The 108,403-nt window shown below is 49.3% G+C and overlaps 1 protein-coding gene and 1 long non-coding RNA gene across 2 annotated transcripts in view; both read left to right on the top strand.

Moving 5' to 3' along the window:
• The window catches only part of LOC142818344 (uncharacterized), a 13,974-nt gene extending 860 nt beyond the window's left edge, over window positions 1–13,114 (top strand). The window contains exons 1-3 of the long non-coding RNA XR_012895810.1: window positions 1–987; window positions 6,161–6,943; window positions 8,590–13,114. The exon at window positions 1–987 is cut by the window's left edge and continues 860 nt beyond it. This is a non-coding gene — a long non-coding RNA (uncharacterized LOC142818344). The remainder of the gene's footprint in view (window positions 988–6,160; window positions 6,944–8,589) is intronic.
• Window positions 13,115–61,595: 48,481 nt separating this feature from the next.
• Window positions 61,596–103,666, top strand: SORD (sorbitol dehydrogenase). Its single transcript, XM_075897471.1, has 9 exons — window positions 61,596–61,738; window positions 68,838–68,871; window positions 74,116–74,280; window positions 77,500–77,659; window positions 80,811–80,929; window positions 81,368–81,433; window positions 90,740–90,915; window positions 100,518–100,639; window positions 102,781–103,666. Exons 1-9 carry the CDS (start codon window positions 61,676–61,678, stop codon window positions 102,944–102,946), a joined length of 1,071 nt encoding a protein of 356 aa, XP_075753586.1. The 5' UTR covers window positions 61,596–61,675; the 3' UTR covers window positions 102,947–103,666.
• The last annotated feature ends 4,737 nt before the right edge of the window (window positions 103,667–108,403 follow it).

Raw genomic sequence — 108,403 nt, 5'->3', positions numbered from 1 at the left:
AGCCATGCCGGCCCGGCCCCTCACTCACATAGCCAGTGGTTGGCAGGGAGCATCGTTAGCCCCCAAAGTAGGAGAGGTGTCACCTCTGCCCCATCCCTGAGACCCACCGAGGGGGTGCAGGCTGCTGCCAGGCTGCACCCAATATGGAGTGTGTGTCTGAGGAGGGTGGGATCCTCCATCAAGGAGGGGGAGGGAAACAGTGCAGCAAAGGAGCCCTCAGCCCTGCGGTTGGGACCTCACGTAGGATACTGGCACCTGAGCTGCTTGTCCCTGTTCTTGACTGGGCAGAGCCATGACTGGAACGTGCCCCCCCCCCAAGTCCCGCTGGGTGCCCGGCTGCTGTGTGTGACTCTGCTTTTCACACAAAGCCTTGACCATCTCCCTTTTGTCTGGACGGGGAGCAGGCGAATCCAAACTCTCAGCGGGCGTGTTGACTGGTGTGCCAGGCCGACGGAACCGCCCAGAGGAATGCCCCCCACGCCCGTTTCTAGCACCGGGGTTCGGCTCAGCCCCTCAGGAGAAAGGAAACCCACTGGAATGTGGCTGCAGACAAGCAGGGTGTTTATTCGACAGTTCCACACAAGGAGAGAAGAGTGAGGGGGGATTCGAGAGCAGCCTGCAACTTCCCGAAGGGAGGTTCCAGAGAGGCTGGAGAGAGGCTGTTCTCAGTGGTGACAGGTGCAGAACGAAGAGCAATGGGCTCAAGTTACAGTGGGGGAGGTCTAGGTTGGATATTAAGAAAAACTCTTTCCCTAGGAGGGTGGGGAAGCCCTGGGATGGGTTCCCTAGGGAGGGGGTGGAATCTCCATCCCTGGAGGTGTTTCAGTCTCAGCTTGACAAAGCCCTGGCTGGGTTGATTGAGTTGGGATTCTATGATTCTAGGGCGGACGAAAGGCAACCCAACGGGTCAGGGACCTCGTGATAACAGGGACCCCCGCAGCTGGAGGGCAGTCCCGGAAGTGGTGTGATAGGCTGACTGTGACCCAGGTAAGGGAATGGAGGGTTAGGGAATTGCTAGCGTGTCCTGCAGCTCTTGGTCCCTCTTGGCGGCGAGACAGCTCCGGATCCCTCTCCGGGTGCGGTCGCAGGTAAGGGGTGATCAGGTGATGTTAGCTGTGCCCCGGCGACGATGGGCCCCCTCCCCCTCCCTGCGCCGTTGTGGTGTGTGTGCCCTCAGTGGGGGGGGGGGCGGGTGACACACCCCTCGTGTGCAAGGGAACTCTCCCTCCTGCCCCTTTGCGCAGCTCCAAACTGCCTCTCAGGAGGGCAGCCCCATGGACCTGGCGAGGCAGCCCCTTATGTTACCTGTTGTTGCCGGGCAGAGCCTAGGTCACCTGCCTGCCTAGTTTCCCGCCAAAGGTCAAAAGAGCGGGAAAGCGCCCTCAGGGGAGGAAGGAGAAGGGCAGCCAAGATGGAGGCCAGGTTGCTGTTTGGACACTCCACAATGGCGTACCCATGTTGTCGAGCACCAGAATTCCCTGCCCCCCACAGGCGAGGGAAGCGGTTTGCCACCCAATGTGTCCTCCAGAACGGCAGCCTTCCCCGCCTCTGACTGACCCCACGCCAGGGTGTGCCTCTGGGACAGCCCTCCTGGTAGACGTGCAAATGGCCAGTCCCAGCAAAGGGGCAGTCGGGTGTTGTGTGGCGGAACTGGGACCCAGCACCCTGCGGGTTCTCGCCGGATATTGTGTCCCGGGCAAACACAGTTCATTGGATGAGACTGGGTCTGTGGGCTCCTACAGATTATTGTGGTGCCCACAGCAAGCCACCCCAGAAGGCTGCTCCCCTACCCCACCCCAGCCAGGGAAGTCTCAGATGGCCACGTACACCTGGAATCTGGCTCCCTGCGGCCAGGTGAGCAGTGCAAAGGAGACAGATCTGTCCCGGTCCCGCCACGCTGCTGAAGCTAATGCATTCCCAAGGGGTGGCCCCATCGAATATAGCTCCTGGGACCATCAAGCTCCAGATGCCCCGCTAACAGAGGGGTGTCAGCACACAGCTCCTTCGCTGGGGAGCCAGAGACCTTTCCCCACATCCGTGTGCTTAGTCGGCAAGGCCTCCCTGCTCCAGCGCTCGGTGGGCGAGGGTATCCCAGAAGGCAATGCTCCATGTGCTGCTGCTACCGCCTGTGGGGTGGCTTGCTAGGACGCGAACCCTTGCTGAGGCAATAAGGCGTAGGCCTGAGCGCCTGATCCGGGGCCTGCTGAAGTCTCTGAGCTCATGCCTGACTCCCACTGATGTCAGTGGGAGTGCGGTGCCGAAATGCCTCTGAGGTGCTAGTCATTCCTTCCGCGGGCCCTCAGAGAAGCAAACTGAGCCTCAGATAGGACCCAGCCAGGGAGGAAGGACCATGACTCGCACTATCTGAAACACTTGTTCCAAAAGCAGCAGCGACAGGGCGTTCCACCCCCAAAACCAGAAACAAAAATGGCCGACTGAGGCTTGGTTTACATCTACAGTGTAGGCTGGCCTCGCCGCGTTACTTGGGGTGTGAAGCATTCACACCCCGGAGAGACTTAGTTATGCTGATGGAATCCCTGGAGGAGGAATGGACAATTCTTCTGTCGGGGGTGGATTAATTACATCAACAGAAAAACGCCTTCCCACCTACACTACAGCACCACGCAAGCTGTTGGTGTATTGTTAATCGCCTAGGACAGAATCTCACATAATGGGCATAAGGTGCATAAGGATAAAAGCTCTTTCTCCCTCCCAGGTAGCTAAAAAGAACTCAGCAAAGTTAGCAGGCGTGGTAACCCCCTGCTTTCCTGCATGCTGGGAACAGCCCCGGAGAATCTGTGCGATAAACCAATGAGAAATAACTTGTGAGCCAGGTGGGCAAACAGGGCAAACAGCCTGTCACCCTCCCGAAACCGTGTGTTCCCCCCACAAGTGATGAACGCTGCCTTGGTTTGCCTCATGGGTCAGATCTCCATCTCACAGCGTGTGGAGAGAGGCCCTTGTTCTGTTGCAAGCCCTAAGCATGGTCAGTTCCTAGGCACGATCAGAAATGCACGCGGCAGATTCCATTCGAGGGGGAAAATTCAGGGGTTGCGTCAGTCTCCCCTGCAACTTACTGCCATGCTCCAGAAGCCACAGGGATTGTCTGGCACAAGGAAGGAGGAGCGCCGACAGGCGCACACCAGGGGAAACTTTACGTTGCGAAAAGCGATTGCGTTGTGGGAGGGAAATTCCAGTTCACAGTGCGGGCTACTGTTGAACTGGAAAGGAAGCACAGAAAAACCCTCCCATAAGCACGGGCGGGAAGATATTTGTGATACGCTGGTCCCATCTACTGGATACTGACAGCAGCAACAGCAGACAAATGGACAGCAGGCACGCCCCTCTGGCAAATGGGCAGTAGAAATCAGAGGGTACCCTCCCTCCCCAAAGCCCAGGAAGCAGGGTGTATACAATTAAGGTCACCATGTAGGACACTAGAGCTCATTAAACTGCCATGTGAACAAGACACCCTGGGCCCAGCCTCACAGGACCTGGCACTGACGGAAGCTATGAAGAAAGTGCAGAATCCAGAATTGCCCAGACCAGCTGTGTGGACGGAACTTGCCCCCATCCCAGGGCTAGAAAAAGTTGAGGGGAGGGGCGGGGACTGGATTTCCCCTTCTGATCTTTAACACAGTAACTAGTGATTATCTTGCTGCACCTACACTTTCTAGGGAGGCCTCAAGTCACTGTGTTTTAGACTCCAGCTAAAGCTAGAGGCCTGCCCCCCATCAAAAGCCCAAGCACACTGAGGGGGCGTCTACACTGCACCCTTAGCTTGAAATAAGCGGTGCAATTTGAGCGACGTAGAGGGTGTCGCTTATTTCGAGTGTATTTCGCAATAAACTGCTATTCCGTCATGTCCCTTAACCCTCGTGGAATGAGGTTTTCAGGGACGTGGGAATAGCGCGCCCGTTAATTCGGAAGAGCGGGCGCGCTGTTGAGAAGCGGAATAGCTATTTCGGCATACCGGACGTATCCCGAAATAGCGCTGCAGCCTAGACTTGCCCCGCGAGATTTGAACCACAGCTGTTCATTTGAACTGCTTTCGACATGCTGAACGTGTCCCTGTGTGGCTTGGCAGGGACTCTGCTTGTAAGCGGGCCCTACAGACAAGCAAATCCTCCCTCCTTGGAGAGGTACCCATTGGCAGCCCAGGCCCGGAGTTTGCTTTTTCCCCAGGTGTGCTCCATCCTGGCTCTGTCCCAAGGCCTCGCTCTTGCTCTGCTGCTTCCCATCCTGCTCCAAGCCCTCCCTTGAGGCCCCCCAGCTCTCCAGTCTGCTGGTCACTGTCCTCCCCCCTGCATGCCTCCCCTAGCTGCCACATGGCTGATGGGATGCTGAACACCTACACTTTTTTCCCATGGGCAGACCCACTGACACGGAATTGGGAGGAGGGGAATGCACAGGGACCTGGGGTTTCATTGCTTGATACCCCCCTCCCCCCGCGGGAGGTGAGCCCATCTGAACTCACCTCTGAATGCTGAGTCTTGGCTGACCGAGGGCCAGGGAGTGGAGCGCAGCGGAGGGAGGCTGGGGTGTGAGTTGGAGGGGTGTTTGCTGTCAGACTGTCTCACCGCAGGGCGGCAGGGTGAGGCGCAGGACGCTGCCCAGAGTGCTCTGGGGTGGTGCTTTCTCACAGGCTGTGGTGTGTTCCCAGGTGAATGCTGGCTTCCCTTCCCCTCTCACTAGGAGTTCTCCTTTGTTACACCCAGACTCAGTGCTTGCAAGAGGAGCGATTGAGAGGTGCTGGGGCGGTGCTGCATTCTTCCTGGTCACTAGCTGAGGGATCACAGTGGATCTGTGGCATGTTGTTAAGTGGGACTCCTAGATAGCGGATCTGGCCCCTGTGGTGGCCAGCTCCCCTGGGCAGACAGGTTGTGCTGCATGTCAGCCAGAATGGCAAAGTGCTCCCCTGCTAATCATAGACCATAGAGCTGGAAGAGACCTCAGAAGGTCATCAAGTCCAGACCCCTGCTCTAGGCAGGACCAATCCCAACTAAATCAACCCTATTTTGTCTACATGGATTCAGACCCCAGTACTGGTGATACTTAACCTCTGGAGCAAGGAAGCACGGATGGAGAAGACCATAGGTACGGACTCCATGGGGGCCCCAAAATAGCAGGTGCTCAGCACTCCCTGCCACATCTGTTCTGCCGCCAATCAGCTGTTTGGGGGCATAGGAAGGAGTTGGGGGGAGGGTGAAGAGCGGCAGGTGGGAAGGGGTGGATCTGGGGTGGGAAGATGTGTGGTGAGAGTAGGATCTGGGGGGAAGGGGCTAAGTGGAGTAGGGTCTTGGGGTGCACCTCTGGGGTAACCTACCGTTCTGAGCGTATGGAGATTCCTGAACAGTCTGACTCCAAATCCCTGCCCTGCTGATGAGGGTTCAGTCTCCTGACACTTGGGATGTCTGCTGCTCTCCGGTCTTCCATAGAGACCTCCAGCAAGAGCAGGGTCGATTCAGTTCATGGTAGTTCTTATGTAAATACAGGCAACGACAAACAGCCCTTAGCAACCCTGGGAACTAGCCTGGGCTTTGTTCCAGCCCATGGAGCGGTAGAAGTTCCTTTTTCCATGGAGTTGGGGCTGCAATGGGGGGAGGCGGGGAGCAGGGGGCTCTGGGGCTTGCAGTGCATGAGCCAGTGGGAGTGGGTGGTGGATGCTGTTCTCCCAAGGGATCAGCAGGTGGCACTCGTGGACTAGCTGAGGGCCAAGGAGCAGCGCAATGCCCAGGCGGCCGGAAAGGCAGGGCCTTTGGCAAGTCCTGAGGGCAGAGCTGCAGGCAGGGGAGAAAGGCCAGGCCATGGCTGGTGTGCTGGAAATACCAGCTCTCCGCTTGAGCGGAACGGGCTGACTGGAACCAGGGGATGCGGCCAATGGCTGAAAGATGAGCGCGCGGGAAGGGCCCGATCCTGGCTGCCAAACCCACCATATCCTGAGCCCCGGACCTGCCTCATCCCAAACCTGGGAGATTTCGTGACCAGACTGAGCCAAAGGGAAAACCCAAGATGAGATCAGCGCCCTCAGCGGGTGCTCCAGCTACATCCCAAAGACCATCAGTGATCTGAGACTTGTCACCCCCTCCCCCCTTCCTTCTTCTGTCCCCACTTCATTTCTTTTATTGCCTGTCTCACTCCTTTTTTCCTTCTGTCCCAGTCAGGTGCCGTCGGCCAAGGCCATGTATTCTGCAGTATTGCCCCGTGTGCACATGCCGGAAGAGGCAGCTGGAAGAGGCCCCCAACAGCCCAACGCTGAGACGAGTTTGCCTGGTCTTGGCATGGCTGATCAGCCCGTGGGCTAGCCCGGGGGTTCTCCAGCAGCCCTGCTGCAAGTGAAAGTCCCCAGCCAAGGCAAGCTTTCATTTTCTGCCTTTGCTGCTCCTTCCTCTCCTCCTCCAACTGGATTGTCTTCTGCCTCCCTAGGAGATGGGATTGGACTTTACCAGTAACAGCAACAATAGCGCCAGCTGGTCAACTAACTGCTTTTCTTCTCCCAACCTGGGACGGATGTTGCTCTTTTTGATCCCGTGTCAAATGGGACGCTTCTGCCAACTCTCTCCAGCTCAAGGAAAGAGGAACAAGGGGCATTGTTCAAGTGAAAGCCTCATTTACACTTTCCAGTTCAAATACTTTCACTTTTCCCCTCTCTTTGCTGTCGCTTCAATACAAGGTTAAGGGGTTTTTTAATGGTGTGTTTGCCAGGGCTTAAAAGAAAATACAAGTTGAACCGGCTGTGGCCCTCACCCTGTTTAACTTTGTTTCATGTTCCGCAGTGCCCGAGACATACAGAATCCTTTCGGTTCTTTGGGCGGCCTTATCCGTGTAACGTAACGCCACAACCCCCTGCCCTCAACACTGAGGCAGGAGAGGGGGGAGACGAGGCGGGGACTCGACCCATGTTGAGGGCTAGGACTGCTTGAAACGTGGCCGGCAAGCACAGGTGAGCGTGGCGATGAAGGGGATGGGAGCGTGTGCATGCATTTCTCCTTACAATGTTTGATCTGTTTTTTATTTACCCTCCCCCCCATTCCCTCGGCACCCAGCCCATTCCCAAGCTCATGAGGAAGAGGTAGTAACTTTTTTATTGCTTTACGGGTGTACACAGAGAGAACAAAAAGTTAGGAATCAATTCAAAACAAACTCTTGTGAGGCGGGAAGATCTGAGAGCCCAAGGTGAAGGCCAAACTCTGGAACCCGGTGAGATGGGGAGGGTCCAGAGCCTGGGCGTCACTCCAAGCCCACACGTCGGCATTTCAATTACAGTCCTGCAGCCTGAGTTAGCTGACACGGCTCAGTCACGGGCATTGAGTGGCCGTGGACACGTTCACGACATGACCCTCTGGAGTGAGCTAACAGCCAAAGTCACCCCTGTGTGTGAAAAACCTGTGCCAAAGTCCACAGCCGTTTCCCTATGTTCCTACCCGTGGCATTGGTGGCCAGACCACATCGCTTTATGCCACAGAACGCCCTGCCCCTTGTCCCTCGTAGGCCACACTCACCATTTGTGAGGAGAGCGGCACGGCACCGCGGTGCTCCAAAGCAGAAGTGTCAATAGACCATTCCCAGTGTCGTGAAAGCACAGAGCCATCGCTATAAATGCGGAACAGGCACCGCACAAGTCACACAGCTGGCAATGCCCAAGATCCGACACAGGCTGCCAACAGGCCAACGCCAAGCAAAACATCGTATTAATCGCACAAGACCGCAAGACCGAGCGCTACCTCGCCTGCATACAGTTCAAAGGAGCTTTGAAAGCTGCCCTCCAACTCGCGGCTCCATTTTGGCCTCTGGGATCTGGGTGTCCAAACACTGCAGACAGCGGCACCCCTTCACCCCTCCCTGTTGGCAGCTGTTCACCTGTTGCCTCACACATATTGTGCAGTACACAACAGGCGGCTCTTGGGCTCCTTCTGTTGCTGAGATCCTCTGTCGTGAGCAAACAATGCCAGTGACCCTTCAGTCTACTGAAAGCACATTCCAGGCATTCTGCACTGCTGAAGTAGTCATTTCATCTCCCCTGGCTGCCATCCAGATGGTCACACTACGACTTCCCATGCAGGGGAGCGGCCGAGTCCCCCAGAATTACTGCTGGCGTTTCCACATTGCCAGCGGTAGCCTGCCACCTGGGAAAGAAAGTCCCTGCTTGCAGCTTTCTGTCTAGTCCTGTATTGTTAAAGAGCCGAGTCTCATGCCTCTTCCTGGACCAAGCCAGGCTGATGTCAGTGAAGCATTCCAGGGCAGCGGTTCTCAAACTTTTTGGGCTCCGGAGCCCTTTACATGTGGCACCCCAGCGGTCCACTGATTGTATGTGTTGTACCTATCGATGTTTCCAGTTTGTCAGCCTTACAGAGCCCCTGGAGATGTCTCATGGAGCCGTGGGGCTCCGCGGAGCACAGTTTGAGAAACACTGTTCTAGGGGATCTGCTAACTGGTGCATAACCAGAGAAACGGGCCCTTTCCGTTGATGTGCTGGCAGCAAGGCAGGCTGGGGTCAAGCCAGGGTGATGCTTTCTGTCTATTGCTCCACTGCAGTTGGGAAACTTTATTGCTTCAGACTCACCCAGGATGTCTTGCTCTTTGCTGCAGGTCTCAGCGCTGCACAGCAGGGGACGCCTGAAGTCTTCCAACATGACAACAGCCGCCGCTGTGAAATGTCCAACTCCTGACAGGTTCCCGGCTGACTGAGACCAATGCGGCGCTGAAGACTTTCAGAGAGTGATTGCCACTTGCTTCCCCATCCTCGCTGCGAGTCTTGCTGTGGGGTCCCTCGACTGAGGGCTGGGGTGAGCACCGAGGCCCAGATGGGCGGCCTTTTGCATCTGACGCATCCCCCCCTCCAGTGCTTGTTGCTCAGCCCCAGAAGCCGCACTCCACTAGCTGCTGCGGCTGGAATTCTTTACACTGCGCCCATCAGCTCTGCTAAGACATACCCTCATCCACAGCATCTCGGTGCTGGTGATTGCTGCACTTCCGGAAGGCCTGCAGGTGCGGGAGAAAGGCTTTGTTCTGCGACTAGTGTTGTGGTCTCCACGGGCCGGTCAGAGGCGGAAGAGACTGCATGTTTGAGGGACTTTTAAAAAGTGGTGTCCCAGTTATGGGATGTGGAATGTTTTACAGGATGGAGACTGTTGCCGGCTGCGGATGTGGCGCCTAACCCTCCGAAATCTCTGGATGAATCACTGCCATCCTGCAAAACCCTGCAAAAACATGCCCGAAGCCATGGGGCAGGGCAGCAGTGTGTGGCAGCTGGGGGCAGCTGGGGGGACCGACCCATCCGGAACTGTAATTGACCCTGATGCAAGCTCTTGTGAGCATGCGTGGCACTGGCGCCAGCTGACAAGTGTGATATGCACATAATCATGCTGGCCAGCCCCGTGTCACAGCTACCTGGACTCCCCCCAGGGTTCTACCCACCTGCCGTCTCTCGCCATGTCCCTGGACTGCAAAGCCACCAGGGCTATCTGGGGCCTGTATGCAGATCACCAACCACAGTGGGGTCCGTGCTGGAGCTCGTGGGGCTGCTGTGGCACAGGTGATAAGCACTGACCGGTTGCTGGTGTTCCGTGCTGCCTCATCCCCTCTTCGCTCCTGGCAGAGCAGGGGGAAGGAAGATTGGAGTCTGTAATTTGGGTCCGAACATTGGTCTGCCTCTGACACGCTGGGCTGGACTTTGAGCCTGGATTCCATTGGCTTCTAGCAGGGGAACCCAGGTTATGGTCTTCCAGAAGGCTTGAATTCTCACCTGGTATCTCCCAGAGCCCTAGGGAGATGCCAGGTTTGAAAAGACACATGGGAGCGCTGCTCCGGATGGGTCTGGCTGCATCGTAGCCCCGGGCTTTGCCGCTGGACTAGCCTAGCCATAGGCAGGGCTGGCCAGCAAAGTCTTAAGGCTGGGCCCTTACGGAGACTGGCTGCAGTTTAAAGGGGCGCTGCCCTGGGGGATGGGAGATATCTAGTGCTGCTTTCTCTCCTCCTGGGACTGCAGCTTGTCCTGTGGGCTCTGCCATCCTCAAGTCCCCCCCTGCCCATACCCAGGAATGCTTCATGCCCCGTGCTTCAGATTTCCTTGTCTGAAGTGCAATCGGAGCCATTCGGAGTCGCTCGCCAGCCAAAGTCAATAGCAGGAGCAAGGCTCTAGCACTCTCCGGAGCCGTGGTGGGTTTCATTTCACCACAGGCAAACATGCCTGTGGGCTGGAGAGACGCTTGGCTCTCAGACACCGTGCCAAGGCATTGCTGGGCTCGGCTGGGAAGGGCGGCAGGCCAGGCTGCCCTGTCGGAATGGCAGGGCTGACTTGGCAGTTCTGCCAACCTCCGGGGGCAAAAGCGGTGAGTCACACACCCGGAAGCAGGGGTTTGGGAATGCCTCAAACTGTGTGCTGGAGTCGGTCTACGGCGGGGGAGCCGGCAGCTTCTGTGGTCCCCTGGGCAAGACACAGCACCCGCCACGGGGGAGCCCAGCCCAGGGGTTCTCTCTGCAAATCAACCCCCGCCCCGTTTCACATTCCCACTGGGGTTGATCTACACCCAGTTGTGGGTGCCAGCTGAGCGTGGGAACGTCTTTTATTGGCCTCTGCCACAGACAGACGCTGGGCCAAGAAAAGATACAGCCTCACCCACCTTGGCTCTCCCACTGCGGCCCTGCGGGGCCAGGGGCCAAGCTGACCACAGGGCTGGAGCCCCTCCCCGGCAGCTCTTCCCACGGGGCTACACAGGCACAAGGCACCTAAATCCCTTTGGCCCCCTGCCCCTCCATGCTGCGTTCAAGCAGGCCCCCGAGGCAGGAGAACGGGCGGCATGTTAGGAGTGCGCTGCGGAGCCACAGGGCATCTGCCAGGAGGACACCCCCAGCCTGGATACCCGCAGGAAGGCTCCTGACTACCCGGGGGGTGCCGAAGGGGTTGGGATCCGGCAGGCGCTGCCGTGCCGCTGTCCCGACCTGGCGGGCCGGTCTCTTCCCACAGGAGGGGCGGAGTGAGGGACGCCGGGGGCTCTGCAGGAGCAGCGCTCACCCCGGCCCGCCCAGCAAGGGCTGCAGACATCGGGCAAGTGGGACCCGGAGAAGCGGGGCTCATAAGGCTCGCAATGCACAGTAGCGCTGGGCGCTGTTGGCGGGGGTGTCCGGTGGCCTAGGCGGGGCAAGGCTGAGCCTGCCCAAAGCGCCAGTCTGGCCCCCTCCCACACTCCGCCCCAGAGCGCCGCCCGCCAGCCCGTCCTCCCCTGGGAGGCTGGACCCATCTCCTCCCCTCCCCTCGTGCTCTGCTGTGCGCACGCTCCCCTCTTCTTCCCCGGGGCCCCAGGGAGGCGGGGTGTGCCCGGTGTGCTGCCCCGCCTACTCTCCTCCCCATGGGGGCGGGGCCTCAGCAGGGGGGGGGCTGAGGTCCTGCCTCCTCCAGCCCCAGTTGCTCCAACCAGGGGGTGCAGACCTGTGCTCAGATCAGGGGCTCAGATTGGGGCTCCAAGGATGCATGGCAGCCCCTGTCCCAGCTGAACGCGCCACCCCCGGAGCCCACAGCTTTCGGGGTAGGGCCACCGCTGTCCTTGTGTTTGGCAGACAGGCAGCAGGGCAGCCCTGAGGGAGGAGGGCCGGTAACCGAACCTCCCCCGGTGTCCAGGCAGCGGCGTTAGACACCCCACAAGGGGCTGATGGGGTTCTCCAGAGAGAGCAGCCGGGTCCATGGCCGGATCTCTGTTCCAGGATCCCAGGGCCCCCCGTGTAATGACAGAGCTGCTGTCACCACAGGGCACTGGGACAAGTGCCCCGCCCCACTCAGGTTCAGCCTGCGTCACATTGACGGGAGCCCAGTGAGGCCAGATGTGGGTGAGCAGCGCTGCCACCCCATGAGCCAGGTCGTGGCCCCACTCGCCCATATTTGGGCCAGTCCGGGCGGGTGGGGCCAAACCTGAGCCACGCTGCAACCCTGGAGCCAAAAGCCAAGCCCGGCCCACCCTACATCCCGGGGCTGCCACTGTGATGACAGAAGCCGCCCCAGGGCCTCCACAACCGGGCCATCCCTGTGCCCCCAGAAGCCATTAACATTTACAAATAGGCCCTGACCCCAAAAAGGTGGCTCTTAGACGATGTGCAGAGCCCTCCTCCGAAACCAGCTGGGGCAAGCCACACCTTGCTGTCCCCAAGGACGCTGGAAACGTTGGCAGTCGCTGAGGCTGCATACGGCCGTGATGGGCGGCAGGGCAGAGTGGATGGAAAGTGGGTTAGATTACCAGGGCTTGCCGAACAAAGCTCCTGGCATCTTGAAATGTTCTGCCCCGGGGGCACAAGGCAGATTACTAACAGCCTCCAGCTGGGTTAAATAATCCCAGCCTCTCTGGGCGCAGAGGAAGCACTGCGCTGGTGCCAAGAAACGAGAACCACAGGGCAACGCCTGCCCAAGGAGTTTGCTGAAAATGACATTGTGATATGAACAGGGAAGCTGGTGGAGAGTAAAACAGCCTCAGCACGCAGCTTTACGTAACACGGCCCGGGAGTGCGCGGGGGCACGGTTGGGCAGCATGGCAGATCAGGGCAGCACCATGGCGGGACATTGCTAACTAAATGCCAGCTGCTCTTCGGAGTTTGGGGAGGGTGTGACGTAGTGGGGGTACTTGCTGGGCTGTGGTGACCCCTGCTGTCTGGAGCAAGACCCAGCAGGGAAAACCTCACTATGCAAAGGTGATGCCAAACTTGTTGAACCAGACACTCCCCATGGAAAGGAACAAAGGAAGGTGGAATGCTGCCCTGGCTGGGGGGCAGGCCTGGAAGAGAGTTAGTTAGTTCCTGTCTGGAAAGCAGGGGAGAAGGAGCTGGGGAGGGGGGCTGGGACTCCCCTATCTCAAGAGGGGCACTGTGGCCTCTTAGCCCCAGTTCCTGTAACCAGATTACATCTGTGCTATGCTGTATCCTGGAGGAGCAATAAACCACCCTCAATTCCACTGGCTGGTGCGGTCTGTTTGTGCCATTTCGGGGTGCAGGAGACGGGGGACCCCCAACGCGCCGTCACAGAGGGGTCGCCAGCTGTGCCTCCCTGGACACAGGGCTGGTTCTGTGCTCCCCACTGGGAGGCAGGCCAGGCCTATTATCTCCATTGAGCAGAGGGGAAACTGAGGCACAAAGCCTTGCCCAAAGTCCTCCAAGAAGTCCATGGTGGAGCAGGGCTGAACTCACATCCTAGGACAGTGCTCTAACTACTGGACCACTGGACTGCTCCCCCACCCCCAGGCCAATCGAGACCTGGGGCGGGGGGAGTACGTGAAGTCATTCGCTGTTCAAAGCCGCACCATGTGACTGAGCAATCTGGGGGGCTGGGATGTGACCCCCACAGCCCGCCCCCCATTGGTGGGGAAGCATTTTGGGGCAGGATGGTCGTGCCTAGCCTCCTGGGGACTAACCGTTCCCAATACGTGCACGCAGCGATTAAACCAAACACGTCAATGGCTCCCTTGAAAACCTGAGTGTCTGACGGGAAGTCCTACTGGGCGGGCGGGGCTGGTCCGTGTGTGGCCTTGCTGGCTGTGGGTGCAGAACTACCTGGTGCAGTTCCCTTGGCTGAGAGAGGGCCCAGCCGGAGGGAGGCAGGGCGCTCAGCGTGCCAGGGAGGAGGTAGCTTAAGTAGGGGGGAGTGGAAAGGAAAAACCCTTCTCTGCTGGTGAAAAGGGGAAGAGAAAACCAAGACCAGGCGCCAGTGAACGCCCCAGTGGAGAGGAAAGTCCGTCCACAGACGTCCGGGGGGGCTCAACTCCGTGTCCTGCAGAACCTGCCAGTCCTGGGTCCTGAGGTTTTGGAGCAGTAAGGGCCATTGGGACCGTCTTGTCTGCCCGGCTCAGGCCCCAGAACCTCCCTCAGCGATTCTGGCCTGACTCCGGTGACTGCTGGCAGCACAAAGCTGTCAGGTGCGGCGTAGAGCGGGGAGGCGCGGGAGGCGCTAGGGCGTCCCTAGGTCCGTGTTCCCAGAACCATCTGGCCCTCATTGCTGGTCTGAATTTAATTTCCGATTCCGGCCGTGGGCTCTTGGTCGGTCCAGTCTGTCAGATGAAAGGGCCGTGGAGTCTCAGATGCCCCTTCCCGGTGTGGTACTCGCACCTGGCCAGAGGGATGGAGAGGAGATGGGGGGAGAAGTGGAGCTGCCCCTGGTCTACCCTGGTCTTGTGCTGCAGTTTTTTTGGGGGACAATACCCTGGTCCCCAACCCTGCCCATGGGCATAGGGTTTCTGCCTCACAGGGCTCCGGGACACAGCACCCTGCCTCTCGGCTTCCACTCAGCAGGGGTGCTGGGGCTCAGGCTGTGGTTTTCGGGGCTCCCTGGCTCGCTTGAAAGGGCTCTCGGTCCCCCAGGTGAGAACCGCTGGCACAGACCATCTCCCCGTCACTATTCCTTTGCTCACACATCCTAGACGTGTGTTCCCTCTCTGCTACAGCGTCGCGCTGGGAGCACGTGTCCCATTGATTATCTGCCAGGACCTCTGAACCTTTTCAGTGTCTCTGCTTTCCAGACCTCACTCCTGTAACTCGGAGGTGCAGCCTGTAGACTGCGTTCCTCAACCACCTCTGGTTGGGTCACACGTGTGTTCAAGGTACCCCACCTCTCAACATGATCCAAGTCACTCTGGGTAAGTCTACACTACAAAATTAATTCGAATTAACTTTAATAGCGGCTACACATGCAAACTGCTAGTTCGAATTTAAATCCAACTAGCGGAGCGCTTAATTCGAACTAGGTAAACCTCATTCTACGAGGACTAACGCCTAGTTCGAATGAAGTAGTTCGAATTAAGGGCCACTTAATTCAAACTAGTGGGAGGCTAGCCCTCCCCAGCTTGCCTTGGTGGCCACTCTGGGCCAAACCAGGTAAACTCTTCTTCCCTCCTCCCGGCCCTGGAGCTCTTAAAGGGGCACGGTCTGGCTACACTGCTTGTGCCAGTTGCAAGCCTGCCAGCACCCAGCCAGCAGACCCTGCACCTGGCACGGCATGAGCCAGCCACCTGCTGCTGCCCAGCCCTCTGCCTCTTCTCATGACCAGACTGGCGGCTCCCAGGAGCCTGCCCGGGGCCGCAAGAGGCGGGTGCCGCCTGGTCTACTGCGGAGATCGTGGACCTCATCGAGGTTTGGGGGGAGGCCTCCAACGTCCACGATCTCCGCACTAGGCACAGGAATGCGGCCATCTAGGGCAGGATAGCTGCCAGCCTGGCCACCAAAGGCCACATGCGAACCCAGGAGTTGGTCCAGTGAGACTGAGCCCTGAGCTTGGAACATAAGAACGGCCATACTGGGTCAGACCAAAGGTCCATCTAGCCCAGTAGCCTGTCTGCTGACAGCGGCCAACACCAGCTACCCTGGAGAGGTGGACTGAAGACAATGACCAAGCGATTTGTCTTGTGCCAGCCATCTCCAGCCTTCCACAGAGTCCAGGGACACCTTTCCTACTCCCTGGCTAATAGCACTCCATGGACCCAACCTCCATGAATGTATCTAACTTCTCTTTAAACTCTGTTCTAGTTCTAGCCTTCACAGCCTCCTGTGGCAAGGAGTTCCACAGGTTGACTATGTGCTGTGTGAAGAACTTTCGCTTTTAGTTTTAAACCTGCTGCCCATTAATTTCATTTGGTGTCCTCTAGTCCTTATATTATGGGAACTAATGAAGAGCTTTTCTTTATTCACCCTCTCCACACCACTCATGATTTTATAGACCTCTATCGGATCCCCCCTCAGTCTTCTCTTTTCTAAGCTGGAAAGTCCCAGTCTCTTTAGCCTCTCTTCATATGGGACCTGTTCCAAACCCCTAATCATTTTAGTTGCCCTTTTCTGAACCCTTTGCAAGGCCAAAATGTATTTTTGAGGTGAGGAGACCACATCTGTACACAGTACTGAAGATATGGCGTCCCATAGTTTTATACTTCCCCTCCTCCTTCTTCCCCTGGCTTCCCCCTTTCAGCTTCCTCCTCCCAGGTTTCCCCCTCCCCTCTCCCAACCTCTCTCTTTCTCTCTCCCACCTCCTTTTCCCAGTCTCCCCAGGGGTTAATCCCCCCCGCAGTTTTGTTAAATAAAGAGAGTTTCTATTTTTGAACACACGTGTCCTTTATTTTTTACATCAGGAAGGGGGGCTAGGGAGGGGTAAGTGGAAGGAGGTGAGGGAGGAATGGGGCACAAGTCCCTGATGGGGAGGACTGGGGTGGCTCTGCGAGCTCCTCGGGGTGGAAGCTCTCCTGCAGGGCCTCCTGGATCCTGACAGCCCCCCGATTGACCCCCCCAGATGGCAGCCTGCGCCAAGTGCAGCCGGGCTGATGGCCGAGTGCTGTGATGTGCCGAGTGTGGGCACTCAGGGCACTCCAAGATAGGACTGCTATGCTGTCCCTCATCGAGTTAGACAAGTGAGCGGGGAACCCCTGAGAACTGTCTGTCCAGGGTGGGGGTCGGGTCCCTTTAAGCACAGCCCTCAGCTAGCCCAAGACAGCAGCTCCGCACTCTAAGTCCTAACCTGATGCCCTGCCGGCACTGCTTCCGGCCAGCCTTAACTTCGGTTCAGGGTCCACTGAATGTGGACATGCTAGTTTGAATTAGCAAAACGCTAATTCGAATTAGTTTTTAGGTCTAGATGCACTAATTCGAATTAGCTTATTTCGAATTAACTAATTCGAATTAAGTTAGTTCGAATTAGTGCTGCCGTGTAGACATAGCCTCTGAGTAACTGAAAGAAAGAAAGAAGGATGGATGGATGGATGTGTTTTGATCGCTCAGACCCTGGGTCCCAGGGAATCTTAACAATAAGAATTAGCTTGAAACCAAAGTGCAATGACTTGAAAACTGGCCGGCGGGCTGTGCTACAGAAGGGCACTATGGCTCATAGCAGAGGCCACGGGGCTCAAGAGTATGAAGCTCCTGGATTTTGCAGAGCCAATAAAACTCCTGCCCTGCTTCCGAACAGCTCCTTGTGTCGGGCTCACAATTCTGTACCGGAAGGGGCAGAGTGTTCGCTGCCTTCTTCAGTGTGTGGCAGACCGAAGCAGCGGGCTGCAGGAGTTTGGTCCTATTTGGTGTCCGGGGCTTGCAGGAGTTTGGTGGACGGCAGGTATGTGGGTGGTCGGGTGATGGGTTCCTCTTCATAGGCTGCCAGAGGCTTCTGCCCAGCAACCAAGACAGGCAGGCACCTGGGACTCATCCAGAGCCTGGCTGAAGCAGCAGGCTCATGGGACACCTGCAGCCCGTTAGGGCCTGCTGGGCCACTATAAAAGGCTTCCCCTCAGGTAAGGTGGGGGAAGGAGAAGAGGGATGGACTGGAGAAGAGGAGAACTGGTGGCTACAACTGGGAAAAGTTCTCACCGAGATGCTGGGAGAAGGTACCGTGGGAGCGATGGGGGAGACGCTGCCTTTCTGCGGGGATAAGGGCAGGAGCCCCACTGGTGGCTGCTACCTGGGGCCCTGGGCTGGAACCTGGAGTAAATAGGCAGGACTGAGTTGTTCCCTGCACTTTGTGGGTTGCCATTGGGGAGGAAAGGGGACTTTTGGGCTATGGAGGTTCCCCCCAAGCTAGTGACTGGCCTATGAGAACAGCTTGTTAAGCGGGGACCCTTGCCTCGGAGAGAAGCAAGAGGCAGCTGGAGAGTCCCTGCCAGCCTCTGAGGGGCACCAAAAATCCACCAGGAAGTGCAGGGCCCTGGGGGTCTGACCCGAGCGCTGCCACAGCTGTTGTGGCTCCCCAGAGGCACTGGGTTTGCTCAGAAATGGCTGTGGACCATCCTACCTGGCCTGCTGGGAGGCAGATGCCCAGCCTGCCTCAGCGGTGCCTGGGCAAGCTCTGCAATGGTTAAGACTGGCCAAAAATGCTCGGAGAGGCACGCTGAGTGCAGCCAGGGCGCAGTGTAGATGGGGGTCACCGCATGGAATTAAGGGAAACATTGCAGAATGGCAGGAAACCCTTCCAGGGGCAGCCTGGACCGGCAGGAACCATCCCCCACGGGCGGGGGGAGAGCCCCTTTCTTCCGGCAGAAAGGAGAATAAATTGGGGCTGGCAGGGTTGGGCCAAGAGGGCTTGTCAGCCCGTGCACGGAGCCTGCGCTCTCCTCTTTATCTGGCCTCAGATACCGGGGGACACCAGGCCACCAGTGTGGAAGGGCTTGGAGACAGGGACGAGCCACAGAGTGGGGCACTGCGGCCATGCTGGTATAACCCCTGTGAAGACGCCCCCTCTGGCGGAAGCAGGGTTTTCTCTGCCGAGTCTGAACCCCGCCCTCGGTGACCTCCGCTAGCCCCTGGATGGACTCTCTGACCAGACCAGGTGTGGGCCAGACGGGTAGATCTACTAGCCAGGTGTAAATTCACAGCTCAGCTGATCCCAGTGTCACTGCCCTGAGCCCCAGGAAGGGGAACAGAGAAATCTCTGCGCCCTAAAGGTCTGATCAACACCCTTCAGCTGTGTCACAACCAGGGCAACACCTTGAGCAAAGAAACTTCTGTGGCCACAAAAGGGGAAATTTAACCAAGACTAGCGCCACCGAAGGCTCTGCCCTGCCCTGGATTGGCCCAGATATGTGCAGTGGAATGAGGAGCCTCAGCTTGGATTATGGGCGCAGCGGGGATTAGAAAGACAGTCATGCAGCCAGCAGGCCGGTGTCGGTACCTCCCTACCGGCATGACAAGATAGATTCATAACAGGCGGTCAGGGGGGTCCTGCCCCCTTTGGACGCAGCGGGAGGTTTGCTATGGGCTCCAAAGCCCAACCATCTCTGCTACCCCTAGCTACCCCCTAAAACACCACCCACACGTGTGTGCAAATTCGCACCTTCGTGAACAGGCATGCACACTCGGTCACACGTGCGTACACAGAGGCGCACACATGCGGGGCAAAAGTGCTGGTCAATGAGAAATGCACCCGTTTGCACCTTCTGGCGGCCAAAGGCTGAGGGCTGGCTCAGGGCCTACCCTCACTTGGAAAGGGAGGCACGGATGGGGGGCATGCTGGGGTGGTGAGGCATGGACAGAGGTAGGGCTGCCCTCAGCAGCGTGCCAGGCAGCGCTGTCCCACAACATTTTGGCACCTGAGGCGGGGAGCTCAAATGACGCCCCTTGCTTGGGCCTAAACTTTGCAAGCTCTCAATTCTGCCTCCTTCCTGTTGTACTTCTCTCATGCGACTGCTCTGCTCCCTACACCAGCAGCTGACACAATTTTCTACACTCTGCTGCGTCTAGACTGGCATGATTTTCCGCAAATGCTTTTAATGGAAAACTTTTCCATTAAAAGCATTTGCGGAAAAGAGCGTCTAGATTGGCACGGACGTTTTTCCGCAAAAGCACTTTTTTGTGGAAAAGCGTCCGTGCCGATCGAGACGCGCTTTTGCGCAGAAAAGCCCCGATCGCCATTTTCGCCATCGGGGCTTTTTTGCGCAAAACAAATCTCAGCTGTCTACACTGGCCCTTTTGCGCAAAAGCTTTTGCCCGAACGGGAGCAGCAAAGTATTTCCGCAAGAAGCACTGATTTCTTACATGAGTTCGTCAGTGTTCTTGCGGAAATTCAAGCGGCCAGTGTAGACAGCTGGCAAGTTTTTCCACAAAAGCAGCTGCTTTTGCAGAACAACTTGCCAGTCTAGACACAGCATCTGGGGCCTAGTGGCCCCCCTCCCCCAGTCTGGCACCTGAGGTGGCTCATAGTAAGGCCAGCCCTGGTGCCAGGGGCATATGCTGCTGTGTATGTCCACCTAGGGCAGGGGCCTTTTGCTCCACAGGTTGCCGGTTTGTGCCTGTCGGCAAGCTAGCGGGAGTTGGGTGAAGGTGAAGGCCCCTGTGTGAGCAGTGCCCTAAATCCCGGCCCAGGTGCTCCTGGGAGTGGGGGAAGGAAGACAGAGCTGGGGAAAGTCCCTACTATGCTTGTTTACCTTGCCTCCACCCAAGGTGCTAATGAGCTCAGAGTGGCATGCGGTCACATGGGGCAGATAACAGCCATGCACTTCTCTTATCTCCATGGGGCCTGAGCCGACTCAGTGCGCAGCAGACAGACAAACTCTGGCAGCTGCCCATGCGAAGTCATTGTTACACAAGCACAGCGGGGCGGAGGCTTATGTCTGCTACGGCCGAGAGCAAAGAGGCAAATGAATTGCTGCTCCTCACGCTTGCCCGAGGGGCTGAAACCTTGGTGGGGGTCTGGGTGAGAAATCGTTGTGGCTGACAGGGCTGCCCCCTCGCTGCCGGGCTGAGAGTGGTGTCAAGTCCCCGGCTGTGCAGCGGGCTGTCGGTATCGCCCTGGCAACCCCAACCCTGCGAAGAGCGAGTCCTAGGCCTTGTCGACACTGCACAGTGCTGTCTGCCTAAGGCAGCCTTCGCTGACACTGCATGCAATGCTACAGCCACAACCAGCCTCCCCCAGTATCCCACAATGCCCGCTGGGACCGCGCTGCTCACTGCTAGGAGTTGGCTGTCCTGCACTCCATAACTCCCAGGCCGTTTTGACATTCCTCTGCCTGGACAGCTCCCAGAGCTGCTCAGGATGCTCCTCCAGGTAGCTGAGGAGGCTGTGGGAGAATTTGGGAGGGCCGCAGGCAGGCAAGCGGAGCAGGCTGCTGCTGCAGAAGGGCTTGGGGAGAAACTGAGGCAGCGTAGGGGCTGGGATGGAGGGGTGTTCCCCACCTCCCCCCAGCAATGGCTGCTCAGGCTGTCGTCTGGGCTTCGGACACCAGGGCTGCGTCGAGACTGGCATGACTTTGCGGAAATACTTTTAATGGAAAAAATTTCCGCAAAAGCACGTCTAGATTGGCAAGTGCCTTGGTGCAAAAGATTTGCTTTTGTGCAAAAGCATCCGTGGCCAGTCTAGACGTGTTTTTGCACAAGAAAGCCCCGATTGCCATTTTAGCCATCGGGGCTTTTTTGCGCAAAACAGTTCTTCCCTGTCTACACTGGCCCTCTTGCACAAGAGGGCTTTTTCCCGAGCGGGAGCGTGAAAGTATTTGTGCAAGAAGCACTGATTTTGTACATTACAAAGTCAGTGCTCTTGTGCAAATTCAAGTGGCCAGTGTAGACAGCTGGCAAGTTTTTGCACAAAAGCGGCCACTTTTGGGCAAAATCTTGCCAGTCTAGACGCACCCCAGGAGCATAGTGCGGACATGCAACCACGGTTCGATTAAAGCAGCACCACTTTTGTGGACAAACCTCTGTAGTGTAGATGAGGTCTAAGGCAGTTCCCAAATGCCCCCTCTGGTGGCTGAGAGCCCGTGTGCCCAATGAGAAACCCCTCTGCAGCCAGAGAACTAGCGGGGCATTCGAAGCTCTACAGATGAGCAAACCGTTCCAGGCGTCCTCCTGGCATGAGCGCCAGGAGAGAGCAGTCTCTGGCTGGCTTTGGTGGAAAGAAGGAGCCTGCAGTGTGCTGGCCTCTTTGAGCCTATAAAAGGCTTCCCCTCAGGTAAGGCGGGGGCAAGGAGAAGAATGATGGACCAGGGAGGAGGAAGTACAAGGTGGAGGAGAACTGAAGGTGGCAAGCCTCTGAGAGAAACAAGAGGCAATAGGAGGGTCACCACAAGCCTCTGAGGTCACTAAAAATCCACCAGGTTGTACAGGACCCGGGGACACAACAGGAGCTCTGTCACAATGGACACAAATCAGACATCAGGAAGGGTAACACACAGAAACCTGCAGCGTAGGGGAACATTTTAACTTCCCTGGACATTCAACAATGGATTTAAAAGTATCCAGTCTTCTTCAAAGGAATCTTATCACCCAATTTCAGAGGGAGACTGCTGACCTGGAATGAATATACAAATTCAGTACCCTCAGCTTGGGTTTGAATAAAGATCTGAACTGGTTAATGCACTACAAAGACAATTTTCTCTGCCTTTGATATTTGCATGTACACATCAGAAGCTAGGAATGGGACATATCCAGCCTGACTCAATGAGCATCATAAACATTGGTCCTACAATTGACAGGTATCCGCTTTTGCTGTTATATGTACAGGCAGTACCCGAGTTACGCGGATCCGACTTATGTCAGATCCACAGTTACGAACGGGGTTTGCTGCCCGTCTCCCTGGTCTGCTGGAGACCAGCAGACCAGGGAGACGGGAAGCAAAGCCTCTGAGGACACCGGCAGCAGGACAGCCGCGGCGCGTCTGGGCTGTCCGCTGCCCGCGTGCTCCACGGCTTTGCTCCATGTCTCCCCAGACCAGGGAGACGGGGAGCAAAGCTGGGAAGCACGAGGGCAGCAGACAGCCCAGACACGCTGCGGCTGTCCCGCTGCCGGCATCCTCAGAGGCTTTGCTCCCTGTTTCCCTGGTCTGCTGGTCTCCAGCAGACCGGGGAGCAAAGCCGCGGAGCACACGGACAGCCCAGACCAGGGAGACGGGGAGCAAAGCTGGGAAGCACGAGGGCAGCGGACAGCCCAGACACGCTGCGGCTGTCCCGCTGCCGGCATCCTCAGAGGCTTTGCTCCCTGTCTCCCTGGTCTGCTGGTCTCCAGCAGACCGGGGAGCAAAGCCGCGGAGCACACGGACAGCCCAGACCTCTGAGGACGCCGGCAGTGGATAGCCCTGACGCGCTGCGGCTGTCCCGCTGCCAGTGTGCTCCGCTGCTTTGCTCCCCATCTCCCTGGTCTGCTGGTCTCCAGCAGACCAGGGTGACTCGGAGCAAAGCCGTGGAGGACCCGGGCGGCGGGACCACGGTGCGTCTCGGTCTCCCACCCGCGTCTCCCTGGTCTGCTGGGGAGGGGGGGGGGCGCAGCTAGTACGTGCCTCCCTCCAGCAGTCCAGGCTTTTCTCCAGACGCCTGTGGTAGAGCAGCTGGGGTGCTGCCGGTTGGTCCCGCAGCGCCGCTCTGGGCGCTACTGGACCAACCTGGCAGCACCCCAGCTGCTCTGTCCCAGGTGTCCCCAAGTCAGCCGCTGCTGAAACTGACCAGCACTGACTACAGGAAGCCCGAGGCAGAGTTGCTCTGCCCCGGGCTTCCTGGAATCAGCCGCTGATCAGTTTCAGCAGCAGCTGACTTGGGGACGCCTGGGGTTCTTAAGTTGAATCTGTATGTAAGTCGGAACTGGCATCCAGATTCAGCCTGTTGAAACTGATCAGAGGCTGATTCCAGGAAGCCCGGGACAGAGCAACTCTGCCTCAGACTTCCTGTAGTCAGCCGCTGGTCAGTTTCAGCAGCGTCTGAATCTGGACGCCAGTTCCGACTTACATACAGATTCAACTTAGGGACTGTAGGTTTGTTCTTATCTTGTACGTAACCCGGGGACTGCCTGTATACGCTGGATTCTGTAACTTCCACTCTAACTCCTCTGAAGTGGGCTTTACCCATGGAAAGCTCATGATATAATATTTTTGTTAGTCTCTATATTGCCACCGTAGTGCTTATTGTTACAGACTAACATGGCTACTCCTCCAAGACTTCTTTTATAAATGAGTATGCTCTTGAAATGATATTCTTTAGAGAGCAAATTTTCTTACCTTTAAAACTAGGGCTGTCAAACAATTAAAAAATAATCACAATCACACTGTTAAACAATCATAGAAAACATTTATTTAAATATTTTGGAATGTTTTTTACATCTTCAAACAGTGATTTAAATAACAGAGTCTGAAATGTACAATGCTCACTCTTTATTTTTGATTTGCAAATATTTGCTCTATTAAGTATTTTTCAATTCCCCCAATTACAGGTAAAATATAATCTCTTTATCATGAGGATTGGACTTCGGGATGTAGAATTATGTACAAAAAATAACTGCATTAAAAATAAAACAATATAAAACTTTAGAACCTACAAGCCCACTCAGTCCTACTTCTGGTTCAGCCAATTGCTCAGGCAAACAAGTTTGTTAGCTTTATCTCCTGCAAATGTCGCCCTCTTCTCATTCACAATGTCACTTGAAAGGGAGACCAGGCATGTATATGGCACTATTGTTCCTGCTGTTGCAAGATATTTACATGCCAGATGCACTAAGGATTCATGTGTCCCTTTACACTTCAACCACCATGTGTCTATGCTGCTGATGGGTTCTGTTCAATAATGATCCAAAGCAGAGAGTACTGATGCATGTTAATTTTTGTTATCTGAAGGTACTTCATATACTTAAACCTTGGGTTGAGTGCTGTAACTATCGTTCGTAAAACATGCTGGATCATCAGAGATTGCTCTAACATGAAATACATGGCAGAATGTGGGTAAAACGGAATAGGAGACATACAATTCTTCCCCGAAGGAGTTCAGTAATAAGTTTAATGCATTTTTTGACACATGTCCACTGGACTGGTGGTTAAAGCACAAAGGGGCATGTAAATGTTTAGCATATTTGGAACATAAATACCTTACAATGCTGGTTGCAAAAGGATTTTTTTTAAAAATCATGTTAGCTAGCTGTGATTGACAGCCCTATTTAAAACACATAATGTCATATTATATTTTTATTAAAGCATGGTTAAGAATCCTCTAGTTGGTTCACTGTAGCTACATAATCAGGACTTTTATACTAATTGAGCCATTTCCAGGGGTTAAAACAGGGTTTTAGCTTAGTCATTTGTAGTTGCAAGTTCAATTTTGAAATCAGTTTTGGTGCTTGGGTTTACACCTGGAGTATCTTGAAGTGGGGTGTGTTTTTCATTTGTGCTGGAGAAATATCAAATGCATAGTATAACTAGATTACAATGTTTAAGAGTTTGTTTTTAATTGCTGAGTAATTTAATAGGAAAAGAGAACACGTGACCATTAGAAAAAGGTCTACTGAAAATACACTGCAAATATTATCTACTGCAAATACACTTTTAGGTGCCTCATAGCTGATAGGAAACCCATATCGTCCAATCTATTGTATATTTTATTTCTATTAATCACTTTAAAAGCTCTTTGGCTTTTCTCTTTTTCAGCTAGTGTCACCGTGCCTCAGTGGGTCAGAACTGAAAATACCAAATTCAGGATAGTAATAGAATACCATACTCCAAGAGGCTCTGGGAGACAGACCCATAGTCTCCTATAGACAACCACCTAACCTCAAGATGATTCTTACCAACAACCACAGGACATACCACACTAATACCAACCCTGGTACCTTCCCTTGCAACAAACCCTGTTGCCAGCTTTGTCCACATATTCACTCTGCTGATACCATTATTGGACCTAACCAAGTGCGTTATAAGATCAAGAACACATATTCCTGCGCATCCAGAAATATAATTTATGCTATCATGTGCCGACAGTGTCCGTCTGCTATGTACATTGGACAAACGTCTCAGACACTTCGCCAAAGGATTAATGCCCACAAAACAGATATCAGACAGGATCACAAAGAAAAAAAAATTTCTTGCCATTTCAACCAGAAAGGACACTGTCTCAACAACTTAACTACCTGCATCCTGTTTCAAAGACCTTTTACATCTGCACTTGAAAGGGAATCCTCTGAACTGTCATTCATGCTAAAATTCGACACTCTCCGGGGGGGATTGAACAAAGACCCCAACTACCTTACCCATTACAAAGATAGCTTCCCCAATTATCACCTCTAATACCATTAGCTCACAGACACTTACCTTTCTTCGCCTCCCCCCCCCCCCGCATCCCCCTTCTGTTCTGAAATGTGATTTGTCCTTTTCATGTGTTCATTTTTTTTTTTTGTAATTGTATCCTTTGGTATATATGGTTGTGACTATTTTCTTCCACTATTTGATCTGAGGAAGTGGGTCTGGCCCACGAAAGCTCATCACCTAATAAACTATCTTGTTAGTCTTTAAAGTGCTGCATAGTCCTGTATTTAAATTCAGGACAAACTACTAAGAAATAGGGCAAACACACACCAAAACTTATGGTTATTCTCATAAGATGTACCGAACCAGTAACCAAAGTACACTTCTATCTTACCCCACTGGCTAACAAGAAGTCCTAAATGCATCCTTAGGTATTCCAATGCTGGATTCAATTCCCAGATGCTGGACTTAATGAGTGGTTATTTAAAATCAGTTTTGTCAACAAAAAGGACCAGCAACATACCCAGGTCAATATTTAACTCAGATCTTGCCCTATAATCACCCTGTTGCCAATCATAGAAGATTAAGGTTGGAAGAGACCTCAGGAGGTCATCTAGTCCAACCCCTGCCCAAACCAACTCCAACTAAATGATCCCAGCCAGGGCTTTGCCAATCTTCACCTTAAAAATCTCTAAGGATGGAGATTCCACCACCTACTTAGGCGACCCATTCCAGTGCTTCACCACTTTGCGAGAGAAATAGTTTTTCCTAATATCCAACCTAGACCTCTCCCACTGCAACTTGAGCCCATGTTCTTGTTCTGCCGTCCCTCACTGAGACCTGCCTCTCTCCATCCCCTTTGGAACCTCCCTTCAGGTAGTTGAAGGCTGCTAGTGAATTTCGCCTAATTCTTTTTTTCTGAAGTCTAAATAAGCGCAAATCCCTCAGCCTCTGCTCACTGGATGCTCTCCAATTTTCCCACCCCCTCTCTGTAGTGGGGATCCCCAAACCGGATGCAATATTGCAGAAGTGACCTCACCAGTGTCACAGTATCTAATATCTAAGGTCATGTCTCCACTACAGGGAAGATCAACACTGTTGCAGTTGATCTTCTGGGGTTCGATTTAATGAGTCTTATTAAAGACTCACTAATTGGAACTGAGGGCATCTCTGTTGGCCCCAGTAGTCCTGCTCTTCACGAGGAGTAAGGGAAGTTGAAGGGAGGATTTGCTCCCATCAAAGTCCTGCTGTGTGGATGGCACGAAAAGACGATTTAAGATCTGTTGACTCCAGCTACGTAATTAACATAGGTGGAGTTGCGTATCTTACATCGACTTTCTCCTCTAGTGTAGTAGATCTGGCCTCGAGGTTTATTTATAAAAAGAAAGAAAGAGGCGAGTTAAAAGCGGTTAAAGGAATCAAATACATACAATAATACCCATGTTCTCGGTTCAGGCTTGTAGCACTGCTGATGGAAACTGCTAGCTTGTTAAGTCTCTGGTGGTTCCAAATAATTGGAAGGACCTCGGTTGTTAAGTTTAGAATGGTCCCATTTGCATGAATCCAGAGATCAGAGCAGGAAAGAGGCAGCCTGAGATCCTTCTAGGCCTTTTCTAGCTTCTGCCACATGGAGGGAAACTCACTGTGGGGAAAAATACAGGTGCACAGGAAGGAGCCCAGTACCACATAATCTAGTCACATACCCTTGGCGTGCTTCAGTGAGGCATGGCAGGAGTCATTACCCATATTCCATCTAGAACATCCACATGAACGTCCATTAGGTGGGGACAGGTTTTTTTCCATGGCCCATTGAGTTTCTTCAGACGTCACTTGAATACTCCATTCATAATGCACTGGTTAGACTGGATTAAACAGCCATGTGGGTTGTACCACAGGAGCAAGCATGTATGACGTACAAGTACATTACTCCAGACACAAAAATGATGCATGCCTACAAATGGGAGAATCACATCCAGCAAATTATAACTTTTCCACGGACACCTTACATAACAAACTCTCTACAAGATCTGTTGCAATTATACAGCAACGATCTACATGGTCATATTTGAACGATGTAACATTATACCGAGTGCTAAAATGAATTTCTTCTCTAAGGCTCTGTCTACATTGCAGGCGTCTTGAGCAAGAATGGCCGTTCTTGCGCAAAAACGTGTGGCGCATCCACACTACAAGCTCATTCTTGTGCAAGAAAGTTTACAATAAATCATCAGAAGAGAGGGCTTTTTGCACAAGAGTTATTCCCCTCCCTATGAAGAATAAGCCTTTTTGCACAAGAACTCTTGCATAAAAAGGCTAGTGTGGATGGGAACAGGGGTTTCTTGTGCAAAAAACCCCTGTGGCTAAAATGGCCATCAGAGCTTTCTTGTGCAAGAGTGTCCACACTGCCATGGACACTCTTGCACAAAAGCACATGGCAGTGTGGACGTGCTCTTGCACAAGAAGTTTTGTGCAAGAAAACATAACCCAAGTTGTTCGTTAGTCCATGTTTTGGAAGAATATTTGATGAGGAAACTCATATACTTTAGACTTCATAACGTTTTAATGAGAAATGTGAGATAAAAATTAAGATTGCATATATTTGCTTGCTCATAATTTTGTAAAAGTTACTCACATTAAAAAGTATGTATGTCATTTGAGGGTGATTGGTGTGATGTTGTAAGGACAATGATATAGAGAAAATGCTCTGTGTGAATTTTATTTATTGGTTAAAATCATGAGTGCTTGTATTAAGGCTCCAAAACTGATTTAGGAAAGTAAATGTCAAATAATGCACATTGGAAAATATAATCCCAGCTAGGCATATAAAATGATGGGGTCTAATTTAGCTGAATGAGCTAAAAATCAAGAGTCCCACAAAAAGTAGAAAGTAGGTCAAATTACAAAGGATGAAGATAAACAAATAAAAAAAGTAAGTAGGGACAAAATTGAAAAGGTCAAAGCACAAAATGAGTTCAAACTAGTTAGAGACATTAGGGGTAACAAGAAAGCATTCTACAAATACATTAGAAGCAACAGGAAGATCAAGGACAGAGTGGGCCCACTATTCAACAAAGAGGGGAAAATAATAAAAGAAAATGTGGAAATGTCAGAGATGGTTAATGACTTCTTTATTTTAGTTTTCACCAAGAAGGCTGGTAGCGATTGCCAATGAAAATGGGGTAGGTTCAGAAGCTAAAATAGGAAAAGAACAAGTTTTGTAGACAAGTTAGATGTCTTCAAATCAGCAGGGCCTGATGAAATGCATCCTAGAATACTCAAGGAGCTGACTGAGGGGATTTCTGCCATTAGCTATCATTTCTGAAAAATCATGAAATATGAGAGAAAATGGAAAATCTAATGCCTATCTGTTTTAAAAAAAGGAGAAATAAAGACAATGCAGGAAGTTACAGACCAGGCATCTTAACTTCTGTGCTAGGAAAGATAATGGACCAAATAATTAAGGAATCAATTTGCAAACATGTAGCTGATAAGGTGATAATGTATCTACGCTGACAATTACTTAAGAACAAATTGTGTCAAACCTATCTGATAGCTTTCTTTGATTAGGATAACAAGCCTAGTCCATAAGGGAGGAGTGGTAGATGTGATATATAGACTTTAGTAAGGCATTTGACACAGTCTCTCATGACCTCATTAACAAACTAGGGGAATGCATCTTAGAGGGAGCTACTATAAGGTGGGTGCATAACTGGCTAGATAGCTACTCTGGAATTGGTTATCAACTGTTCACAGTCATGCTGGAAGGGCATAACAAGTGGAGTTCCAGATGGATCAGTTCTGGGTCCAGTTCTGTTCAATATCTTTATCAATTTACAAAATGGCATAGAGAGCATGCTTATAAAATTTGCAGGTGATACCTAGCTGGAAGGAGGTGCAAGTGCCCTGGAGGATAGAGTTATAATTCAGTATGATCTGAACAAACTGGAGACATGATCTGAGATAAAAGGGATGAAATTAAATAAGGACAAATGCAAAGTGCTCCACTTAGGAAGTTGCACACATACAAAATAGGAAGTGTTAGTCTAGGAAGGAGTACTGCAGAAAGGGTTTTAGGAGTCATAGTGGACCACAAATCAACAAAGCAAACATTATTATTGTGTCCTGTCCTGAAACGTGGTGCCCAGAGATCATGTGTAAAATTGGAAAAAGCCCAGTGAAGACCAACAAAAATTATTAAAGGCCCACAAAACATGAGCTATGAAGGAAGATTCAAAGAACTGGGTTTGTTTAGTCAGGAAAAGAGAAGACCAAATAGGGACATAACAGCTTTCGGGTACTGTGATAGGGTCAGGCTGGACAGCTACAGGAGAGTGACAGAAGGGAAACCTATTAGCCCTACATTAAATAGGCCCCTGTTCCCCAGGTAGACTAACAAGGGCTGATCCAGAACCAGCAGGAATCAATCAGAGCAATCAGGCCAATTAAAACACATGGAACCAATGAGGAGGCTCCCAGACCCAAGGGAGTCAAACTAATAAGAACACCTGGGAGCCAATTAAGAACCAGTTGACTGATTTTTTTAAAAGGCTTCCCTTGGGTTAGCTCAGTGAGAGGAAGAAGTTAGTGAGAGAGTGTTGTAGAGAGGAGAGGAATGAAACTTTTCTAAGATTAAGTTACAAGATGTCGTTTGCATAAGGCATCTTCTAGTGAGGCATAATCATAAGCCTATTTCCATCAAGAATCTGAAATACATTGGGCTAGTTTGGGGGCTTTATCCCACCAGAGAGGAGGTTCTCAGGCCTCATGGGACCAATTACTCTCAGTTTTAGGTGTAGAATTGCTATTTTAGATCACTTTAAAGGAGGAATTGTTTTTTTCCTCTTGGGGCAGTTGGACTCTTTAGCTGGGCACGTGGCTTCACAAGGAATTGTGCCACTCACATTTGTGAGACTTTTGCAGATGTGTCTTCAGTGGACATGTCCTCTTTGTATGAGGACAACGTTCCCCTGCTGCATTTATGGCTTTGCGTGTGATGGCTTTTGCCTCCCTGTGTTTCCTCTTGTGATAAGGGAACTTGGCTCTCTGACTGAGGCTTAATGGGTTGATTTGCCTTTTAGGGAATGTTTTTTCTGTTACCAGATGTCAGATCAAATGATGGAATGAAAATAAGCCCAACCAATCCTTCTAGCCTGGGGCTGTTAATATCAGACACAGCCCTTCTTCAGGAAGGGAAATTGGCAAAATGGTGTAGGAACCAGCAGATATGCCCCTGGGAAAGGCAGGTCCTTGAATCTTGCCCTGCCCTCTGGCTGCTAGAGTATCGTTTCCTGGTACAGAAGTGACTCCACTCGCCCATCTTCCTTGTTCACTGTAACAGCCCCAACCCTTACCACCTGCGGTGTCCCACCTGCTCTGTCTGAAATGTTGGTCTCAGTCACTCTTTGTCTGCTTTGCCCTTTCTTTCATCCTGCCCCCCCCCCAGGAAACGCCATCCCCTACACTGCTCTGCAAGACGCAGTCCACTTGTGCTCCCTGTACGCTGAGCACTTGGGTGGCCACCCAGGAGAAATTCAAATGCCACCCAGATGACTAGCAGAGCACCCACAGCTGGCAGCATGTGTTTCTATTGGTGGTGCACATCTGCACATGCCTTGGTGCACATCACAACATTTATTCCACACGTGGTGGTGGGGGGGAATTAGAGGGACCATTGGTCCTCTCCTCATTGAAATCCCTCCTTAAGACTCACAGCTGCCATAGTGCCAATGAGAAATTAATCTCAGGCAGTGGGAAATAGTCATGTATTTCATAAGGTGTTATGCCGGGAGTTAGCAGGGGATCTCCATGAGGCTTCACCAATTCAAGGGCGAGTGGGGACATTTGTGATCCCCCAGTCTGATTCCCTGAATCACTGAACAGAGTTGGTCCCCAGACTGATCCCTGCAAACCCCACTGGTTATGTCCTTCCAGCATGGCTGTGAACCATTGAGAACTACTCACTGCAAACTGTTTTCCAACCAGTTATGCACCCACCTTATAGAAGCTCCATCTAGGTTGTATTTTCCTGGTTTATCAGAAAGTTGTGCTAGACAGTATCAAAAGCCATACTAAAATCAGGATCTACCAGAGCTACTGCTTCCCGTATCTACAAGGCTTGTTACCTTGCCAAAGAAATCATTAGGTTAGTTTAACGCAATTTGTTCTTGATAAATCCATGCTGACTTGTTTATCACCATATTATCTTCATGGTGTTTGCAAATGCCTAATTATTTGCTCCATTATATTTGCATGCTCCACTAAATTTGCATGTACAGAATCTAAGCAAACAGTTCTTTGATTCCCCAGGTTGTCCTTCCCCTTTCTATAGCTGGGCACTATATTTGCCTTTTTCCAATCTTTTCGGGCTGCCTGGGGAGGGAGACCTGGTGTGGCACGCTCCAGGTGGCTCTGAGGACTCCGTCCCTCTCACCTGAGGCCCGCCCTTTCTGAGATCAGAGCCACCCCAATCACCTGTCAGCCCCCCTGTGTCTCAGAAAAGCTGCCTACTCTCCTAACTTAAATTACAGCCCAGAGGATCTTACCTGCCGACTCCTTGGGTTTGCTAAGTTGGCCTTCTTGAAATCCAGTATCTTTATTGCTCTGTGTTATCTCCAACCATTCCTTGGAATCATAAACTCTACCATTTTATGATCACTTCCCCCCGGCTGCCTTCCACTTTCAAAATGCCAACCTGTCCCTCCCTATTTACCAAAGTCAAATCTAGAACAGCCTGCCGTGACTAGCTTTCTCCACCTTCTGAAATAAATACCAAAAGTCTCCAATACATTCCAAGAGCTGGATGGATAATCTGTGCCATTGACTTTGTCAGCTGTTTATCAAAAAGCCTCCTCCATCTCTTCTTCCTGGTTAGATGGTCTGTAGTAGATGCCTACTATGACATCACTTTTCTTTTTTACCCCTTATATCCTGAGCCAGACACTTTCAACAAGTCTGTCTCCTATGTCTACCTCAACCTCAGTCCAAGAGTATCTATTTTTCATATATCAGAGGAGGAGCCGTGTTAGTCTGAATCTGCAAAAGCGGCGAGAAGTCCTGTAGCACCTTATAGACTAACCGAAGTGTTGGAGCATAAGCTTTCATGGGCAAAGACCCACTTCGTCAGATGCATGTAGTGGAAATTTCCAGAGGCAGGTATAAATATGCAGGGTAGAATCAGGCTAGAGATTATGCTCCAACACTTCGGTTAGTCTATAAGGTGCCACAGGACTCCTCGCCTATTTTTCATATGTAAGGCAACACCTCTTTCCCCCCTCTCCCCGCCCATCTTTCCTGAGCATCCTGTACCCTTCTATTAAAACTTTAAGTGCAATTTTGTGTCTTCAAAAAAAAAATCATGTTTGTGTTTACAATGAACAGCAGGTACAAATGTAAGAAGTTAGACTTTGAGCTACTTCTAGACATGCTCCTAATTTCTTGTGTAGAGAAATGCAGAAACAATTTTGGTCCACTCCCCATTCCAGAGATTTGACTGATGTAATTGCAGGCAGAATTTGGTTTCAGTTTCTGACATGCACTCAAACATGGGGAACGTGGTTTTGAGTCACAGTGACTGAAGGCAATCTGGCTGCTTCATCTTGTAAAGCAGAAAGTACATATTCAGAAATAAAATGAGTAAAATAGCACTTTAAACCAGCATTATTTGGGGCAGGCCAATTCCCCACCCTAACAGAAGGGTTGGCTGAATTCATTATTTTTTGAGTAACAACCATGGGTTTTTTAACAGCTTTTAAATTTTATTTTGATCAATCTAAATGGCCAGTCATGGACAATTATGGGAGATTAGACAATAATTTTGTTATGCCAGTAGACATCAAGACTGAAAGCTAAAGCTTTATAGCCAATAAAACATGCATTGCCAAATCACATGGTGAAATACACAAAGGAAATCTCAGTAAATCAAATAGAATGAGTTCTCCAGAGGCATTTTTGTTGTTTTACCTATGTGTACATCTCCATTTTTATTGCTGGAATTTTTTTTGTCAGTTTTTTGGTGTCTGAAATCAGTGTTTACTGACAATTATTAATAAGCATCCAATTCTTCCAAGATTGCTTAATAGGGATACTTGAAAGCCATGCCAAAGAGCTAGCAGAAGGATTGAGTGTTTTGGCTGGAACGTGTTGGCATGGTTTTCCCCTTGGAGTGCCAGCGGTAGGGAAGGAGCGCATCTTGTGACAAGGTCATTCCGTTCAGGAAGCAAGTGTACAAAGGGACTTTGATGGGTGGAGGAACAGTTTAGTGCCACTCTAAAGCTATGTCTACACTGGCGGGTTTTTGCCCAAGAAAGGCTGTTCTTGTGCAAGAACCTGCAGAGCGTCCACACTGCCCGCCTGCTCTTGCGCAAGAAGACTTAGAGTACGGCGTTGGAAGAGAGGACTTCTTGCGCAAGAGCTACGCTCTTTTCTGACAGGTGTAAGCCCTCTTGCACAGGAGCTCTTGTGCAAGAAAGCAACGTGGATGCACAGCAGGGGTTTCTTGCGCAAGAAAGCTCTATCGCTAAAATGGCCACCAGCACTTTCTTGCACAAGAGAGTGTCCACACTGCCATGGATGCTCTTGTGCAAAAGCACATGGCAGTGTGGACGTGTTCTTGTGTAAGAGCTCTTGCACAAGAACCCTTGCGCAAGAACCTGCCAGTGTAGACATAGCCAAAGGGTGGTGAATTCTCTTCTAGTAAACAAAATCTTGACTTTATTGCTGGAAGGCATCTATACTATTTACGCTGCTGACGGGGAGTAAATTCCATCTGCCCTGAGAGGTACTGTCCTCCTTCCATAGAGACCTTGCCGGGCCTGGAGATAGCTGGCTCCAGACCCCCAGGAAGGGGTGGGGCCTCAGGTGGAAGGGGCGGAGCTGGGGAGCTAGCCTCCCCCAGCCAGTTTAGTACTGCTGGAGATGCGGGCAGTGGAGCCAACTGCCTGTGTGGGCCCCGGGCAAAGTGATGGGTGGGCAATTCCATGCTCCCAGAAGGGGCTGGGCCTTGGAAGGAAGGGGGGCACATAGGGCAGTACAACACCCCTCCCCCCCAGCCCTGCATCCAGCGCACGGTGTAGTGCTCCAGCGGCCATTTAAAGGGGCCTAGACTCCAGTCACTGCCACAGTAGCGGCAGCTGGGAGCCCAGGCCCTTTTAAATCAACTGCCCCGCCCTGTCTGTAGGCCTGGCTGCAGGTGATTGAAAAGGCTCAGGGTGCAGGCAGAAGGTCCCTGGGGCGGTTGTCCTCTGTCCCCCAGCGGTGGCCCTGGACTAGAGACCATCCTCCTTTGAGGGGCTGATCCATTGCCCAGTGCATCGGATGGGGGGTCTCCTCCTCCTGGCAGTGGGTGCTGGGCCATGCCCAAGGAGGGGGGAGGCAGAGACCGAGTTTCACAAGCGCTCTGCCCAGGAGCTGCGGGCACCTCTCCGTAAAGCTCAGCATCCCCCTCCCCCGCCCCCGGAGGAGGACGAGCCCCTAACCGGGCAGTGGTGGGCGGATCACTGGGGCTTTGTAGGACGATTTCCAAAATTTCAGCCTTCAGGCCACTTGTCTGCCTGAGAAGCCGTGGTTGCCTGGGCTTCCCTTGCCAGGAAGAGCTGCCCAGCTCACGGAGCCGTGTCTGGTGCCAAGTGGCCATGGCTGCCCTCTAGTGGCGCTCAGGCCACCGGGCTCACAGACCAGGCTAGCGACAAGGGCTGCTCCGAGCACTCTTCCTTTCAGTGACAATTGGACATGGCGGAAGCCACCCCCATAGCGCGGGGCTGCAGGGCAGGGCCTGAGCGAGAACGAAGCCTGCGGAATAAGAGGGGTTTCCTGAGGACCGGCTGCAAACACGGGCTGAGCAATTGCAGCGCAAGCTGCGTGGGCGCGAGGGGAGAGAGCCAGCAAAACAGCGAGAGGCTGAGACCGGGGGCAAGGGAACTGTGGCTCCCTTGCGCCTCTGGTGTGCTAGGGAACAGGGCTTATTGCCGCTTGAAGACCCAAAACGTTACCCCACAGTTCTCCCCTCCTCATGGAAGCTACCCCACGAGGCCCTGAAGCCTGGCAAAATCTAAAGGGGAAAAGCCTAATCTACTGGTGCCGGGGTGAAAGTAAAGGCCAGGACCTACCAATCCCTGGAAGGTGGGGGGGCCGTTTTGGAAAAGAGGCGGGGCCTCACGTGAAAGGGGAGGGGCAGGGGTGACAGCCCCAGCCAGCCCTTCGTGGCCACCATTGCAGCGGCAGCCAAGAGCACCGGGGCTCCAGCAGTGGCATCCGGGAACCTTGGGCCCTTTTAAATTCCTGGGCCCCGGGGCAGCTGCCTCTTTTGTTCCCCCCTCATCCCTATTGATGGAGCTGATGGTCCCTGGGGTAGGGCTACTGATGGGGAGGGGAGCAAAAATAGGGTTGCCAGGTGTCCGGTTTTCAACCAGACCGTCCGGTGTTTGAGCTTTCCGTCCGGGAAACAAATTGAGAAAATACCAGACATAGAAATGTTGGGTATTTTCTAAGTACCAGTACGTGGTTGCGTACTGCCTGGCTGGTAGACACACTCACACGGCATGAAGAAAAGGAGGGGGGGCAGGGCCGGGGTGGGACAGAATCCCCAGGGCTAGACTCGCCCGTGCACCCCGCCGGGATCATGTGTGGGACGGGCAGCATCCTGGGATCTGCGAGTGTCCAGGCCAGCCCTGCTCCCTGCTGGCCAGTTCTCCCCGCTCCCCCCCGCTCTCCTCCTCTTCCTCCCCCCACTCCGGCCAGCCCCACTCCCCCCGGCCTCCTCCTGGCCAGCCCTGCTAGCTGGTTTTCCCCCCAGCCATCCCTGATTCCCCCTAACCCCCTCCCAGCCAGCCCTGCTTCCCACCGGCCAGTGTCCCCCCCCCCCCCCATCTGAGATCAAGTGTGTCCGGTATATTTTTGAAACCATCTGGTAACCCTAAACAAAAGAGGGGAACACTTTAACGCGGCTGTATGTGGGCCAGTACTGGCGACTGACTCTTACTGGTGTGAGACACCGGCCCTAAGCCCGTCAGGTTGGTGTCTAAGCAAAAAGTAATCATAGAATCATAGAACCATAGAACTGGAAGAGACCTCAAAAGGTCATCAAGTCCAGCCCCCTGCTCTAGGCAGGACCAATCCCACCTAAATCAACCCGGCCAGGGCTTTGTCAAGCCGAGACTTAAACACCTCTAGGGATGGAGACTCCATTACTTCCCTAGGTAACCCATTCCAGTGCTTCACCACCCTCCTAGGGAAATAGTTTTTCCTAATATCCAACCTGGACCTCTCCTACTGTAACTTGAGCCCATTGCTCCTTGTTCTGCCATCTGTCTCCACTGAGAACAGCCCCTCTCCATCCTCTTTGGAACCTCCCTTCAGGAAGTTGAAGGCTGCTATCAAATCTCCCCTCACTCTTCGCTTCTGCAGACCCAACTCCCTCAGCCTCTCCACATGTCATATGCTCCAGCCCCCTAATCATTTTGGTCGCCCTCCGCTGGACCCTCTCCAATGTGTCCACATCCTTTTTGTAGTGGGGGGCCCAGAACTGGACACAATACTCCAGATGTGGCCTCACCAGAGCCGAATAAAGGGGAATAATCACATCTCTGGATCTGCTGGCAATGCTCCTCCTAATGCACCCTAATATGCCATTAGCCTTCTTGGCTACAAGGGCACGCTATTGAATCATATCCAGCTTCTCATCCACTGTAACCCCCAGGTCCTTTTCTGCAGAACTACTACTTAGCTGGTTGGTCCCCAGCCTGTAACAATGCTTGGGATTCTTCCGTCCCAAGTGCAGGACTCTGCACTTGTCCTTGTTGAACCTCATCAGATTTCTTGTGGCCCAATCCTCCAATTTGTCTAATTCACTCTGGACCGTATCTCTGCCCTCAAGCGTATCTACCTCTCCCCTTAGCTTAGTGTCATCCGCAAACTTGCTGAGGGTGCAATCCATCCCCTCATCCAGATCATTAATAAAGATATTGAACAAAACCGGTCCTAGAACCGAACCTTGGGGCACTCCACTAGAAATCGACTGCCATCTGGACATCGAGCCATTGATCACTACCCGCTGGGCCCGGCCTTCTATCCCTCTTTCTATCCATCTTACCATTCATTTATCCAATCCACATTCCCTTAACTTGCTGGCAAGAATATTGTGGGAGATTGTATCAAAAGCCTTCCTAAGTCAAGGTATATCCCATCCACTGACTTTCCCACATTCACAGTGCCAGTTAACTCATCATAGAAGCTAATCACATTGGTCGAGCACGATTTGCCCTTTGTGAATCCATGCTGATTATTCCTAATCACTTTCCTCTCCTCCAAGTGCCTCATAATGGATTCCTTAAGGATCCCTTCCATGATTTTTCCAGGAACCGAGATAAAACTGACCGGCCTATAGATCCCTGGATTGTTCTACTTTCCTTTTTTGAAGATGGGCACTCCATTTGCCTTTTTCCAATCATCCGGGATTTCTCCCGATTTCCACGACTTTTCAAAGCTAATGGCCAAAGGCTCCGCAATGACATTTGCTAACTCCATCAGTACCCTCGAATGCATTAAGTCCGGACCCATGGATTTATGTATGTTTAGCTTTTCTAAATAGTTCCTAACCTGTTCTTTCCCCACCAAGGGCTGTCCATCTTCATCCCATCTTGCGTCACTTAGCGCATTAGTCCGGGAGCCCACCTTGTCCGTGAATACAGAGGCAAAGAAAGCATTGAGTGCTTCAGCTTTCCTCACATCATCTGTCACTAGATTACCTCCTGCATCCAGTAGGGGCAGCACACCCTCTCTGATCACCTTCTTGTTAACATGCCTGTAGAAACCTTTCTTGTTATCCTTCACATCCTTATCCAGTTGCAATTCCATTTGCGCTTTCGCCTTCCTGATAACCCTCCGGCATTCTCGAGCTTTACCTTTAAACTCCTCCCTGGTCATTTGTCCAAGTTTCCACTTTTTTTGTAAGCTTCCTTTTTGTGCTTAAGTTCACCAAGGATTTCCCCTGTAAGCCAATCCCATCACCTACTATGTTTGCCTCTCTTGCTATGCATCGGGATGGTTTCTTTCTGTGCTTTCAGGAAGGCTTCTTTAAAATACTGCCAGCTGTCCTGGACTCCTTCTTCTTCATGTTAGCATCCCAGGGGATTCTGCTCATCAGGTCTCTGAGGGAGTCAAAATCTGCTTTTCTGAAGTCCAAGGTGTGTATTTTACTACTCTCTTTTCTCCCTTTGGTCAGGATCCTGAAATCTACCATCTCATGATCACTGCTTCCGAGGTTGTCACCCACCTCCACTTCCCCTATTAGTTCCTCCCTGTTTGTGAGCAGAAGGTCAAGCTGTGCACTGCCCCTGGTCGGATCCTTCAGCACTTGTGCCAAGAAGTTATCCCCAACATTCTCCAAAAACTTCTTGGATTGCCTGTTGTGACGGCACGTTGGGGTTCCCCCGTCTCCTGCACCCCGAAATGGCACAAACAGACTCCACCAGCCAGTAGAATTGAGGGTGGTTTATTGCTCCCCCAGGATACAGCATAGCACAGATGTAATCTGGTTACAGGAACTGGGGCTAAGAGGCCTCAGTGCCCCCTTTGAGATGGGGGATCCCAGCCCCCTCCCCAGTTCCTTCTTCCCTGCTTTCCAGCCAGCAACTAACTCCCTCTTCTCGTCCCTGCCCCCCAGCCAGGGCAGCATTCCACCTTCCTTTGTTCCTCTCCATGGGGGTCAGCTGGCCAAACCAGTTGGGATACCCTCTTTGAATAGTGACTCATCGCTTGTCTGCTCGGTGGAACTACAGACAGCAGCCAGAGAGTTAGCAGGTTACCCCCCACTACGTCACACCTGTGTACTGCCGTATTGGTCTCCCAACAGATGTCAGGGTGATTCAAGTCCCCCACGAGAAGCAGGGCCTGCGATCTGGAAGCTTCTCTCAGTTGTCCGAAGAAAGCCTCATCCACCTGATTTGGTGGCCTGTAGCAGACACCAACCACAAAATCACTGCTGTTGTTTGCTCCTTTAAACTTAACCCATAGACTCTCAACAGGTTTTTCTCCCTCTTTATACTAGAGTTCTGAGCAATCATAGTGCTCTCTTACATATAGTGCAACTCCTCCTCCTTTTCTCCCCTGCCTGTTCTTCCTGAACAGTCTATACCCTTCCATGACAGCGCTCCAGTCATGCGAGTCATCCCACCAAGTCTCTGTTATCCCAATTAAATCATATTTCTTGGACTGGGCCAGGGCCTCCAGTTCTCCCTGTTTGTTGCCCAGGCTTCTCACATTAGTGTACAAACACCTCAGATAACCAGTTGATCGCCCTATCTTCTCCATTCCAATCAGGGGTCCTCCTTTGTTGCTCGTTCCTCTTTGCATTTCTTCCCGGTATCCGACTTTTCCACTCCCCTCAGGGTTTTGGTCACCGTCCCCCAACGAACCTAGTTTAGAGCCCTCCTCACTAGGTTTGCAAGCCTGCCCGCGAAGATGCTCCTTTCTCTCTTCGTTAGGTGGATCCCGTCTCTTCCTAACAATCCTTGTGACCAGAACAGAGTCCCATGGTCGAAGAAACCAAAGCCCTCTCTGCGACACCACCTGCTCAACCACGCATTTAAGTCCTCAATTCGACGATCCCTGCCCAGTCCTTTCCCTTCTACAGAGAGGATGGACGAGAACACCACTTGCGCTCCGAATTCTTGGATCCTTCTTCCCAGCGCTACATAATCTGCAGTAACCTTCTCAAGGTCAAGATCCTTTTGAATGATGATTACTTTTGAAGGGAGTTGTTGGGGGCAGGGTACCATGGTGAGGGATGTGAATCTGTGAGATGGAGAGACAGAGATGGACGTGGATGGATCCAAGCAGCAGTGGGGACGCTTTCTCTCCCTCCTTGGAGGCTGACTCCCTCTCTTTGTTAAGCAACTTCTCCCTCCCTTGAGTCTTGGCTTTGCATGGGGTCTGTGAGGGACGTACCTAGCACCCTTCCTACCCTGAGCCCAACCACAGCTCGTGTTTTGTGGGGCTCCTTCTGTGGTAGGTGTAGTCAACTGCATGGGCCATTAGCCAAGGGGTGGGAGCTTGAGCAAATGGCCAAGATTGCAGGCTGTGCTGGGATTTTCATGCCACGCTAGCCGAGAAGGGGTTACAGGGACTGAGGAGGGGCCAAGTTACTGGATAGGCTCCAGCTGCGGGAAACTGGAGGTGGCCTATGTCATCCCCAAACAAAGACGGAGCCCACCAGACAAGGAGGCAAAACCAGGTGGCTGGCAGCAGAAGGGGGCTGCAGTAAGGGATATTAGAGGGAAACCCAGGGGAAAGGATGAAGGAAAAGGCTCAGGGAAATGGCAGCAGGGTAAAGATGCTGCAGATTAGAGGGCCCCTGTCTGGCACTCTGAGTAGCGGCCGGGTCTGTGTTCCCTTACCAGCCACTGGGGAAGGGACAAGAAGGGGGAAACTCCCACGGACCCTGGCTGGGCCCTGGCAGATGCTCCAGGCAAAAGTCACTTCTGATGCAAATTACACAGCAAACGCTGACTGTCCTGAGAAGAATGCGCTGCCCTGAGCCCTCCCCTGCCAAGTCCAGGTGGAACTGAGCTTCGGCATGCACAAGCAGCGAGAGGAGGGGCAGCCCCACTGCACGGCCCTCTTTCCCCTTGGCGCATCCCCCCCACCCGGATACTGTTCAGAGGAAAGCCCCACATGTTCTCAGATTTTTTTAAAAGGAAGAGCTTGAGAGGAGGTTCTGTTCCAGCCCTATAACTAAAGAAGCAGGTGGGAGTGGTCTCCAACTCAATGAAGAAAACGGGATTGCCTTGGTATTACTTGGACTTGATGGACTTCTAAGGTCTCTTCCAGCTCTATGGTTCTATGATTCTACTCACAAGTCCGTGGGGCAGAAATACGCAGTAAGGAAGTTTGAAATTTTGTTCCCCGTCCACTATTGTTCTAAGGAAGATTATCACGCAGGCTGAGCAGTCTGCAATATTAAGTCATCCAAAGTATGCTGCCTTTACCAGTGAATGCTCAAACCAGGAAGCTGGACTCTAGGCCAACGGTGAAGTCCTGGGTTGTGAATAACACCTCACTTCAGTGATGATTGTTGTTTGCATGACCTTTAGTTCCTTGGATGACCAAGTTCTTCTGAATTCAAGGCCAGATTTTTAAATCTTGATAGTGGCTGTTGTTCCATTATGCAAAACCCAGGATTACACGTACACGGTATTTTCAGACCAGGAAGAAATATTCATGGGCATATTTGTTCTGCTCATCCTGAGCTGTTCCAAAAGGGTAGGGTGGGGATGGTACAGGTACTGAGTTTCATGTGCGATGTCACTGGGAAATGGAAGAGGGGAGGGTCTTCTATTCTGTGCCGCCTACAGTAAATGAACGAAAACCTCGATGAAGAGCAGGAGAGTCCATAACAGGATAGAGCTAAGTGGACTTTTGTAGACAAAACTATACCTGCGTCTACACTGCCGCTGAGTTCTGTGACATAACGTCGACAGAACTCAGCAGTTTTGTCGACAGCGGTAAACCTCATTCTGCAAGGAATAACGCCAGAAGACAGAATCGACAGAAGACGTTATTGCATCTACACTGTCCTTTGCGTCTACACTCTCATGTCGACGAAGCGGCTTGCTTTGTCGACAGAACTGAATGTAATCTAGACGCTCTTTGTCGACAGAAGCTTTGTCGACAGTATCTGTCGACAAAACTTACGTGGACAAAAGCCTGTAGTCTAGACGTACCCTAAGTGTCCTGCTTTCTGGAGTGGCTCATGACATGAGGGCCGATCACTCAAACAAGTGGTAGGTTCAGGGCCGGCTCAAGCCATTCCTGCACCCTGGGCAGCGGGCGTGCAATACATGCGCGGCCCTGCCCCAGGTGCACGGCACATGCGCGACCCCGCCCCCCGGGGCACTATGCACCTTACAGCTGCAATCGGGCATGCGGCGCCTGATGGCAGCTTTAAGGAGCACCGCACTGCCCCGGCCCCGGGCACGCAGCGCCTGATGGCAGCTCTAAGGGGCACCATGCGGCTGGGCGCGCAGCACCCCTTACAGCTGCCATCAGGCACCCCCCATAGGTTGACGCCCCAGGCAGCTGCCCAGCTAGCCCCCCCTTAATCCAGCCATGGGTGGATTCTATCATTAGATTTCACCATAGCAGTAACAAATATAAACTCCTGGATCCCTGTAACTGTCTTGCCACGAGTCACCGACAGTCCCCTTAGCCCAGGGGTGTCCAAACTTTTTTCAAAGAGGGCCAGATTTGATGAAGTGAACATGCGTGAGGGCCGACCATTTTGCCTGACATTCTTTGAACCATTAAAATTAAATGCAAATTAACTATTTTATGCAAAGTTTATTGCAAATGGCATACTTTTCATTTCGTCACATGGATGACAAATCTAAACAGGTGTTAAATCACTCTGCCTTTCATATCTGAAGGCCAGATGAAAAAAAAATCCAGGAAGCTGAAATATATGTTAGGAACATTGTAAAGTACATTACATATTATTGGTAATAAAGGTTGTCTGTCAACTTTTAAGTTAAAAAAATATGAACAGGAACATAACACCAAGTATACATGTTGTGTCCAAATATATTTATAACTGATTTAGACCAACTGACATTAACTGAGATTTTACAATGTATTCATCTCAATACATATGGATTCGATGGGGGCCATAAAAGATAGATATTGCCAAATTACCTGTGGGGCCGTATTAAACCAGAACACGGGCCGCAATTGGCCCGCGGGCCGGACTTTGGACATGCCTGCCTTAGCCTCTGCCAGTTCTCCTGCCACCTAGGCAAACTGGATTTTGTCACTTACACTAAAAATCACACCAGAGTCAAGTTGCTTCCAGTCCCAAAAGACCGTCACTTTCCCCAGATCAACTGGTAATCTAGATTTTACACCAAGGACAAAGCTGGAGCCAGTCCTGTAACAAACAATTAGGAAAAAGGAGTGAGTCATTTACAGGTTAAAACAAGCAAACATACAGGTGGTGGAGAGGGTGCAGGGTTTGCAAAGGAGCTTGGGTGAAGGAGGGGATCATGTTCTGGGGCAGGGGATTGGGGTGCAGGAGAGGATTCTGACCTGGGGATGCGGTATAGGAGGGGGTGCAGGGTCCAAGAGGGAGTTGTGACCTGAGGGAGGGGGGAGTGCAGAGGGTTTGCGTGGTGACCTGGGGCAGGGAGTTGGGGTGCAAGGAGGAGGTGGGTGTCAGAGGTAGGCTCTGGCCGGCAGGCACTTACTTACCTAGGTAGCTCCCAGCCAACAGCTCTCCAGGACCTGGAGGCAGGCTCCCTGCCTGCTGTCACCCCAGAGTGCTCAGAGCAGCTGGCTGCTCCCTGTGTCTCTGCTCCAGGCACCGGGGCGGAGGAAGGCTCCGTGTGCTGCCCCCGTCCCTGGTCTCTCAGCTCCTATTGACCAGTTTCCCTGAAGCAGAGGGTCTGAGTGTGTATGCATATGTCGGGATGGCTGGGAGGCCCAGGTTCTGATGCAACGAGGATGCTCAAGCACTGGCTTGTAAACACGGAGTCTGCTGGCTGCTGTGCAGTACAGACGTAGCCTGGTCCATCTGTTTAGCCACGCTCCTGCGAGGCAGGGCTGTGATAAAGCTATGTCTCGGTGGGTTAGCTGCCACCACTGGGCTTTCTGGTGTGGGGCAATAGATGCTGCTGTTGTATTGCTTATATTTTTGCATTTTCAATTTACATCAAAGGCACTGATGGGCACTTCAGTATTTTTGTTATAAATTGAGGGGAAATCTTGATTTTTTTTTTAATTTTTAATTTTTTTTTTTGCTCCAATGATAGCAGAAATGGAGCCCTGTGTGGATACAAAATTTGTAGCCACATCTGTATCCACAAAAGTGAGTGGCAGATATGTGCATCCACAACTCTGGATGTGGGGTACCTGTGGGTATAAAGTGGATAGCCGCAGATTTTCAAGACTCTAGAACGCGGGCGGGGCAGGGGGACTAAGGCCCAGGAGCCGGATGTGGCCCCCGGCTTGCCAGGATTCGGCCCCTGAGGCTCAGGCCTCTCTACCCACCGTTGAGGAGCTTGTGCTGGCATAAGGAATAAGACCACAGAAATAATAGGCACCACCGCCCATGGCCAGTCAGGTACTGTGTGGGTAGAGGGAATGTTTGAGAAACTCTGGTGTTCCTAAAACTTAGGGCTGTTGATTAATCACAGTTAACTCATGTGACTGGCTGGACAAAATGCATTCAATATTCTGGATGTTTGTTTACATTTTCAAATACAGGCACTCCCTGAGGGTATGTCTACACTACAAAGTTAGTTCGAACTAACGGACGTTAGTTCGAACTAACTTTGATAGGCGCTACACTAGCGCTCCGTTAGTTTGAACTTAATTCGAACTAACGGAGCGCTTAGTTCGAACGAGGTAAACCTCATTTTATGAGGATTAAGACTAGTTCGAACTAGCTAGTTCGAATTAAGGGCTGTGTAGACCCTTAATTCGAACTAGTGGGAGGCTAGCCCTTCCCAGCTTGCCCTGGTGGCCACTCTGGCCAACACCAGGGAAACTTGTCTGCCCCCCTCCCGGCCCCAGAGCCCTTAAAGGGCCACGGGCTGGCTACACAGTTTGTGCCAGTTTCAAGGCTGCCAGCACCCAGCCAGCAGACCCTGCACCTGCCACAAAATGAGCCAGCCACCCGATGCCACCCAGCCCTCCACTGCTCCCCAGGACCAGCCTGGCAGCTCCCAGGAGCCTGCCCGGGGACGCAAGAGGCAGTGGCCGACGAGTGCCATACCTGCATGAGCACCGCTCCGACGGTGGATCTCCCCACGCCGAACTGGTTCCCGACGGATCGGTAGCTGTCCGGCGTGGAGAGCTTCCAGAGGGCAATGGCCACCCACTTCTGGAGGGGGATGGCGGGCCTCATGCGAGTGTCCCTTCTGAGCAGGGCAGGGGCGAGCCACTCGCAGAGCTCCAGGAAGGTGTCCCTCCTCATCCTGAAGTTCTGGGTCCACTGTCGGTCCTCCCAGCGCTCCAGGACGATGCGGTCCCACCAGTCGGTGCTGGTGTCCAGACGCCAGATGCAGCGGGGCACGCCGGTGCCGGGGCACCGCCGTGGCTCCTCCACGGCCCCCAGGGCGGCCAGGAGGAGAGGCAGGGGGCTGACGTGCACCAGGAGGTGCCAGGCAGCCTCGAGCCATTGGTGGCAGGCTTGCAGCAGCAAGTCCTGTAAGTGCACCAGAAGGTGCAGGGTGAGCTCTGGCTCCATGTTGCCACCTGCGGCGGCGGCCCCGAAGGGACGCACCAACACAGATGGGCACAGAGACCAACGCTTTGCTGTCCCTCGGCGAGGTTGGCAAGGAAGCAGGAAAAGCTGAGAACTGGCTGTCCGGGGGGGTCCCTTTAAGCACGAGCCTCAGATAGCCTCAGACAGCAGCCACACAAAACAACTACTGACCTGATGCCCTGCCAGAACCGGTTTCAGCCGCCCTTAAATGCCCCCCTGCGTCCAATCAGTGTGGACGCGCTAGTTCGAATTAGCAAAACACTAATTCAAACTAGTTTTTAGTTCTAGATGCGTTAGTTCGAATTAACTAATTCGAACTAAGTTAGTTCGAATTAGTGCTGTAGTGTAGACATACCCTCAGTTACACACATCTGACTCACTAACCTGCACATACAAACAAAAGCTCATCTGCAGTCTCGGGCGGGGACGTCTGTAGAATTTATGCGACCCTATGCCATGCTATTAAACTGGGGGCCCTATGCCCAAAAGCTGGCTGGGGGATGCTGATATTTTAGAGCTGTGATTTTATAACCTTAAGCAGCGCAGTAACAAAATATTTTGAACTCAGGTCCTGTCGACTAACCCAGTAAATTCAGAAACCATCAGGATATACCTGGGGTGGCAAATGCCTGTTAAATGGCTTCATTGCCACTTGAATGGCTCTTTTACAGGTTCAAAGTTCTGCTAATAGGTCTGGCTGCCTTTTTCATTTTTAAGCAGAGGAAGAGGGTTGCCAGATGTCCGGGTTTGAACAGGACAGGAGCGGCCCAAGGCCGGCTGCAGCAGCTGGCACCCTAGGCGGGGCGACGCAATCGGCGCCCCTGCCTGCATGGCCATCAATGGTTGTGACGTCATCATTGGGCGCCCGGGCCAGCGGTGCCCTAGGCAGCTGCCTAGCTCGCCTAGGCTCACAGGCCGCCCCTGGAACCGGACAGTCCAGTATTTGAGCTTTCTGTTTGGGAAACAAATTGAGAAAATAGAACTGAGACAATAGAACTGTCCGGTATTTTCTAAATCAAATGGAATGTAGATTGTGATGTCATGTCAAGTGTGTCCGGTATTTTTTTTGAAACAATGTGGCAACCTTATTAGAGGAAGCAGGGCCACAGGCCAGCGATAGGAAGAGGCGGGTGGGTGGACAGTAAGATTCAGCGGTGCCCCGAACTTTCGGATGCTCTACGCAGCTACATATTCTGTGTATGGGTTAGGACAACCCTGGCTTCAGGGGAGCAAGCAAGAGGCACAGGTGGTGGAGAGCAATGCTGGCTGGAGGACTCTGGAGGGGCTGGAGAGAAGCGACACTTTGAAAGGGAAACTGCTGCTTCTCTCCAGCCGTCGGCTGCATGGCTGCCCCCCGCTCCTCCAGAGTCCTCTACCCCACGCTTGTGCCGCTCGTCGCCCCCTGGTGAACAGGGGCTAGGTGCAGGCCATGGCGGAAGGCAGACTGGGGCAGGGGCTAGGGCAGAACCCATGGGGTAGGGCAGTGACCATGGGATGCCCATAAGTCCCCTGCAGAATCTCTGCCTGCCTCCTCATCCTCCTCTAATTAAACCTGCCTTTCCTCAAGCACCAGCAGTCAAGATTAAATAATCTATTTTGACTATTTTTATCGCAAATAGACAGAATTTCTGATATTGGATGGGTTAAAAAGACTAGCCTGGGAACCTAACTACTCTTTATAACACTAAATAGCCTGGTAGCACTTTAAAGACTAACAAAACATGTATATGGTATCATGAGTTTTCATGGGCACAGCCCACTTCTTCAGACGTGGGTCATCTGAAGAAGTGGGCTGCGCCCACGGAAGCTCATGATCCTATCTACATGTTTTGTTAGTCTGTAATAGGAAAAACTTAAAACAACAAATAGACTGGTAGCACTTTAAAGACTAACTTAGCTACCCCTCTGAAACTTTATAACACTGTTTCTCTGAGAAAACATGTTCTGAGTTCCAAACAGTTGACTTACAAACGAAGATTTGGAACACAACTTGTTCGTAAGTTAGGGACTTCATGTATATTGACTTCAGCCACAACCCCGATACAAAGTGCCCCGTGCTCACTTCATAGTGTGATTTTATTACACTATAAAATGGCAATAAAAAGAACTAGTATTTTTCAGTTCCCCTCATAAAAGTATTGTAGGCCAATCTCTTTATTGTGAAAGCCCAAATGTAGCTGTTTTTTGTGACATAATTTCACTCAAAAAATCAATGTAAACGCTTTTTAACGCTCACTTCTTGTTCAGTCAATTGCCAAGCCAGACAAGTTTGTTTATATTTACAGGAGATAATGTTGCTTGCTGCTCGGGCTTTGTTTACAACAAAACTTTTTCTGGTCATAAGTGCTTAGCTCCACCCCCCCAAAAGACAAAACTTTTGCTAGGGAAAGTGGCAGTGTGAACCGCTTGTTGCAATCAAGAACACTCTCCTGTCCACAACTTGCACCCTGCCCGTAGAGGGTGGAAGTACTTTTTTGAGAAAAATGAAGACATACAAAGTTTTCGCAGCCTGACTTTTACCCACACGGCCATGTCACTGAAAATGGTGTCATGAAAACAAAGCCTTTCTTACGATATCCCCTGCAAGTGAACACAGGTGTTCACATGGGACTTTTGTAGCTGGCATTGCAAGGTATTTATGTGCCAGATATGCTTAACATTTGTATGCCCCTTCATGCTTCAGCCACCATTCCAGAGGACATATGTGTCCATTCTGATGCTGCTCATTTTAAAAAAATGCATTAATTAAATGTGTGACTGAACTCCTTGGGGGAGAACTGTTTGCCGCCTGCTCTGTTTTACATAAATATCTTGAGACAAGTATCAGAGGGGTAGCCGTGTTAGTCTGAATCTGCAAAAGCGACGAGGAGTCCTGTGGCACCTTATAGACTAACTGAAGTGTAGGAGCATAAGCTTTCGTGGGCAAAGACCCACTTCATCAGATGCATGTAGTGGAAATTTTTCACAGGCCTTGGGAGGTAGGCCGGTCCTTGCCCACAGACAACCCGCCAACCTGAAGCATATTCTCACCAGCAACTACACACCGCACCATAATAACTCGAACTCAGGAACCAATCCTTGCAACAAACCTCGGTGCCAACTCTGCCCACATATATACACCAGCAACACCATCACAGGACCTAACCAGATCAGCCATACTGTCACTGGTACATTCTCCTGCACATCCACCAACGTAATATATGCCATCATGTGCCAACAATGCCCCACTGCTATATACATCGGCCAAACAGGACAGTCCCTACGTAAAAGAATCAATGGACACAAATCTGATATTAGGAATGGCAACATACAAAAACCTGTAGGGGAACACTTCAATCTTCCTGGACACACAATTGCAGATCTAATAGTAGCTATCCTGCAGCAAAAAAACTTCAGGACCAGACTTCAAAGAGAAACTGCTGAGCTACAGTTCATCTTTAAGTTTGACACAATCAACTCTGGATTAAACAAAGACTGTGAATGGCTTGCTAACTACAAAAGCAGCTTCTGCTCTCTTGGAATTCACACCTCCAGATCAGCTGCTAGAAGTGGGCCTCATCCTCCTTGATTGGATCCACCTCATCATCTCCAGCCTGATCCTGGCCTGCATATTTATTCCTGCCTCTGGAAATTTCCACTACATGCATCTGACGAAGTGGGTCTTTGCCCACGAAAGCTTATGCTCCTACACTTCAGTTAGTCTATAAGGTGCCACAGGACTCCTCGTCGATCTTGGGACAGTGGCTACAAGAGTGCCACGTGACTGTCCGGTCTCACTTTCGGGTGACATTATAAACAAAGAAGCGGGCAGCATTATCCCTCCAAAACCAAGTAACCTGCAAAACTTGCCTTCCTGTAGGACTTACTTTATTGAGTAAGAAAGTACCTCAAGATACACATGGCAGGGTGCTTGCTGTAATTTTAAACCCATCCAGAATATGCATACAAAGAAAAGCTCCTAAGTAAACTAACCCAGACCTTCCCACCCCAACAGCAGGCAAGATTCAGCTCCCTAGGTGTATTGGGAGGTAGATTTTGGGTTGTGGTGTAGTGTTGTCATCATTTCTATATATTTCAATAATGGTTTTATTAACAATTAGCAGACTTACCCAGCATTGCACGGGTTCTTCAGGGCAGAGGGCTGGCAGTGTGCAGGGTGCATGAGTCAGGACAGGGGCTTGGTGATGTCAGGGGGCCGGTGCAGGAGTGTGTAATCTAGTTCACGTTCAGCAAATAAACGTAAACAGTCCTGCTGCTGTAGACAGGATTGCTGAGCGGCAGCTCATGTTCTCCCTCCGTTATCACTGAAATTGTCTCCTTAGGTTTGCATGAATTTGGCACATTCTTGTAGCAACGCTGCACTTCAAGTGAAAGAGCCTTGTCAGGGTGAACACCGTTTTTTCTTGTAAAGCGGTTTCACACAGGCTCCTTTCGAGCTGCCATTTCTCACGTGTGGGGGAAGCTTTGGGTTACTTGGAAGATTTTAACTTTTTTTTAACATGTGAAAGGATCAATTTTAAACTTTTTAAAGAACTATTTGCATCAGACTTTTCCCAGGAACACAGGAATTGCCAGACTAGATCAGACCTATGCTCCGTCGAGTCCAGTATCCTCCATCTGACATTGCCCAGAGCACGGTGTAAGGACTCTCTAGGACTGTGGTTCTCCACTTTTGTACCGGTGCTGACCTCTTTCACACAGCAAGCCTCCTGAGTATGACCTCCCTTTAAAAAAGTGGTTTTAGTATATATTTAGCTCTACTGTAAACGCAGGAGGTGAAGTGGATTTTGGAATGGAGGTTGACAGCTTTCGATCCCCCACATGTCCCCTGAGAGGATCATGACCCCCCCGTTTGAAAACCCCTTGGCTACGTCTAGACTCGCATGATTTTCCGGAAATGTTTTTAACGGAAAAGTTTTCAGTTAAAAGTATTTTTGGAACAGAGCGTCTAGATTGGCACGGACGCTTTTCCGCAAAAGCACTTTTTGCGGAAAAGTGTCCGTGGCCAATCTAGATGCACTTTTCTGCAAAAAAGCCCCGATCGCCATTTTCACGATTGGGGCTTTTTTGTGGAAAACAAATCTCAGCTGTCTACACTGGCCCTTTTGCGTAAAAGTTTTGTGCAAAAGGGACTTTTGCCCGAACGGGAGCAGCATAGTATTTCTGCAAAAAGCACTGATTTCTTACAGTAGGAAGTCAGTGCTTTTGCGGAAATTCAAGCGGCCAGTGTAGACAGCTGGCAAGTTTTTCCGGAAAAGCGGCTGATTTTCTGGAAAAACTGGCCAGTCTAGACACAGCCATGCTGTAGCAAGAGGTCATGAAATAACTTTCCCTCACGGAACGTTTCTTCCTGCTCCCATTAATTAGCAGTTGGCTTATATCCTGAAACAGAAATGTTGACATTCCTTTTAAAATTCTTGTTTTGTTTGTTTGAGGTTTTGCTTGGGTAGTTTAATATGTTTGGAATATTTAATCTACCACATTTGGAAATACTTGGTTACCCCTTGAGCACAGTAACACTGAAAACTGCCAAGTTCCCACTAACTGAGAACCTTTGCCAGGCTGATAAACAATCAAGACCTGTATTGACAAGGCCCAGTTGTGTACCTGCTATGCTCCTGGGGCTGAGAACAGCTGAGAATTAGCACAACATAAAGACGGGGCATAGGGGCATTGAGGCTCTGAGAGTGATGACACGGCACACTTTGGGAAAGGGGCGGGAAGAGGAAGGGTGGGGGTGGAAGCTTGAGGGTTCAGGCTAGGAGAGGGAGTTTGCGTGTGGAGCAGGAGGCGGCTTGGGGGTGTGGGCTCTGTGAGTTTGGGAATGAGAGGGAACCCAGGGAAGGAGGCACAGGAGTTGTTTCAGGGTGCTGGAGCCGATGGCGACATGTCCCTCCCTGCTGTTCCTAAATGGAGGTATGGCTAAGTGGCTCTGCCGACTGCCTCCGGCTGCAGATGTTGCCCCCACAACTCCCATTGTCCCCAGATCCTGGCCAATGGAAGCTGCAGAGCCAGCACTCAGGGTGGGGAGGGGGAAGTGCACACAGCCCCTCTGGCCGCTCCTCTGTCTAGGGCAGGTCACGATTTCTGGGGAGCCATGTGGAGCCAAGGAGGGAACCTGCTGGCCTTGCACCAACCAGACTGTAAACTAGAGACTCTCAAGAAATGCTCGTTTATAGCGCTTTCCGGTTGGTACAGGGCCGGAAAACACAACTTTTACTGTACCTGCTTTCTTGCTCTTTTAAACGCCACCTCTTCACCCAGCTCTCCTCAGTTTGTACTGTACTATATACGGTACACTGAAATACAAGTACAATATTTATATTCCAATTAATTTATAATTAGATGGTAAAAATGAGAGAGTGAGAAAGTAAGCCATTTTTCAGCAATAGAGCGCGGAGACACTTTTTTGTATTTCTGTGTCAGTGTTTGTAAGTGGGTAGTTTTTATGTGAGGTGAAACTTGGGGGTACACAAGACATATCAGACTCTTGAAAGGGTTCAGTAGTCTGGAAAGGTTGAGAATCACGGGTTTAGATGAATAAATTAGGACCACTTTCACCATAGGAAGCACTGTACATTTTATGAAATCCTATAAAAGAAAAACATATTAATCCTCCCAGCTTCTAAACCAAAAACATGTACAGCTCTTCTACTATGCATTTGAGAGTTGTGCATCTGCTTGTCCATCCAGCTGTGTGTCCATTTGTTCAAGAACTCCTCAACAGTAAGAGCTAGGACCACCAAATTTGGTAGGCAGCTACCTCTCACCATAACTTAAAGCAAGGTCAGGGTTTGGTTGTGCCAGGAAAATGGGATATGCCTGGAATGTGATTGTTTCTCTTCAAATGGAAGGGAGATGTGTGATAGCAGAGACAGTTATACTCATGAATGACCACAAGGATGTAGCAAACGCCCCAGCCCCAGGGAGCAGCCAGTGGCCAGAAGCATGGTCCCCACTACCCCAAATTGTCCCAGGGGAGCAGCCACCAACTGGACCACACAGCTCTCCCAGCCTCCCTGGGGCCAGCCCCAGGAAGAAGCCAGCAGGTGCTCCCACTCTGAGTCCCCCATTCACTCCCCTGAGCCCCCCTCCCACACCTCCCAACCCCCTGCCCTGAGCCTTGCACCCCTTGCTCTGACTCCAGTACTTCTACCTCCTAACACGAGCCCCTCCTCAGCCCCAACCCAGACTCCTACATGCATCCCACAACCCCAGCCCCTGCCCTGACTCCTGCAGCCTCCCAGGCCCTAAGCCCCCTGCCCTGAAGGATTTGAGCAATACTGGGTCCGTCTTCTAGTCATGTATATTTATGAAGAGCAAGAGGATAACAAGAGATGGCTGGAGGTGCAATCAATACAAATGGCTCCACAGAAGACATCTTTTGCCAAATGTGGGGCTCCTCTGGTAAGGAAAAAATATTTTTGTAGACTGATCAGAATAAATGAAGTTGTATTTCAAAGACCCGGGTATGAATTTCTTGATGGAAGTACGGAAATACCTAAAGTTTGTATGCCTCATGGGTATCTGAGCAGATATTCCTTGTTTGTACAATTCATCTGTACTGTTCAATGCTGCAGAGTAGAAACATGCTTAAATTTACCAGTAACAAATAGCACAAGCAGATGCTTCATCTGTCCATATGACTGTGATGCTGCCCAAAAGCACACAACAAAAATCAGTTACAGTGATTTACATGGTATGTATGAGCTTCATGCACCCTGGGCGGGTGGGTGTGTCAGTACTCCCCAGTCCCTGCAATCTCTGTAACCCTGGCTCTTCCAGAAACTATTGGACTTTTGGAGAAGGTTGAAGTCAACTACACTTCTTTCACTTGACATGATTTCAGCTTAGGGACTTTTATGTCTCCTCCGTAGCATTTGAACATATCTTTTTTGAAGAAAATCTAGCAATTCCTATAACTGTTCTAATTCATGACAAGCTAACAACCCATGTCCATGAGACATTCTTTTCATTTCTAGCAAAATGCTTATCTCATGTCAGCAACAGTAAAACAGAGAAGCAGCTATTGTATAAGCTATAGGAAATGCTATTCTGAGTTAAACACATGCCGTTTGCTGGAATCATCAATACAAGATATGAAATTCTGGATTTAGCTCAGAAAGGAAGGAAAATGGACAGGAAAGTTTGACAACAATCTTCTTCAGTTATTAAAGTATGAGAATGAAAAGGAATTTAGGGAGATGTTGGGAAAACTAAAGGCAAAATGGCATGCTTCCTTTCTCGATTTTTTTTAATCAGAAACTCAGCAAGGTCACTGTGTCAGTGTGAATTCTGTGCTGAGTATGCTAACTAAGCCGAAGGAAGTAAACATGGACAAAATGGAGTCAGCTTTCTACTTCCCGCAAACGTTCTATCTAAAAACTGTTGAGAGGTTGGTGCGGCATGGGAAATTATCATCTTACTCAAGCATGCAGAGTTAAACCCAGATCATATTGAATTCCCAGCTGATTACATGCCTGTGAGATTGTATCCTGCATAAAGGGGTAACGTAGAACGTGCGTTCGACTCAGAAGAGATGATCACAAATCAAAGACCACGGAAAGTCTAGCTGTCTTGATAGAGAAGCAAAACTGTGTATTTCTACAATCATACTTCAGCTGTTTCTTAATCAGAGGGTTATGTGCAAAGGAGTATGTGGTGAAATTATTCCTGGTTGAACTACATTCCTGCAACAGTTTTTAAACATGTTGCCTTATATTGGCCTAAGTTGAGAGAGAAAAGGCTAAATGCAAAAAAACCAGAGTAGTCTCTGAAAAACTCAGGATAAATGCCAGAAAAAGCAAATCTGGAAGGATAAAACATGACAAAAAGGATGAACTCCAGCCTTTGGCAGTATCATATTCTTCTCTGATGATTGAATCCAGAACTGATGCTGCAAAGCAGTGGTGGGCAAACTATGGTCCATGGGCCGTATCCAGCCTATCAGACCTTTTAATGTGATCCTTGAGCTCCAACCAGAGAGCGGTATTTTGAGCTTGCCTTATTCTGCTCCACGTGGGTAGCAGCTCCTCAGGGCTCCTGGAAACAAGTGCTGGCTCTGCAGCTCCCATTGGCCAGGAACAGCAGCCAATGGGAGTTGCAGAGCCTGTGGACAGAGCAACAGAGCTGCATGGCCTACCTCCATATGGAAGCCACATACGTGGTGGGCCGGTGAGCTGCTGCTTCTAGGAGCCACTTCAGGTAAGCACCACCTGGATTCTGTACTCCGAACCTCCCCGTGCCCCAATCTCCTGCGTCAACTAGCCCTTCATACGATTCCATTCTGAGATGTGACCCTCAGGCCAAAAAGTTTGCCCACCCCTGCCACACAGGAAAACAAAGTAGGAGTAAAACATGAAAAGGGGACAAGTGGAGATGAACCTGCTCCCAGGAGGTAAGGTTTGTCTTCCTTTGCACTGAAAATTTTTTATTCCGGAGCACCACAGTTTTCACGGTCTCTCAAAACACCAAAAGCTATATAAGTTCTTTGGAAATCAATGTGTTGTTCACCTATGAAGTATTCATGTACAGAATATTTACAGTAATGTTGAAGGCATGAAGTATCTCTTAGACCACTAGATAGCTGATACTATAATTAAGGAATTCCTGCTTACTAGTTTCCCTAGAGAATCTCCTCTGAAGAAGTGGGTTTTGCCCATGAAAGTTCATGACACTATATATATTTTTGTTAGTCTCTAAGGGGTCACAAGACTTCTCGTATTTACTGAAACTTATGTTGAGGGTTTTCAGTCCATTTAGCATTTTCTCATTTAAGTTATCTGGCTACACTTCAAATCTGCACAGGTCTGGCCTAAAACCAGAGGTTATGGTTTAGGACTTCCACAAAAGCATGCAATTTCCACTGAATCTTAGTTTTTCTGAAGTGGGAAATTATTCTTTTACTTAGATTCCAATCAAGGACTATCCAACAACTACATTCATATGCTGCAAACACTTATAGAACCACAGTTGGCTTTGCTGGTCAACTGATTTGTATGGCTCATTCATGTACTGCTTGATGTTCAAGTTTGGCATCATTCACTGTGCAAATGAATTTCCATTTTCATGGCAGAAAAGGGGAATTGCAGCAAGGTAGCTGTTTTACTATTTTGCTTATCTTTGTACTTTTATTGTACATCAAACAATATATTAAGTACATTAAAAAAACCTATACAGTGTGCTTTTGATGTGTTTTATTATCAAATTGTCTGGTTCAGGTTTTTGCCCACTGCTGGTTTAATAAATGTCAACATAAATGCTGTAAGAAACTCAACATGAATGATCTTCCACATATAGGTCTACTTATTTAATTCATTTCAACTTGAAACCATACTCTTTTCAGACACGTAACCCAATATCCAGCTCTCCACTGGCAGCTGGTGACATCAGTCATTTAAAGAAAAAATAGTTCTTGATAGTACTGTATACAAGGGGTGCTTTATCATTTCATCTGGTTCACTGCTAGTTCTGGACAGCAGTTTTTAGGATTGCATGAGGAAAAAAAATCTGTTCTTAAACTAGACAAGGAAGTATGTTCCAACAGAAATGTTGCGAAACTTTTGTAGGCCTATATTTGTGTGTTAATGATAACATACACTGTTTAAAACAATTGAACAGGCAACCAGCATCTCCAAGTCTGTGTAATAAAGATGTGCATGTGATGACGAAGATCCTTTATCACTTCCTTTTGTAGAAAGCAGAAATAGGGCCTTGTTATGTTTCTTAGAATAGGGCCTTGTTATGTTTCTTAGAAAAGAAAAAGGGAAAGATGTTAAGCCATTCTGATGAAAACAATTAAGACTGTAACACAGAACCTATGAAACGAGGTTCCCTACAAAAACAAAACAAAAATCGCTCTACCATGGCACAAGACAGATCTTTTTTAGCCATCATGGAAATATCATATAAAGATACTCTTACACCAACAGACTAATACAGGTAGTCCCCGGGTTACGTACAAGATAGGGACTGTAGGTTTGTTCTTAAGTTGAATTTGTATGTAAGTCGGAACTGGTACCTATTGTAGGGGAAACTAGCCAAACATTTCTCCAGAGCTCAGTTTTATTCTCCCACACCTCACTTCCCTCAGTCCTTTATTCTCAAGCTGAGGTGTCTGCTGAGAAAAGCCGCTCCGCGTCTCCTTGGTCTGCTGGGGGGGGGGGGGACGCTAGCTTCGCGTCTCCCTGGTCTGCTGGGGGGAAGCAGCTATGCGGGGTTGCCTCACCCCGTTTGTAAGTAGGGATCCAATGTAAGTCGGATCCATGTAACCCGGGGACTGCCTGTAATAATACATAACATTTTACTGACCAGGTGGTACAGTATTAAAAATTGCGTTGAGACTATGTTTGCACAATTATTACATGTTTCTAACATTGTTTTGTATTTTATAGGCTGAGGCACTGCTTTTATTCTCTTGACTTTGGCAATCTGCAGATCCAGGTATTTGTAATGGGTGATACAGAGATGCACTGCCTGGAAGGGGCCATTACGGCTCAGTTCAGCAGGGTTTTTCAATAGCTGTGTGTAGAGTAGCTCTCGCCTATTTGCAATACATGTACCATTGCCATGAGCTGTGGGGTTCTGGGGCTGTTTTGTCGGTAAGTGGTTCAGGAAGGAAGGGGGATAACGAATGATGCTGTTACTGGTGGTCCCTTTACCAGTTTAGTGCCCTCCACCCACTGACACTTTCAACCACTTGTGGTTATTAAAGTATTCTCCTGACCATGTGCCAGAGGCACTCATCTTCTTCCGTCACAACGGCTTGGGAGTCACACTGGGCCAGAGAAGTGAAGCTGGAATAGCTACTCTCTCCACCCTATGTGGGGGCCCAGTCACTGGGGCACCATTTAGAGGTATTGGGGGAGCTGTCGTCCCCTCTCCTGAATTTTGAATCGGGGTCTACTCACCTTAGCCCCAGATGGAGCCCTTAACTGCAACCCAGCCTGAGCGTGCAATGTGACTTCAGACTCTGGGAGCAGCACAGCCTTTGCAGAAGAGAGTTCTTTATAAACAGAGGCAGGGTGATTAAGATAACAAAAGGCTTGTCATTAAAGCAAAATAAGGATCATTAGATGGTCTTAAAAGCATTGTCAGGTACTCCAGTCAAAAGAGAGGAAACAAAGAGTTGGCTAATAGGAGAGTTTTGCAAGGGAGTTTAGACAGAGTTTGGGTGGGGCTAGGTACACTTAGTCTTTAAACAAAAAAAACCACCTGATTTTTAAAAACAAAGAAAGGAATAAGCTCTGAGTAAAAAGAGAATCCAGGCAGAAGCCCACCAACAGAATGAGGTCTATCCAGTTTATTGCACCCAGTATAGGATGTATGACTTCATGCCCTCAGAGCAGAGGGTATATGTGTAAGGAGCTCCTGGCCTTCAGAGACCACAAGCATTGGAGACCAGGGAGGCTGACCTGGAGGAACTAAGAGAGGCAAACAGGTACTTAGATGAGAATTTCTGGGACACAACAGAATGGTCCCACCTCCAGTCAGGCAGCCTTTTGTGCTACTGAACATGGTGGAAACATCTCTAAATGAGAACATCAATCTGGCACAAAGGGAAATTATCCCATAGTTGGGACCCTCCTTCCAAATGATGTGGGAGTTATCCTCTTGCACTGAGGATACCTCTCTAGGGGAGGAAACTCCAGTTATTAGGGAAAAACAGGTGTTAATGGAGGATTCAATCATCAGAAACATAGACAGCTGGGTTTGTGATGACCAGATGAACCACATGGTGATTTGCCTGCCTGATATAAAGCTGTGGATCTTACAAGACATCTTGATAGACTTTTATGTATAGCTTTGGGGAGAAGCCAGTAAAGCAGCTGGTTCTGATATCCACAAGAAGAGAGGCAATTCTTGATTTAGTCCTAGCATGCAGGATCTGGTCCAAGAGATGAATTGGAAATGGTGACCATAATTAAATTTAACATCCCAACAGCCCAACACTGTGGCATTTAATTTCAGAAAAGTGAACTACACAAAAATAAGGTTAATTAAACAGAAATTAAGAGGTACAGTGTCAAAAGTGAAATCTCTGCAAGCTGCATGGAAACTTTTCAAAGACACCATAGGAGAAGCTCAACTCGAATGTATACCCCAAGATAAAAAACATAGAGAACCAAAAAACTGCAGCTGTGGCTTAACAGCAAAGTAAAAGAAGCAGTGAGCGATAAAATGGCATAGTTTAAAAAGTGGAAGTTAAAACTTAGTAAGGAAAATAGAAAGGAGTATATCACCTCTGGCAAATTAAGTGTAAAAACATAATTAAGAAGGCCAAAAAATAATTTGAAGAACTGCTAGCCAAAAATTCAAAAAGTAATAGCAATTTTGTAAGTACATCAGAAGCAGGAAGCCTGCTAAACAATGAGTGGAGCCACTTGACAACTGAGATGCTAAAGGAGACTCAAAAGATATAAAGTAATTGCAGAGAAACTAAATGAATTCTTTGTATCTGTGAAATTACAGAACTACTAACTGTGTAACCTGCCCTTTTAATCAGCTTCTGTACCAAATGATTGGAGGATTGGTAATGTGATGCAAATTTTTAAAATGGTCTCGAAAGGTGGACCTGGCAATCACAGGCCGATAAGTCTAACCTCAGTACTGGGCAAACTGGTTGCAATTTAGTAAAGAACAGAATTGTCAGACACATAGATGAATATAAGTTGTTGGGGAAGAGTCAATATGGCTTTGGTAAATGGAAATCACGCGTTACCCATCTACTAGAATTCTTTGAGGGGGTCAACAAGCATGTGGACAAGGGAGATCCAGTAGATATTGTCAGGGGCGGCCCTAGAATAGCTGCCAGCAACTGGCGCCCTAGGCAAACCATGCAATTGGCACCCCCACCTCCAAACTCCTCAATGATATTGCGCCACTATTTGGTGCCCCATTTAACTTGGCACCCTAGGCGACCGCCTAGTTTACCTATATGGATGGGCCGCCCCTGGATATTGTGTACTTACATTTTCAGAAAGTCTTTGTCAAGGTCCCTCACTAAAGGCTTTTAAGAAAAGTAAGCTACCATAGGATAAGAGGGAAGACCCTCTCATGGATTGATAACTGATTAAAGGATAGGAAACAAAGAGTAGGAATAAATGGTCAGTTTTCAGACTGGAAAGAGGAAACTAGTGTTCCCCCCCAAGGGTCCATAGTGGGACCAATACTATTCAACATATTTCTAAATGATCTGGAGAAAGGGGTAAACACTGAGGTGGCAAAATTTGCAGATCATACTAAACTGCTAAAGACAGTTAAGACCAAAACAGACTGTGAAGAGCTTGAAAAGGATCTCACAAAACTAAGTGATTGAGCAACAAAATGGCAAATGAATTTTAATATTGATAAATGCAAAGTCATGCACATTGGAAAAAAATAACCCCAACTATACATACAAAATGATGGGGACTAATTTAGCTATAACCACTCAAGAAAGAGATCTTAGAGTCATTGTGGATAGTTCTCTGAAAACATCCACTTAATGTGCAGCGACAGTCAAAAAGCAAACAGAAAGGTGGGAATCATTATAAAAGGTTGGATAAGAAGACAATGAATATCTTATCACTTCTATATAAATCTATGGTATGCCCACATTTTGAATAGTGAGTGCAAATATGGCTGTCTCATCTCAAAAATGGTATCTTGGCATTGGGAAAGAGTTAGAAAGGGGCAACAAAAATAATTAGGGAAATGGAAGGGGGGAGGAGAGATTAAAAAGACTGGGCCTTTTCAGGAAAGAGATGACAGGGAGGATGTGACAGAGGTCTATAAAATCATGACTGGTGTGGCAAAAGTGAATAAGAAAAAGTTATTTACTCCTTTCCATAATACAAGAACTTGGGGTCACCAAATGAAATTAATAGGCAAAAGGTTTAAAACAAAGAAGTGTTTCTTCACACAACGTACAGTCAACTGGTGGAACACTCTGCCAGAGGCTGTTGTGAAGGCCAAGACTATAACAGAGTTATTAGCCACTATGGGCAAAGATCCAACACCATCTTCTGCAGATCCCTCACCTCTGTTTGACCAGAAGCTGGGAATGGGTGGTGGGATGAATCACTCAGCGATTGCCTGTTGCCTTCATTCCCTCTGAAGCAGCTGGCATTTGCTACTCTAGGAAGACAAGATACTGGGCTAGAGGGAACTTTGATCTGACCCAAACTGGCCCTTCTGATGTTCTTACATGGAAACCAGTTGTATCTGCCCTTGTGCTCCCCTCACAGAGCAGAACTAGAACCCAGGTCTCTCCCTCCCTCCTTCCAGTGCTGGCTCCAGCAATACTGGCGCCCCGGGCAGCGGGCGCACGACACATGCACGGCCCCGGCGCATTGCACCCCTTACAACTACCATCAGGTGCCCCCCATAGGCGGGCACCCTGGCCTGGCTAGCCCCCCCCCTTAATCCGGCCCTGCCTCCCTCTGCAGAGTTTGCCATTTAGTCCTACTTTGTGGCTCTGCTGCAGCCTGAGAGGTTAAGCCAGGCACCGTTATTGCTAAAGAAACCCTTCCCCAAGATATTAACATTTAAAACCTAAACGACTGGCGGCAGGCCCGCTGCCAGGGGCTAAGGGAGCAGGTGCCCCAGCGCCCAGTGATTCCCAAGGTCTGGGGCTCGCCAGAAGGCTGCAGGCAGGGTGAAGAGGGGCGCAGCAGGGGGTGCTCGGGGCGGCGCTGAGGGCTGACTGCCCCAGCCCCGCCTTGCTACCCCCTTCTCTGCCCCTCCCCCGCTTGCCACAGAGGCCGGCCTAGGACCGACCACTCAGCAGCCTGCCAGAGACGCCTGGAATCCCGGTGAAAGCCCCCGAACCAAGGCCCTGCGCGGCGCGCGACCCGTCCTGCCGCCGGCCCTTGGACCCGGGAGCCAAAGTGCCGCGGCTCCCTGCAGCGCGCGCTCCTCCCACCCCCCGCGCGGGGCGCCTCGTGCACCTGCGCGCGCCGGGGGGCGGCCGTTGCGGAGGGAGGAGCGGCGCGCGCGGCGGCGGCAGGGGCAGGATGGCGGAGCCACGCGAGGAGAACCTGTCGGTGGTGGTGCACGGGGCCGGCGACCTGCGCCTGGTACGGCCGCCCCGCCCCGCTACAGGCGGCGGGGGAGGGGATCCCAGCAGGGCACCGCCCCGAGGGGCGATCATTGCTCCGGGGGGGGGGGGGACAGTTTTCGGAGGGGTGTGCGGGGGTCACAGCTCTTGGGGTTCAGGGGGCTTGGGGGGCACAGCTCTTGGGGTTCAGGGGGCTTGGGGGGCACAGCTCTTGGGGTTCAGGGGGTTTGGGGGGTCACAGCTCTTGGGGTTCAGGGGGTTTGGGGGCCACAGCTCTTGGGGTTCAGGGGGTTTGGGGGCCACAGCTCTTGGGGTTCAGGGGGTTTGGGGGGCACAGCTCTTGGGGTTCAGGGGGTTTCTGTGCAATGTGCAGCCCCCAGGTTAGCCAGGCCAGGATCTGCCTGGATCATAGAAATCTCAGGTACAAAACCCAATTGGGTGTCTCCAGGCTCAGGGCCAGGGCAGGATTTATTCCCACAGAGCATTTCTGGTGTTTTTGCCACTCGGGTTTCCATGGTGAGGCTCCCTGCCCTTACCTGTGGAAATGTTTTCACATCTAGTGCATTTCTCTGGCAAGAAGCTTCTGCTATTTGACTTAAATTCACCTTTAGTTAATTTCATCCTGAGTCTTCCTGCTTAGAATCTTGTGTGTATTCCACTATGAGACTTTGTGTACACTTAAGTGGAAGATACATGCTAGCTCTATCAGAGAGCTCTTCCAGCACTTATGTATAATGTAAATTGCATAGACCTACAGCTATATCGACATTTACAATTACAATTGAATGACAAAACTTTTGTTGTTCACAGGTGCTAAAATGTCCGCCTCTGCCTGCAGAGCTACAAACATTTTGCTGCAGCCAATGCAAGTGTAAGGGGTGCCGTGCCAGCAGGATTGCTCTCCTGTTGACAACATAAACCTCACTTTTAAGGGATGGAAGTATTTTGTCAGCAAAAGTGCCAACAGTGTTTACACTGCACAGCTTATAGATAAGGACATGTGGACATGACCATGTAGCTAAAAGCAGTGTAGTATAGACAAAGCCTAAATAATTCCTTTCCCTCAAACATCAGTATATTATTATGTCTCCCTTGCCCCTCTTCCTAGTCATTCCTTAGATAAGCAGTTAACTATTTTTCCTCCAGCTCCCTGATTGTTTATATTGCTTTCTTCAGGGTTTCCGCATATTTCATTTAATGAAGTTTCAGCTCACTGATGACACAGTTTAGTAAAAATCAGCCTAGCCCAGATTAAACGCCAGCTATTCCAGTTCCTGTTAATTATTTCCCGTTGTTACTGTCCTTCAGCCCGTTTTCACATGACTATTTCTGTCTAGGCCAGTTGGCATTCATTTACACTGTGATTTCATGTGGCACAGTATCAAATGACCTGCTAGAATTAAGTGGAGGAGGTGTAAGTCTTTCTGGGCTTCAGCAAGGCTGTTTTGTACCTCCTCAGGATTTAAAGGACTCAGGGCCCTCCCATAAATTCTTCAACCTGCAGTTTTCTGGCTGCAGAGATTTTTATGTTCAGTCAGGAAGTTAGACATCTGTTGTGTGTACAGGTATTTGCCTTTACACATTTGGAAGATGCCAAATAAGAAGCCACTTCTGAAAATCAAGGCCTGTGTCTTAATGGACTTTGGATAAGCAATGAGGTAGCCACAGAAAATAGTTTTTATCTGGCAGGTGCTTGTGATTAAATATGGACTTTGTTCACTTGTTGTAGCTCAGTTTATTTTTATCACTCTTGCACAGCTCAAACAAAGTGTGTCCACAGCGAGCAGTGTTGCCTACAATGGGTGGCTCGCAGCTGGTAGTAACATCTGCCAAAACAGTAATAAAAGCAACCCTTATAATAATGTGCATTTAATGCACATATAATGTACGGTTTTCTAAATAGAAACATAGGAATAGCTGTACTAATCACACCCAAGGTTCATCTAGTCCGGTATCCTGACGCTGACAAAGGCAGAGGTTGTGCCCACTTCAGATCTCATGATCTCTAATAGAGATTGGTTTAAGCCCCAAAACATAGGGTTTAATATTGCTTTCAAAATATTTGGTAGAATTAACTGTAATAACTAGATATCCTTATTATTCATATAATCTCATTAAGCTCTTAACCTTAATGACTTCCTGTGGCAGAGAGTTCCACCATCCTTTTTTTTTTTTTTTTTTTTTGGACAGTCAGACACTGTCCTGATTCACACCTGGGGCTCCTAGGTGCTATTGTGCAAATAATAAGCAATATTTATAGTATTTACATGCTTTTAGTAGTTTTTCAATTACATTAAAAATGGCAAATTTAAATCCCCTCTGTCACAATCATCATGTCCCTTTTATTTGTCTCCTCTCTAAGGTAAAAGTCTTAATCTCTTCAAAATACAGGACTATGTAGCACTTTAAAGACTAACAAGATGGTTTATTAGATGATGAGCTTTCGTGGGCCAGACCCACTTCCTCAGATCAAATAGTGGCAGAAAATAGTCACAACCAATCTCTTCAGTCTCTCAATATGAGAGGTTTTCCGGGCCCATGATCATTTTCATCATTCTTCTTTGAGCTCCCGAATGAACAAAGGAGTGCATTTTTTTAGGATGCTGTTAGATACTCAACTTTCAGTACCAAAGTCTCAGAGGGGTAACCGTGTTAGTCTGTAACTTTTAAAAATGAGTAGTCTTGTAGCACTGTAGTGACTAACAATAAATATATAGTATCATGAAGTGGGTTTTGCCCACAAAAGTTCATGATACTGTGTGTGTGTATGTGTATATGTGTGTGTATATATATATATATATATATATATATATATATATATAGTCTCTAATGTGTTACAGGACTACTCGTCCCTTTCAGTACTGTGAGCTTCATTATCCTTTTTACACATGGTGCTTTCATTGCAAGCTGTTATTTTCACACACAACTTTTCCAAAAAGCTGAGGTTGTAAAAACTGTGTTTCACCCATTCACACATTTATTAAATGGTTTCTGTGCATGTTGATAACTCAAAAAGGCCTTTTTAAAAAGCTTTTGGTTCACTCTGGCTGAGTCCTGAGCAGGAATTCTGAGTAAGAAATAAAATCCCGTGCACTAAAAATTTCATAGAGCTTGTGGCACTCAGACATAGGCTCCACTTCCTTATCAACAGGCAGAATTTGGCCACATACTGTCCATATGTAGTGTTGTTCTTTAAGTGCTTATTTTAACAATGACTGGCAGTGTAATGACTGAGAGAGATACAGAAGCAGGTCAACATTTGAATCTGGTAATAGTGATGTAGCAACATCTCATTTCATGGGCAAGTTAATGATAGAAAGGTAAGGGATATATATGATTTTATTTATATAAACTTACAGAAACATAATTTCAATGGTGTCACCCTCTGCGGAGTGGGATGGAGGACTTACTACCCTCTTCCCTGGGTCACAGCTTTGAGGACCTCCAGTTGATAATACAATATTGTCAGAAAAGGATTGAATTGGGTTTCATTTGAAAATCCTTCCTCCCGCAATGTTACCAAACATGATCAACTTAGAAGACTTATGTTATGTAGATATACATTCAATTAAATGTTTAAAAATCAAAATTGTCTCTAATATTGCAACATAAAAAAGACATTGAGGTTTCGTACTGTATTTCTAGGGAAGTTAGTCTTGACCTATAGGATTGAAAAAAATTATCCATGAAAGTCATCGGTGCTATCTCTGTCTAGAGCACCATTGCTAGACACATTGTCACACTGACCCTTGTCTGTGCCTCAAGCACACATCACCATTCAGCTCAGGCTGCTGGCCAGCCATTTGCAGGGTGGTGAGCGTCTGGGCTTTGCACATAAGCTTGGCTACGTCTACACTGGCCCCTTTTTCGGAAGGGGCATACTAATTTTGAAAGTGAGAATAGGGAAATCCGCGGGGGATTTAAATATCCCCCATGGATTTAAATAAACATGTCTGCCGCTTTTTTTCCGGCTTGGGGAAAAGCTGGAAAAAAAGCGCCTTGACTGGCCCGATCCTCCGGAATAAAGCCCTATTCCGGAGGATCTCTTATTCCTACTTCAAATGTTTATTTAAATCTGCGGGGGATATTTAAATCCCCCGCGGATTTCCCTATTCCCACTTTCAAAATTAGCATGCCCCTTCCGAAAAAGGGGCCAGTGTAGACGTAGCCAAGCATTTAATTAGGATTGATGTGAACATGCATGCTTGAGCGTAGGGGATAGTGTTGAATGGGCTCAATCATCCTGACACTATTACATTGCTTGACAATTTTGTTGGTGGCATTTCTAGGTTTGTCAGCTTCTTGTAAACAGCCACTAGTGTGGCTCTGCAAGTGCCTTAATATTTATCTCAAATTGTAAACTTGATATGAACACATCCAGTGCATTTATAACCTCATCAGAGACTGTCCCAGACATTCCAAGTACCTTCAAAGTGAGAGCGATTCTTTGGAGGCCGAATCAGATGCCTTCCAGTGAGAAAATTTTGTCTTGCATCCTGAAAGGGCAAGAAAACCTAGCTGTCTGGTGGTTGTTAGTGGTCTGAGAGATAGGAACACATCTCTGTGTAGTATACAATGAGTCTGTTCCCAGCAGCAAGCATAGAAACAGAATTTTGCAGAAGTCTTGGGAATTACAGAGAAGCACCACTGAGAAATGCAGGGCAGAAGCTTCGTTATGCCATGTGACAATGAAATTGTTTGAACAATGCTTTGCATGCTGGAGTGTTTTTCCTGCAATGTGTGGGTAACTCAAGCTTTGTGCAAGTATCAGTAGCTTCTTCATTGTGACATTGGAAATGTTGGGGACCACGGCCATAGAGTCTCTTCTTTCTGGTAATATTTGTAATTGATCTCTATACATGTGTGTCAGACACAAGGTGGTCTTTGTGGTAAGTCCACTGTTTTCTCTGTAGCCTCATAATGAAGAGTTTGGGGAAATCTTGGCAGGTATTAACAGTTTCTGGTTTGTGAAGAGCTTGTACTTCAGTCATATCATTTATGATTGCTACTCCAAAAGACCTCTGCTGCAGTAAGTACAAGTCACATCAGTAGGTACTGGCTTAGGAAGACTATGTAAAATATGCATAAGTTTGGTTTTCACCTGTCACATATGTTTCATCGCCTTCAGACATCAGTTGTGGTACCACAGGGAACTCATACTTTCCCCCTTGCGTAGTTCTACGTGACACTGAGATCTGGGCATGACCCACTACCCTAGACTACTAAAGAATCAAGAAAAGCAAAGATAGCGGGGTGAGTTCAAAAGCACTGCTGGGATTGAGAAGTTATACTAAGGTATAGTGCAGTGACTCCACTAAAAAGTCAGCTCTTGTCTCACAAAGTTACTACAAAATTCCCTAAATCTGGGGTAAGTCTGACTCTACTGATCTGTTGTGATAATCTCTACATGACTGATGAAGCTGATGCTTTGTGGATCATCATAACAAGACCATCCACTTCTTCAATCCAAAGTAATATTTGCGTACTGACTAAATATTTAAATCACCTTTGGAAAAAGGTGGAGCAAAAGATAAGGATGATGAGGTGAAATCAAACTGAGTACAGTATCATTCTCTTTGCTTCAGTGTTTGCTTTCCGTGTTAGTGATGTCAAATACTGAGTTTAGTGTTTATGGAAATTGGAAATTCTTTTAGGAAAGAATATCCGCATTCAAAGGTCTAACGCCCAGTTTTATGTGTGGGGGAAATTGGGTGTAGGACACAATGTATGACTTTGATGACAAAATAACTTCCAAACAGACCATAAACAGCTTACGCTAGTACCAGGAATGGGCCCAATTCGGTTCCCATTGCAATCAGTGGGACTTAATTGGGCTCTGGGCTGGTTCCAATCAACGTAAAAAGACAATGGCAACCATCCCACTTACATTCTTAAAGTTAGGAAAAAACTTTGCAGCAAATCTGCTAAGTAATCAGAAATCCATGTTTCTTCCCCATTATATGCTACCTTTCCAATCCTGTGAATAGAGACAGTTACAAGGATTTGAAAGCACAGAGTTTATTTTTAAAAACAACGAATAGTCCTGTGGCACCTTAGAGACTAACAAAAAAATATATAATCACGAACAGGGCTCAACAAACAATACAATCTACTTGCCTGTGGCGAGTAGATTTCAGCCGTGCGCCCCATTCATTCGCGGCATGCGCAATGCGACTCTTGCGCATGCGCAGTACGGGGCTAGAGAGCGGCTTTCACCACGTTCATCAAGCCCTGATCATGAAGAAGTGGGGTTTGCTCATGAAAGCTCATGATATATGTGTGTGTGTTAGTCTCTAAGGTGCCACAGGACTACTTGTTTTATAGTAACAAAGCTACCCCTCTGAGAATTTATTTTTGTATTTAGACATTTTGCTTAGCCGCCTTCTGTGGTGAAATCCTACAGACATATTCTTTTTTCTTTGAACATTTGGGAGGAGTTCAGATACCACAGTGTTAGGGAGCCAGGCAAGTACATAAATATAGAGAGCAGAGGTATAAAAGTCCTGCAAATATAGGTTACCTTTTATTGGTGTGAAATATAACTCAGGGCTGTAGCTAAGCTCTTCTACATATCACAACGTAGCTGTGTAATGTTCATTTTTCTTGGATTCTCAGGCTCCCCGCTCTTAAATGTCCACCATACTTCTTTCATGTTTCTATTAATTTTGCTTGCGGGGGACAAAGATGGTGTTTTTGCCCTCAGGCACATGGAATTTTTATTGTGTTTTCCCCTTTCATGGGTTTTCCCTTGATTGGTCAATGATTTAAGTTTTATAATGCCTTGTTCATATTGTTTCAGCAATAATAGTCCTAGAAGAAAAGAGCGTGAGAATAGGCATTTAGAAAAGGACATTTAACCCTCACTGTTTTTATATGTTGTTGTTTTACTGTGACTATCTGGTTCAAAAGCCACTCTGGTTTCAGAAGATGAGTTTGTTTTCGGATCATGGGATAAGGAGCTCGACTGAAACAACAAGTCCAATCTAGGGAAGTTTGGTGTATAAGACATGAACCTATTACTGTAATTGCTTATATATTGGAGAAACTGCTAGGGATTTCTCAGAAAGCTGCTCCAAATTTTTATTCAAACTAAATTCTTTTTGTTTATTTCTCTATAGGAAAATCGCCCAATCCCAGAACCAGGTCCCAATGGTAGGTCTCTAGAGTGACTGCCTCATGTCTGCATTGCGGTTTTCTTTGAGTGTAATTTCTTTCAAAATTCTCTATTTGCCCTTCACTGGTCTCCCCCTGTACGCCAACTACCGGATCTATGACAACATATAATGGGTGGCCAACCAGTTAGACACTAAGAGCCAAAAGAGCTGTGGATAGTAGTGCAAAGAGCCACACACCCCAGGCCCAGGCACCCCCAGTCTCCCCCCACTCTAAACCAATGCTCCACTCCTCCCCCTTCATATTATCTTCCTCTGAAAAAGAATGCTGTCATAAAGGCATGCTGAACATTACCTTTGATGGGAGTTGGAAACCATCTGCACTCTCAGAATTGGGCCCATAGAAAGTAGAGAAGGAAAAATTAGCTGGAAACTTCATTCTGTCCTCATTCAGATAATAAACTTGTAATAGATGCAAGTTTCATTGGGATTTTGATGTCCCAGGCTGGTTACCATGTGATCAGAAACTTTAAACAGAGTTTTATCTTAATAATCTGGTTGCTTGCCCATTACCCTAACCTTGAAATATATTTACTGTGTTCAAATGCATCGTACACAAGTCTATTTGAAAATCATTCAAATAACCAGAAACTTAATCATATTTAATCAAATATCCCATTTTCACCCAGATTTGAGCTCGCCTCTTATATTACATTTGCCTTCATTTAAAAGAGATGCCTTTTATTTTATGCTCTTCAAAATTTAATCCCTTATCTAGAATGTTCAGATTCCAGTAAGAACCTCATAAATGTCAACTAATCCATAGGATGCAAATGCAGATATGTTACTTTTATGAACTATGTTAGTAAATGATAGTGAACAGATTAAGAAAATGAATTGTAGAATCATAGAACCATAGAGCTGGAAGAGAGCTCAGAAGGTAATCAAGTCCAGCCCCCTGCTCAAGGCAGGACAAATCTCAACTAAATCAACCCAGCCAGGGCTTTCTCAAGCCGAGACTTAAACACCGCTAGGGATGGAGACTCCACTACTTCCCTAGGGAACACATTTCAGTGCTTCACCACTCTCCTAGTGAAAAAGCTTTTCCTAATATCCAACCTGGACCTCTCCCACCACAACTTGAGACCATTGCTCCTTGTTCTTCCATCTGTCACTACTGAGCACAGCCTTTCTCCATCCTCTTTGGAAGCTCCCTTCGGGAAGTTGAAGGCTGCTATCAAATCTCCCCTCACTCTTCACTTCTGCAGACTAAACAGACCCAACTCCCTCAGCCTCTCCTCATAGGTCATGTGCTCCAGCCTCCTAATCATTTTGGTCGCCTTCCGCTGGACCCTCTCCAATGCGTCCACATCCTTTTTGTAGTGGGGGCCCCAGAAATGGACACAATGCTTCAGATGTGGCCTCACCAGAGACAAATAAAGGGGAATAATCACTTCTCTGGATCTGCTGGCAATGCTCCTCCTAATGCACCCTAATATTCCATTAGCCTTCTTGGCTATAATAGCACAGAGTTGTCTCATATTCAACTTCTCATCCACTGTGACCCCTAGGTCCTTTTCTGCCGAACTACTACTTAGCTGGTTGGTCCCCAGCCTGTAACAATGCTTGGGTTTCTTCCATCCCAAGTGCAGGACTCTGCACTTGTCCTTGTTGAACATCATCAGCTTTCTTGTGGCCCAATCCTCTGATTTGTCTAATTCACTCTGGACCTCAAGCGTATCTACCTCTCCCCCTAGTTTAGTGTCATCCGCAAACTTGCTGAGGGTGCAATCCATCCCCTCATCCAGGTCATTAATAAAGATATTGAACAAAACCAGTCCTAGAACCGAACCTTGGGGCACTCCGCTAGAAACCGACCACCATCCTGACATCTAGCCTTTGATCACTATCCGCTGGGCCCAGCCTTCTAGCCAGCTTTCTATCCATCTCACCGTCCATTTATCCAAACCACATTCCATTAAATTGCCTTCAAGAATATTGTGGGAGACCGTATCAAAAGCCTTGCTAAAGTCAAGGTATATCACATCCACTGACTTCTCCATGTCCACAGAGCCAGTTACCTCATCATAGAAGCTAATTAAATTGTTCAGGCACGACTTGCTCTTTGTGAGTCCATGTTGGCTATTCCTGATCACTTTCCTCTCTTCCAAGTGCCTCAAAATGGATTCCTTAAGGATCCCTTCCATGATTTTTCCAGGAACCGAAGTAAGACTGACTGGCCTGTAGTTCCCTGGATCGTCCTTCTACCCTTTTTTGAAGATAGGCACTACATTTGCCTTTTTCCAATCATCCGGGATCTCTCCCGATCTCCACGACTTTTCAAAGATAATGGCCAAAGGCTCCTCAATGACATTTACCAACTCCCTCAGTACCCTCGGATGCATTAAGTCCGTACCCATGGATTTGTGTACGTTTAGCTTTTCTAAATAGCTCCTAACCTGTTCTTTGCCCACCAAGGGCTGTCCATCTTCATCCCATCTTGCATCACTTAGCGCATTAGTCCAGGAGCCGACCTTGTCTGTGAATACGGAGGCAAAGAAAGCATTGAGTGCTTCAGCTTTCCTCACATCATCTGTCACTAGGTTACCTCCTTCATCTAGTAGGGGCCTCACACCCCTCTGATCACCTTCTTCGTGTTAGCATGTCTGTAGAAACCTTTCTTGTTATCCTTCTCATCCTTTGCCAGTTGCAATTACAATTGCTCTTTCACCTTCCTGATAACCCCTCAGCATTCTCGAGCTATACATTTATACCTCTCCCTGGTTTCCACTTTTTGTAAGCTTCCTTTTTGTGCTTAAGTTCACCAAGGATTTCCCCTGTAAGCCAATCCCGTCTCCTACTATGTTTGCCTCTCTTGCTATGCATCGGGATGGTTTCTTTCTGTGCTTTCAGGAAGGCTTCTTTAAAATACTGCCAGCTGTCCTGGACTCCTTCTTCTTCATGTTAGCATCCCAGGGGATTCTGCTCATCAGGTCTCTGAGGGAGTCAAAATCTGCTTTTCTGAAGTCCAAGGTGTGTATTTTACTACTTTCTTTTCTCCCTTTGGTCAGGATCCTGAAATCTACCATCTCATGATCACTGCTTCCGAGGTTGTCACCCACCTCTACTTCCCCTATTAGTTCCTCCCTCATTGTGAGCAGACGGTCAAGCTGCACTCGGCCCCTGGTCGGATCCTTCAGCACTTGTACCAAAAAGTTATCCCCGACATTCTCCAAAAACTTCCTGGATTGCCTGTGTACTGTCGTATTGGTCTCCCAACAGATGTCAGCGTGATTAAAGTCCCCCACGAGAACCAGGGCCTGCAATCTGGAAGCTTCTTTCAGTTGTCCGAAGAATTAAAGGGAAGAAGGAGATGGAAGACCTATCTATCTCTCCCCCCCCCCTCCAGAGCCCATGCAGAAGTGTTCACTACTGTATTTTTAGTGAAAAACATTAGAATGAGATTTTCCAAAGTGCTCAGCATTGGCCTAATTCTATTCTCATTGAAATGAGTAGGAAAGATGGCACTGACTGCATTGGGAGGAGAGTTACACCAATGCATAGTGCTTTTAACAATCCCATCCTAGTTTTTCTAAGCAATAACAAACAAACACAAACCTTAGTTTTTTCCTGTTAAATATTTGACTGTTTTTATTAAACTGTTTTTCTACAAACTACTGAAGAAAGTCATGATTATTCTAAATTGAGCTCTAGAAATCACCACACAACTTAGTTACTCCAAGAGAGAACAGAATTATGACTGAAAATGTTACTTTGTGTGACACTGAGGAACTGTAGAATTATAAGAGAGCAAAGAAAAGGATTAGCAGCGCAATTCTGAAATATGACCTGCTAAGATTTAAAAGAAAAGCTTGTGCAGTTTTATGGGACGTGATTGTCTAGGAAGGAGTCCTATAGAAAGGGATCTAGGGGCCTTAATGGACCACAATATGAGTCGTCAGTGACACTAGCAAAAAAAAAAAAGCAAACATTCTGGGATGCATTAGCTGGAGTGTTATGAGCAATACATGAGAAGTAATTCTGTCACTCTGCTCTGTCCTGCTTAGACCTCACCTGGAATATTGTGTTCAGTTCTGGGTGCCACATTTCAGGAAAGATATATAGAAATTAGAGAGGGCCCAGAAAAGAGCAACAAAAATTATTAAAGGTCTAGAAAACATGAGCTATGAGAAACAACTTAAAGCAGTGTTTCCCAAATGGTGTTGCGTGGAACCCCAGGGTAAGGGTTCTGCAAAAAATTTCATTACAATAACATTTAATGATTTAAAAAATAAGTAATATTTAAGCATTTATGAATTGTATTGAAAACAATTTTCATTTGTGTTTGCCACAATAAATGTCCCTGTGTAATGCCAGCTTAGCCAGAGAGTGGGGACGATGATGTCACTACTCAGCGCTGCACACGCAGTCAGTCAGTAGTGCGATCGCCTGTTATATCCCACCGTAAATCCACATACTCACATGGGTGACTGAATATGAATATACTGGTGTAGATTAGTTTTTGAGCTTTATTTTTTGTACACATTAAATGTGATTTTTCTTTTTAAATATGTGTAATTAAACTAAATGTTGATCTCAAGACCTTGTTTAGCATTTGTTTATTATTATCCTTACTTATTTGTGGTCTATTTTTTCAGCTTCATATATAGGACTGTTGTTAGAGGTTCCTCAACTTCTTTCACGTTTAAAAGGGTTCCACGACCAAATAAAATTGGGAAACACTGACTTAAAGAATTGGATTTGTTTGGAAAAGAGACAACTGATATGGTAGCAACTAAAAGGGTGTTGTTAGGAGGAGGGAAAGAAATTATTCTCCTAAATGTCTGATGATAGGACAAGAAGCAGTGGACTTAAATTGTAGTAAGGGAGGTTTAGATTGGGCATTAGGAAGAACTTTCTAACTGTCAGAGTAGTTAAGACCTGGAATACATTGCTTAGGGAGGTTGTGAAATCTCCATCACATGGAGATATTTAACAGCTGGTTAGATAATCATTCAGGGATGATCTAGAATGGTGCTTGGCCATCTCATGATTGCAGGGGACTGGACTTGATGACCTCTCAAGGTCTCTTCCAGTTCTAGTGTTCTGTGATTCTACACATAAAGAGGCAAAAGGGTACAGACCCTCTTCAGTGTTCCTCTGTAGAACAGTTACTTGTCAGTCTTTAAACCCTTCCCCAAGCAAATGCTTCACCTTGCTAAAGACTGCAGCGATTCTGTCATGCAGTTAGTCTCTTGTTTATGACTTTTTCTTTCCTTGCCAGAGGTGCTACTGAAGATGCATTCGGTCGGGATTTGTGGATCTGATGTTCATTACTGGCAGAATGGTAGAATTGGGGACTTTATCGTAAAGAAGCCTATGGTGCTAGGGCATGAGGCATCTGGAACAGTCATCAAAGTGGGGTCATCAGTAACCCATCTGAAGCCAGGTGAGCAACTTCCTTGAGTCTTGTGAGTGGTTACCAGATAAGCACTTTCCCAGTTGTGATGAGGTGAATAGGCTGGCTTGCTAGGAAATACTAAGTGTTTGTTGTGCATTGATGAAACATTAGGAATCTTGCAAACCAGAGAAGGCTGAGCCAAAACCTTTAGTTTATGGATGAATTTAACAAATGGCTCTGCCTTTATATTGGGTTAAATAGATGTGAAGATCCCACCTCCAGACAACTCAAGGTTCAGGAACCAGAGCAGGGTCTCATGAGATGGTTTGAGTCTCTGTCTCAAACACAGCTGTTGTCCTTATCTATTGGTTTACTGTTCTCCTCCCTGATTGCACCGTTCCTTCTAACCAGATACCCGCTCTTCCAAGTGAAATCAAACCTAAAGTAAGATGCTACAATCAAAGCGTATCCTCTTGGGTTTTGTTTTCTGTCCCTGTTTTACTGCACAGTACAGTAAAACTCCATTGGTCTGGCATCCAATGCTCCAGCACTCCTGATGGTCCGGCACCATTGGGAACCCAGAAGTGCTCGGGGCAGCTGGACAATTGGAGCTGCTCTGGGCCCGGCTTCCCCAATTCAGCCGCTGCTGAAACTGACCAGCAGCTGACTCGGGGAAGCCGGGGACAGAGCAGCTGGGGTACTGCCGGGTTGGTCCCGTAGCGCTGCCCCTCGGCGCTGCAGGACCAACCTGGCAGCACCCCAGATGTTCTTGGGGATGCCTGGAGCAGAGCAGCCCGAGTGCTGCCAGGTTGGTCCCGCAGCGCGGAGGGGTGGCGCTACTGGACCAACCTGGCAGCACCCTGGCTGCTCTGCCGCAGGCGTCCCAGATTCAGCCGCTGCTGAAACTGACCAGCAGCGGTTGAATCGGGGACTCCTGGGGCAGAGCCGGACTATTGGAAGGGGGGGCTATGAGGGGTCTAGGGTGGCATCCCCTCCCACCCCACTCCACCCCAGACCCCTCATAGCCTCCTCTTCTGATAGTCCGACATAGCTGATAATCCGGCACCCCCTGGGTCCTAAAGGTGCCGGATTATCAGAAGTTTACTGTACATTGGACAGATTGAGATCCATTGTGCTTTGGCCAACACTCTCCCCTCACAAACAGTCAGGCTCACTGCTATTTTTGGATAGCTGACTTCATGGCACTTCTCAGGAATCACTTTCCTTATCCTTTGTGAGAGTACTGATATGTTTTGACTGTTACACATACCCTGTTGTGTGTTTAATGGATACGTGTCAAACGTGCTGTCCAAGCCTTTGTAGACTATGCATGTGAGTCACTCTTGCTGCTAGTGAGCCCTTTTATTGATCCAGTTAGCTCAATATTTTGACTTCCTTTTGCTATACATGCCCCAGTAGTTGGGAGCCTCAGGCACTGGCGTTTCAGTGCTGTTTTAGAAGGAAATGTGTATTATTTGTTATTTACACCACTATAAATCTGGAGTGGCTGTTGGCTTCAGTAGTGTAAATCGAGGTTTAACTAGGTGTCATACAGAGCAGAGTTTGCCCCAGAGTTAGATCTTGGGGTAGGGACTAACTTTTTCTCTGTGTTCTGTGCAGTGCTGAGTACACTGATGCCACTTTGCAGTCCCTCAGGGGGACCCCTGAGCTAGAGAGCTGACTGAGGGATTTGCCCAGTGATTTGCTTCTGGTGCTGAGTGGAAAGGCTGGAAGCATTTTGGATGTTTGCTGATGTCAAGTATCAGAGGGGTAGCCATGTTAGTCTGAATCTGCAAAAGTGGCGAGGAGTCCTGTGAGGTGTGTGTGAATTCACACCTCCAGATCAGCTACTAGAAGTGGGCCTCATCCTCCTTGATTGGATCCACCTGGTCATCTCCAGCCTGACTCTGGCCTGCCTATTTATACCTGCCTCTGGAAATTTCCACTACATGCATCTGACGAAGTGGGTCTTTGCCTACGAAAGCTTATGCTCCAACACTTCAGTTAGTCCACAGGACTCCTCGCCGATGTTTGATGAGTCTCTTATACTCCCTTATGGAGTTCTGGAAAACATGACTGTGGAGCAGGTGAACATCTGCTGCTCCTCAACTCTGAGCTGACCAAGGATAGATCGGGAAATGTGGAGCTCTCCCACATGGCAATAAGGGGACTTTGTGCTCCTTGGAATTTGAAAAAAAAGATGCGTCTGATGGTATTCCCATTTTAAAAAATACTAAAAGGCAATTGAATGGAAATATTTTAACAATCTTCTTTTTTTAAGAAATCCGAAATAAAAATAATCCTGTGTTGAAAAATACAATCATTTAAATAAAGCATGTACATTTTCCTTTTATTTCCCTCCCCCCAAAATAAGTGAATTAAGGACCTGAGCAACGCCAGGTAAATATTCTAGTTGACAATAATTAGACTGAAAGGCAGATGTAGTTAGCTGTGCACGTGACTGAGCCTACATCCTCTTAGTGTCTGCCTGCCTTATGCATATTTATTTCCTGATGAACCTGTATATGGCTGGGTTCCTGGGATGGTAAGTCCTCTATAGCAGCGGTTTTCAAACTTTTTTTCTCATGACCCAGTTGAAGAAAATTGCTGATGCCTGCAACGCAGCATAATTTTACTGAAGTGTGAGCTCTGGGATGGGGCTGAGGATGTGAGCTTTGAGCTGCCGGAAGGGGCTCTGGCTATGAGAGGGGGTAAGGGCTGGGGCAAGAGGGGCTTACCTTGAACAACTCCCGGTCAGGGGTGTAGCGGGAGTGCTAAGGCAGCTTCCTGCCTCTCCTGGCACCGCAGACCATGCTGTGCTCCAGAAACAGCCAGCAGCAGGTTCCCAGCCAATAGGAATGCAGATCTAGTGCTTGGGGTCGGAGCAGTGCATAGAGCCCTGTGCATTCTCTCCCCCCATGCCACCTAGGAGCCAGGCCTGCTGCACAGTCTGTGGTGTAAGGACAGGCAGGTAGCTGCCTTAGCACCTCCACTGATTGCCTGATCCCCCTGCAGGTATGAGACCCAGTGCCGGACGTTCCACAACCCCAGTACTGGGTCATAACCGGTCGTCTGAAATCCACTGTCCAATCGCATGGATTATGGAAGTAGAATCAAGTGTCTCAATGAAGTCTTTGTCTTTGCGTGGGTGTTTACAGGGCAAATCTCTCCATTCCTTGGCATCCCACTTGATCGCTCGGCTCTCCACTGGTGTTGTGCGCGCACACATACTCCTGGTCTCATCCCACCCTGCTTTCACTTACTCAGGAGATCGAGTGGCCATTGAGCCTGGTGCTCCGCGAGACATCGATGAGTTCTGCAAAATCGGACGCTACAACCTGTCTCCGACTATCTTCTTCTGTGCGACACCTCCCGATGACGGAAACCTGTGCCGATATTATGCACACAACGCCAACTTTTGCTACAAGTCAGTCTCTCACTCTCTCTGCCCACTCCCTGTGTGGGGTTAGCTGTATTCCTCCCCCTCGCTCCTTCAGCCATTTGTACAACAGGGATACTAATCTAGTTACATGGAGCAGTTCCTGTTCTCTCCTGAGATGCCCCTAGCATAGGTGGGGTTTATATTGAGGCCTGATAGCCAAGTGTTTGGGATCTCAAACTTTTTGTACTGACCACTTATGTAATGCACTTTGAGAGCTATGGATGCTAAGTACTGTAGAAGAGCTGGGATTGTTTGTTTGTTTTGATTTCTACCCGTTACCATGGTATCTGAAAATATTGTGACAGGAACTAGTTGGACATTTCTCCCCCGCAGATTTCCAATGTCTTATTCATTGCTTTAACTGTAGTAGGTTTCTTTTCTTATGCCCTCTCTCGTCTTGCTCTTATTTTTACAAGGCAAAGTAAGGCCTGATGGTTTTTTGGGTTCTGCTCTTGGAAACTGCAGGAAGGGCTTTGCCTCATCTATCAAGGAGAGCGAGCACCATTGCTGCTCTGTAGAAAGCACTGCAAGAACAGCTAAACCTGTAACACAGTTTTAGTCATTAATTGAAAAGATGCAGACTGGTCCTGATTGTCCCAGGCAGCCAGTACTCCTGTTAATCCAGCCTCCATGCAACACTGAGGAGTATTTTGACCCCACTGATACCAAAGGTCACTTAATAGTTTTCCCAGAAACTCATTTTGGCTCCAGTTAAATAGATGAGCATTCCTGTTCAGCGGCACACTGAAGCACATGCTTGATTACAATACAATGGGACTTTGCTGAATTGGAGCTTTAGGAAATCCAGCAGTCCAAATTCATCCCTGCACGACTGCTCTGGCTTCAGTAGAGCTGTGCTAGGGATGAATTTGGTCCAGCTTATCCACCCCATGGAAATACCCTGTTTGCAGTGCCCTGTAGATATTTAATCTATGGAGTCTGCTCCCCCATTGAGGCCCTTGTGGAACAGGGAGTGCCATGTGCACTGAAGAAAGATCAAATCCCTAAATCCAGAAATTGACTAATGCCAGAGACAAACCTTCCTCTTTCATTTGTGCCTGGGCATGCTCTAGAAATAGCATTCCTGATGTCAGAAATGGACCTTCTGCCTTGGAATTGTTCTCTCATAGTGACAGGACTTTGGGCTCTTACTGGAGAGACTAGGAGCATTTTGCAAACCTTCATGAATGAAGGCTCTTTGCAAGCTATCTGAGCAGGATGAACTCTCTTTCAGATGCGTTAATTGAAGCACTCCTTCGCACTGTGAGTCAGCTGCAGAGCCCCAACAGACCCAGTGCCCTACTCTGCACAGGGAGGGAACAAGCATCTGGCTTGGTCCCTTGTTCAGATTATAATAAAAACCGCACTTTGCCTTTCACTAGCACCTTCCATGTGAGTATAGTCAGACTCTTTGAAAGCATTTATTAATGTAACCACATGGTTCCTGACAGATGGGCAAGAATGATTCACCCAACAAGTTATGGGCTTCATTTTCCAAAGTGTGAGACTAGATGACAGACTGATCATGGGTGTGTGCACTTGTAACTGAGGGTGTGTCTACACAGCACCCTAAACTTGAAATAAGATGCAATTTGCGCTACACAAATTGTGTATCTTATTTCGATTCTAATTTGAAATTTGGCGTGTCTACACAGCACCAAATTTTGAAATAACACATTATTTTGAGACATCCCTTACCCTTCGTGGAACGGGCTAGCTTTTAGTATCCTGCAGTGTAGACGTAACCCGATTGTCTTCCTGGCAGCAGGTATATAGATACCCATGTGGTGCTAATGTTCCACACAGGTATAATAACTAGGTAGTTCCTCCTGTTTCACTCTCATCACTCCATACTCCAAGCATGGTTGCTGCTGCAAAGGGCTGAAGACTCCACAAAGACCACTAGGGACTTTGTTTCATTAATCAGATTTTCCTGGGAGTTGGGCAGCAATATGGATTCCTTTAAAAGTTAGATTAGTGAACTCCCTCCCCCACTAGTCACTGTTCAGACGAATTACTGACATGTACGCTCCTGGGCTGCTTATGCTCTGAGACCTGGCCCATGAAGTACCATTTCTATATGCAGTATGGCACTGGCGATTGGGCTGATAAAGCAGCAGGGTAGTTTTATCAGAGACTCATATTCTTACTCAGGCAAAATTCCCCTCCCCCTCAAAAAAGAAATTGGTTGCTCAAGGGGATCATGTAGGATTAGACCTGTAAAGCAACAGAGTGTAGTCTGCCTTAGCACAGGACTGGAGCTCATCTCTCTTGTAGCAGCTCAGAAGTGACTTGTCATAAGGTCTGACTCCCACCTGCCATGTGCCTTTTGTCATTTTTTCCTCCGGTTCCAACTGCATACCAGACACTGCCACTGTGGTTTGGGGGAGGGGTTGACTCCCTCTTTGTACCAGCTGTTAGGTACTCCACTAACTATGAAAAGCAAAGGCCTTTGATTCTTCCTGGGAGAGTGAGTGCTGGGACCTAAAGATACCAAGCATTAAACTCTTTGAACATTTGAGACATTTATATAAATCTCAGGCCAATCCACCGGTTGAAATGTTTCCCACATGTCAGTGACCTGCAATAGGATATGATGGGGGTAGTGAATGAGAAGGCTGTCTGATCATCTCTCCCTTTGTTTTGTGAATGAAGTGGCCAGCTCTATAAGCTATAGAATTGTGTGGGTCTGACAGGAGACACCTTGGGAAAATTTCTCTTGTTAACCTGAAGAGTGGATGATCTGCAGCACCTCTCCCCTAGGAATAAACCAATGATAGAAGCTGAAAGTGCAGAATCCTTTTCCCTATATGCCTCCACAAAGCCAGGAAAGGCCTCTTCCCCCCAGCATCCTCACGACTCCTTGCCGCAAACACCAAGCATCATGTTTTGTAGGGTTGGTGCCTAAATTGTGCCTGTCCAAAGAGAGATTGCAGAGGCTGATAGATACTTAGCTGCATAGTAGCCTCTTACGCAGTGCACAGGTGTGTGTTTTATTCCAAGAAGGGAATTTGCCGGCATAGCTTAGATGCTAACCTTTGCTGAGCTGGTCCTGTGGATCATAAAATATCAGCTTCCCTCAGCCACTGTTAAAAGCCATTGCCGTGACCGTTGTGTATGTCTCTGGTTCTTGCAGGCTTCCAGATAATGTCACCTTTGAAGAAGGAGCCCTCATTGAACCACTTTCTGTGGGAATCCACGCTTGCCGACGAGGCGGGGTCACTCTTGGATCCAAAGTCTTAATCTGTGGAGCCGGTATGGAATAACCCGCCTTGTGCTTTCCTCCTGGCGTGAGTGCTCTGGCATCGAGCAAAGAAACAGTGACCAGCCTGGTTTCAGGGTTCAGAATGGAGCTTTGTGTACTGATAACTCCAGTCTCCATGGCCAGCACCTCTCTGTTGAGGCTGAGGGTGACCTGTGACAGTAGTGCCCTCCTTGACCACACTTTGGCCAGCCCTGCTCCAAATGGATTTTGAAGTGTGTGTTGTGGCTCAACAGGCAGTTTGGGTGGTAACAAGATACCTAGGAGTCTGGCCGTGTTCTCCTCACCGCCAAACCTGGAGCAAGGCTCGGTGCCACAATCCTTGGAGCATTACTATACCCCCAGCACCGTGAGCTTTAGTGTACGCTCGCATCACAGTGGTCCTGATTTTCCTTCACTCTGATATCTCCTTTTCCTTTCCTGTTGCCCAGGACCCATTGGGCTGGTTTGCTTGCTCGTCGCGAAGATGATGGGTGCTGCCCAAGTAGCAATTACTGGTAAGATCTTCTTTTAACCCTCAAAACACTTCATGTCTGAAAAAGGCTGTTCCTGTGTAGCCAGTCGCTGTGCAAATTAGCAGCAGAAATGCCAGGTTGTAAGGACAAAGCTGTGCTAGGTACCCATGTGAAGATCATCATCTGGTGTCTGCATGAGGCATTCAGGTATCTTTAGCTGTCCAGTTTTTCTGTATGCTTCTTGAGCTATACAGATTTAAATAGGACTATGCTTCATTAGCACATGTTTTACTGCAGGGGTAGGGAATCTTTTTTGTGTCGGGGGCCACTGACCCACAGAAAAATCAGTCAGGGTCTGTGCACAAGTGAGAAACAAAAAAATCCCCAAACCCTCAGTGATGTGCCCTCCCCCCCCCAAACTAAGAAGGAAAAAGACACTCCCCAGAGCCTTGGTAAGCCCAGACTAGAAGATTGTGTGTGCTCCAGGGGACTGGAGCACCATCACGGGCTTCCCAATACTTGGGAGCCCCGAGCCTTGGGGGCTGGATCCAAGCAAGCTGAGGGCCTCATCCAGCTCCCGAGGTTAAGGTTCCCCACCCCTGTTTTACTGAAATGTTCCCCAGGCCAGAGACTGGATGCAACTGTCCCCTTCACAGCTAGGAGTTCATGTGCTCATCATCATTGCAATTGTTGTTTCTTCTTTGAGTGATTGCTCATGTGCATTCCAATAGGTTTGTGCGTGTGTGCCGTATGCACGGTTGCCGGAAAGCTTTTACCCTAACGGTATCCATCGGGTCGGCTTTGGAATACTCCAGAGTGGCACTGCCATGGCGGTGCATAGAAGACACTGCTGTTCCCCATCCTCTCAGTTCCTTCTTGCCCCCTGTGATGGTTGTTCAAACAGCTCCAGTCTCTTGCACTACAAGTATCTCGGTACCCTAGTTTCAGGTAGTTGTTATAGTTCTTATAGTTAGTAATTATAGAAGTGTCGTATACTTGTTCGGGATCCTCTCTCCCTCAACTTAAGTCCCCTTACCAGGGTATGCCACACTCTCAAGGGTCGAAAGCCTATGAGAGCTGTGACAAACATATGCCCGAGGGTGATCCTCATGCCGATTGTCTTAAGCGTTTGGGTGAGGGACATCACATCGACAAGTGCCCCATTGTCAAAGCATTTGTCCTCAAACCGAAAAGGAGTGAGATCGCCCCCTCAAACTCCTCTTGATGGAAGTGGTGCTCCAGCTTCAACGAGTACCAAAGCCGACTTTGGCACTGATGATGCATAGCACTCCAGCTTCGATACAAGATACCTCAGCACTGAAGAAGCATTGCACCCACAGGCACCTCTCCTCTGTTCGCTGTAGGGGTTTGAGCTGCAGCACCGCTGTCAATCTCCAGTGCCACTCAAAAGGAAGAAACCCTAGAGGGGCTGGTCGCCTGCTAAAGCACCGTACAAAGACTCGCGTGGGGCGCTCAGCACAGGACACCCATCGTCGGCACCACAGCTCCCCTGAGGGCACGTTCTCTGGCATGGCCAGGCACTGTTAGGGCACCGACCTATGGGCTGCCATGTGCACCTTTACCCTCTGGTGCCCAGGCGGTGTTGATTCTGGCACCACATGTTACAATGGTGGCACTGATGGCAGCACTGCCCATTCAGCACAGGGGCAAGCCTGCCATGCTGTGTTGTGACTCTACCTCATCGCAGTACCATTCCCCACCACCATCAGGCTTCACATTTCTGTGGTCCAGCATGGAGGACTCCGGGGATGAACATTCAGCGTCCACTCATAACAAGTACTGATCCTGCTCTTGGTTGGCATCATTCATGGCACTGCAAGCAGCAGCAGGCACTAGCCCCATGAGTTTCCTGGCCCCCTCCATGGCAGGTGCCAGTTCCAGGTGCTTCCTTATCCTCATCCCCGATGAGGTGATGCTGGAGGGCACCTCCATGACCATGTTATGCACCATGGATACTAGACCCCACCAAGATCTCCTCTGCTGTGTGGCACAGAACTTGCACCTTCAGGTGGAGGAGGTAGTTGAAGAGTTGGACTCCATGGTGGATATTCTCACCACTGAAGGTCCATCTAGAGTGGCTTTACCTCTCATAAAAACAATTCAGGTTAACACCAAGGTGCTTTGGCAAATGCCAGCCTCCATGCTCCCTACCACAAAGGGGGTTGAAAGGAAATATTTCATCCCACAAAAGGACTATGGGCTCCTTTTTATCCACCCATAACCAGGCGCATTAGCTGTGGAGGTGGCAAACCACGAGGTACACCAGAATCAGCCCGGGCCTGCACCTAAGGCCAAGGAGGCCAAACAGCTGGAACTTTTTGGCCACAAAGTGTACACCATAGGGGGCTGCAATTGCATGTGTCCAATCAAAGATGAGGCTTAGCTGATATGCCCTCAATTTGTTGAGCACAATGGCTAAATTCTGGGAGTTCCTCCCATAGGATTCATGCTTGGAGTTCTCCGTTCTCCTGGAGGTGGGAAAAGTGGTGTATAGGACATCCTTGCAGGCTGCCTTGGACTCTGCTGATTCCGCAGCTAGAACTGTGGCCACAGCAATAACCATGCGATGCAGTTTCAGGTCTTGGGCATACACCTGATGTACAGACTACCATTCAGAACCTGCCATTTGACTGTGCAGGTCTATTTGCTGAAAATACTGACTCACACCTGCACAGCCTCCGAGATACTTGGGTGACACTAAAATCCCTAGAAATTCACACCCCAACCCCACAGAAGAAGCCATTTAAACGTCAGCCTCCCTTCTGTTTCTACTCTCCTCAACAATGGCATGAGCCTAGCAAATGAAAAGGGAGAAAGAATAGGAAGTGCCAACCACACTCCTCCTTGGGACAAGAACAAGGCCCTTCTAAGCAGTCACAGAGCCCAAAGTCCAATGTTTGAGGTTGCACCTGAGGACATTGTGCTAGAACCCACTCCGAATCGCTCCTCTTCTTTTGGGAATCGTCTGTCGCACTGCCACTGTGCTTGGTCGCACATCACATCAGATCAATGGGTCCTAAGCACAGTGGGGATGCGACATTCTATCAAGTTCTGTTCCCTACCACCTGTCCACCCCCCTTCCTCGTTCCTCTTCAGGGTTCCCTCTTATGAGCAATTTCTGATGCAGGAGGTGCAGTAGCTCCTAGCTCTGGGGGTGATAAAAGAGGAGTTCCCTCAGGAGTGCAGGGGATTCTGCTCCAGATATTTCCTAATCTTAGAGCTGGAAGAGACCTCAGGAGGTCATCAAGTCCAGCCCCCTGCCCAAGGCAGGACCAATTCCACCTAAATTAACCCAACCAGGGCTTTGTTAAGATTCCACCACCTCCCTACGTAACCCATTCCAGTGCTTCACCATCCTCCTAGGGTATGTCTACACTACATGCCTCTGCTGACAGAGGCATGTAAATTAGACATACCAGACATAGTCAATGAAGTGGGGATTTAAATATCCCCTGCTTCATTAGAATAAAAATGGCTGCTGCATTGGCCGGCTCAGCTGTTTGTCGGCACAAAGCGGCAGTCAAGACGGGAATTGATCAGCAAGGAAAGCCTTTGCTGACCGATCCCTTATGACTCCTGCAACGAGCTTTACAGGATCGGTCGGTAAAGGATTTCCTTGCTGATCGATCCTCGTCTTGACTGCCGCTTTGTGCCGACAAACAGCTGAGCCGGCACAACACAGCAGCCATTTTTATTCTAATGGAGTGGGGGATATTTAATTTCCCGCTTCATTGACTATGTCAGTATGTCTAATTTTTGTGCCTCTGTCTAGACATACCCCTAGTGAAAAAGTTTTTCCTAATATCCAACCTAAACCTCCCCCACTGTAACTTGAGACCATTGCTCCTCGTTCTGCCATCCGTCACTACTGAGAACAGCCTTTCTCCATCCTCTTTGGAACCTCCCTTCAGGAAGTTGAAGGCTGATGTCAAATCCCCCCTCACTCTTCTCTTCTGCAGTCTAAACAAACCCAAATCCCTCAGTCTCTCCTCATCGGTCATGCGCTCCAGCCCTCTAATCATTTTGGTCACCCTCCGCTGGACCCTCTCCAATGCATCCACATCCTTTCAGTCGGGGGCCCAGAACTGGACACGCTATTCCAGATGTGGCCTCACCAGAGCCAAACAAAGGCCATTCAGTCCCCAGCCTGAAATAATGTTTGGGATTCTTCTGTCCCAAGTGCAGGACTCTGCACTTGTCCTTGTTGAACCTCTTCAGATTTCTATTGGCCCAATCCTCTAATCTGTCCAGGTCACTCTGGACCCTATCCCTGCCCTCCAGCATATCTACCTCTCCCCCTAGCTTACTGTCATCTGCAAACTTGCTGAGGGTGCAATCTATCCCCTCATCCAGATCATTAATGAAGATGTTGAACAAAACTGGTCCAAGAACTGATCCTTGGGGCACTCCGCCAACCTGAGATCGAGCCATTGATCACTACCCATTGGGCCCGACGGTCTAGCCAGCTTTCTATCCATCTTACAGTCCATTTATCCAATCCATACTCCCTTAACTTGCTGGCAAGAATATTGTGGGAGACTGTATCAAAAGCCTTGCTAAAGTCAAGGTATATCACATCCACTGACTTCCCCATATCCACAGAGCCAGTTAACTCATCATAGAAACTAATCAGATTGGTCAGGCACGACTTGCACTTCATGAATCCATGTTGACAATTCCTGATCACTTTCCCCTCTTCCAAGTGCTTCAAAATGGATTCCTTAAGGATCCCCTCCATGATTTTTCCGGGGACTGAGATAAGGCTGACCGGTCTGTAGTTCCCTGGATTGTCCTTCCCTTTTTTGAAGATGGGCACTCCATTTGCCTTTTTCCAATCATCCGGGATCTCTCCCGATCTCCACAACTTTTCAAAGATAATGGCCAAAGGCTCTGCAATGACATTTGCCAACTCCCTCAGTACCCTCGGATGCATTAAATCTGGGCCCATGGATTTATGTACATTTAGCTTTTCTAAATAGTTCCTAATCTGTTCTTTCCCCACCAGGGGCTGTCCACCTTCTTCCCATACTGCATTGCCTAGTGCATTTGCCTGGGAGCTGACCTTGTCCATGAAGACAGAGGCAAAGAAAGCATTGAGTACTTCAGCTTTTCCCACATCATCTGTCACTAGGTTACCTCTCTCATCCAGTAAGGGCCCCACACCCTCTCTGATCACCCTCTTATTGCTAACATGCCTATAGAAACCTTTCTTCTTACCCTTCACATCCCTTGCCAGCTGCAATTCCAATTTCGCTTTTGCCTTCCTGGTAACTCCCCTGCATTCTCGAGCAATATATTTATACTCCTCCCTAGTCATCAGTCCAAGTTTCCACTTCTTGTAAGCTTCCTTTTTGTGTTTAAGCTCACAAACACAATCTGGTTGCCCAAAGTGAAGGGGGGACTCATCCATTTTCAACCTGAGAAACCTCAACGCATTTGTCAAGAAAATGCATTTCCATGTGGTCTTGTTAACCATCATTATTTTCTTCCTGGATCTAGGGGGATGGTATTGACATGAAGGATGCCTTTTACTTCAAACGCACAAAGTGGTTTCACAAATCACCACTTTTTATTGCATTTGCTGAGAGCATGAGGACTTCCCATCTTCTCTGACAAAGAGTCCTGTAGCACCTTATAGTCTAACAGATGTATTGAAGCATAAGCTTTTGTGGGCAAAGACCCACGTTGTCAGATGCAAGTGGGTTGCATCTGACGAAGTGGGTCTTTGCCCAAGAAAGCTTATGCTCCAATACATCTGTTAGTCTATAAGGTGCCACAGGACTCTTTGTCGCTTTTGCAGATCCAGACTAACATGGCTACCCCTCTGATACTTGACACCTTCTCCCATTGGATCACAGCCTGCATAAGGGCATGCTATGACATGGCGAAGGTTCTACCACCGCCGCGGATGGCACACTCTGCGAGAGCACAGGCTTCTTTGGCTGTGTTTCTTGTGAATGTTCCTACACTGGACATATCTAAGGCAGCAATGTGGGTGTCTGTGCATACTTTCATGTTCCATTATGCCATCACACAGCGAGCAAGGAATGAGGAGGCCTCAGCAGGATGGTCCTTCACACAGCTATGGTTGAGTTCTGACCCCTCCTCCAAGGGAACTGCTAGTAAGACACCTGTTAGAATGCATATGAGCAATCACCTGAAGAAGAAAAAACGGTAACCTATCGGAACTGTTCTTCCAGGTGTGTTGCTCATGTCCATTCCAAATCCCACTTACCTCCCCTTTGTTGGACTGTTCCAGCAAGAAGGAACAAGAGGGCTAGTGGTTGGCAGTGTTTTATATGCTCTGCCCTGGTGGAGCCATTCCAGGGGGCTGCACACACACCTGTCGGAATGGACATGAGCAACATACCTTGAAGAACAACAGTTACAAGAAAGGGATGTGAACGACTAGTCGAGTAGTTGAATATCTGATAAGCAAATGCTTATTGGATAGTCGGCATGGTAGCTGACTAGTTGTTCCTCCCCTTGCTGTCTCTATCAGAAAGAGGTAGCAAGGTGGGGAAGCAGAGGAGGCGCTTCAAAGCGACAGCGCCACATGGAGCCCGGGGCCAGATTCCGGGTTCCACGCAGTGTGCTGCCGCTTTGAAACACCGCGTGCAGCCCGGGGCCACCTGGGAAGTCCCCAGGTTGCATGCAGATTTTCAAAGCAGCAGCACCACAGGGAGCCCAGGTTCAGCTGGGGACTCAAGCAGTCCCCCGCTGGCCCCATGCTCCCTGCGGTGCTTTTGCCTTTGAAGTGTAGCAACAGCCCTGGGGCTGTTGCTACACTTCAAAGGTGGAGGCGGCTTTATCCACTAATCGAATAGTTGATGCAAATTGCTAAATAATCAAAATGTAACATCCCTATTACAAGAGGTTGGAAACCATTTTTCAGTCTTCAGACTGAGGCATAAAACTGATGTTCCACGTGCTCTTTGTTAAAGACTTGTTCTTCAAGATCAGTAGTGCTAACCTTGGAGTTGATGCCAAATTCCAAGCCAGGTAATTGCCTTCTCCTCTCTAAATCCTCTTGCCAGTTCACTTGGAATAGTATTCTTTCTGATCTGAATTATTTTATTTTGCGGTGCTCTGCTGATCAACTGCTGCATTCCCTTGCCCCCAGAGGTACTGTCTTTGCGTGATGCACTAATTGCTCACCATATAATTTTCAGAATGCTTTGGCATCCTTGAGGTACTATAGAAATAAGGTCTGTGTGTAATGTGACAAATGTTGATTGGTCATTCATTATGTTCCTTCAGATGATGAAGTTATCACTGAGACCTCTGTAATGGTCCCTTGACGTTTGGTCTTCCCCAAGCCACCTGCATCACAGATGCTGTCATTCAGGCAGCAAAAAGCTCTTAGAAGTGTCCACTAAGGGGCAGCCTTGTTTGAATGTTTCCCATATTACATGTGGTGAGGAGCGAGGTCACCCTTCTTTGAACTTTAGGAGACTGGCTCTCCTAAGGAAAACACTTTCTATGTTGGCATTAGGAGGAACGCCTTTCCAACCATTGTGTGCTCAGACATGTTTTACTGGACTTCCCTGTGAAGTATGTTGGTTTAGTCGTACTTTTAAAGGGTTTGCCTGTAAAATTCTTTATTTGCACAGCACATTTCAAACTGCTCTGTTTGCAGAAATATTTGTGTCTCATGTCCGTAGCAAGGCAAAAATAGCTGAAAATGAGAATAAATTACACAGATCCATACAATGCAGTATTAGCCGACCCAGATTAGTTTTGCTTATTAATGTATTGGATGAAATTAAAGGAGTTATTAAAATAAGGAAAAGTACTGTACAGCAATGTTACCAAAAACGATTAGGGGTATGGAATCGCTTCTGTACGAAGGCAGATTAAAAAGACTGAGGACTGTTCAGCTAAGATGGCTAATGGGGAGATATGACAGAAAGGGAGGCTTAGGTTGGACATTAGGAAAAATGTCCTACTGCCAGGGTGGTTAAGCAGCCTGGTTAAGCACCTTGAAATAAATTGCCTAGGAGGGTTGTGGAATCTCCATCGCTGGAGATATTAAGAACAGGGTAGACAAACATCTCTCAGGGATGATCTAGACAGTGCTTGGTCCTGCCGTGAGGGCAGAGGACTGGCTTGATGACCTCTCGAGGTCCCTTCCAGTTCTATGAGTCTGACAGATCTATAAAATCATGGTGGTCTAGAGAAAGGGAATACGGAATTCTTTACCCCTTCACGTAACACAAGAACGAAGGGTCTCCAATGAAATTAATCAGCAGCAGTATAAAAGCCAAACAAAGTACTTCTTCATACAGTGTGTAGTGCTCTGCCATCTGCCAACTCTCTCGTCTTGTATGTTGATTGTAAGATTTTGGAGCCGGAACCGTCTCTTTTATGCACAGTTGTACCGCACCTGGCACCACTGGTGCAAGCAGGTCAGTCCAGCCCAGTACACCGTGCCAGCAAGTTATGTTTAGCTGATACAATGTACTGGAAAGACTCCCTGCCAGCCAGCCCCAGCCTCTCCACTGAGCTGGCGCGTCTCTGTGTGCAGGGCTGGGATCTGGGGGGCGGGGCTGGGAGTAGTACCACAGCTGGAGGAGCTGCTGGCATTTTGCGCCTTTCCTTGCTGCCCCTCCCAATGGGAAAAGGAGCAGAACTGCCAACCCTGCCCCTCCCCAGCCCTGTACCCCTAGACGGAGCAACTCTGTGGAGGGGTGGGGACCTGGAAGCTCTGCTCTTTTCCCTGCTGGGAGGGGCAGCAGGAAAAGGAGCTGAATTCCCAGTCTTGCCCTCAGTTTCTCCATGGATTTCTGTCTCGGTGTACAGGGCTGGGGGACAGGGCAGATAGTCCTGCTTTCCCTGCTACCCCCCAGCCCTGTGTACAGAGACAGAGGTCCATAGGATAGGAGTTCTGCTTTCTCCTTTGAGAGGGGCGGGGGAAAGGAGCAAAATGCTGGCAGCTCCTCCAGCTGCCATACCGCCCTCTGCCAAGTATGTACCCAGAGTCCCTTGCGGGATTGCACCAGAGCCTTGTGCAAAATGAATAACGAGCCTCCCTCAGCTTCAGAGCTTGATTTGGTTGTTCTTTAAGTTTAAGGTGATACTGTTACATCCGTAGAGAACCCCCTGGTTGGCAGGTGTCTGCAGCTGCCCCTTTGTTCCATATCCTGATCAGAATGGTAGCTCTCAAGGGGTAGTTCTTAAGTTCTCCACCCAGCGTGCCTGCATTGTGTGTATCCTATGTGTGTGTCCACCGGGCATGCTGCTGCAGGGACCCTCTGTGTGACCTCTTTTCTAGCATGACGTTTGTCAGCCACCTTCAGTTCTCTGATTTATTTTTTCCTTCCCCAGATTTATCTGCATCCCGCCTGGAAAAAGCCAAAGAGATTGGGGCAGATTTCCCTATTCAGATAAAGAAAGAGACCCCAAAGGATGTGGCCTGCGTGGTGCAAGGTTTGCTTAACTGCATGCCTGACATAACCGTGGAGTGCTCCGGCGCAGAAGCCAGCATCCAAAGTGGCATTTACGTGAGTTCCTCCTTCCTCTATCCAAGATCAGAGCCAGCGTCTGCTTCTCTCCTTTTATCTTGATCACTGGCATGACTAAAAATAAAAAGAGAGGTGAAACTATGTGAGAGAACCACTGAATTGGCCAGACTCCCCTGCTAGTAGGCCCATGCATGACAATGGAGATTTCAGGTTTTTGTCCAGCTTGTCCATGTAGATGGTGGGCTGCATCCCCCATAGGCCACTTGGATGAGTTTATCTTGTGGTGGATCTGTGTCAGAGCCGTGGAGTTGTCAGACCTCTGTGCCACCTTTAAGCAGAGTTAGCAGTAGGACAAATTCGACCCTAAGACACCATTTGTACATTTTCTTTCCTCTTACTTCAATGGGACTTGTGTTTGTCTCAGGGCAGAATATTGCTCTGGTGTCCCTCAGGAGAGTTGAGTTCCGTGCTATGAGGTAACTACGCTCTTCCCAAATTGGATCCTTTTAGGACATCCCTAGTTGGGCCCCAGACTACACTCTGACTCGTAGGGCCTGAGTTTTATTTCCAGGGATTGTCTCTGGCTCACTGCAATGTTCCACACTGTGTCTTGGAGAGGTTGGTGAATTTTTAAGTACTGTGTTCTCTCCCTGCTCCTTTCCCTCCTCTGTTTGTAGATGTCAATGTTGGCTATTGATTGAGATGGGTAGCTCCCCTTCCCTTGAAACCTCACCTTGGGGAAGGCAAACAATGAGTCAGAAGCACGCTGTGTGCAAGAGAGGGCTGCGTCAGCCCAAGGGAATGTGTCGTGTTGGGTCCCATTTGGGGTAGGCTGTGGTCGTCTGTGGGTAATGGTGATTGGCAGCACTGCAGGATACGGTGCTTACTGACTTGTAGAGCATCTCCTCACTCCCTTATCTGTTAGCATCCCCCAGTCTGTCAAGTGTCCCCTCTTCACAAGAGCATCACCTCACTGCTCCCCGAGTCTTCTCCCACTCATGACTTGCCTTCACTCCGCCACAGCCTGGAACTGTCTCCCAGCTCTTGTCCACCAAGCACCTTCTTTCTCTCTCACCTCAGAGCTCATCATGAGGCCCACCTCCCCCAAGAGTGCCTTGTTCTCCACTCTGCACACTCTCCCTAGGCTTGTGTTTGTATACCTCGTTTGCTTTGTGAGCTTTTCTAGGCAATTTGCTACATGATTTGTACCCTAAGAGCCAGGGGTGACAGTAGAGTCTGGGACTTACCAATGAGCCCTGTACTGATCCTGGTGTCCTTAGTAATGGGGGTTGGGTCTGGGCCCCCAGAAGGGGTGGGAGCACACTCTTCCCAGCCAGTCCTTCATGGCTGGCAGCTGGGAGCTCTGGGGCTGCAGTAGTGGAAGCTGGGAACCTTGGAGTTCTGGTGGTGATTTCTGGGAGCCCCAGGCCCGGTTTAAATTGCTGGGCCCTACAGCAGCTGTTCCTTTTGTCCCCCCCATTCCCCATCAGCAGCCATGCTGGTAGAGTCCTGCAGCACTGCCATAATAGCACTTTAACATCGCTGCCCCTTTTGCCGCTGGGAAAAAGGGAGAGCAAAGCGCCCTACAACAGTTGGCCATGCGCAGGCTGGCACTGGGGGCCAGTTCTTACCGCTGCACCGCATTGGCTCCCTTTCACCTCTGCTAGCAGCACTGTATGAAGGCTAGTTATAGGAAAACAAGGAGTACTGGAATGGAGTCAAATAAGTGAAAATGCAGGCTGAGTGACAGGGCTGTATTCCACACTGTGCATTCTGCTAGGCTGTGGAATGGTTCCCACAGAACACAGGGTAAGGTATTCTAGGGATCAACCCTGCTTCAATGGGCCTCTTCGGTCTCTAGTTTCCCAGGCACTGGTCCCATCTTCTCCTCAGTCTTTATGCAGGATTCTCACTGTTTTCTGTGAGCGTGCCACAGCAAGGCTAGTGTTTGTACCTCTGTTTTTGGGACTGATCACTGACCAGAGGTCTTCTAGTTATAAGGAATAGCCAGTGTGGATTTGTCAAGAACGGTTCATGCCTAACCAACCTAATTTCCTCCTTCAACAGGATTACTCACCTCGTGGCTACAGGGAAACATTAGGCCAGATGTATCTTGATTTTAATAAGGTTTTGATACTGTCCCACATGACAGTCTCATCGCCAAATTGGGGAAACATGGTCTAGGTGAAATGACTATACTGGTGGGTGCACAATTGGTTGAAAGACTGTACTCAGTAAGTAGTTATTGTTCGCAGTCTAACTGAGAGGTTTGTCCTGGGTCTGATACTCATCAATATTTTCCTTAACGACTTGAATAAGGGAGCAGAAAGAAAGTTTATAAAATGTATGGATGACACCTAGCTGGGATGGGTTGCAAGTACTTTGAAGAACAGGATTAGAATTCAAAACAATAAGTTGGAGAATTGGTCTGAAATCAAGGGGAGGAAATGCAATAAAGGCAAAGTCTTCCATATAAAAAGGAAAAATCAAATGCACAACAACAAAATAGGGAATGATTGGCTAGGCAGTTGAACCACTAAAAAGAAGCTGGGGGTTAGCATGGATCACAAATTGAATATGAGCTGGGAAAGTGAAGAAATTATGAAGAAGACTGTCATTCTGGGGTGTATTGACATGAGTGTCATACATAAGACTCAGGAGGGATCTGTCCTGCTCTGTTTGGCACTGATGAGGCTTCAGCTGAAATATTGTGTTCGATTCTGCGTGCTGCACTTTAGGAAATATGCAGACAAATGGGCGAAAGTCCAGAGGACAGCAACAAAAATGATAAAACATTTATCAAACTGAATGTATGAGGAAAAATTATAAAAACTGGGCATGTTTAGTCTTGAGCAAACAAGACTGAGGAGGGAGCTGATAATTGTCTTCAGGTATGTTGAGGGCAGTTATAAAGAGAAATGAGTTAATTTGTTCTCCATGTCCACTGAAGGCAGGTGTGACGTAGTGGGGGGTATCTTGCTGGTTGCTATGCTGGGCAGTGGGTTGTGAGTGACCTCCACTGGCTGCTGTCTGCAGCACGGCTCAGCAGGGCAGGGGATGAGTCATTATGCAAGGGGGCTTCGAACCTGTCTGACCAGTATCTCCCAGGGAGCGGAACAATGGGAAGAAGGGGAATGGAGCCCTGGCTGGGGGCAGGGCTGGAAGGTAGTTAGTTAGGTTTCTGGCTGGTATCATGGAGGAAGCAGCCTAGGCCACGGGCTGGGATTTAGGGGCCCAGGCTCCCCCATCTCAAGGAGGGCTGAGGCATCCTAGGCCTGCCCTGTAACCAGATTACATCTGTGCTGTGCTGCATCCTGGAGAAGCAATAAACTCCCTCTATTCTACTGGCTGGTGGAGTCTGTCCGTGCCACTACAGGGGTGCAGGAGACGGGAAAACCAGAACACGCCGTCACAGCAGGTTAGATATTAGGAAACATTTTCCAACTCTAAGGGTAGTTAAACTCTGGAACAGGCTTCCAAGGGAGTTGGTAGAATTTATGTCTTTGGAAGTTTTTAAGAACCAGTAAGACATCTACCTCCCAGGGCTGGTCTCAGTTTCCTTGGTCCTGCCTAAGTGCAGGAGGATGACTTCTTGAGGACCCTTCCAGTCCTACATTTCTGTTGTTCTATGATTCTGTTTCCATGCCATTTCCTCTGGCCCAATCTGAATAGGTAGGTGGAATCCAGTGTTTCCTGTAAGCTGTGCACTTAGGCTGCCACCCAGGAAAGAGTGAGCAGAGCCTCACAGCTGGTGGTGCACATTTACACATGCCTTGGTGCACAGAACAAAATGTATTCTGCACGTGGATGGAAAAAGTGAGCGGGAACATTGGTGGAATGTGCCAACTGTTGCTTCTCACTGGCAGTGCAGCAGATTTTGTCCATAGAGGAAGCAGAGGGTGTAATGTTCTCTGCTGTTTAGCTGGGTGATGAACATGACATAAAAAGAACTTCCATTGTGGGGTGCTAAATGGGTGTCGGAAAGTAAATGTGCTAGTAAGGGATTGAGAACTGCCACTTTCCCTTCCCTACAGAGCTGCTGAGGGATGGTGTTGGAGCTTTTCATCACGGGCAGTCATGTCCCAGCAATATCTGAACATTAAATGTCAGTCTGTACAGTGCTAAAGACCAATCCAACACCCAAGGCATTCTCTGTAATTGAGCCTTTAGGCACTTTCCTATTGAGGGAGTGCGAGGTCTGGGATGGAGGCTGGGTCCAGAAGGGAGTATGGGGTATGGGTCTGGAGTGCAGGAGAGGGCATGGGGTCTGAGAGGGAATTTGGGTGAAGGAGGGGATTGTGATCTGGGTCAGGGGATTGGGGTGCAGGAGAGGATTCTGGCCTGGGGGAGGCTGAAAGGAGGGAGGTGCAGGGAGTTGTGACTTGGGGTGGGGTGACGCAGAGGATTTGGGTGTGACCTGAGGCAGGCGGGGGTTGTGGCTTGGGGCAAGGAGTTGGGGGGGGAGAAGAAGTGACAGAGGCAGGCTCTGGCCGGGAGGCACTTAGGGTACGTCTACACTACAACGTTAATTCGAACTAACTTAGTTCTAATTAGTTAATTCGAACTAAGCTAATTCGAACTAACGGATCTACACTAAAAAACTAGTTTGAATTAGCGTTTTGCTAATTCGAACTAGCATGTCCACATTCAGTGGACCCTGAACCGGGGTTAAGGATGGACGGAAGCAGTGCCGGCAGGGCATCAGAGGAGGACTTAGAGCGTGGAGATGCTGTCTCAGGCTAGCCGAGGGCTGCACTTAAAGGGTCCCAGCCCCCACCCCGGACAGACAGTTCTCAGGGGTGCCCCGCTTGCAAAGCAGTCCTGGCTTGGAGTGCCCAGACTACCCACACTGGGCACATCACAGCACTCGGCCATCAGCCCGGCTGCACTTGCCGCAGGCTGCCATCTGGGGAGAGGGAGCAATTGGGGGGCTGCAGGAGAGCTTCCACCCCCAGAAGCCCGCAGAGCCAGCCCAGTCCTCCCCATCGGGGGCTCGTAACCCATTCCTCCCTCACCTCCTTCCACTTACCCTTGCCTAGCCCCCCTTCCTGATGTACAAAATACAGGAAGGTGGGAGAGGGGAAGAGAGAGGCTGGGAGAGGGGAGGGCAACTACAATGATCAGGGGTTGGGAACAGGTCCCATATGAAGAGAGGCTAAAGAGACTGGGACTTCTCAGCTTAGAAAAGAGGAGACGGAGGGGGGACAGGATAGAGGTCTCTAAAAGCAGGAGTTGGGTGGAGAGGGTGCATCAAGAAAAGTTCTTCATTAGTTCCCATAAAGAAGGACTAGAGGACACCAAAGGAAAGGAATGGGTAGCAGGCTTCAAACTAGTAACAGAAAGTTGTTCTTCACAAAGCAAAGAGTCAACCTGTGGAACTCCTTGCTGCAGGAGGCTGTGAAGGCTAGAACTAGAACAGAGTTTAAAGGGAAGTGAGATCAAGTCATGGAGGTTGGGTCCATGGAGTGCTATTAGCCAGGGGGTAGGAGTGGTGTCCCTGCCCAAGGTTTGTGGAAGGCTTGGTCACTGTCTTCGGTCCATCCTCTCCAGGGTCCCTAGGGTTGGCCGCTGTCGGCAGACAGGCTACTGGGCTAGATGGACATTTGGTCTGACCCAGGAGGGCCATTGTAAGCTCAGGGCTCAGGGTCGGGGGTCTCAGTGGACCCCCTTGATTTTCATGCACACCTGCTCCTGGGTGGCCAGGCTGGCAGCTCTCCTGCCCTAGCCGGCCACCTTCCTGTGCCTAGTGCGGAGGTCGTGGACGAGGTCCACGATGTCCGCACTAGCCCAGGAGGGTGCCCGCCTCTTGCAGTCCCGGGCAAGCTCCCGGGAGCCACCAGCCTGGTCCCGGGAAGAGGGGGAGGGCTGGGGGGCATCGGGTGGGTGGCTCGAGCCGTGCCAGGTGCAGGGTCTGCTAGCTGGGTGCTGGCAGGCTTGCACCTGGCACGGGCACCGTAGCCAGCCCGTGCCCCTTTAAGGGGGCCGGGAGGGGGGCAGACGAGTTTCCCTGGTGTTGGCCAGAGTGGCCACCAGGGAAACCTGGGGAGGGCTAGCCTCCCACTAGTTCGAATTAAGGGTCTACACAGCCCTTAATTCGAACTAGTAAGTTCGAACTAGGCTTAATCCTCGTGGAATGAGGATTACCTAGTTCGAACTAAGCGCTCCGTTAGTTCGAATTAAATTCGAACTAACGGAGTGCTAGTGTAGCGCCTATGAAAGTTAGTTCAAACTAACGTCCGTTAGTTCAAACTTTGTAGTGTAGACATACCGTTACTTAGGCAGCTCCTGGACAGCAGCCCTGCAGGACCGCAAGGCAGGCTCCCTGGTTGCAGTTGTCCCAGGCTTCTCAAAACGCCTGGCTGTTTCCTGTGGCGCTCTGCTCTGCGTTTTCGGCGGATAGGAGCTAAGAGATTTTGCTTGGAGCAGGGACAGTACATGAAGCCTCCTCCTCCCCCTGCTGCCCAGAGCAGAGAATTACAGGGAGCAGCCAGCCGCTTAAAGCAGCATGAAGCTGCTCTGTGCCAGAAGGTCCCAGGGGGTGCCCTGCAGGATGGATCTAGTGGCTTGGCAGGCCAAATGTGGTTCGCAGGCTGTATCTCACCTGCCTCTGGACGAGGGCTAGGATATGCCTCAAGGCCTGGGCTAGGAGAGAGCTTTCCAAGCTCACAGAAACTTCCTATAAACATTTTTTTCTTATAGGTGAGGATCAAAGTTTGACCCATGCTGTCCTGACTCGCTGATCTCATGGGTTCTGCCTCTGATGTAATATGAATGGGCTATGCCTATACTGGAGAAAACATTAACACTGTTTACATGACCCCATTGATTGTTGCAATCAGTGTTGTGTGTTTGCTAAGTCAAAGATCTATTTGCCTAAGTTTTCTGTGACTAACAGGGGTGAATGGAGCCTGGAGGAAGTTGTGCCCAGCAGTATTGAGATTCTGAAACAAGCAGTGATAACTCCTGTATTGGAAGCACTGCAGGTGAACCCAGCCAAACCTTTGCTGGCATGCTGAAAGGCCCACCCCCAAGAGCAACAGACTCACAGTGCCCTGGTGGGGAATTTCACATCAGGGAAATACTGAGGCCTGTCTTATGCAACATCAACAATACCCTTAGGACTCGATTGTGTCTTGTAGCCCAGCTCAGGCCAGGTCTACTCTGGGGGGGAAAATTCAATTTAAGATACGCAACTGCAGCTACCAGAATAGTGTAGCTGGATTCAGCGTACCTCAAATCAAATTTCTCTGGCAGCTCCCTTCGACCTCTCCTACTCCTTGAAACCCTGTGGAGTCCCGGGGTGGCCAGAGGTGCCATCAGCGTTTCATTTAGCAGGTCCTTCCTAGACCCGCTAAATCAAATCCCGGAAGATCAATCTCCAGAGCATCGATCTCTGGATAAATATAGACAAGGCTTCAGTGTTAGGAGCACTGCTGAGCAGCTGTGCCCTAGCCACAGCTCAGGGAGGCAGAAATTCCCCTGCTACAGCAGCTGCGACACCTCCTGCTACGACAGACCTGCTTTCTGGTCATATAGTGTCAGGCACTGCAGTTGCATGGGCTGTAAAGGGGAGCAGGCTCCTTGAGCCCGTGAGAATAGCAGATCACCGCGGTCATATGGCAGAGCCCCAATGTCTCCAGCTCTGCAGCCTAGAAACAACTGAGCTGCATTTGCAAGCAGTGGGATTTTGGGGTCTTTTGCATGTTGTGTCATGGGTGAGCATGACCCAGTGTCATCTTTGAGACTGAGCACAGGTTCCCACTCTGGTATGGCCACATCCTCTTTTCCTGGGACTCTCCAATGGGAATAGTATCACTTTTCTCCCCCCCCCCCACACTTTGGGAGGGGGGCGTTGTTAGAGCATAGTGATTCTGCAGAGGTGGCTGATCATCTGCCAGGCAGCTAGAGATCTGCACGTGGATTCCTCCTTGTGCTGCTCTAGTCCTCTCCATTCCATCTCATGGAATTACTATACTGTCGCTGTGACTGCTCTGAACTCGTGGCCTAAGGAGACTTCAGGCATTTGAAAATTACTGTCTAGATTTTCAGCATCATCAGAATCCTGGAGCTAGGAGGAGTTTGTAGATCTCTGGCAGCCAGCGCAGTATCAAAGAGCTGACGTCCTTCGTTACAGGGAGGCAGGGTCCCTGGTATGAGCCAGCTCCTTGATGAGGATGCACGTATCTATTTCTGTGCTCTGCAGCTCCTCCTTGGTACGATTTGGAGCACTGTGGAACCTGTGAGCAGTCACGTACTCCTGTGCAGATAACAACACCTATGACTAAGCAAGGTTTTCTTCAGAAAATTTTTTAATCTCAGCCTTGATGCCAGATTGATCTTTTCTTGAGTCAGGTGCCATGGGCTGGGTTCTTGAAGGCCTGCTGAGAACATCAGTAAGTGGTGTGTGCTACAGAGCAGTTGACAGTGTTATGTAGAGGTCCATGATAACCTCAGGATCCCTTCATGGAGCTCAGTAGAAAAAATAATCCAGCTCCACACAGTGTATTGGCTTTTCCTGGCAAGCTCTGCAGGGCTTAAGGGGGAGCAGTGTGTTTCTCCACAGCAGACTATGGAGCTCCCTCTGTGCTGCCTACTCTGTCCCCTCCTTGTGTGTGGCCAAAGAGTGGTAGAGGAGCCCCCACAGGTAGGAGAATGGGACACCTCCATGGACAGGAGGAAGCGAAAGAGGATTTGGGTGGTTTCATTTGAAACTGGCAGAAATGTCAGAAGTACCGATGGGTACGTCTACACTTGGCGCTAGGAGTGCACCACCTGTCTCAAGGAGGCATGCTTGTGTGAGCTGTCAAGCTAGTGTGCTAAAGACAGAATGTAGCTCCAGCAGTGTGAGCTGCAGGATGGGCCAGCTGCCCCAAGTACAAGCCTGTACATACAGGCAGGGGTCTTGAGCTGCAGGGCAGGATGCCTAAGGGAGGCATGGTAGTGTGCCAAGGGAGTTGGGAGATGCAAGCTATTTGCTTTTTTCTTTTTTTAAAGAGCTCTGGCTGTCAGCCCCTGGTGGCCTGACTTATGCAGAAGGACCTGTACACATCCAGGAGGCAGAGATAAATGGGACAGCTGGAGTCCTGCCTCTGAGGTTCAAGCTTTCTTCCCCCTCAGCCATTCCTCACCGGGCGGCAGCCCCGTCCCTTATCCGGAGACAGCAGGACTCCGGCTGTCAGCCAGGGGGTAGCAGCAGCAGCACAGAAGTAAGGGTGGCAGTGGGTCTGCTGTGAAAAGTGATACTAACAAATAACACTTCACATTGCCACCCTCAGTTCTATGCTGCTACTGGCACAGTGCTACCTTTACAGCTGGGCCCCCAGCAAGCAGCTGCTGCTGGCCCAGTGCTGCCTTCAGAGCTGGACACCTGGCAAGCAGCTTCTGCTCTCCACTCTGCCCTCAGAGATGGATGGTAGTACGTGCACTTTGGGGCAGGGAGAAACAACTTTGGGTACAAAGAGGGGGAGCCTGATACACAAAGAGGGGGAGTTTGAGAATCACTGCTTTAGGGTATCAACTTCTTTTGTAGCCTGCTAAGATGACCTACAGTAGTGACTGTTTTTGCTATCTACACAGGAACTTGTTGGCTTCCTTGGGCAGGCAGCATTTAGATTTATTTTGTTTCTGTTGTTCCTCCTCAGGCCACACGCTCTGGCGGGACTCTGGTTCTAGTGGGCCTGGGGCCGGAGATGGTCCACATTCCCATCGTGAATGCTGCTGTGCGGGAGGTGGATATCAAGGGGATATTTCGCTACTGCAATACGTGAGTATTGGACCGAGTGCACTGGCATGCCAACAGATTATTCCATTGCCCCTGAGGACTTAATTCCTCGGTAAGGAAGAGGGGAATGGAACGTTCTCCCTCTGATCTCTCCTTCTCAGTACAATGGTATGTCCCTTGCACTATGCATCTTGGAAACTGGCTGGCTTGCCAAGTGACAGTGCACTATTTACAAACTGGTAATTGTGTGCCGTGCAAACCTGCTCCCGCTCCAACACAGGATGGGTGAGGAGGTGGGAGCCAGGCAGTAGGCGAGGTGAGAGAATAGGTATTGGGGATGTCTCGGAAGATGGGGGCTAGAAGATAAGTAAGGAGTTGGAGAATGGGTAGGGAAGTGGACCTGTAGGATAGATGAGGGCTGAGGTGATAGGAAGTCAGTGAGGGATAAGTAAAGTGGTGTGGTGGGGGTTGGTTGGAGAGGTGCAGGCTGGGAGATGGATGAGGAAGTAGGCAATGCATGAGGAGTGGGAGCTGGGCAATAGTGGAGCAGTGAGGAGGCGGGCATGTGGGATGGGTGGGGCATTGGGCACTAGAAGATTGAGGAGGAGTGGGGTAGATGGGCAGGTGGGATGGATTGGGGATGGGTCGGGAGGGGGGCACTGGGAGATGGGGGAGGAGTGGGGAGGTGGGATAAGTGAGGATATGGGGATGGGGAGCTGAGGGCCAGAGGTTGAGTGGGGGTGGGAAGAAATGATGGCTGGGTGGGAGGTGTCCATGAGACAATCTCCGTATTAAAACATGGTCTGTGTTATGAAGAAGTTTGACATCTCTGCCTTAATGCAGCTAGGCAAGCGTCTTCTAACTGGCTACAAAATTATCAAACCCTCTTAAAATCCTGTGTGCTTAGATTTCTTGTAGCTGTGGGATATGAACCTGGATTTAACAACCAATCCTGCAGATCTAGGGAGTAACGATAAGCTCCTACTTGTTTGTGTCCTATAACAAGTTTGATCCAGTCTGTTTTGGTGAGTTTGCACATAGCCTATGCTGTAGTTTTCCAGCTCTGATCTCTGTGAGTTTGTCCATGGAGCTGGCATGTGATTTTTGGCAATTTAATTCTGAAAAAATGGCCGAATAAAGAGACACACATTTAGACCTCATCTATGCAGTTTTCAGTCTGGTGTATGCTGGAGAAACACGTAGTATGTAGTGTTTGAGGGGACAAGTTACAATTGTGCATGAAAGAGAAGGAATTCTGGTCATAGGCTATAGGTCAGCGTAGATGAGACTGAGCTGTGCTTTACCCTGTCCCTGGAGCAGGCTACGGCCTTGGTCTCACTGGCTTGGCAGAGCTGGGTTTAGGTTAGATCCCTTCGTATCTTTGTCTAAATCTAGCTTTTGCCAAGGTGGAGTTTGAGTTGTAAGCCAGTAGAATTGTGTCAGTACAACAGAACCTGTGCAAGCCAATTTCAGTACTCCTCTTACCACCAAAGGGGGCAGTAGTGGCCTGCAGAAGCAGTTTTCTGCGGCCATACCCCATTAACTCTTCATATACATTGAACTTTAAGCGAACTACTTGAGCTAAAAACACCACCGAAATGCCAGAGGACTCCATTGTACCTAGTAACCGACATGCATAACCAAGGGGGCAGAACGGTAAAGGAGCAGCGCACCTCGCTGATAGTTTTTTCAAACTTCATTTTTCTGTGATTTGAATACACAGTAGCTCCCAGTGCTTGTCACTTACCCAGCTGGAGCTATCCCATCTGAACAGCGCGCCTAGCCATTGGCTCTCAGTGGCTCCCTTGCTTTAGTCACAGACCCGCATGAACCCTTGGCCAGTGCCAGCTTGGTGCTTCCACACAGAATGTGACTGTGACATGTTTCACAGCAAGGAGAGAACGACAGACGCAAACGAGCTGCAAGCAGAGGGCTCCATTGAGAGCTGAGTCCTGAAGCTTTTTGCATGGCTTAGCAGGAGTGACTTGTGCACTAAAGAAATCACTTCTCACCTGCTTCACAGGATCAAGGCCCCTGCAGACCTGTCTGTCACTTTCTGTTTCTGAATGTTGTAAGAATGGGATGGGATGCGGTGTCACGCCTATAAGGTTCATGTGCCATTATGCAAATTCCCTAGACCTAGAAGGTTATCCTTATCTCTCGCTGTTTCTGTTCCCTTCCAGGTGGCCCATGGCAATTTCTATGCTTGCATCCAGGAGAGTGAACGTCAAGCCTTTGGTTACACATCGCTTCCCTCTGGAAAAAGCACTAGAGGCCTTTGAGACAACCAGGAAGGGCCAGGGGGTGAAAGTCATGCTGAAGTGTGACCCCAATGATCAGAATCCCTGATGCAGGGCACTGCACTCCTCTCCCTTTAGACTGCCTGGCATAAAGACAAAGAATGGGTCTGTAGCAAGGTGGGAGCTATAGTGATAAGTTTCTAAGTAGTACGTAGTGTTTGGGGGAAAGTTACAGTGGTGCAGACTGGGCATTGAAGGAGAAGGGATTATGATCTTAGGATATGTACAGCCCTATCGCGGCTTAAATGAGGAACCACTATTTAGGAACCAAACTGGGGCCAAAATCCTCCCCTCAGATCTGTACAGGAGATCTGGGCGCAGTCTCCCTCCTGTACACTGTCACTCCCTGAGGATCTGAGAGGAGAACTTTGCTCCTGGAAAGGACCTGTCAGTGTTCACTTCTTCTCTGGTGGACTGTACATTCTGAAAACCATAGGTCTCTCTGCGTTGCATCAGACAGAAGGCTTCACCTGCATCTGCATTGACGAATCCCCTAGGTCACAACCTGGATTTGGACATGCTGAAGCACTCAGCTCCTGAGAATGAGAGTGCAAGTTGTGCAGAATGGTGTGTCTGAGCCTTTGTTCAAGGTTGGAACAATACTCTCCTGGACCTGGCTTCGAGCAGCGCAGAGCAATGGTTTGTACTGGGGGTACAAGCTCGGTGCTATTTCCAGCTCCTGCTCTGTGTTTCCTGTTGGTTTTGTTCTGTTAACAAGAAATCTGCCTAGTGGCCCAAGAGTTTTCACAATAAATGCTGATGGAATGGCTCTGCCTCTCTGCCTGCTGCGTGTTTCTCAAAGCACTTAGTGGTGGCTCTTGATGGCATTTGTGGCTGTTCATCTTGGGGACCATGTTCCCATCCCATCTCAACCCCTCCCATCCCAGGGACCTTCCTAAGGAAAGCTTGAGCCAGCCGGAACTCTATGCAGTCCCATCCCACACCCAGTGAGCGAGGGTCTCAGTAGCTGGGCATGCCATTTTGCTGAGGGAGCGCCTCCATTTTGTCTGCCCAAAGGATCTTTAAAAGGGATAGAGATTTTAAACCAGACCACAAGTCCAAGTGCCTAGTTGATAGCACTGACTAGCTGAGAGTCTTGGCCCTTTTCCTAGGATGAGCCTTTGTGGCCTTCTTATCCTTAAACACAGGGATCTAGCATGTGGTGGCTGACGGCTGGGGTTATCTTTGCCATCTCCTCTGGTCAGTTCCCCAAATCAGGCAGCCTTGGTTCTGGGAAATGCAGGTGGAAACTGAGCCAACAATGGGAGCTCTGGCCCGAGCCATGCTGGTCTGCCTCTGTGAGATCTCATTTGTTAAATCATCAGAAAACCCTTCCCAGTAAAAACAATCGACTCTAGTTCAGCACTTCAGCTGCAGCTCACCTCTCTCTAGCCTCATTGTCCTGAGGCACACAGAGTGCTGCTCAAAGCATGTCCCTCACCGCTACAGTGCAACTGCCTCTGGGATGGAAAGGAGGAGTGTTCTCCCACTGGAGCCTGTGAAGGGCATGCTGCAAAATGCTGTGATCTCTAGACCATGGGCCATGAGGAAGGTCAGGACTCCAACTACTATGGTGACTGCAAAGCATGAGATATTGATACAGCTGGAGGTGGGAATAGCATGTCCATCAAGGAGGGAACAATGGACTGTATAACAGCTGGAGCTGAGTAAAGTGTTGCTGTCCTATAGGTGACCAGCCAGCGGGCAGAGGAGACAGAATTCAGAGGCTGGTGGAATCTTAATTCTAAATTTCCTGCTAGAATCGGATGTAATTCATGACCGCATTTCAGTGATTCATAGTTGTTATAGCCAGGAGGGCAGTTATGGTCTATCGTGCGTAATCCAGCCTACAGCATCACACAAGGAGTTCTGCATGCAGCCCAATAGCTTTTGGTTGAGTTGGAGCCGACTCTGGATTAAAATGAGGTCCATCCGTAATTAGTGTGGTGTAGGGTGACATTTGGTAAGTACTCAGAACAACTGCAAAGCCATTCTGATCTTCCCCGACTCAGGCTTCCACACAACCCATCCCATCCCAGAAACAGACACGGTGAGCGGGCTGGCTGAGCTCACAGGCCTGGCAGCACTGCTGGATCCCCTGCAGATAGCCACAATATTTCCAGAAGCTAAAACTTCATGCAGCACCACTCAGGTTGGCCCATCTACCTTTCCATAGATGGAGATGGAGGAGCAGCCAAGCCATACATAAGGGCTGTTGTGACTCTGATTGCAAAGCCACTCACTTTGGGATTTCTCTCAAATGGGGGGCCTTGGGCAACCTACCTTTTGTGCCCCACAGATGACCCTGAACTGCTTTTGTCTCTGGGTGGCAGAAGCTGCTCTACGGTTCCCTGGAGAAAGTTCTATTTCTTCTCTGAACTCAAGAGAGCGGCAGGGACCTGCAGCATTAGGCAGGAACATTGCCTGTCTAAGGACATTGCATCATGGTGTTTACCACCACAGGAAATGCTGAAATTCAACTGCTCATCTTGGGCCCTCTGGGCTGGTTCTAGAGACACTAGATCTCCTGCAGCATCTCACCCAATGAACTAATTTCCATCGTCTATCATGGCCCCACCAGGAAAGAGCTACTCCATTTGCCGGAATATGTGTTTGTTCACTGGACATGCATGTGTGTTGGCAGATAAGATGCCAGAGGAATGTACAGATCAATTTGTGGCTAGAGAGGCTGAGGGTCATCTTTAGACAAGAATCACTCGTCAGGTGGCCACAGACTTCTCAGACACTGCTTTGTGTCCTCCTTATGGCATCGGGGCTGGCGGATCCCAAAAGAACTGTGAAGCATGAAGGAGGACTTTCCTCCTGACAGGTCAAAATTGTTGTCTGAAAAGATCCACAGTGCTATGTACACATAGAGGGCAGGGGAGAGGTTCTACTCCTACACCAAAGAGAAAGCAAGTCAAATGTTAGTCACAGTCATCAGTCTAGACTCCAAGACATGTGTAAGTGTCAGTGTAACCCCTAAGACATTTGCCTTCAGCTTTGTTGGCCATGAGTTCTCACCAGACCTCTATGTCAACAAAGCAACCATCTTGAGGTTTTAATTGAGGACAGCATACCAGCCATGACAGTTCTTCGAAAACTAACATTATACTTCCTTTTGGGATCGTCTGTCCCTTTTTCGCAGTGCTTGGGTCAATATAACATCAGACAAATGGGTTCTCAGCACTGTGGAAGGAAGCCATGTCTTACGATTCAGTTCTCTTCCCTACCCGTACCACCTTCCCTGTCCGTATTCACGGACCCCATTCCTAAGGCGGTGTGACTTCAGGAGGAGACATCGCCTCCAGATGTGGGCGCCAGGGAAGAAGCTCGCTCTTAACACAGAGAGAAATGATTTTATTCTTGTTAGTTTCTGATTCTCCAAAAAGGTGGGATCTGGACTTGAGGAAACCGAACAAGGTCCTCAAGAAACCAAAATTCAGGATTGTTCCCTTTTTTCACTTATCCCTTTCCTACAACTTGGAGATGGGCATGTCGCCCTCAATTTACAGAACGCTTATCTTCCCACAGCTAGACTCCCAGGCTGTTGGTCATGTTTCCGGTTTGTAGTCAGAAGGGCGCATGGCCAGTACGCTGTAATACCACTTCGCCTTGCTTAGCTTCCAGATTTCAGCTCGGGTTTGCAGGCCTAGCTTCATTCTGTTTAGCAGCTAGGAGAGGTGTGACGAGAGAGTCTTTGAATGATTAATAACTATTCATTCAAAGTGGATCCCTCTGTTGATCCCCAAATCAAGAAAGTAAAGATCAGAGGGAAATGAAGAGCTTCACCACCCTCCTAAGAATAGAAACTAAAATGTCCAAGCTGTTAATCAGCTACGCAAGAATCTCTCAAAATCTGCAAACAGAGAAATCCTCTTTTGCTTTCCCAACCTAGGCGAAAAGCATTCCAGAAAGTTACTGAGCAGAGGAACGCCCTGTTTGCCCATGCAAAGCCGCACCTGACCACTGGGAATGAATCCAGTAATGGGCGGGAAAGCTGTAAGCTGACCTGCTGGACAGGAATTCCAGGCCCCAAAACAGCACACTCAATGGGCCCCCGTCCCCTCCCGTGGACATAGCCACATGCCACACTCCCCTGAGAAACCCAACCACCACCCCTCATCAGAGGACCCCCTGGCCAGTCGCAGCCCCATCCTCCACCTGCTTGGAGGTGCCCATCCCACCCTCCTTCCCTCTCTGCCCCCCCACCCCAGCCACCCTGTACCTAGCTTGGCTCCTTCCCCTCTCTGCTCGTCCATCCTCTCTTTTCCCTCTCTAGCCCGGTTCCTCCGCCCCCTCAGCACTCACTCACTGCTATCCTGTGCCTGGCTCTACGTGCTGGAGCTTGGCTACCTCCTCTTCCCAGCCTACCTCCCTCCTTCCCTTCCCGCTTGGCTCTCCCCTCCCTGCCCACTCACATGGTGACAACATTGCAGCAATTGCTGCTGCAGCCACACCAGCTCCTTCTCTGGCTCTGCCTTCCCAGCCTAGCTGGAGACTGCTGTTCTGACTCGCCTTGTGGCTGCCCGAGGCCCCTCCTGCCCTGGCACTCTCCAGCAGGGTGCACCACCAGCCTAGTGGAGCCGCACAGCAATGTACAGCAGGTGCCAGGACTCAGGGCACGTAAAAAGGCCTGGGTCTGCGGTGGCCAGAGGACCCCGGGCCCCTTTAAATCACCTGGGCCTCTGGTAAATTGCCTCTTTGCCACCTCTTGTCGATGGGCTGGCTGGAGGCATTCTGAAAGTGTAGCTTTTAGTATGCAGTCTCCAGTGTGTGGCTCTCAGGGGCTCAGCTCTACCTTGCTTCTCTGGTCTCCCTCGGCTGCTTAGAAACCACGTGCCCTTTTTGTGCCTGGCCTTGCTGTGACCGGTGTCCCTGTGTCGCCCCTGGCACAGGAATTGGTGGCAGTGGTGGCTGTGGTCAGCGAGTTCTGCCCCGAATTCCCCTGCTGTCCCCTGCACACTTGTGGCTGGGGACGGAGAAAAGGGAAAGAAAAAGCGAGAGAGATTTCATCCCTGTTCTCACACAACGAGGGGAATGCCTCCCGTAGCCAGGAGGCACGTGGAGCTGGAGAAGGGAGTCACCAGGTGCCACCGTGGCCTCCTTTTAAATCATGGCTGTGAGTTTAAAGCAGGAGGGAGCCCCAGAGTTCTCCATTGCAAACCACTCTTCTAAACGTGGCAGGGAACTCCCTCCCCTCCCCCCCATTGCTCTGGGCACCGAGCGGGGTTCAAAGCGGCAGGTAAACCGCTTGTCCTGCGAAACTCAGCTGCCTGTTGTCCCAAGAAATCCAAACCACTTTGCCTCCCAAATTATAAACGGCATTAATTTGTCTTGTGAGGTCAGTTTTACATCTCTCTATATATAGAGGGTGACCCTTGTTCTCTTGCAAGGCCTAAGTAATGTGAAATGTTTATGTACAATCAACTTATTGCACCTCCACCGAGCAGCAGTAACTGTATTGGTGGAAGAAGCTCTCTCACCAATATAATACACAGTGGTA

This window comes from Pelodiscus sinensis, chromosome 14 (genome assembly GCF_049634645.1).
Source record: "Pelodiscus sinensis isolate JC-2024 chromosome 14, ASM4963464v1, whole genome shotgun sequence".
Classification (NCBI taxonomy): domain Eukaryota; kingdom Metazoa; phylum Chordata; order Testudines; family Trionychidae; genus Pelodiscus; species Pelodiscus sinensis.
This window is presented reverse-complemented; position numbering and strand designations above follow the sequence as displayed.

Bases quoted from the DNA above. Each gene is read 5' to 3' on its own strand.
- SORD (XM_075897471.1), top strand. From the start codon at position 61,676: ATGGCGGAGCCACGCGAGGAGAACCTGTCGGTGGTGGTGCACGGGGCC. The intron at 77,660-80,810 runs GTCAGTCTCTCA...TGGTTCTTGCAG, and splicing joins AACGCCAACTTTTGCTACAA to GCTTCCAGATAATGTCACCT. The intron at 81,434-90,739 runs GTAAGATCTTCT...TTCCTTCCCCAG, and splicing joins TGCCCAAGTAGCAATTACTG to ATTTATCTGCATCCCGCCTG.